Consider the following 144179-nt stretch of genomic DNA (forward strand, 5'->3'; position numbering starts at 1 on the left):
TCAGAGCCCCTTCTCCTGCTTTCCTCCTCCTCATCTTCTGGGCTTCATGGCCTGCCACCAACCATCAGCCCATTGCCTGTCACTCACCCCTCCCCTGTGATGGCAGAGGCTAGGGCTGCTGTCTTGCCATCCTCTGGGGCCTCCCCCAGCCCTTGCTGCTCTGGCCTTGAGGATGTAGCCCTATAGCAGTTCCAGTTCCAGCTGCTTCACATCTACTGGGACCGGCCCTGTCTCCTCCCAGCTTGTGCTGCCACCCTGACCCTTCCTGTGCAGCCTGGCCCTTTTCCTGCTGGGATGAAATCACCTTTCATCAGTGTGGGTAGCCAGAGTAGTCCCTGCTCTCCAGCTGGTATACCATGGTCCCTTATGACCTGGCCACGTTCTCTTCCAACTGGGTTGTCATGAGCACCCCAATGCCACCCTGGCTCCGGGGCTGCATGGATGGCCACAGCATGGTTTAGTAAAGAATACAGTGTAGCAATTTATTGAACAGATAACAAACTATTGAATTGATCATCAAAAAATCATGTCCCTATTTGAAACTGGCAAACAGGACATGAGCTGAAGTGGCAGGTGTTCGAGCACCCCAAGCTTTGGGTCCCAAATGGAGTGAAAAATGGGTTAAACATATCTAAATAAATAAAATGATTATATAAAATTATACAGTTCACAAAATTTAGCTTTTTTTGTTCAGAATATTTATTTCTTTAAGTATAAACAGCCCTGCTACTGATTTACTGAGACAAGTTTTGCAAATAACTTTTCAGTTTTTGTTATACATTAAACAATCCAACAATTCATTCATTAAACATCATACGAATGTGAGGTTTGTTTAATAAACTTTAAAAGTAAGGCCCTCATCTCTCTTTACACTGCCTCATTTAAATTCCTCGTTATTCACTCAAGTAATCAATGTGGCAGACATTAATATTTTCCCCAATATGTTCTACAAAGTTCAAAATAGTGCTATCTATTTTAAGTGATTCTCTAATACCATAGCCCTCAATATGGCATATTCTGTTAGGTTGCTTATAAGATAATGATCAATAATATCTTCAACTCCTTAATGGCTCTCATCTCTTGACATTTCAAGATGACTTCTGCTTTGAAGTCTTCATGCATAAGCTTATTTCAGTTGATGATCATTTATATTTTACACTGCAAATATTTACTCTGTGCATACCACGTTGTCCAGAAAGTCCTTTATAGCTGTCTGATAAAAAATTCCAGGAGCAGCACTACTGAGTCTACTGTCTGTTGGATGAGAAAGCACAGGAGGTTTATAGTTAGAGATGAGTAAATCTCCCCTGCTCTGTCCTCTTGCCTGGGATTCTTTTTGTCTTTTTTCCTGAGATTCTGTCTGATAACATCCTGTAAACAGATCTATTATGTTGCAGTTTAGAAACAGAACATAGAAAACCTCAAAAGAAGCATGTTGTGTATAGATATAGCACACTCACACACACATTATGTATATAAGTGTGTGTGTGTGTGTGTGTGTGTGTACACCTCATCCTGCCACACTGCAGACCCAATCAGGATCAGGCCTTTGTGGCATTTTTAAATTGCCTCATTAGGCTTTAAAATGGTGACGGCATCTACGGGTTAGACTTGGGGTCGCCATCACATCTAGTTTGGCCCTAAGGACTTCTTAGACAAACAATGAATGCTAGGGGTGTGTTTTTAAAAAGCACATTTGTTTATGATTCATTTATATTATTTGTGACTGAGTTAATTATTTAAAAATTGCTTGTCAAGTGCAGTAATGGGGGAGAATAAAACTCAATATGGTTATGTGAGAACATGTATGTGTAACAAATCAATAGCATTGTACATCACTGTTAGACTGAGATATGGTAAACACCCTGCCAAACAGCCATTTACAGGTCAATAGACAGATGAACATTCCATTGAAAAATTGGCTCCCTAGTTACAAGTGGTGAACAGGAAATGAGCCAAACTCATCCATACTTTGGGCTCAGTTCCAGCTATATGTGCATTCACTTCTAGGACTACCAACCTCCAGATCAGTCTGGAGTTCTTCCTAGGGATGTGCAAAAAAATGTTGGGGATATTTTTTGGGTTTGGGTTTATCAAACCCATTTTAAAAAATCTGGTAAAAATGGATTTTTAAAAAAAAATCAGGTTAATAAATCTGAACCCAAAAAATGCCACCACCACCACCCCGAATATTTCAGATCCAGCCCACCAGCCTTCTCTGGGGTCCAGCTGAAGCAAACAGGGGGTGGGGCTGGCTAAGAACTCCCAGCCAGCCCTACCTCCAGTCCTTCAATGCTGCACTGAAGCAAACTACACGTAAGTAAGGGAGGGGGAGGGAAGGAGGGGGAGGCTAAAAATTGGCAGTGGGGCTTTTTTAGCCCCCCCCCCATTTATTGTCACAATTTTTTTGCTGGCATATTGATTTGCAGAACCCTAGTTCTTTCAGACTACGGAGATCAGTTCTTCTGGTAGAAATGTCAGCTTCAGAGGGGGGTGCTTTATGGCATCGCACCCCCCCTTGGTTCTCTCTCCTTCCCCAACTCCATCCTCCCCCAAGCACCACCTCCCAAACATCCAAGAATTTCTCCAGCTGGAGCTGGCAATTTAACTTACTACACACACATATGCAGCACATCTAAAGTCCTTCCCTTTTCAAATTCAAAATCTAGTATCTTACACAGTCTGTTTACTAGTCTCATACCTAAGTCTCCTGCTCATTCAATGGATCATCCATAGTCATTATGAAACATTAATCCTCTTTTGGACTGTAATCAGGAATCGTTTTAAAACAAAAGCATTTCTAAATGAGAGCTGGCTGGGGTCAGGCTTTTCTTGATCTCTGCTCCGGACCTTACCCCCAACATCCTAGAATTATGTGGGTTGGCTGGGGCAGAAAGAAAACTACTTTGCATCTATTAAAATTTGGTTTCTTCATAGATAAATCTTGGTGTTAAAAACAGGTTGTAAGAGCCTTGATGCAAATTAAAACTTTGTTCTTATGCAAACATTACTGACATATAAAGGGAAATTTTAACCCAACTCTTACAGTTTGATTTTAATATTTAGAGTAAAACAAGTAAAATGAATAGGGGGAAAATAAAAATTGTATAATAATTATGCTTTTATTCTCCCTACTCCACTGCTTCTGCAGTCCTTTCATGTACTGTATTCTTTAGGCTGCTTGTATTAAATGATCCTTTAGATTATTCTTTCTGCTTCTCATTTCTAGTATCAGCATGAATGATAATAAAATGAAACAGAATAGTGTTTTTTTTTTCCAATTGCTTTTCCATCAGAATATATGTGTGATGGGCAAAGAGAATTCACTGTAACATCTGAGGATTTAGCCACAGCTTCCTTTGTCCAATGGATTGTAAGTAGTTACTTGGGATACACCATTGAGTTTTTAGTTAATTGACAAAAAAATGCAGTTCAGGAGCTGCCAGTGCCGTGTGTAGACTACAATATACCTGAAATTCTCTGCTGAGGCTTGCTTTAATATTCATTAGATTTTTTTTTCGTGTGCAGCCTTACGTGGCCTGTTGTGGGCTATAATGTAGCCAGAAAGAATCTATTTTCACTTGCAGATTGTAATACAATTTGTAACGCATTAAAGCAATGATCCTTCAATGTGCTGCCTATGATAGTGGTTCCAATACAATAACGACAGCACAGCATCAGGGGAAGTGTTTGCAGTGTATTCCATTGGCATTAAATTAACCGGAAATGGTGAAGGCTATTTGGTTCAGTCTTATTATTCATTCATGTTTCTTTGCTTTATTGTCTTTTTATCACTTTGAAGTCATACTTATTGGTATTAATTTAATCAGCAATGCAAAAATCCTGTGGAGTTACAAAGAAAGCCATACTTCCTTTTTCCAGCTGCAAGAATAGTTCCTTCTATAGCTTTGGAAAGTTTTTATAGACACTGGCAAGTACAGAGAAGTGTTCAAGGAAAATTCTGGTTTTATTAGAATTATTTTAACATAAAAAGTGGGTTTGATGGGGCCTACCAGCATTTCATAGCTACCCAACTAGGTCTGGGAGACCTTGGCTGTAGCTATTCCTGATCCAGATTATGGTATACTTAGAACTACTAGACAAATGTCAATTGGACTTTTAAATATCACAGTTTTAATTTCCTTTTCATTTCTGTTGTGAAGCTCCTCCTTATCAAGGCTGCATTGCCTTTATTTTGCTGTGATCTTCACCACAGCAGAGGATCCACAAGGCCTCAGATTGGAGAGGGGAGGGAGTTGCATAACCAGATTCCTCCTCTTGCTGTACCATCTGCTCTCACATGCTGACTGAGCAGGGAAGCTTCATCCTTCCTTGCTGCAGAGCATCCTTAAATAGGCCACCCCTCCAATCCCCTCCCAGGGTTGGCTCCTCTCCTCTGCCCTTTTACCCAACCAGGAAATATCCTAGAATTTTGTCTCAGCTGCAGCCACCTCCTAGGTTATCCCCTCCCCTGGGCGGGGCTTGATGATGTGAGGCTACCAAACACCTGGCTACCAAACATCATTTTTTAATCAGAATCTGCAGCCCTGCCTGCTTTGGGCATCTTCTGACTGGGTTGAAGTGACCGCTAGCCAAATATGGCTTGTCTCAGCTCAGGTCCGTTGTGCCTGAAAGACCAGGCTGGGTCCTGTTGACATCCATCTTCAAAGTAACCATCATTTTGAAAGTAATAACTCTCTAGGTTTCCTGTTGCACAGATGCTTTAACAATTAAGGACCACAACAAAAGGTTTCAAAGCCTTATGCAGGCTTATTTAAACTTTGTTCAGTGGAATTTACTCCATTTAGGTATGTGTAGGATTGTGATAGTAGCTATATATTCAAATCCCAATGCTAAATTTGGTGCAAAAAAGGAGTTGGTTACTTTTTCATCCCAAACCTTCAAAAGCAAACACATGTGGAAATGTCTGTGAAAATATTAACCTAGGGGTAAATAGGCTTGCCAGGTCCCTCTTCGCCACCAGCAGGAGGTTTTTGGGTGGAGCCTGAGGAGGGCAGGGTTTGGGGTGGGATTTCAATGCCATAGTGTCCAATTGCCAAAGCGGCCATTTTCTCCAGGTGAACTGATCGCTATTGACTGGATATCAGTTGTAACAGCAGGAGAACTCCAGCCAGTACCTGGAGATTGGCAACCCTAGAGGTGAATAAACAATGGGCAGTGCAATTCTAAGGGCTGCCTGTGCTGTGGCAGCCGGCAGTCGGTGTATTTGTGACTCTGCTAATCTGTTCCCTAAAGGCTTTGGGCAGTGAGCGGCCAGCACAAAAAAGAGTTCATAGCTGAGTTCTCAAGGTTGCAATCACATCAGTAGGGTTGCCAGGTCCCTCTTCTCAACTGGTGGGAGATTTTGGGGGGTGGAGCCTGAGGAGGGCAGGGTTTGGGGAGGGGAGGGACTTCAATGCCATAGAGTTCAATGGATTAACCCCAGCCCTCTGGGAATACGTAGCCATTGGTGGCTGTTTTGGGTATCTTCCCCCATCTTTGGATGCCTAAGAGTGATTACCAAATCATTTAAATAACAAGCACTTAACCAGCACAACCCCAGTTAGAGCCTCACTACCCACTCTGGATCAAGCCTATTTATATATCAGAACAACAAATGCAAAGCAAAAAAAAAATCCATTATCTTGACCAACCAGATAGGGATGCAAAACGTTCCTGCTCAGCCCCAAAGCGACTGGCTAATGCTATATTGTTGTCATACGAGTTGAGGGGTGAGGAGCTCTGCAGAAAAAGTGAACAAGCTTTCAGTCAATTTAATACCCACCCCTTCCCAACCAACTCATCGACACCTCTACCAGGCAGCTATTGTTTCTCCCCAGTTCCAATGACTGGTGCTCACTATTCTCTAACTGGGACAGGAGCAAAATCACCCCAGACACTATTTGGTCAGGAACGTGCTTTCTTTTGGTTAATTTAAAGAATCGTGTTTTTTATATACCCGGGAACACTATCAAGTATTTGTACATTTTCTGTGGGTGGCCTAGCGGTGTGCAGTTAAAAAAATCGATATTAACTTTGCACCTTGATTTTGGGAAAGGTACTGGTATTCTTGTTTGCTCCATTTTGCTGTTACAGTCCTTAGTGCATGGTTTAGCTTGGGATGATGATGATGATGCACATCAGTATCCCAAGTTGCCTTTCTGGTAGGCCATGGTTTGTTCTGTTGTCAAGTAGTTCTTTTGAAAGAACTCTCTGCTTGGCTGTTTGCCAGTGACCTTTGTTTTTTTGGCTGCTGCAGAAAAACACACACCCAGAAGTAATCTTTCTTCCTTCTGCCCTTCCCTGTGAGTTCTTTGGCTGATGTTCCAGAACATGCAGTGTGAGAGGATTAAGACCCTTAATAGTGGATGGAACCAAATCACACTTTTCTGATTTTCCCTTCTTTCATTGTGTTTCATACAGAGCTTTGTTCCACTCTGGTAGCTGGTGGCAATGAGCTGGAGAGTGTGACTGAAGATTTTCTGAGCACAGAGAATAAGTGAAAAATTGCAGTGGCAAATGTATGCCATAGTTAATATAAATTATCTTTACAGAATGCTAATAAAATACTAGACTGCAATGGAGGCATCCAGTTTCTAAAAGCATGAGAGGCAGTTATTTAATTAGTAAGAAGTCTTAAGAACAAAGATCTTCTGCAATATATCACTTCTTTTGTAAGGCAATCTAGCCCTAAACACCTGAGGGAATTAATGGATAACAAAGTACTGAAAAATAGAAGACTTTGCAAACCTTATATATCTTTGGAACACACTTCTAATTGTGATAAAGGGTAACCTTTGATGGAATTGGTAGAATAGGCTGTCACAAAACAATCTAGTAAACAAAAAGAAGGCCAGTCGAGACCAAATGTTTTCATGATTTAGACTGCATTTGGGAATATAAATGCCTTGACAAATAGCAGTTTAAAGGTATCCTGTTTGTTTTGACGTGGAAAATTCTTAAACCTTTACTAAAGGCTTTAGGGCAAACTTCATTTCCTAGTAAGTTTTGTAAATAATGATAGGGACATGTTTGAAATAACTCCACACAGTGTTCAATACCAATTGACTCTTTTGAGAACCTCCAAATCAAGCCAATAGTTTTTGATGCTCTAATACCAGCTACCTCCCTTTGGCTTCCACTTCTGCTCACATCAGCTGCCTTGCTGCAAAAGTAGACACAACAAAGGAAATAAGGTCTTGACTGAGGTTTCTGGGTCTGTGGCACCTCTGAACCCTTTGATAGTTACTTCTCTTCAGTAACACACAAAGGGACTTACAGAGCAATCCTGAAAGGGGGGTGACAGCTCTTAGGAGCCAGCATGACCCCTGTGACACTTGCGCCAGCTAAAGTGGCACAGGGCCACTTAATGCCAGCGCTGGTGAGCCACACAGCAGCACCATGCATAGGTGCCAGTGCAGCTGCCTTGGCAGCATTTTTGTGGTGCTAGGGCTCGCACCAGCACCAAAGTGGGCATTCCGGGGGGCAGGGGCTGACTTTAGTCAGCTCCCTGAACCAATTTGCCCCAGGAACGACCCCTTTTGCCAGTGCAAACTTGCACCAGCAAAAAGGGTGGCACAACCCCATCAAACTTAAATGAAGTGTTTCATGGGCTTTTTACAAAATTACATTTTAAGATTGTATTTTGGGGCTTGCAAGCCACTCAGGAGATGGCACAGCTGCACCATCCCCATACACCCCACAACAACCCTCCCCCCCCATTAGGATTGTGCTCTTAATCATTAGCCATTTCATTTTTCTTTCCTGCTGTGTTGCTCACTTCTATATTTACCTGCCTCCACTCTTCCGGTATTTCTTCAGTTCTCACTGCAGTATTGTAGTCTATAATCCATCCAGTCTCCACCCCCTCTTTTTGCAGATTTCCCAGAGGAATGAATTCTTCATATAGGTCGTTTCCACTAACTATTTCTAACATTTAATGAAACATCTTATCCTTGTGTGTTCGCACCATTTTCCTTCCGTTTGGTCTTGGAAATCATTTCCAAGCATTTGACGTCTATGCTTTCAACAAATGCTTATATGACAACGTATTTCCTTACTCCAGTTCAAAGACTACGATCTCAGCGATGTGAACAAGTTGGAGATGCTATTCATTTCTCCACCTACTGCAAAGCCTATCTTCTCCCATTCCACCTTCTCCTTCCCCATCCACCAACCATTTTCTTTGCTTTTAATTTCTTTTTTCTTAACTGCATTTGGTCTACCAAAAAAATCCTGGAGGCTGGAGCGTTGGACTAACCCTGTTGATTTGTGCAGGGTTCCGATTAAACCTTTTCCTGATATCTCATTTCCTTGAAGTGTATTTTGTAACTTCTTCATGGGACTTGGGGGGCAGCAGGAGAAAGAGAGTTCCCCACTTGTGTGACATGTGGGAAAAGTGGCAGGGAGAGAGGGGGCTAGCAAAAGAGAGAGAGCATTTGGAGGAGACTGCGGGCCCTTTTAATTGGCAGAATGAGTACGGAGTCTCTTTCTGGGAGCTGCCAGCTGCCATGGATTCCACACACAGTGCTGCCTTGCAAGGCAGCACTGTTGGCTCCTTGCCTTTCAGGGCATTTCTCCATGGCAATGATTAGTTCAGCATTCTCTGAAATGGTTTCCACACCACACAATCACATGGTCAGGATTCCCATCTCCCTCCCATTCCTTCTGCTCTTTTTTTATTTTTTATTTATTGTATTTTTACTAGCAAAGGAACGCTGGAGCGTGGGAATAGCGTGGTTACAGTCTTTCTGTATGCCATGCAAATGAAGAGATTCTTAAAATGGCGTATGAATAACAAGCAACACACAAAGCTAGCTGAGGAACTAGGAAACTCAGCCAATCACAGCGCACGTTCGCACCAACATTAGTGCACATGCGCAAAAACAAAAGGGGGGAAGAAGGGGGAGCATTTTGGGCACTTACAATGTCATGAATAACATCTCGCTCCCCCATGGAACATCTTTCTTTCTTTTTTTTAACTGGGAAGGGCAGACAGGGAAAAAAACTTTCTCAGGTAGAACATATACAATGGTGAAAGTGGTGAAATGCAGTCAGAAATGTTAATTCATAGCCAAACCTTGCAGATCAACCATGAGGATAATAAGCTGTAAGTGAATGGTGTGATAATGGTCATAGTTTAGAAAATTCTCATAAGAACACAAGAATTTCTGCATCAGACAAGTCAGCAATCCCCTTTCCTGGTCAGTCCCCACCATTTCAGACCTCTGTTAAGGGTGGTGTTTTTTGGAGAGGTTGCTTCAGTGTACATCACTGTACATTTACTTACATTGAACCCATTTTCCATGTTGCCACCCGCTCACCCAGTTTGAAGACATCCTCTTGGAGCTCTTCACAATCTGTTTCCCCCCCACATATATAACAATCTGTTATCATCCATTAATTTGGTATCGTGTATCTGAAAACCCCATCCATGTGTCTGTTAAAGTGTAGAACTCCCTGCCCCAGGATGTAGTGATGGCTGCCAACTTGGAAGGCTTTAAGAGGAGAGTGGACAAGTTCATGGAGGATAGGGCTATCCATGGCTACTAGTCAAAATGAATACTAGTCATGATGCATACATATTCCCTGGGTACCCGGGGTTGGGTGAGAGGAAAATGTATGTAAGTCTATGTGGAAATATTACAAATATATTTTATTAGAAGCGCTATACAAATTTTAAAATTCTTTAAAAGCATTAAAATGGCACAATGGCCAAACTTAAGGTTGATATCTGTAACCACAAACCCATACGCGTTTCGGCCTCTAGGGCCTTCATCAGTGGTTAGTTAAAACCTTTTCTAAAATCTGCACACATATATAGAAATACAAAGATGTGAACCAATACAAATACAAAGTACAAACAGTTTAAAACCCAACCAAGTAAGTGAATATGTTGTAAAGTTTATTCTCAATTATTCAAACAACTGGTTTATTGGGTTTTTGTTGTAGTACTGGTTAGTATAAGTCTCTCGTATATTTTGTGTGCAGATATCAACCTGGTGAATATTCACCAGGAACATGCCTATTATACACACAGTGCTAGAAGTCTGAATAATTTATATCTTTATATATGTATGTGTAAAAGGAAGCATTGAGAGGGTTTTTTAATATAAAACTTTGGGTGTTCCAATTGCGTCTATTAAGTAGTCTCTACTAGAGAACAAGAATGAGATGTAATATTGGACTTGTCAAGAGCCTCATCCAGATCAAGAGTTTGCTGATTAACTTTCACTGTCATGCAGTCATAGTAGAAAGCAGTGACTGGATTTGAAGTGACAGGAACATCTGGAAATCCTCCCACGTAGGTCTTTACAGATGACTGCAAATAATGATCCAAGATGATCAGGTTCTCTTCTATCTGTGAATTGCTTAGCTCACCCTGTCCTGCAGTCCCATCCACACTGAGCAATATCTGACAATTGCTGATCGCAGTGTCGACCAAGTGCTCTTGTTTATCGCAAATATTTACTGCCAGTCTGTATGCCACTGTGTTCTCCACTGCCAGAACAATGAACTGTTGTTTAAGTTTTTTTTGTAGAATGATAATCAATAAGAGCAACTCAATAAGAGGGACTGTTGTTTCATTATTGATTAGGGTTGCCACCTCTAGGTTGGGAAATACCTGGAGTTTTTTTTTTGGGGGGGGTGCCTGAGGAGGGTGAGGTTTGGAGAGGGGAGAGACTTCAGTGCCATAGAGTCCAATTGCCAATGTGGCCTTTTTCTCTTTCACCTGGAGATCAGTTGTAACAGCAGGAGATCTCCAGCCACCACCTGAAGGTTGGCAACCCTATTGTTGACTAGGGCACAGAGTACTCCAGTATCTGTAGCTGGCCAAATCCAAATGTTTATTTTTACTTCCCATTTCTTCCTGGTTTCATTAATGTCAGGAGGTGGTGTGTAATTGACATTAAAGACGGCATAACCATTGCCAGGGTAGAAAGAGCCTCTTCCTGCTACTATGAAGCACTGCATCTTATTATTCAATCTCACTGTTTCTTGGATAGATGTTTCGTCACCACTCTGCCAGTTCCAGGCACGCATGCAGCCATCTATTCAAGGGCTAATTGGCTGTACAAGATGGTTGGTGTTAAAAGGAATGCCTACCACTGTTAGGTGTAGCTGATACAGTCCTTTGTCCAGAATAAACAGATATCCCTATTATATTAGGTGCGGTGGAACACAGGCAGGATGGTGCTGCTTCAGTCATCTTGTTTGTGGGCTTCTTAGAGGCACCTGGTTGGCCACTGTGTGAACAGACTGCTGGACTTGATGGGCCTTGGTCTGATCCAGCATTGCTTTTCTTGTGTTCTGATGTTCTTAACCCTTTCAGAGAACTCTGAAAGGTTTTTGACACAAGACTTCCATTTACAGAGAGCATGCTGATTCTTCTCCAATAGACCTTGTCCTCTATACACTTTTGTATTACTGTTTCAAGTATCGTAATATTTGGATTTGCAATGTTTTCATGTCTAATATGTTTTCATGTTTGCTTGAGTTGGGTCACTAGGTAGCATTGAAATGTTTTAAATAAAAATTATATATATATACAAGTGGGAGCTTGCAAGGATTTACGGGAGGCATTTCATTTTCCCCTCCACGACTATTTCCTCTTTGCCTTTCCTGAAAGCCCCCATAGCATCTCCCCTTTTCCTGCTTCTCTCCTTCTCATGTAACAGCAGCCTACCTTTATCTGCCCCTCTGACTTAAGCTTTCCCTCTTGCCCCCCAGAAGCTGCTACCTAGGAAAACTGTGGTCCAGTTGTGTGGTGCTGGCCACTGGGCCAGACCCACTTGCATGGTAGGGAATTAGGGTTGTCAGCTCCAGGTTGAGGAATACCTGGAGATTTGGGGGTGGAGCATGAGAAGGGTGGGGTTTGGAGAGGGGAGGAACTTCAATGCCATAGAGTCCAATTGTCAAAGGGGCGATTTTCCCCAGGTGAACTCTATCGCCTGGTGATGTGAACTCTATCGCCTGGAGATCAGTATAATAGCAGGAGATCTCCAGCCGTCACCTGGAGATTGGCAGCCCTATAGGGAACCCTCAAGGACTCATGGGGTGGCACCTCACTTTCCTCTGTATCCCCCTCCCCACACAATTTCCTCTTTCCCTACTCCTGGCAACCTCCATATCTTCTCCCTTTCCTCTGCCTCTTTTTCTCCTTCTCAGCCATTCACCAACCTACCCTCTTTCTGTTTCCCATCTTCAGATGTATTAATAATTTATTTACTTTATTTATACCCCATCTTTCTCCACAGTGGGGACCAAAGCATTTTTCTCTTTTCCTGTGAGGTAGGTTAGGCTGCACAATAGCCCTGCGAGGTAGGTTAGGCTGAAGAAGAATTAGAATTTGTTTTTATACTCCAATTTTCTCTACCTTTAAGGGGTCTCAAACTGGCTTAAAATAGCCTTCCTTTCCTCTCCCCACTACAGACACCATGTGAAGTAGGTAGGGGTGAGAAAGCTTGGAGACTAGGCCAACTATAACTAGGCCAAGGTCACCCAGCAGGCTTCATGCACAAGAGTGGGGAAACAAACCAGATTCTAGTCTGCTGCTCATGTGGAGGAGTGAGGAATCAAACCCGGTTCTCCAGATTAGAGTCCACCACACTTGACCACTACATCATGTATGTGACTGGTCCAAAATCACCCAGTGAGCTTCCACAGCAAAGTGGGGATTCAAACCTGTGTCTCCCAGATCCTACAGGGAAGCTCTGATTGCTATACCACACTGGCTTTCATAGGGTGGCTGCTGTTGAACAGTAGCAAGCAGCCAGGTTTAGTTGAGTCATGCAAGTCAGGCAGGGTTGCCAGACTCAAGGTGGTGGCTGGAGATCTCCTGGGATTACAACTTATCTCCAGGTGACAGAGATCAGTTCATCTGGAGAAAATGCTTTGGAAGGTGGACTCTATGGCATTATACCCCATTGAAATCCCACTTCCTCCTAAATCCCACCCTCTTCAGGCTCACCCCCAAAATCTCCAGGTATTTCCCAACCTGAAACTGGCACCTCTAAAGTCAGGTGGTATCAAGTCACCCAGAGGTTGCTTCACGGCTTGCCAACCTCCAGGTGGGACCTGATGATCTATCAAAATTGCAACTGATCTCCTGAAGACAGAGATCGGTCTCCGTGAAGAAAGTGACTGCTTTGGAATGTGAACTCTATAGCATTATACCATGCTGAGGCCTCTTCCCTCCCAAACCCTGCCCTCCTCAGACTTCACCACAAAATCTCCAGGAATTTCCCAACATGAAACTGGCAGCTCTAGGCCTGGCCATAATGAATCCTCCATCAAAGGCCAAAAATAGGCCTGGAAAGGGCTATGCCCCTTTCACTTCCTTTTACTGAAAGAACAAAACCTGGAATATGTGGTTGCCTAGCAACGCCCACTGAAGACATTGACTGCTTAAAGCTACAGGTGTTCCTTTTATCAGTTTTGAGTTTTTAAACGCCATAATGTATTTTTTTTTTTGTAGATTTCACATTTTTCTACAAACCTGGGGCCCTTTTCAGGTTTGTAAAAAGATCTATCTTGCCTGTTCACAGCTCCAGTCACTGGATTTAGGTAGCCTTAGATTTGGCTAACTTGGCAATTTCCCACTTAAGTTGAATCGTTTTGTTGTCTTCTCTTGGTCATGGTTCCCACTTCATCTATTCCGGGATATCCAGATGTCCATATATGCTATTTGCTTCTGTAAGCTTCTTCTTGTCAGTAGAAGGGCAGAAGCACAAGCGATTGCCCAGCTAAGCTTCCTATTGTGTTCTGCCACCACTGTTTTCATGACTTGCAATCAACAACAGAGAACAGCATCAGCAAGTCACTTTATCTTTTGAACTTTTTTTGTTGGAGGACCAAAATCTCATGCTCCAGCAGAAATTAAGATAGGTAAATAATTATTTTCACTTAGATTTTAATGCTTCCTGCCCTCTACAAATATTATTATGTGTACTGCAAGTAACATGCATAGAAAGGAAGTGAACAAGCATGCTGGCCTTATTCTGTAGCTAAGGGTAATTGCTAAACCATGAGTATGGTATCTGTGTTCATGCAAAATGTATGTGTGCATGTTTTATCTCTGTAACTGGGAACATTGTTTTTTCGATTGTTTCTGATCACAGGGATAGAGCCTATGCATTGTGTACATGTAGACACTATGTAGACATACTTTGTGTACATGTAGACACTATGCTCACAGCATATAATCATAGAGTTGGAAGGGACCACCAGGGTCATCTAGTCCAACCCTCCACACAATGCACAACTACTTCCCCCCACACCCCCATTGACCTCTACTCCATGCCTAGAAGATGGCAAAATAAATCCACCAGGATCCCTGGCCAATCTGGCCTGGAGGAAAACTGTTTCCTGACCCCAAAGTGGTGATCGGCATTTCCCTGGGCATGTAAGAAAGGGCCATGAGAGCTAAAGACTGTTGCAACTCTCCCTGCCCTCCCTGTTGTACTTAGGCAGGTGTAAGACATCAGCATGATTGTGCCCACTCCTCTTCTTTGATCTTTGCTTTAAATGTACATAATGTTATCTGCAGAGTGCTCCCCAAACATCTTATCCCATAGAATTTAATCTTAGGGAGAGGCAGGGATCAATGATTATTTCAAAAATACTAATATCACAATGTGGGAAAGCATTTATGTAATGACACATGAAAGTAAACATTCATTCTGCTGTGGGGATTTGGTCAAAGTGACCGTAAATGTAGGGCAATAGTTGGTGAGAACAATTACTCTGGATTTCTTCACATTGTACATCCATATGATGATCAGTAACCAATGCTCAAAACTACAACGAAGAAACCAGATTCATCATTTCTACTTCTAAATTGTTCTGCTTTCCTGGAACAAAGTAAATAAGGGGGGGAAATCTTTGCAAAAAGAGTCCCAACCTTTCAGCTTTTAGCCATCAATTGGGTTTTATTTTAATTGCTTCATTAAAATATTTCAGAGTCCATCTGAAAACCTCATCTGTTCATCCTTAAAATATCTTTAATCAAAAACAGCTTAATTTCCCTTCTGATGCCATGCCTTGAGAATGAATTATGTAAATTGAAGAGAGAGAAAATAATTGGTTGCCAAACTTGAAACTGGTGGGAATATGTAGAGAATAACAGCTGAGGGGTGTTAAACAACTGGAATTGAGAGGATACAGTGAGGTATAAGAAGGGAAAAGCCCACTTTCTGGGGGGGGGTTAAGAAAGGCTTGCCATTTTAAAAATATTGGTTCCACTGTAAAATTAAAGGAAGAAAGTTTAGGACATTTTACTTAAGGGTTTATGCAGAAATCTGTTTGTATTTAATTAAAACATACATATATGATGTTTAATAATGTTGAAATATTTTTCTTACTAGGAAAAAAAGTAATCAATGGAAGCAAATATTTTATTTAAATTGGTCTTAGGAAAATATCAAGCATATGCTTAGATGGTATAATTTAATACATCGAAGTGTATGATATTCAAAGTTTGTTGCTAAACAATCCACTGATGAATTGTCTAATTTTGTAATGCTTGTGCATTTACCGTGCAGTCCCAAGGGGGGCCCGAGTCACTTGTTAGATTGAGATCCTCTAACCTGATTAAAGAGAATAGTTCTTAGCTTGCATTAGAAGAAAACTTAGAAATCTGAATGCATCAGCTAAAAATTCATTTTGAATGGAAAATCAATTTACACTAAGGAAGTCTGAGACCATAACAATGTTACCAAAGAGTTATTTAAAACCAGCATGTTTTTTGCTGTACTTGCAAAGAAAAAATTCTGCTATGTAAACACAATACCATGCCTGATAAAATCTCCCCCCCCCTCAGGTAGTTTGAAAAAAAAAAAAACATTTCTTTGAAAGCCAAGTGTCAATCTAAGGTCTTCATTCTGCAAACTTGCACTATTTTCATTTTGCTCAAATCTTATCCGGGAGACTTCCCAGCTCCATGAGTGTAGCAGTATTTTACATTCAAATTGAGAAGACTGTTCCTTTAGACTGTTTTGTGTTTGCTTTGTTTTTTGCTGGTGAGGGGAGGGAGCTCAGCAAGGATGTAATTCCATAGAGTTCATCCTCATACCCCCCCCCCCCGAAGCTGCCAGTTTCTCCATGACAGCTGATCAGTTATAATTCTTGGAGAACTCCAGGCCTCACCTAGAAGTTGCCAACCCTACAATCAGACTATCAACTCTTTTCAATTGCAGAGCAGATTACATAGCACACGTAGTTTCTGTATACCCCAAAAGTGACATAGCTGCTATAGATTATAACTGCTATAATCCAGGTGATAATCCTAGCACATTTGATCAAGCATAGCAGAGAAGCCAAATTGTTCCCTTCCTCTTAAGGCCTCAATATTTTACCAAAGAGGGATCAAATTTGCATTTCAGACACAAGTTTAAAAAAAAACTAACAAAAAAAAAAAAAAAAGACACAAGTTTACTAACGTTAGCAAAGTGTTGTCTTTAGTTTCATGTAAAGAGCTTCCTAAGAGATGGCTTCAATCTTCAGCAGATGCCAGAAATAAAAAAAGCTAGCCGGGTAGTTTTCTGCATGGGGGATTTCACCTTTCTTCTCCAGATACCACTACAAAAGAATTATACTGCTTTTTTGTGTGAATAAAGTGATACAACAGAATTGTAAACATTCAACCTATATCTGTTTATGCCTTTCTGCTGTAGGCTTCAAATTTTCCTTTTTATTTCTTTTTCCTGCCTCTTAAATCTGATTTACAGGGATAGTAGCTGCAGTTGTGGGGAAACCTGGGTACTCAGAACCTAGTCCAGGTCACAGGCTGTTTCTAGAAGGAAGGTGAGGAAAAGACTCATGTAGATTTACCAACCCCCAGGATTTTAGCATGATACAATGTTGAGCTGTTTTGTATTTTAAGATGCAAAAGTTTAAACATTAAAGAATTCGTTTCATTTCCTACATCTTTCTTTTTGCACATCTTCCATGGCCCAAATGGGGACTTTATCAGCTGGCTATGCATACATTAAGCATGTATCACTTTATTTCCATGCCAGAAAAAGGTTAATCTTCTAAATATGTGTGGGCTAACAAGTGAAACATACTGTGTTTTAGAATAAATGAATAAACATTAAAAGAGCAGATGAAGGGCCAATAAAAGTAGGGCATCCCTAAGTTCAAACCATAAGCCGCCTTAGTTGTAAGCTACTTTGGATCCCCTCAGGGAGAAGTTGGGGTATAAATATTTAAATAATTAAAATAAACAGCCACACGGCAGCATAAGCATTGTGTTGGTTTCCATGGAAATTTAATTTCTCCAAGCTATATGTTATCACACCCCCCCCCCAAAGAACAAAACTTAATGTTTTAGGTGTCTAAGGGTATTTGTTCTCTTTGAAACGTGTGAAGACGTTAACATAATTTCTTGGTTTCAGCCCTGTCTTGTAAGCAGTGCCTTTAGCTATGGTCATTTTTAAATACCTAATCTTTAGAAAATATTGTTTACAGTTGTAAAAAGACATCCCAATCCCAATTACAGCTGGTTACATAGAACAGTTGGCATGTATGGAATATCCAGGCTACAGTGGGTGATAGCAATTGAACTCTTGTTAAAAATATATTGGTTTCTTTAAGAACTGGGTATTCATAGTCCTGATCCAAATTCATCGACCTTCTATTCCATTGTCCCACTAAGACGTATGTAATACAGACCCTTCAAAGCACACTGACCTGCAAAATCAATGTATACACAATGTGGTAGAGATCCCTCTAGAATTTCCTTGAGAGTCCATGTAGTATATATGTACATGCTGTTAAGTCACAACCTATTTATGGCAACCCCAGCAAGGGGCTTTCAAGGCAAGTGAGAAGCAGGGGTGGTATGCCATTGCCTTCCTCGGCAGAGCCTTCCTTGGTGGTCTCCCCTCCAATTATTGATCCTACGTATCTTCCAAGACCTGACAAGATCAGGCTATACTATGCTGCCTTCCTTCCACTCACATAGTAGGTGATGTGAAAGACCTTGCCTGAGACCCCAGAGAGCCGCTGCCAATCTGAGTAGACAATACTGACCGTGATGGTCCAATGACTCAGTATATGGCAGCTCCATTGCCCATTTACCATGGCCCATTCTGTTCTATAGGAGTGGGGCCATGCCTTGGTATGCAGAAGGCCAAATGATGAGTATTTATGGGATTTTAGAAATGCAATAATAAACACAAAACAAATAGATAAGCACTCATAATAACTATGTAGAACTCTCCACACCCCATTCATGCCGAATATCTATTTTATTCCATGACTGTTCACCATCATAATCTCTTATTGTACACAAATATTGTGATCCCCCTATGGTTCAGCTGTCACTATCCAGCCTCCAAACAGCAATACAGCCCTCATTAATTCTCTAGTCTGGAGTAACTCTGCACAGGATTGCTATATAAGGTACTTATTCAAGGTATTCAGAGATAGGGTTGCCAACTAGCCTGGAGAAAAATATCTTAAACCGTTAATAGAGGTTTAATGTATAGTAATGGGCAGCTGAAACTTTTCATGGTATACAGGTTAATATCATCACCTGCTAGATAATATCTCATTACACCTATATTCAAGGGACAGGACACTGTTTCTCCAGGCAGCAACCCTAAAGCAAGTTGATTCTTTGAACAGTCATACATGCCCATATGAGGAGGTCTGTGTCTCTATATGGGAAACAGTGCCCCTCCATTAGAACCACACACATTTCCAAAAGATTTTCCATCTTGAAATAATCTAACAGCCAAATCCTTACTCTGTAGGATGGCTTGCTGATTTCAATCCCAAATAAGCATCACAAAATTTTGGCATGAAGTCCCAATGTGAGAGACTAATCAATAATGAAGTGCAGTGCCAGAAAATTATGTGTCTGACAGCCAGGTTTCTACTCCTTTAAGAATTACCTACATCAGCAGCTAAGGGAACAAGCCTAAGCAGGTCTCCTTAGAAGGAATTCCCATTTTATTCAGTAGGGCTTACTCTCTGAAAATAGTTGTTAGACTGCACCCTAAGACTGCGATGAGTCTCTGGTTAACATACAACATAGGAACCAGTTTGACTCGAGCAGTTTCAGGTCACTTGCAAACTCCTGTTGTTAGATTCTAAACAATTCTGAAAGTTTTAAGGTCTTTTGGTAGAAAATATGGACAATGACTTGTTCTTCTTTACAGGAACACATGTAGGGAAGAAATCAGTGTGATACATCAAAATATTCAAATTTATAACCAAAGTTTAAGAAGAAGATTTATTATTTCAGTCAATTTATAATATTTTGAGGATCAATGAAATGATGTTAATTGTAGAAGATATTACTTAGATTTACAGTTGAACATTATTCATGAAGAAATTAATTAAACAAGGCTGGCTAAGGCTCAGTACATGAGCTGCAATATGTTATTTCTTTATTTACTTCATTTATAGCCCACCTTCCCCCCGAAGCAGTTTATTTCATTCTCCCCTGCTCTATTTTACTCTCACAGCAACCCTGTAAGGTAGACTAATCTGAGAGTGTGTGACTGGCTCAAGGTCACCCAGCAAGCTTCCATGGCAGAGTCGAACCTCTAACCCAGGGGTGTCAAACTCAGTTGTTACAAGGGCCAGATATGACATAAATGTCACTTGGTCAGGTCGGGCCAGGCCATGACTCGCCAGCCCAGATCCAGAGTGTAGGTGATTGCCTTTTCAGCTTTGGCTTCCCCCAGGCTTTTCCCTATTGGAATTTCAATCAGACACTGCACAGAACTATTGGGGTTGGGCACCCAAACACTGCTGAAGGTAGGGGATCCATGCTATGGGGTTCATGCAAGTCCCTTGAAGCTACCCTGAAAATTTGGGAACTCTACCTCCAAAAACGTCCCCACAGGAGCTTCAATTTTTTTTTCACATTGACTATAATGGGCCTGAATTTTTTCAGTTAAATCAGAAATAAGCTGAATACCAATATTTACTGGTATGAATATTCAGCTTATTTTGGGTTTACTGAAAAAAATGTACCCAATAAACCCAAACCCGAAATTTACCGAATTTTTATTTTTTGCACAACCCTAGTTCGGTGTATCCAAATGCACAGTCTTAGTTCCCAGTGCTGTCCAGGTGATACTAGTGTCATGCACAGGTCTGTATGCCAAACAATAGTAACTTCTCAGTGCTCAGGAACTGCTACCTAGCAATTATGGCCATGGCTCTGCACTTGCCACTTCTGCTCAGCTCTTTGGAGTTGGCACAGGTGCTGGGATAGCTGAAGAAAACCTTTCAAAATGTAGTTGCCTTGTATTTAGTGGGCAGTGACTGTTTTCTATTGCATTTAATGGAATTCCAAATCTTTGGAAATTCCAGATTTTTAAAAATCATGTCCAAATTTTGGTGACAGCATGTATCCTTGTGGATGGTGGCCTCTCCTTTGCTAGAGGTCTGCAAGCAGAAACCTTATCTGCCAGGAATGCTCTAGCTCTAGATTTCCTATAATGAGTGAAAGGGTGGACTAGGTGGCCCCTTCCATCTCTAGGATAGCTCTGAGTCTCATTTGATCAAGTATTGAAGCGCCATTAACTTTGGAGTGTACTTCATACTGACACACAGAAGGGAGTCACAAAGTTTGTATTTTCTTTTTATAGATAAGTGTAAAAAAAACTGCTAATGAAAATTAGAATTAGCTGATGGGTGCTAACAACCTTCACCCCATGTATGCATAGTGTTTAGCACCTAAATAAGTCCTGCACAGATGTGTTTTGCCTTCAAGTCACCAAAATAAAAACTAAGCATTAGCTTAAACATGAACGAAAGCAAGTGCATATCACTAACTATTGTCAGATGCAGTTCTATTCCTGGAGCAATTTTAAAAGCTATAAAACTGGAGCGTAGTGTAAATAGGATCCTCTTTCTTTCTCCAAAGTGATCCTTCTTTCCTCCTTTCTCTTTTCCCTTTCTTGTGTTAACCACAAATCCCTGCAAACCATGACTATAACAATGAAAGTCATGATTAATTAAGAAAAATCCTCATAACCATGGTTTGAATTGGTGCACATGTAATGTTAAACCACTGTTAACATTAAGAAGGGAAGGGAGAAGCAAATTCACTCTAGAAAGGGGAGGATCAAGGCTAAATGCATATTGATGAGGGAGGCTTCCAGTCCATAGGGAGCAAACATTATTTAGTTCCTTGGCCTTGGCTCACCAACAGGTACCCTGATTTAGTTGTAATAAACAAGCACTGACAGCCTTTCTGATTTCACTGGTGTCCCCCAACTGCCAGCCAGGGCATAGCTGAATTTAGCATAGTGTTGCTATATGGTTTTATTGCAAAGGCTAAATCTTTTTAGAAATGCTTTGTGGACACTGCGCTGCTCCCAGTTGATGGTAGTATTGATTTCAATACTACACCCTTTGTAGTCTTCAATTAACACCACAGCATATCAAGTGCTTTAGCTCTATCATGGACTTTTGAAACTGAGGGAACAGTAGAAGTGTATAGTGCATAAAATGTTTGTATTTTCCTTGATTTTTCACTCATCCCATCTTGAAGATCAGGATAAATCTCTTTTCAAGGACTCACATGAAATGGGGAGGTCTGAGAAGGGAACTTCTCTCCATCACATGCCATTTTAAAGGAAACAGGGCAATACAATTAAGGATGCACTATAAGAAATAATTCTGTGCACTCAGGGAAATGGAAAAGTTGACCCTTTTCAGCTCTGGCTTCTATGAAAAAAGACAGTCACAACAGCTTTGAATTAAAAGAAAATGAAGTATGAGAACATGTGAGAAATTGCATTATCATTGTATTTGATTTTGCAGATAAAACATAGCATTTCTAATGCATGCACTTTCTTTAAATCTTTCAAATTGAAAGTGAAATAGATATGTTTTGCAGGCTTCATATGGAGTAAAAATGCTAAGTAAGTTACAAATATACAGGAGTGATCTCTTAGAAATTATCTTTCTGCTTCCATACTTTTTTATTATGTTTTGTTCTGCTCTTTTCCTTTTCAGCACAGCATACATGTTCCACTTCCCCGTTTAATCTTCAAAACATTAAACTAGTTAAGTCTGAAAGGGAAAGAAAAGGTTTCTGGGCCAAAGTCACGCAGTGAGTTTTGTGGCTGAGCTAGGGTTGCCAGGTCCCTCTTCACCATTTTCTCCAGGTGAACTGATCTCTACTGGCTGGAGATGAGTAGTCATAGCATGAGATCTCCAGCTAGTACCTGGAGGTTGGCAACCCTAAGTTAAGCAGTAATGTGAACTAGGAACTTTCTGTTCCAACACTCTAGCCCACTGATCCCAAGTGCAGTGGTGCCCATGGATGTGTTTCTTGGTGCCTACATGCTCTTATCCCAAAGCATATCCTCATTAAAACAAAATGTCTGCCTTTCATGCACTTCAGTGGATTAGGAAACACTTCAGAAGAGCCTAGGAGGCACCTTTGAGTCTAGAGGGAGCACTCATTTGGGAAGAGCTGCTTCCATGATGACAAGATGCTTGACTTGGAAACCTGCAACATTTTGAGACTGGACCCAGCCACCATGGCACCCATTTTTTGAGTGGACCAACCCACCCTATGGAAGCCAATTTCTTGTGGTGCCCACTACCTGTTTTCAAAATTCCAAATGTGCCCACAGGTTCAACAAGGTTGGGTACTCTTGCACCATTGGATCATATACTGCAGACATATTTCTTCTTGCAGCACTCTTGAAATAACAGAAACGCTTACTATCAGCTCTACTTTTTGGAAGGGAAAAGTCCCATAATTATTGTGTAGAAGAAACCTTATAACCAATATCCCCCCCAAATGTATCAATTTTAAATTCTAATTTGTGATAAATTTGTAAGTTGATGTCTCAGGTAGAAGCAGGGGTTTTGCTGCTAGTGAAATAGCCCAGTAAAACCCAGGGGTTACAGGTGTACATTGCCTCACCCGCAGTGGGTAACCCCAAGACCAAAATTCATTAAAATCAAAAGGGACATGCCACTTCCACAGAGGTTTCCCGGACAAAAAATAAATGTTCAAAATGCATTTTTAAAAGAAACCTGTGAAACTCCTCCATGGAGTTACATGAAGCTACGTCAGCTATTTAGCTGGTGTAGCAATGCTGCAGCATACAGTGGTGTTCCCAGGCCGAAAGGGTTTTGGAAGCTGATTAGTGTCAGCTCTGCCCCTGGGAACGCCCCAGGAACACACACACCCCACGCACCAGCATGGGCACCCACTTCCAAGTTTTTGCCGCCCCCATGGCAGCACCAGCAGCCGAGGCCCACGCTACCACATGACTCTGCAGTGCTGGTCTCAGTGCCCCATGCCAGCGTCCATGCCCCTTTAACATGGCACAAAGTAGCACAGATGCCGGTGCTGGGTTACACCAGCTGCTATGGTGCTTGCCCCCTCTTCAGGATTGCATGGTTAGCCTACTGACTTAGAAGGGTGTAACTCTGTTTGCGTGTGGGAAGTGCCATCAAGTTACAGCTGACTCATGGTAACCCCAGCAAGGGGCTTCCAAGGCAGGTGAGAAGCAGAGACGGTTTGCCATTGCCTTTTCTGCAGAGTCGTCCTTGATGGTCAGCCTTTGAAGTACCGATCCTGCTTAGCTTCTGAGATCTAACAACGTCAGGCTACACCATGCTGCCTTCACACCCGTAACTCTGCTTAGGTGTGTATTATTAATATTTTACTCTATACTTCAGTGTTTCAAACACTCATTTGGCATTACTGAGTCTCCTTTTCGTAATAAGTGATACAAACAAAGTAAATAATGCTAAGGATATAACTTCAGGGGGGGGGGAAGCAGTAAAAGAGTAAGTTAAGAGTTTTCAATGAAACCTCCTTTTCCATTCCCACAGGACAATTCTCTTCTAAAAGCAGCCTATTCTGGGAAATGTCCTACAAAGCCATTGACTGGATTTATTATGCCTTGCGCAAAACACCATGATGTTCTTTTCCCTGCTGGAAATATTGTTATTCTTCTAGTTCATATAGGATTTTTGAAGTATTGCAGGCCATAAAGAAACTTTACTTCCCATTCCCAATACATAACTTAATGAAAAGAGACTATCAAGAAACAAGAAGAATACCTTATGAGGAAAATAAATGTTCTAGTCCAAGAAGAAATAATTTTAGAGACAAATATATAGACAGAAATTTACCATCAATACTCATCAGTCTCCAAACAAAATATATGCATTAGGAAGATAGACAGTATCTTTAGGATTGTGTTATACTTTTTGTATGGGTTAAAGGATTCAAGAACAATAGGATAGAACTGTAGTCTAGATCTATGAGTCATTGAAGCAGCAGTGGTGGTTTCAATACAAGGGTTCCCTCTGCATGTGTAAAAGTTTTATTTGTATGTCAATACTGGGCCCAACCTCAGGTCCTCACCAGGACAGGCAACAGCCTTGAAAGGCCAAGACAAGATTGCTGCCCATACCACAGCGCAACTTTATAACAGGGTGGGGCAGAGACACCAGTTTATTTTACCTGATTGTGTGGAATCCTTGGGGTTTACAGGTCTATAAGAACAATGGAGAACAGAACAAATGTCTGTCTAAACCCTTGTAAAGCTTTCAGATATGAAATTCTTGGAGATTTTGGGATACAGCCTGAGGAGGGTGGAGTTTGGGTAAGGATGGAGCCTCACATAAGGAGCAATGGGGGTGGAGATATGATGTGCATGTGATGTTGTCAGTGTCACCAAAGGGTAATTCCTAGAGCTACCTATGATGGAGGGAGTTATATTTTGAATAAAAAGATGGTCAGAAATATTTGGCACTCGAGGGGCTTTTTGAAACACAGCTTAAAAACAGTTTTATTTTTCTCTTTTTGTGGGATTTAAAAGTCAGGTAGCAAATCTTCAATAACAGTAATGTAGATTGTAACAGGATAACAGAATTGAGAAGTTTGAGATCAAGGTGGTTCCCATATAAGTGTTAAAACCTTTATTTTCTACTGAGAGTGTTTTCTCTTGGCAGTCACTGGTTTTGTTTCTTAAACTTAAGCTTCTTTCTTTTTCACAGTGGCTCTTTAGTTATAGGATTATTCACAGTGGGTAGCCGTGTTAGTCTGTCTGCAGTAGTAGAAAAGGGCAAGAGTCCAGTAGCACCTTAAAGACTAACAAAAATATTTTCTGGTAGGGTATGAGCTTTCGTGAAACACAGCTCACTTCTTCAGATACAGCTAGAATGTGAATCCAGCTGTCTTTAAGTAGAGGAGATTGAATTCAGGCAAGCATTAGTATGTAAATGTTAACAGTATGTAAATGTAAATAGCAGGCTTGACGGGATTAGGTGTGGTATGCAGAAGAGTCTGTGATGTCCAGGGGAGAGATGGGTGTGGAGAAATCAGCATTGGTAATGACATCACAGACTCTTCTGCATACCACACCTAATCCCATCACGCCTGCTATTCACATTTACATACTGTTAACATTTACATACTAATGCTTGTCTGAATTCAATCTCCTCTACTTAAAGACAGCTGGATTCACATTCTAGCTGTATCTGAAGAAGTGAGCTGTGGCTCACGAAAGCTCATACCCTACCAGAAAATATTTTTGTTAGTCTTTAAGGTGCTACTGGACTCTTGCCCTTTTCTAGTTGTAGGAGTTAGGAACGTTAACACACTTCCCCAGTTTCTCTCTCAAACTGGCCTGGGATCACAAGAATTATTTCCCATTAAACTCTTAGTAATCATTCTATAAACCTTACAGCTATTTTCTCTAGCCAACAGGTTATGGATCCTGTCCTGGTCCAAAAACCCAAAATGTGTTCCTTTTCATTCCTGAGGAGAATCCTCCACCAGATATCTTACAGCTCACACCATTGTTTCCGAGCTCTGTCTGTTAGCTTCTCTTTCCGTCAACTGTCAGTTCTTAACTGTCAGAACTCTTCAACTGCCATTCTCAGAATTCTATTTGAACTCCCTGTCAATCATGGGAGTTCTATGACCAGGGCAAATCTTTAGAACGCAGCTGTCCATCACACTACCCTATGTCACCTCCCAGTTTACTAGGGCTTCCAGCTTCACATTGGGAAATACCTGGAGATTTTGGGGGTGGAGCCTGAGGAGGGCAGGGTTTGGGGAGGATAAAGACTTCAATGGGGTATAATGCCATAGAGTCCACCCTCCAAAGTGGCAATTTCCTCCATGTGAACTGATCTCTGTCACCTGGAGATCAGTTGTAATATCAGGAGATCTCCAGATACCACCTGGAGGTTGGCAACCCTACAGTTTACCCAGAAATGATGTAGTGGGAGGCCACAATAGCAGGAGGTCTGGCAAGCCTAGGCTTCAGTGAGAGTACAATACCAAAGAGTCCACCCTCCAAAGCAGCCATTTTCTCCAGTGCAATTGATCCCTGTAGTCTGGAGATCGATTATAATCTCAGAAGATCTTCAGACCCCACTTATAGTTCTCTATATTGGGTTGGATCCAGACAGAATTGGAAATTTCCACCAATTCCACCTTTCTGCTGCAGACTCCCGTTAGGTCATTTGTTGGGGTCTCCTGTTCCCCAGTAACAGCATTTTGTGAAGAGATTTCAGGCTGCAGTGGGAGGAGGCAGGAAAGTTCCATTCTGCTAATGGAAAATTCAGTCTCGACCCAACCCATTGTTTTTATATTAGTTTGTGACTCTGGTTTGATTTTTTTTAAAAGCAAAAAACAATAACCATGTCTCCTTGGAGGCAGTCGGCTGGATAGGGGATTGTACCCAGTAGAGGATGTTGCTTTCAGTATTTTTGAAAAAATACAATTAATAGTACATTCTTGATTTAAAAAAACCCAACAACTGTAAGGGGGAATTTTATTATTCAACATATACTGTTTTGGGGATGGGGAGCTGAAGTATATAATACTCTTTTTCTTAATATTTCATTAGATTTCATTTCACATACGACAACAACATGAAGCTGGTTTAACTTAATAATATAAAATACAGTTCCTTTTAAAAGAGGAAGTCACAAAATTGACAAAAATATGAAACACAAAGGGAGAGGCAACTGAATTATCATGTTTAAGATGTGCTTGATCTTAATATCTCCACTGCATTAGACATCAGGGTGACAAGGAGGGCTGAGATATTTATTGAAAGGCATGCTGTTCTGTTGCTAAGAGTCTAGGCATTGCAATATTTCTTTCACACATAGTGTTGCATTATCATTGATTGAAGTGGTGAATAAGCCATTCCAAAATAACAAGGAATCTTACGGCACCTAAAGTCTAATGCATATAGTTTGGCTTAAGCTTTCATGAGACACGGCCCACTTTATCAGGCTCCAAAATGTTAGCAATTTTCACATCCATAAATTCATAACTGTTTAGCTTGTCTGCAGTAGACTAAAACAGCACCTTCTCTGGAATTTGTAATTATGAAAGATTATTCCAAATGTCAACACTCACCCCTCATAGTTATGGGCACTGAAATCAGGTGTTGTTGTTTTTTTGCTATTGTTATCTTGTAGCCTTCTACACGTAACCATTCCTTGTGCATAGAGGGGGAGCAGGGACAAATGTGCAGAGCCTGGGGAAGGGACCTCAGCAGAGTCTAATGCTATAGAGTCCACCCTCCAAAGCAGCAGTTTTCTCCAGGGAACTGATCTTTATAGTCTGAAGCCCAGTTGTAATCCCAGTAGATCTTCAAGCCCCACTGAGAGGCTAGCAACACTCATGTTCAAAGGGTTTGAAACAGGTCCTTCTCCTGCATAACTGCACACATCTGTGCACACACACACAACTGAGTTCTCCATATGTTAAACCTGAGTGCAATATTCATCTTATTTACAGCTACAGCTACTGCTGCTACCGTATATACTCATGTATAAGCCGACCCGCGTATAAGCCGAGATGCCTAATTTTACCCCAAAATGGGGGAAAATTAGGCACCCGTGTATAAGCCGAGGGTCGGCTTACACAATGCCCCTGCCCCAGGTCGCCCTCCCGCCCGGTCTCCTGGGCCCTCCAGACCCACCCCGACCCCAGTGCCACCCCCTCCCGGGCCCTACACACCCACCCTGACCCCAGCGCCACCCTAGGGGGGAGGGAGAAGAGCCCCTGAACCCCTTACTCACCAGGAGGACGAGGCCCGCTGATCAGCTGGAGGTGGCGGCAGGGAAGGCACGCAGGCAGGAGGCGGCAGCGGGGCCCTGCCTGAGCGCAGGCAGGCCCTGCAGGCCTCTCCCAGGCCGCAGAGAAGGCGCGGGGGCGGCGGCGGGGGGGGGCGGCGGGGCCTGCCTGCACTCAGGCAGGCCCTGCAGGCCTCTCCCAGGCCGCAAAAAAGGTGCGGGGGGGGTGGCGGGGGGGGCGGCGGGGGGGGCGGCAGGCCCTGCAGGCCTCTCCCAGGCCGCAAAAAAGGCACAGGGGGGGCGGCGGGGCCTGCCTGCACTCAGGCAGGCCCTGCAGGCCTCTCCCAGGCTGCAGAGAAGGCGCGGGGGGGGGGGCGGCAAGGCCTGCCTGCACTCAGGCAGGCCCTGCAGGCCTCTCCCAGGCCGCAAAAAAGGCGCGGGGGGGCGGCGGGGGGGGGCGGCGGGGGGGCGGCAGGCCCTGCAGGCCTCTCCCAGGCCGCAAAAAAGGCACGGGGGGGGCGGCGGGGCCTGCCTGCACTCAGGCAGGCCCTGCAGGCCTCTCCCAGGCCGCAGAGAAGGCGCGGGGGCGGCGGCGGGGGGGGCGGCGGGGCCTGCCTGCACTCAGGCAGGCCCTGCAGGCCTCTCCCAGGCCGCAAAAAAGGCACGGGGGGGCGGCGGGGGGCGGCGGGGGGGGCGGCAGGCCCTGCAGGCCTCTCCCAGGCCGCAAAAAAGGCACGGGGGGGCGGGGCCTGCCTGCACTCAGGCAGGCCCTGTAGGCCTCTCCCAGGCCGCAGAGAAGGCGCGGGGGCGGCGGCGGGGGCGGGGCGGCGGGGCCTGCCTGCACTCAGGCAGGCCCTGCAGGCCTCTCCCAGGCCGCAAAAAAGGCACGGGGGGCGGGGGGCGGGGCCTGCCTGCACTCAGGCAGGCCCTGCAGGCCTCTCCCAGGCCGCAAAAAAGGCGCGGGGGGGGCGGCGGGGGACGGCAGGGGGGGGCGCCAGGCCCTGCAGGCCTCTCCCAGGCCGCAGAGAAGGCGTGCGGGATGGCGGCGGCAGCGGCGGTAAGTTCCCCCTCCCTCTATCCCTCCTCCCTCCTCCCCCTCCCTTCGCCTACCGTATTGACCCGCGTATAAGCCGAGTTGGCTTTTTTTCAGCCCTTTTTTGGGCTGAAAAACTCGGCTTATACGCGAGTATATACGGTACTTCAAAAAGTAATACTGATGGGTTAAAGTCCTGGGTATGCCCAGTTATTTACCCCTTGGGCTAGTTTCTTCAGAAATGAATGCCGCAGAGTCTTTGTAACAAATACACTTTTGTATTACTAGTGTTTCTTTCAAGTCTGGAAACTGGTTTCACAGCACAAGTGAACATAGGCCTGCAAATTGTTGTGCTTCCTGCATGATTAGATACGGAAGAGCAGAATCAAACTGGGAACAGAAACAAATGAAAATCTGGAGGGTGGATGGCCCTAAGTGCTGAAAAGTAACAGTGGTGGTAGGAATTGTGTGGTTTTGTGGGAAGAAGGGAAAGGAGAAGTGTGATGGTTTGGGGTGGCAGGAACAGGCACTAAAATATTTTTGATAGGAAAGCCCCCACACAGCCCAGTGCTACTGTCCTCACAAAGGTAGTGCATATTGATTTTGGGATTAATTGAGGACTATCTGCCCACACTTTTGCATCACAAAACCAAGCACACTTGTGAAAGAAGTCAAATCAATGTTTATTTACTGGCTTGCTATTGTTAGCAGTATTTGCTGCCAACCACTCCAGATGTAAAGCGATGTTGTTCATGAACTGCCTTCTCCCCTGGCTTGGTAAACCCAGTCATAATCTTTTCCATCCTTAATGCCAAGTAGAACAGAGATTGAACACAACAAGAAAAAGGGAATAAGCTGGAGACATTCAAGACCAGCTTTTTACCACCAAAATGTATGTATATATACATGTTGAAATATGGAGAGTTAGCCAGGCACAGCCACTTTCCCTTCAGGATTCTTAACCTTTTGCATGACCACAACACCCTTTTTAAAATGGAGGTCTCAGCTTGCTCCGGTAGTTTACAAAGCGCCAGTAGCTTTCCAATTATCCAGAAAGACTACATATGGGATTCATATTCCAGTGCATATCACTGCCACACCAGGCCACCACACTAAACAGTCCACTTTCAACTCAAGTGACTAGAGACAGAGCAAGATCTCTACCCTGTTTAAAGAACCTTCAAATATTATCTGACTCAAACCTCCACTAAATGGCTTTTTCCTTCTGCTCCTCCCCCTCCCTCTTCCCTTCAAGTATTTTGAGGGCTCTGACTGGTTGTTTCTTGCTTTCTCTCCAAACCACCAAAGGGATTCATAGATACTAGGAAAGGGGGTGAACTTAGCTCTGTCCATCACAATAAGGTATGCAGGCTATTAACCTATCTATAATCTGAAGAAGAACTTTCAAATGTGTGTGGGGATGAAAGATTCCTCAGCATTAGATTCTGACTGTGAAGAAGAGTGGTTTGTATGAACAGTGTAAATCCTTATGTTGTGTTTTTGATAAGGTGAGTCCTGGATAAGGTTGTGCAAAAAAAGAGGTAAATTTTGGGTTCAGGTTTATTGATCCCAATTTGTTTTCGGTATTTGGCTTATTTTCGGGTTTCCTGAAAAATTCAGGCCCATGGGGATTTTTTTTTGGAAGCTCCGGGGGGGCATTTTTGGAGGTAGAGTCGTCAAATTTGCAGCGTAGCTGCAAGGTACTCTCCTTTGATGGTCACCAAAGTTTGGTGAACTATGGGGCCCTAAAAAAAACAGTCCAAAAAAAAAAAAAAGAAGAAAGGAAAAGGGGAGAAAGCACAGAGCCATGCCTCTGAACAAAGACGAATAGCTGAACCCGAAAAGCTGAATATCTATTCAGCTTTTTCGGGAATCACCTATTTGGCTTTGGCTTTATCCCCAGTTTTTGGCGTTCAGTAAACCTGAATCCTGAAATTTACTGAAACTGCTAATTTCTGGTTTATTTTCGGTTCAGGTATATCGATATGCACAACTCTACTCCTGGATGCTGTTGAGTAAATAACTCTGACTCTTCTTCTACCAGAGGGACTACATCTGTGGCTAATCAATGACAGGTTTGGACAATGAATGGGATGGACCACTCCTGAAAATTTCCCCTTTTCAGATAAAAGACACAAATAAATAAATACAAGAAAAGCAAGAAAATCTAGAGAACTATAATACACAAAAAAAGTGTTGAACTTCTGAAGGGAACATATGATAAACCACACGCAAACATTAAAGTATTACTTTAGCAAGGTTGATAGAATGCTATATGGGCAGGTTGAACATCAAGCCAAAAAAGGAAGTGCATAGGAAATAAAAGTTTTGTAAATCATCATCATTATAATATTTATATCCCACTCTTCCCAGCCGAGACTGTGCTCAGAGCGGCTAACAATCCTTAGTCAAGTTGATATCATTACATAAAATTTCAATGGAACATAACACAGTTCAAAACCAATAAAATTTAACAATAAACCAATAAAATCCATTGAACCAATCAGTGTGCTTTAATAGCACACTGGGGCTATAGTGAGTCAAGGGAAAGCATTCCAGCCCCACCAAGACTCTGTGGAATGAAATAAACACAGAGAAAGTAGGCAGAAAGGCCAAGTATGATAGAATATATACCATTGCTGTCCTCAAGCTACAAGTTTCTTCTCTGTAAAATGAAAGGGTGAAAAAATATGATTATCAGGTATGTGACACTGAACTGCTTTCAAGAGGATAAGTAGTTTTCTACCTTTTTCAAAAGTCCCTGTTGCCATGGCGTGGAATATTCAGCAGTGGCAGAAATGAAAGTAATAATCCAGAATAATCATATACATTTATGATTCAATGAATTCTCAGTTACTATTAGTTATTACAGAAAACCAAATACCTTCAAGCTAACACTGATTATGGGCCATTTGCATTTTTCCACAGCTCAAACAGCAATATTTTCTGCTGGTAAAACATTTACCCTTCTCTCAATTATCATCAATTGCAATAGAAAAAGATAGAGTATCTCACTCTAAATTGTGTGTGTTGGAGAGGGGGTTAACAAACACACAGATTAGCTATTAGGTAATAAATCCAGATTAATCTAATCTGAAATGTTGGTGTATGGAATCTCCATTTCAGGAGACAGGTGAGCTATTGATAGATATCTTGCTATCATGACTATTGATTTGTGCCATAGTTTAGTAAGACTGTAGGGGAAAGAGCAGGGCCTTTAGGTAAGGATGCCAAAAATGAAACAGCAGAGTCAAGGAACTGTTGCAACTGTGTGTGTGTGTGTGTATAAATAAATAAATGAATAAATAAAATTCAGCTATAGAGAGAGTGAAAGATAAATGCCAAATATAACAAAACTAAATCAGAAGAAAATAAGTAGTTCTTCTAAGGCAAATGATATAAGAGACAGACATGCCATAAATTATCCAGCTGCAGATGACAGATGTTATAACCCTAAATAAAACAAAAAACAAAAACACCACCTCAGTATTTTAGGGAACAGAATTTTTTTATGTAACATCTTGAAATAAAGCAATGATATATATGTTCACCATGGTTACAAGGAAGAACTGTCAAGCATGAGCCCCTGACAATATGTCAAAAAGGAAAAAAGCATCCTAAGAAACAACCCCCCCAAAAGAAGCAGGAAATACCGGCAACTGTGGCAAGGGATTCATCAGCTGCATGTTTAGCAGCTATCAGCTGGATGCAAGAAATCATTCAAAGGGTCCTCATATAGCAGAGGAGATAAAAGCATTTTGTGCAATCTGAGAGGAATGGTTATTTAAGTTTGGAATGTATTTGAAATTGAAACACAGGCTTGCATTTAGCTGCAGCACAAATGGCAAAATAAATCACTCCTTGATTTATCTTGTTAGGCTTTCTAGAAAGACACATCAAGGTTTTTCCAAAGATGAAACATTATTACAGAGGGCAAATAACAATTGAGTTTCCTGGAGGAATCTGACATTTCCCATCATCTTTGATGGATACAAGAACAAGTCCTTACTAGGAAAATGTTTTTGTAGTTTCTGTATCACATTTTGAATCAACCCTGTGGTCTATCTTCCTCTCTGTAGGGGTTTTTCCCCCCAAACAATGATTGAAAAGTACTTACAATTTAAAGATTGGCAGGGTTTTTTCTGTCTTTAGAAGCTTTTATGCATCAGAGCATATAGGGTTTTCAGGTCCCCCCGGCCACCATTAGGGAATGGGGGGGTAGGGTTGCCAGATCCAGGTTAGGAAATTCATGAAGATTTGGGAATGGAGCCAGGGGATGATAGGAACCTCAGTGGGAATGCCACAGAGTCTATCCTCCAAAGCATCCATTTTATCCAGGGGAACTGTCATTTGGAGATGAGTAGTAATTCTGCAAGATCCCCAAGTCCCACCTGGAGGCTGGCATTCCTAAGAGCATACCTTGTCAGATATAAATGGCAGGTCCTCACATAAGCACACACACACATAAAAAGTTTTTTTTTTAAGTATATGAAAAAGCATGGTCAAAGGGCCATACAATGCAGGAGGAACACAATTTATGTTTATTTATTTATAAAATTTATATGCCACTTCTCTAGAGATATGGAATCCAAAGTGAAACAGGTATTCCAACCTGTTTCTTGTAGGATAACCTACAAGAACCAATGAACTCTGACCTTCGACAATATTTAGGTATTCCAGCGTTTCCCAAATCATTTAAATACTTGGGAGTAACCATTACAAAAAAATTAAGTAAGTTACAACAAACAAATTTTCACCCAGTGATTCAACAAATAAAGAAAGATGTTAAAAAATGGACCAAAACACAATTGATGATCATGGGAAGAACCAGCGCCATAAAAATGACAGCACTCCCTAAACTGAACTATCTTTTCCACACTCTACCCATAGGAATTGAACCAAGGGAATTAGCAAAGTGGAAAAAATATTTACAAATTTTATACATCAAGGCAAGAAGCCACGACTCATGAATACATTCAGACAAAAGAGACTGAACCAAGGGGGATGGGGAGAACCAAATATAAGTAAATACTATGAGGCAAGTCAACTGAGAACCATAATATCATATTTAGGAGGCTCATCAGAAAAAGCGTGGATAGGCCTGGAAACAACAGAGAAACAAATAGATACAATTGAAAGGCTTATATATGGTGGAAGGAATGTGAGAGACATAAAATGGGTTGACAATCCCTTTGTACACATCACGTTAAAAATTTGGAACAAATGGAAAAAATAAATTAATCCCAGAAATATCTCCATTAATTCCATTTAGACTACACCCTAACTTTTCATATATCGACAAACCAGAGAAATATCAAACATGGAAAGAAAAAGGGATGCATAGAATGAGAGATTTTTATACTACTAAAAACCCTTATACAGTAGCAGAATTAAAAGAAAAACTAGGAGGCTCAACAACTTGGATGCAATTTCATCAATTATATTATTTAATCTCGAATACTTCAGTAAAACATAGAATGACTAGGAAATTGGGAGAATTCCAACAAACCCTAATGGAGCATATGAACAAACTGAAAGGGTTAACTTCTAAAATATATATACAACTGAATAAAACCAATACATCCAATGGATTGAAAAAAATCTGGGAAAAAGATGTAGGGATAAAAATAGAACAGAATATATAGGAAAAATTATGGAAGACACAAACTAGAGAAACCATATCAGTGGCTCTTAAAGAGAATTCCCTGAAATTACTACACAGATGGTATATCACTTCGATACGTCTAGCAAGAATAAGAAATGTTCACAGTCTGGAATGCTGGAGAAAGTGTAAACAACCAGGTGATTATATACATATGTGCTGGACATGCCCGTTAGTATCTCAGTTTTGGAGGGAAATCTTCGCAGACATTTAAAAAATCACACATCAAAACATATGTATTACACCTGCATTGGCCTTGCTATCAATATGGGGGGAGCATAACCAAAGAGCAAAATCTAAAGGATTAATAGTGTTCATGTTAATGGCTGCTCGAAAGGTTATAGCAAGAAATTGGAAAACAGCAGAACTCTTAATGTTACGCTCTTGGTATTCTCAACTGTGGCAAATAGCCATGGCAGAAAAATTAACACACCAACTTAGAGTTATCAAAGGTAAGGCCAATATACTGAATTTTTATGAAACATGGCATGACTTCATCTCATATACAAACCAGAAAGAAATTCAATATATATCCAAACCATTTCAAAGATTATGGGAAATGAATTAAAGTTATAACGACCCTTCCTCTACTCTTTTTTTTCTTTTTTCTTTTCATTCCTAACTGTACTAACCATCTAATTCGTAATTGTACTCCTCCTAAACTTGTATATTAATCTATTTGTTTACAAGAACACTAAGCCACCGACCATAAGCGCGGCAAAGATAGCTTTCCTTTTTCCCCCCAATTGTTTTTGTCTTGTCTGTTTGACAGTCTTATATTATTTGTTTATATGTTTGTGAATTGTGATTGTATTTATATATGTTAATAAAATTTAAAAAAAGAAAAGAAAATTTATATGCCACTTCTCTAGAGATATGCCTAGCAAAAAATCAACATTAAAACAAGCAATATAACAAGCAAAAAGGCCACTAGGGACAAAAAAAGAGCATTAAACAATATTCAGCAATCTAAAATAGAATTCAGGGGCCCTCTGGCAGACCCATAGTAGTGGTGCCTCTAGCAGCAGTATTGCCACCTTCACCAGTTGTCTGTGACTTCCTCTCTCTCCACTAAAGGTGTATGCTGAGCAAAACTGAATTATAATTTTGTATCTAGGGTTTGGGAGAAACTATTTGTCATGGTTGCTTACCTTCATGTAGGAAATTACTGGTTCAGGATACAAATGTGTGTAGTTTTTGGGTTATGGAGGTTCAGGACCATTAAAGTAATGGTCCTGAACCTCTAGAACCTGAAAAAGTACATGGATTTGAAGTTGAGGCTCTGAAGCAGTTGTTTATAAAGATAATGGCACTGAATTTGCATATAACATAGTTCTCTCTCTAATTGAAGTCCCCCAAGTTTCAAGCAAATTGGACCAAGAGGTTCAATTTCACAGGACCCTGCCCCAAAGTAGGTCCCTCTCAGTGCAGGTGCTCTTCCCTCTGCTGATTCCTATGAGGAGGAGATGGATATGGCCACCACCATTTTAAAAAAAAGTCTGAATACATTTAATTTTCCTACTTACAGTGACTGACCAGGAAAATCAATCAATCTATCTATCTATCTATCTATCTATCTATCTATCTATCTATCTATCTATCTATCTATCTATCTATCTATCTATCTATCTATCTATCTACTGAGAACTCTGCATTCACCGTTCTTCCTTGTTGTGGTCTGTTTGTTTCCTTTTACAAAGTGAGGAAGCCTTCTTGTGCAAAACACTTCCCCATCCCTTCCCATCATGTTCTCTCCATATGAGGGACTTTATTTGGGGGTGGGGGTGGAGTGTCTGTTGTTCAACCCAATGGCACCAAAATTGCAGAAGAGCTAGGGAGTCACCTGTCCACTAAAGACCATCCATGTTTCAAGAGAATTGGACCAAGAGGTCCCATTCTACAGCCTCCTGAACAGGGTGCCCCTCAGCCATCATGCTCTTCCCTTGCATGGATCCAATTGCAAGATCCCAGGCAAGATCCCAAATCAATAGAATCAAAGAATCTTTGGCTTGGGAATTTTTCAATGCACCCACCTAACCTCCACAAAGGTCGGGAGACGTATTTTGTGCAGCTTCTGGGAAGAGATGGACAAAAAGCACTACCAGCTGCTCTGGCAGCTATATGCACACTTGCCAATGAGATGCAGGTGGTAAGGTGGGCTTAAAATAGTTCACACATTCCTCCTTGGTGCTTGGTGCTTTATAACCTGTCATTTATAACCTGTCTTCTTCCCAATGGGGCCCTACGTTGTTCTCCTTTCCTCCATTTTGTTCTCACAGCAACCCTGTGATGTAAGTTAGCCTGAAAGTGTGTGACTGGCTTAAGGCCATCCAGCAAGCTTCTATGGCAGAGTGGGGATCTGAACACTACACTAGCTCTCTACATGATGATGTACTCTTTTTATTTTTATGTTACCTCAAGATAAAATATTATTCTACCTTTCCTTTCTCCCTTAGAAGCTCCTTGATTCATAAATCTTGAGCAGCATAATTCTAAATCTATTGTTTAAGGGATATAAGGACTGAGATAAATTTTGCCACGGCCAATGTAACCTTAGGATCACTGACACTTAATAAATAGGGTATTAACTCAGACACAGAGGTACTAGTCCAATCTGTTAGAAGAGGAATAATATAACTTGATCTTAAATCCTCATAAAAACGACATTCCAGGAACACGTGTGCTAGAGAATCAATAGAACCAGAAAAACACGGGTAGGTCCTTTCCAAATATGATAGGCTCATCTACCTTGCATAACGATAGAAGGGTTAGCATTTAGTCTAGCAAGAAAAAAAAAGCTCTTAAGAAATGAGAAGTTGTCAACAAACAGGTATAAGCAGGCAAGCTACGAGGGGGAGGAATTTCAAAGAATTGAGATGAGCAAACGCAGTGAGCACAAAACAACATGCTAACATAATCAATCTCTTTAATATGTATTGTGGAAGGCTTTCATGGTCAGAGTTCATTGGTTCTTGTAGGTTATCCGGGCTGTGTGACCGTGGTCTTGGTATTTTCTTGGTAAATTCTACCAACTATTTTGTCAGATTGCACAGAGAAGCCATTGAAATTACATCATCACAACTTTAACAGAAAAGAAGAGAGTTTAAGAATGAATAAGGCTTGGCTTCCTGTCCTGAAAACCTCCAGACTAACAAAGACTAAAGTCCACAATAGCCATGCAGATTAGATTTGGATTTCACACATTAACAGATCACTTCAGGATACAATGGTTCCATATTAACATACCACACCCTCATTAGCACATTATCTTGATACTTACAGGACAATGATTGGCACATTACCTTTGATACTTTTTGCAGGACAATGATTCAGCTCAACCCCCCCCCTTTCTGAATATATATTACTCTTCCTACACACTTGACACTGAGAGACATTGTCCTTCAGTGTTACTCCTCTGAAGATGCCTACCACAGCTGCTGGCGAAACATCAGAAAAGAAAATACCAAGACCACGGTCACACAGCCCGGATAACCTATAAGAACCTCTTTAATATGCTTTTTTATTTCAGAGAAGGCCTCTGATTTCCCAAGATCTCTTATCATATCCCACAATATGCCCATCAATGACAATCTCTCATCAAAAATTTATTGTCATGAGGATCTATATGTTTTAAAAAAACTAGATATCCCTCCGTGCTAAAAAAAACAGCCTAAATGCAAATGAAATGCAAACTAGTGTAGCTTACACTAAATGCAAACTAGTGTAGCTTAAATGCAAACACCCATGCCCTCGCTTCAAGAGACATTTGGCTCTCAGAAAGAACAACACCAGCAATGCACCAAGGGTAATTTAACAGCCTCTGTAAAAACTGAAGCAGAGGATGATCGATAGACTCATTAACAGCAGTTTTACAAATAACAGCACCAAATAGAATAATTGGAATATTTTTTTTAGATTAAAAACTTGAATAGCTCCAGGGATATATTTTCTATTTAAGGTATAAATATAATTAACAATTGCCCCAACACCAGGTTTTATATTATTAGACACAGCCTTTTGATAAAAATTCCAGCTCAGATTATAAGAAAAGAGACTACCAAGATCAACAAACTTCTTAAACTGATATGTTGATTCTACCATATGTTATTCTACCATCAAAAGACATTCCTAACGTTGTGCAGAGTCTTGTAGAGTTAGTTTTTAGTTTTGTGGGTGCCATTACACCACTGCATCTCTGGTGAGTTTCTGGTAACCTTCCTGGTCCATGATTTCATTGTGCTGCCATTGACATGTGTACTGCTGCAAGGCCTTGCTCTGAAAGGTAGGTTGAAGTACACCCACGCTGTAACTTCCTTTTATCCAGAGTTCTGGCATGATTTCAGACATACATATGTACATATATTTAGATCCCTAGGTAACCTAATTCTGGTCACATGAAACGATGAATGGAAGGAAAACAGCTGAAAACCATGCCTTTACAAGAGTTTGCAGAGTTTTATAGTACATTACATGGTGGTACTTCCACTTGAACAAGAGGTTTACTGCCATTGTGCTACCTCTTGTGTAAAGAGATCATTGGATTTAGTTTCACACAACATTTTAGTGCAACATGTTAAGCAAATTTTTATTACTATTAGATCTATAGATGCCCTTCTGCATTCAGGGGGTATTTTCCACTAATGCCAAATCTGCAAGAAAATGTAAACAGATTTTAAAAGCTTGCTGAATAATTTATCTCTGTTGTGAAACTGGAATTTAAAAGGGTTAATAGATGCAACATTAATGTAAAGTTTTCAAGTATGCAGGTATTTTATTACTATTTTATTTATTTATGTATCTGTTCACAAAAATTATGTCCCGTCTTCCTGCCCTCACAAGGGCCACCAAAGCAGCTAACATTTTAAAACATGCATGATGAAATCACATTTTAAAACCATTAAAACCAATCCCTCCCCAAAACACGTAACATTAAAACAATTAAAAACAGAGTTAAAATATATACAAAATATTAAAACAGCAAATAAAACATTGTTAGGAAGGGGGGATCACTGAGGGAATGTCAAATAGAACACAACAAAAATCTTCACCTGCTGGCAGAAGATGGCAACCGCAGAAGGCACATGACAATCCCCGGGGAATTGAACTATTGTTGAAATAACTGAGTAACTCATCTATACAAAACCAGATGGTTGAAAATTATAAGGCTTATTTTTTCCTCATATACCATGTACTTGTTTTATGTAAGTCTAGTTGTATTTCATAATTTCATATAAATCCCAACATAGAAAGATCTTTTCTTCGTCAGCCTTCACTGATAACATAGTAGATTTACTTTTGCATACATTTTGGCTCTATTCAAACGGGACCTTTAGAATTTGTCATTCTTTTGGCATCTGTTGCTTGTCTTGAACATCTCCATTTCTGTCATAAGCAATCCTGAGCAAACCTTCATCCTGAGCAACTTTTCATTGGAATTACACTCACTGAAAGGCATCTGTAATTTTTTTCCAAGCAACCCAATCTTTATTTAAGATAAGAATCCAAATTCTGTATGAATCTATAGTGATGTGGCAGGTGGGTTTTTAAGGAGAAACCTGCAAATTCCCACCCCCAAAGAACATCAAAGATTGAAGAAGACAAAGAAAGAGATGAAGTATTACCTTTTTGCAGTGAGATTATCCTTCAAAAATCATATTAATCATTAAAGGTGGAATGTCAGTGGAAGATTTGCACAAGTAAGAAAAACAGATTATTGGTGTCAAGATCCATCAGATTGATATGACAGTAGAATTTAGCTAGGAGTGATTGAAGCAATTGATTGCAGCTGGGTATGTGCCCAGAGTTCACAATCAAAAGATTTCATAGGGTTTCTAAAGAAGGGATGTAGAAAGTGATTGCAATAATTGAATGACTTGTGAGAGGCACTAGTCATATCATTCATATCTTAGAATATGTCATGATTTGAAATTAGCGATGGGAAATAACACGCAGAACCATAGATCTGGTTCATATAAAAAGAAAAAAGAAAAAACTTAGAGCAATATTAGAATATCTGAGACTACCTGGAATTTTCACACATGTACTGCAAAGTTCAGGACTATTTTGCTTGGATCTCAATAAATCACACTAAATTATTTTCCCCTATACTGAAAACTCAAACTGAACTTTCTTGTAGAATGAATGTTAAGGTTACCAGCTCCAGCTTGGGAAACTTCTGGAGATTTGGAAGCAGTGGCCTTTTATGCATGGGTCGTTTTTGTAGCCATCAAGCCCAGAGTATTTCAGGGCTTTGTTTTCATTATGCATGTATTTTCCAATCTTTAGAAGTCACCTCGCTCTCCCCTTGAGTTTTCCCTGCATTTTGTGGATGCTGTTTTACCCCAAGTTTAATGTCTGCCTCAACCCCAAATTGAAAGCTGATCCTGTGAATACTTGTCAGTTCAGGTTTTTCTCCCCATGCCCATTCTCCCTCCCACTTCTCTTTCACTCCCTCCAACCCTTCCCCTCCAAGCTGGAATACTATGAGGCTGCTTATTTGGTCAGTTTCACAGCAAGTGTGTCAGTTTCAGACCTCAGCCTGTTCAAACAAGATTTTTTTGTTTGCAACTAGGGAGAGCACTGTAATAATCACAAAGGACCTATGTGGCTGCTTACTTGGTCAGTTTTACAGTGAGTGTGTCAGTTTCAGACCTTGACTAATGGACTAGTGTGAGAAAATGACTTACCCAGCTCAACTGACATACAGACACACAAACAGAGAACGAACACACACACAAAGATGCACATGGATGCTCACAAAAGGGAAGCACTTTGTCAAAAGGGCAACCCGGGGGGGGGGGATTCAAACAACAGAAAATGGCCAGGACAACAAAACAGAGGAAAACAGAGGGAAACATTCGGGGGTGGGTGGGAGTTGTGGCAAATTACGGCTACTTGGAGACTGGCAAGGAGATAAGAGGAAGGCACTAGCAAACCACCTCTGTTAGTCTCTTGCCATGAAAACCCCCAAAAGGGGTCACCATAAGTTGACTGCAACTTGATGGCACTTTACACACACAAGGAGATAAGAGTTACAGGAGAGATACCTGACTTGGCCACCAGTGTCCTCATATTGCCTGTAATCACAGTTCTCCACATCTCTTTTCTCTGCCTAAAGAGGACTGTAAGTTACACCTGCTTTTCAAGATGCTTTAGGGCATGTGCTAAATCACCGCATATCTTTATAACATTGTTAAAAAATAAGCATATTCTTTTTATTAGGCATTACTGTATAGAAGAGCCCCGTAGCACAGAGTGGTAAGCTGCAGTACTACAGTCCAAACTCTGCTCATGACCTGAGTTTGATCCCAACGGAAGTTGGTTTCAGGTAGCCGGATCAAGGTTTTGACTCAGCCTTCCATCCTTCCGAGGTTGGTAAAATGAGTACCCAGCTTGCTGGGGGTAAAGGGAAGATGACTGGGGAAGGCACTGGCAAACCACCCCGTAAACAAAGTCTGCCTAGAAAACGTTGGGATGTGATGTCACACCATGGGTCAGGAATGTATAGAAAGGAGTATAGTAGCAACAATGACATTACTGATATTATGGGTTGGTAATTTTTTCCAGAGAGTTCCAAAGGGATGTAAATATTATTTTCTAAATTTCAAATGAAAGGCCATAATGTCTTATTTAACTAGAGATGACCAATACTAGCTCAGCTGTGACTGCTAGAAATCTTTATATGTTCTAATACCAAAAGCATCATCTGATATTTGCTTAAATATAAGTGCAGTTTAATGTGACAAGCCACTGCTTGTCTCAAGGCACAGTAAGACTGTATTCTTTGAAAAAATATTCTTTCCTTGATAATCACAAGAGACCAGTTTCCTGTGTAAGGGAAAAAACCCTCTAGGAAAAGTCATTCTCTGCTACAATGCATTCAAAAGCTCTCATGAAATCATTCTGCCTTGCCAGATACAACTATGATTCATTAACAATTTCAATTTTATCTTCGGAAAAAGCAAAATGAGAAGTGAAAACCTGTTTTATTTGGGGGGGGGGGTCTGATCCATCCACTTCCTATTCATGTCAGTAAGCCCACTGAAATACATTTACTGATTGCACGAGGAAAATGTTCCCTCCTTCCCTCCATCACCCACTATCTACCTATACTTATGTAAATACTATATTGAATCATAATGTGATTTGATTTCTTCAGGAATATTTCAATTGTATCAACTTGTTTAAATTCTGTGTAGCTCAAATGTGTAGCTTTGTACCTCACTGCTTGCCAGAAACTCATGCTCTGAGTTACATGTAAGTGCAGGGAATGAGATATAAATTGCACCTAAAAAATACTAATATCTTTTCTCAGAGGATGAAGAACAGACTTACTGTAAAAAGTCCACATTGGTATCACAAATGTCCCTGTGTTTGGCATAGACTGGCAAGTATGGACCCATACTGCCCCATTTTTCATTCACAACGATCCATCAACTTTCTGTATAACCTTTTCACCTATCGAAGCTCCGCAGATAATGTGGAAATGTGAAAAATCCAAAATATTGTTGAAGGCTTTCACGGTCAGAGTTCATTGGTTCTTGTAGGTTATCCGGGCTGTGTAACCGTGGTCTTGGAATTTTCTTTCCTGACGTTTCGCCAGCAACTGTGGCAGGCATCTTCAGAGTAGTAACTATCCTTCAGTGTTACTACTCTGAAGATGCCTGCCACAGTTGCTGGCGAAACGTCAGGAAAGAAAATTCCAAGACCACTGTTACACAGCCCGGATAACCTACAAGAACCAGTGAAAAATCCACTTCCACCAGCCTCTTCTGAAGGCACTTCATAGAAATCAGCTCAACAAAGTGATCTGAAGCTAGAAAACAAATCCATATCTTATCACTATCCATATACTACTTGTAGCCTGATGCTCCGAGACTACAAGCAGATGGCTGAATGCTGATGTGTTCATCAAACAGGCTCATTTTCATGAATCCTTAATTCAGCACAATGGGTGGTACTCTTTTTCGTTGAGCTCATGTGCCACATTTCAACAATCAAAAAGTGGTTCATGAACCAGTTGACAACAGGAAAACTAATACTAATAGGTTCCTTTACTTTCACAGTTTTTAAAGCAATTAAGAAGCCATCAACTTCATATAAGTTGTGGTGGTAAAGAAAGTACTAAACAAACAAGACGTTTAGAAAACCAGAAGCACATGGAAGCATTGAGAAGACTCAGTCTAATTGAATAGTTGCAATTTAATAGCACCGTGATTAAAAAAGAGTTCATTTCCTAGAGTGTTTTTATTTTAAAGTTTGTGATCCTTAGAGATGACCTAGAGTCAAACTACTGTATGCATTTCTTTGGAGTCAGGGAAAAAATGAAATGAAATTTCAAAACTAGCAAATGTTGCTGTTCAATGCATAATTACAGACAGCAACGCATGGATTATGTCAAAGGGCCACTCCTAAGTAGAAGAACAGCTATTAAACTGACATCTATTAAACCTCATGCTGCAGTTGTGATTCTTGTAGCTATTTTCTAGTCCCACCCCATGATCATGCCAGAGGGCTTCCAGGTTTTGCATGACTGGTTTGTGTCACAGAATTGGGGTGAGGGGAAGCTACAAGAATTGGAAAGATCCCCATAGCCATGTGCAGTACAGCCAAGATGAACCTACTTGGAAATAAGTAGGAATGCTGTGAACTTCAATAGGAACACAGTTGTCCTATAAATCTAACTTACTCAACTCCTATGATCAGATGTGAGGTGAGCTCCTGATTACCGGTAGATCTCCTGGATGGCCATTGTCAAAGTTCAGCTGAGCAGTGACAGGCTGCACAGTAACTTCTTATTTTGAAATGCCAGCTTGTGGCACTTCCAGTTCTTCCAGTTCTGGTGATTAATCTCAGAAATGTTTGAAGTGGTCATCTTTTTAAAGTTGAAATTGTCACTGTTATACTGTTACACTCTGCCATTAGGCAATATTCTGAGAGTCATGGTGTAATAGGACTAATCTGTTCAAATTGGGGGAAAATAGGGAGATAGACTTTACCCACCATTAGTAAACAGAGGGGAAGTGAATTAATAATTATAAGGAGAAGACCCTGAAAGGACATAGACACCTGAATAGTAAGTTCAAATTGAATGCTTTATAGTTAACTTTGTTCCTTTTGGCGGACATGGTGATCTAATAGTACTTCTCCACCTGTTTCCAGTAGATCCTAGCCTTTTTCCAGAGTTGTGACTCACAATTTCATTTATTCATGGTCTGTGGTCCGATCACGCGATGCAGTCTCCAGCCTGTTTTTACTCATACTACACTACCATTGTAATCATTACATTGTTACATTTTGCAGGAAGGTTGGTTGTTTTGCTGCTGGGAGGCAGCAGATTCATGGGCTTCATCATTAGCCAACAGTTCCAATTTGTTTATGTTCTGGTCACAGACCTTAACAATGTTCAGATTAAAACCGTACACAATGTAAAACCCACAACACCCAGAGTTACATGAATAATTTTTTTAAAAGTTACAGGCAGCTACATATATACATATTTGTTACTGAATTGGATGTTATAGTTCTCCTAAAATTATTCTTTCTGTGTCAGCTTTGGGGTCTAATTTTCTAATTTTCAACAAATTTCTTCCTTAGCTTAGAAGCTAACATAATATAAAAGGCCACACTAAGCATGATCTTTGGATTGACATCTGCCATTAAAAAACTAACTCGGTCCTCAACTGTGTCTAAAACATCTGGGATCTGCTGGGTTCATTTAAAATGAATAGAGTTATAAAATGAGCAACTAAACAAAATGTGAGGGAGATCCTCTATTAAACCTGAGGAGCAGGGGCATAGTCTTATGTTATGAGGATTTTTTTATATATCTACCATGGGTGAATGCTGAAGGCATCGTTTGGAATCGTGCCGTAGTAAATGCTCTCCTTAACCCTGGGTCCGAAAGTTCCATTAGGTAGTTTGAAAAGAACTTATTCGGTTTGAATAACGGATAGAGAACTTGGACTTTTGTATTAGGCACATATCATTATCAGTTTCTTTATCAGCAATCCATTTTTTGATATCTTTTGGGTCCCATGTGTTTAAGATTTCTAGCAAAGGCAAATTATACAATTGTAGGATGGGTATAAGGACCTTGTCCCAATGGTTTTCCTTTGAATAGTACATATAGCTGTAATACACTAATTTTGAGTTGGTCGATTTTCTCAGTTTTAGGTAGGAAAGTAAAATTCTTAAATGGGCTCTCATGGCAACTGACGGCAAGCCTGTCTCTACTCTAAGGTATGCTGCAGGTACCCCTTGGGGCAAACTCAAGATCTTCCTAATAAAGCTATTTTGGATTTTCTCCAGCATTAGCCAACAGTAAAAACCTTAAGTCATAATGCTTTCTTTAAAAATATACTGAAATGGAAATGGCATTGGTCATCCTGACTGATGATGTATATTATGTGACTGATAGGGGAAGGGTATCCCTGTTGATTTTCCTGGACTTTTCAGTGGCTTTCAATATTATTGACCATGATATTCTTCTGAAAATGCTGGGTGGTGTGTGTGTGTGTGTGTGGGGGGGGTTACCATGGTTCAATAGTTTCACTGTTACTTGACTGACATATTTCAGAAGATGGTGATAGTTCCCATGGTACTTAAGTAATGTTAAAGAGTCCTGTAGGGATCTGTTATATTCCCCCATGCTATTTAACACCTACATGAAAATGCTGGGAGAGATAATGCTGGGTAATGCCAAGTTCTGTTTCTCTTTAACAGCTGACCAGGCTGGTCTGTTGAAGTCTGAATAGATCCCCAGAGAAGAAATGGGATGGATGAGGGCCAACAAACTGAAGCTCAGTCCAGACAAGACTGAGGCAGCACTCTTTTTCAATCACAAGGGGCAGGTTCACAGCTTGGGGGTGCTGCTGGATCTTAGCCTATATCTGAAGTTATAGGGCACCTCTGTGGTACATAGTGTCTTTTGTCAGCTTTGGTATCAACAATAGCCCATCCTAGAAAAGCATCATTTTTTGATGATTGGATTGACTGTTTATCAACCCATTTGTGGCTGCTTGGCAGGTTACTTCACTATATTTCCTCCTAACTGTGCAATACAGTGTAGTTGGCTTTTTGTGCATGCGCATTTTCACACAGCCTGATTGAATTCTACTAGCCCCCACCCCCATGGGGCGCATAACTGCTCTGCTCAGCAGGCTATTGTTTAAGTAGACTATTAAACCAGTCACAAATCATATACATCAATCAATCATAAATAATGTGTTTTAATAAAATTCTACATCTAAATAGTCCCTAATGATTCGAATGGCTGCAAGGTGGTTTGAATCAGCAGTGTCTTTACACATGTACAGTTTTGCAGAAACCCCAATGCAAATCTTTTCAGTATGCATTCACAGCTGTTTGGCATGAACCAAATAGGCTGGGTGACCAGCTCACGTGTGTCCAACAACCTTCGAACATGGAAAGTTTGCCCATTGAACATGTACATGGCAAAATCTGCATGAACCTTACTTGGGGCTCACCTGGTAGCTACTTTATTTTCTTTTAGGTGCCAGGCCAAAACATTTCTCTTTATCCAGGCTTTTAAGTAGTAGCAACAGCTATTTTTAGCTGATTTATGGTCTGCTCCCAAGCCTGAAGGCTGCTTTATTAATATTGTTTTAAACTGCTCTGTTTGTTTTATGTGTTTTTATTCCCTGGGTTTTTAATTGGCTTGGCTTGGTTTTATTGGCATGTATTTATTCATCAGATTTTCTTTTAAAAAATTGTTCTATTAGCTTGGCATGCTTTATTGACTAATTTTATTGCAGGATTTGTTTTACTAATTGGTTTTACTGTCTTGATTGGTTATGTTGTATTGTTGTAGTTGTGAGCCACCTTGCGTGGGTCTAGATAGTGGTGTGCAATTTTCCTAATCAAATTTTAAAAATGTGACAATCATACTAAAATGTGACAATCATACTAAACATAGCCTTGAGGTGTGCGTTGAATGCAGCACTGGCAGGGCGCTCTCTCAGTGGTGAATGGTTCCCAGGCTCTGCTCCTGCCAGCCATAGCAGAAACAGCAGCAAGAAACGTGTGGCTGGAAGGGGTTGATATATGACTGCTTGTCCTGGCCACAGCATGCTCTTGGAGGTAGGGATTGGCTGTGGGGATTGGCACAGGCTCACCAACATGAAGGTGAGGACAGTGCAGTAAAGACAGAGGCACAGAAAGGGAGAGGAAGGAAAAGGCAGAGCCGAGTGAGGAGATGTTTTTAAAAGGAGGCTGTCGGGTGACAGCAGACTGCAGAGACAGAGAGAAAGGCTGAGAAGGAGGGGAGAGCAGGCTCAGAGGAGCTGAGAGGAAAGGAAGGGCAGACACAGCCAGGTCGTCTTCCTTCTGATGATAAAAGTGAGAGGCAACGAGGGCAGAGAAAAGGAGCTGGAAGCAAACAGTCACCACAGGGGATACATGCCCTAGGCAGAGCTTGTGCGTGGTGCATAGGTGTTGCTAACTATACCACCTAAGCCTGCACCTTCAAGCTGAAAGGAATTGTACCACTCTGTCAGAGTCTGTATTATGGGTAAGGGGCTCAGTGTTCTCTTGCCTCCTGATCCTGTGACACACCCAAATGGTGAAAACAGGAGCACTGGATACAAAGATAACAAGCATGCACAAAATCTAAACACAAAAGAAAATAGTCCCACACTATTGATGGTCAACAAAGGACACGAACCAGCAACTATCTAGGAAAGTAAAATTGTCATTCAACAAACATGGCATCAGGCACATAAGTGCAGTGAAGGTGTTCCAAAGGTGAGGACCAGAGAAAGCTCTGTCTGTGCTGATGGTCACTATCTCACCTCTGAAAGTGAGGCACCTAGAACAAGATCCCAGGGAAACAGAGGTGCTGTGCCACCTTTTTGCTGGTGCGGCTTCGCTGTTTTCAGTGGGGTAAACTGCCCCATTTAAAAAATAAAAAGCAGCTCCCGAAGGCTCAGGAATGGGCTGGAAGAAATCAATGGAATTAACAGTGCAATCTTAAGCAGGTCTACTTAGAATCATACTGAATCCTACTGTAGTCTGCTCAGTGGGGCTCACTCCCAAGAAATGATTCTTAGGTTTGCACATAGTTCTCAATGCTGAATTTTGGCCATAATGTGGGCCCACTGCACATCTTGTGGTGGTTATTGTGATACTACAGTCACACATACCTAGTCTCCATTAGCCTAGCTTAAGGACTTTTGGACCGCAATCTAGTTCTAGATTTGTTTTTAGTTCTTGATTTACAAAAAAATATGTACAAGTTCAAAAACCATATAAACGCAACAAAATGAAATTCAACATACATCATTCCCAGCTAGAGTTACATGAGTATAAAATTATAATCATAGCACAGATGCAATCACTCCTATAATTTTCTGATTCCAAATATTTTCCCACCAACTTCCAAATAGCCTTTTCCCTCTCTATGTATGCATTTTCAGTAGCAACATTTTTTTTTATAAGCAGTACAAGCGGAATGTCTGAAGCCAATACTCTCTGGGTAGCTTCTTCCTTGTCCCTTGCACCCTGTAATGAAAACACAAAACACATCATGTAGATCAACTTTATTTTTAGCAATGTTCTGTGCAAGTGATTTAAATATACTCACTCCACCCATTGTAGTTCAGGGTACCATTTAATAAAGAGCTGCTGCTGCATGCATGGTATCCCACCTTTACTTAAAATTCAGCCCAGTATTGTTTCCATACTGCATTTTTCCTTGCCAGCACACAAACCTGTGCTGAGAGGTGCCAAGGCTCATCCCCTTCCTTCCATGCCATACACCAGCAAGGGTTCAGCTGATGTTTCTCTGCAACAAAGTCATGCTCTGCTGGACAACTCTTGGGCTGGATAAGCTTCTTTCACCCTTAGATATTTCAGGGTGCTCTTCAATTTGCTACATAAGTAACAGCCACCCACACTATTCCTACTGAAATCCAGTAAGGGCCTCCCAAGCCACAATGATCCGGCTTTATTAAAGTTAATTCTCTGACAAGACATTATGGCACTGGTGAACAAAAGCCCCCAATGCTGCCAATTTTATGGAAACCCCCAATATTCCTGCTCAGTCATGAAGAAACCAGTTTATTCCATACTGCCCTTTTAAAAATGGGAGAGTTGGAAAATACCAAGGCAAAAAGCCTGAGTATGAGAGGCAGAGTTACCTTAAATAGACCCTTCTCAGCCTCTTGGCAACTGGACAGTGTGTATGAAGTATTCTATTGTCACTCCACCATCAGACAGCATCTTGCTCTTGTGATAGTGCAGTATTAAAAAAATCTCCAGCACCTAGCCAAAGCAGGGATAGGACATCCTTTCCAGTTCAGTTTTACAGTTATTAACATTTGCTCAGTCATATCTCATCCCTGATCTCTGCTTGCCTTGCCCAGGGATCTTTAGTGCTGCAATCCAGATCTGTATTTGGGTTTAATTTTGGGTTGAAGATACAAGGAAAATATCTAGTTAATTACTACTTCAGAATTAAATATACTGGTATTTCTCGCTCTCTATTTTCCCCCTTCTGAATTTTCGTACAAAAGTTCCAAAGCTTTTTTGAGCATAATTTCTTTAATAACTTTTTCCTATATTAGATTACCCAAGATACTAGACTACCTGTGGGTATTTGTTACCATCAGCTCATTAATTCAACTTAATCTTTTCAGTTGAGCTATCAGCTTACTTTTGATTGCTCCCAAAAACATAGTAATTGAAAAATTATGTGGGCTTCCTCAAATTACAGATGCTCTTGATAAGAAGAACTGAAATGAAAATTGAGCAACATATATATTTTCTCATATTGACAACATAGGAGAAGAATCTCAGGGAAAATTTATGGGTATTTGTGACTACTTGTGAAATATATTTACTAAGGTTGCAAACATACTGTCCATAGTCATCAAAGGTCTGTATTGTGTTATTGTCCATAGTATGCTTTAGTGTGAAATTTGAAAAATGTAACCCTGTTTTTGCCCTGCAAGAGGGGACACCTCTATAGTTGCACTGCAGATCTAGAATTTCCTCTCTGGTCCCATCATCACTGCATACACTAAAGGTGATCCATTTTATGAGGGCCTGTGTTGGAAAAGATTCTTTCAAGGATACTTCGGAAGCAATCCTAAGTAGAGTTACACAGTTCTACGCCCATTGCAGTCAATGAGCTTACAAGCGTGTAATTCTTTTTATGATTACACTGTATGCAATAGTTTATAAAGCATGGCTGCTGCTAATGCAGAGAGGAAAATACAGGAAAGTTTATTATTATTTTATTTATAAATGTCCTTTATAGTGTAACAGGATAAAAAAGTATAAGTTACTGACTCCAAAAAATGTATAAAAAATAAAATTCAGGCAATTGACATGGAGTTAAATGATTTGTCATGTTGCAGGCAAGGAGTGAGGGCTGGAAGCTAGAAGCGTAGTCTGGGAAGCAGTCCAAGGTCAGTCACAGTTCAGGCAGAGTCAATACAGACAAGGGCAGTCCAAGGCATTAGTCAGAGTCAGTCCAAGAAGTCAGGATACCAGGAATCCAAAGTATAGCAGGGAGACAAGGCCGGTACACAAGCAAGTTGGTGACAAGTTGCTTGCACAACAGCCAAGCCTACTTGATGACTTAAGTAGGGGGGGACCAGCTGTTGCTGGTTATCCCATCTCAGCACTCCCTGCCTGGTCAAGCTCATTAATCTTTATCACTGTCAGCAGGGAGTGTACCTTGTTGGGCCTGCAATCTAGCACTTCTTCTTTTCTCATGTATCTGTGCCCTGAGTCTCTTGCGCCTCTGTTCCAGCGGCTTTGGGGGGCTTTCTGGTGGCACTGCCTATGGCTGGACCTCTGACACAGGTGAGTCTTCAGTGCTGGGTGGCTGCAGACATAGGGAGGACTCATCTGCCTGCAGCTGCTTAGCCTGCTGCTGCTCCTCTCTTTAATAGCCTTCAGTTTCAAGGTCTTCCTCATCTGAGGAAGCCCCAGCAGGCTGACCCATGACAGGATTAAGCATGCTGTCACTCAGAGATCTTTCCTGGATTTTTAGGGCAGCTGCCTGAGATTGCTAATCAGCTTTTAAAAAAGCAGTTCCTGATCACAAATCTTTTGCATCATGTAGGTTTTGATTCACAGTGTAAGTAACAATCCAGAGGTTTAGATTCTTTCAGTTAGAGCTCAGAAGGGATTGACAAAGGGTAAAAATCAGATGACACGGAGACAACAAATCTCCTAGTAATCTTTAATGGTAAATATCAGACATGTAGGATTCTAATTTGGATCAGGCCATGATGGAACATTAATCTATCCCTGAATGCTTTTGTCTTCCAATTCTTTTTTCTTCCATGACATGTGGGAAGAAGGGTCAACTGGTGAAACCCCACAGGGATAGAAGCCCCTCCCCCTCCTGCCCCTGTGCAGCCAATCTGAATCAGGACTATACACATCTGAAATTTACTGTTCAGTAATACTGGAAAGCTCTGATTGTAGATCTCCAAGAGCTTATTCTCTTTTAATTTAAAGTCTTTGTTTAAAAGGTATCATTTTAAAGGTAACTGTTGCTCAGCATGTGGGATTCTAAGGAAGAAGCATATATACTTTATGGTATTTAGTGATTAAACTTGAGAAGATGTGGCTATTTAATATGGAGAAATAAATAAAGTCTTACATTCCTAAGGAAAAGTGTACAGGCTAGATACGGGGAATGAAGAAAGCCAATAAAATGTACCTTATCTGAAAATGGAAAATCAGAAGAAGGATATATCATTGGGAAATGTACTTAGAAAGCCTATAGGTATGGATAGCAAAAACATCAAAAATGGATGAGAAACTGATGAGAAATTGTTAACAGGTACCAGTCTCCCAATGAGCAATTCATGGGTTAATGGGTTTGCCCATTTGGTGTTATTGCAGGACTGGGGTCAAAATTTAGGATGAATGTTCCTTAGGTGCTATTAGATTTAGAACTCAATCTCCTAGACAGCAGCCTTCAATATGGTGTTATATGCAAGCAGAGTGCAATTATGTCAAACAGCATACGGAATTCACAAGGTCACCCCTTAAGGCCTGCTACACTCTTCAGGACCCATAGTGGGTGGAAATACCAGCAAGATCCTTGGCTTTTCAAAATAAGCCTAAGCTTTTCTCTGTAACGTTTTGCCTAGATAGCTGCATAGTTTTTTGTTTTTTTTTCCTGATCTGGATTTGGCTTGGTACAGTAATAATAGGAAAATAATAGGAAAAGTTTCCAATATCTCACACGGTTTGTTAATATACAAAAGCAAATACAAAATAAAGCCTAATATTATACAAATTCAAAATAATATAATTTTACCATTCCGTTTATATATATATATATATATATATATATATATATATATATATATATATATATATATATATATATATATATATATATATATGGAATAAATTTACATAAACATATTTTTTATTAGGAATAGATGGTAATTTCCTGATGAAGTAATCCAACAAAACAAGTGCAACCCAGGAACTTGTCTTTACCAGGTGATCTCACTACCTGAAGTTGACTTTATCTGATGATTTCACTACCTGAAGTAGACAGCAGACACAGATTTCAAACGTATAATAGATTATTAAGCTGAAAAAGAAAATATAGCATTTTGACCTTTCTGAACTCTACCTGATGAATTAACTACCTGATGATTTTAAATAATAAGATTTCAATCTGATTAGAAATTTCAAGCCGATAAGAGAATATTTTATTTTGAATTTGCATACTATTAGGTTTTACTTTGTATTTTGCATTTTCTTTTATATAACTAACAAAAAGATGAATGATAGATTTAAAGAAATATATAAGATAAGATTTATTAAATACAGTCATTGACTAGCATACCTTTAGACTATAAAAAGTAAGTTATTTTTTGAACAGTGGATACTAGTGGAAATTGTGTTAAACACTGAAAATATGTATACTATGAATCCAACAGTTATTTGTGTTTTGAATATATACACATATATATTTTATAATAGGTACTACTATTTTGTCAGTTACCTTCTAACCCTATCTGGCAGATTTTATTTACCCTGTGCATGGAAAATGCATACATATACTAATCAGACATATACAAACCTGTTTAGTACCATCCCAGGGGAGTAGAAACTTTGTGTACCCCAGAATAGCTTCGCATGTACAGAGACTTTGCCGTGACGTTTCTCTGCCATGAACTCCACCGTGAAGTTTCTGCCACTTGTATCCCTTTCTGCCCTCAGGTCCCTTTCCAGGCAAGTAAGAATGTTGGAGCCCCTCCCTCTCCCTATGAATCAGTGGGACCTGGACATAACAAGCTGCTAGTGAAATTGCTAAGTGGGCAAAATTCGATAAGCCTATCTGGAAAACTAACTCCTTGGCCAGTGGCTAAAGCTGCAGGATACAAAGCCAGGGGGAAATATCCTGGTCACACCATGTTTTTCTGTTTGGTTTGAGTGTCATAACAAGTTTGTATGCATATTTTAAGGGTGCTGTGAATTTATACGCAGTGATCTGCCTGTGGGGCCCCTCTCTTCTTAAGGGGTCATGCAGAGCAGCTGGTAGCACGCTGCATGTTGCTTGAGACCAGGGAAGTGACAAGCTTTCATGAAAATATAGTTTTGAATGGAAAATTCCAGTTTCTGTCATGGTTTCTCCCTGCTCAGATAACAGATGCAGTCATTTCTTTTTTCTTAAGATATTCAGTATAAAAATTAACATTACAATTGACATTTCTTTTTGTGTCAGTTAACTATAAATTCCATAAAAATAACATTAAAACATATACAAAATTGTGTGTAATGTAAACATGGCATGAAAATGCTGTCAAACAAAGAGTTGGCAATACCCACAATGAAAATGAAACAACTGAAAAGGCTCACAATGGCAACATGTGAAAATAAAAGGAAGCAAAACAGTTATATTTGTATATCCCCACCTGAAATGGCATCTCAAAGTATGGGAGTGTTTTGAGTGGGGATGTTTCCTCTGACCAGATTCATTTGTAGTCTCTGCAGTCTGGAAAGTCCTTGTCTCCAGTCCTGTTTCTGCACGCAGCACCCCAATCCACACTCTTCTATCTATGACACCACCAGCGACTGTGACACTGGAAGTCTACTGGAAGGATCTCATTACCCTTTAACCACCAGTATGCCTGGGAGGTTGCTTCTGGTTGTGCCATGCTAGAAAGGGGCAGCTTCAGCCTGAACGTACATCAAGTATTTAGGACTAGATATCTTGACCTAGATGATCAGATAATATCACAAGTGTTACATTATCTTAGCTTACAACAGAAGTGTGACTGTGATGCACTTGCTCAGTTGTTTGGCCAAAGAAATAAGCCAATATTTGTAGGATAGTCAATGGCATGGATCCAGTGATGTGCAAGTGGAAACGTACACAGACTTAATGCAGTTCTGCTTGTGCAAGATATTGTATGATGCCTAGCACTTTCCTTCCTATATAATATAGTGCTCAGAAATTAATTGCATAAAATGTTGCACAAGTGGAAATGCAAGTGGGGCTACAATAATTTTGATTTAGCACAAGGGACTATCACAGTCTTTCCCTTGCATTTCCACTAGTGCAAGAGATCTAGCACTAGCAGAAATTTTGCTCTTATCCACCCATTGCCTTAGACTACATTTCAGTGCACATAAATGCACTTCAGTTCATCTAAAAAAACCCAAAACCCTTCATTTTTGAGCAACAATTATTTAGGCTGGGAATTAAGCCAACAAAATTCCTTTAAAGTTTAAGAAACATGGATGAGTGCCCATAGAATAAAACAGAACTTTATAATATTTTCTTCTAACAGCCCATTCCTGAGCTGGGAGTGTGAAAGACCACAGGAAGTGCACAAGGGCATGAGCTGGCATCCGGGCCACTTGCGCTGGTGCCTTTGCCACTTGCACTGCCAAGAGCGGCACAGATGCTCACACTGGCCTCCCTGCGCTGTTGTGGCAGCGCAGCCCTGGGACGCTGAATTGGCTTCCTGCCGGTGTCCTGATGGCACTAGGGCTGTTGAAAAAAAAATTCGGTACAGTTCGGCTTTGGCAAAATTTGGCCCTTTTAAATACGGGCCGTGCCGAAGTCTGAACTGCTCCGCTTCGGATCCCCGAAATTCAGGCAAGATCCGGAGTTCGGGGGAAAATTCAGCCCCCCCTGCAGGCCTTCAGGGGGCTTCCCTGAAGGTGCGCAGGGGGGGGCTTTAAACAGATCAGATCTGTTTAAAGGGCCCCCTGCGTGCCTTCAGGGAAGCCCGTGAAGGTGCGGGGGGGGCAGAGGGGTTTAAAGACCCCCCCTCTTCCCAGGAGTCCCGTGAAGAGGGGCGGTGGGTTGGCAAGCCCCTCTGCTTTGCCCGTGCAGGCAGGGCAGAGGGGTTTAAAGACCCCCCCTCATCCCAGGAGTCCCGGGAAGAGGGGGGATGGGTTGGCAAGCCCCTCTGCTCTGCCCACACAGGCAGGGCAGAGGGGTTTAAAGACCCCCCGCCCCTCTTCTTGGGACTCCCGGGAAAAGGGGCGGTGGGTTGGCAAGCCCCTCTGCTCTGCCTGCGCAGGCAGGGCAGAGGGGTTTAAAGACCCTGGGGGCCCTTTAAACAGATCTGTGCTTCCTCCCTAGCTGGGAGGCGCAGATCTGTTTAAAGGGGGGTGGGTGGAACAGATCTGTGCCTCCCGGCCGGGAGGCTCAGACCTGTTTGAAGGGGGGGTGGAACAGTGGAGGGGGAGGCGCAGTCCTATGGCACTTGGCCGCCACCGGGAGTGGCCTCACCACCAGCATAAGTGCGTGTAATCACGTGCTTACATGCACTTATGTTGGCGGCGAGATCACACCGCCTCCTGAAGACTTTCACCCAAAGTTTTCAGGAATGAGTTGTTAGAGTTTCAAGGCTAAGATCTGGAAGACTCAGGTCCCCACTCTGTTGTGGAAAATCACTGGTTGATCTTGAGCCAGTCACGCATGCACAGCCTAACCATTCTCACAGGGTTGTTGTGAAGATAAAATGTCAGCTACTTTGTGTTCCCATTGTGGAGACTAGTGGGGTATAAATGAAATACATAAATATATCTGAATATATCTGAAGATGGGAAGTTGGAGGATGGGAGGGAAAGAGGAAATTTCCATTCATAATCCATTCATAATTTCCATTCCATTCCATATTATCAATGCCTGATGGTAATATATTGTTCCATGTCAGATGTGAGGATATATTGTCTCTTTTTATATGCATTGGAGCTATGAAAAAAAATGGTAAATTTTGGGTTTGGGTTTATTGGACCCGATTTTTGGGAGGGAACCTGAAATAAGCCAAATATCCATACAAGTAAATGGGTATTCTGGCATTTTAAAAAGGTTTCCCCCCCAAAAAAATCAGATCCATTTGAACCTATGGAGTTTTTTCAAAACTTTTGTGGGGGCATTTTTAGAGGATGAGCTTCCAAATTTTCAGGGACTCTCCTTGCATGAAATTCACAATGCTTTTCAATGGAGAAGGGGGATGACCCCTTCAGGGGCCCATAAAATCAGACCCCCCTGACCCAAACTTTACCAAGTTCCAATGTTCGTGCAAGGAGAGTCCCTTGCAGCTACCCTGAAAATTTGGTAACTCTATGTATAAAAATGCCCCACCAGAGCTCCTAAAAAATTCCCAAAGAGAAAAGCTGAAGGCTAAATAAGCCGAATACCTATTTGGCTGATTTGGCGACTGGCTATCCAGTTCAGGATTTATTCACTATTTTAATATTTGACCCATATAAACTCAGAAAAGGCTGAAATGCCTTTTTTGGGGTTTATTTTTGGGTCGGTAAACCCAATATGCATAACCCTAATATGCATGTTTTAGTAAGCAATGAAATAATTACCAATGTTTGATTTCAAAATGACCAGGAAACAGGCCATTGAAATCAAAGGGTAGGCTAGTTAGCAAACATCTTTCAAGGGCTGTTGTTTATGATTCTTGGCAGAATCAGTGAGGCCTAACACACTCAGTATATACTACGTTTAAAAAAATGTGTTATCCAGGTTAGATCATACCTCAGACCTCCCATTTTGGCTTGGAAATGCTTTGGAAGCTCCAGACATCTATTTTTTCCCCAAAACGTCTATACCACAATGTATTTTGTTATGTCGTTTCAAAACCGGCGATCCAAGGGGTGCGTTCAGTTACATACGCTATTCAGTTCTCCTCCCCTCTTTTTGCAACATCCAATGAAAAGCCTTTCTCCTCCCATCCCACCTTCCCCCTCCCCTCACGTTTGCATCAACCAATCATTATTGTTACTTAATCCCCCCCAAGTGCTTGTGGTCTTACAAAGGAACATGGGAATTTTGGAACATTAGATCAACCATTTTTATTTGTGCAGGGTCCCAATCAAACATTTCCCTCATATGGAATGTCCTTGAAGTGAATTTTGTAAATGGTTCGTGGACTTGAGGGGGAAGGAATGCAGAGGAGGGTGAGGGCTGGAAAAGTAGTGAAATTCCTGCGAGCAGCAGATGGGGGAGGGGGAAGCAGCAGGAGGAGGAAGGGAGAGAGACTGAGGGATAGAGAGAGCACCCGCACGCGCGCGCGAGCACACACACACACACACACACAAGTCAGAGCTCTCCTGCCAGCACAAAGTTTCTCCCTGCCTGTTCCTCCCTTTCTCCCGCTGCCAGTGTTGAGTACCTCCCTGCTCTCAAAAAAATTTTTTAATGTGCTTGTCCCAACGAAAAAATGCAAGATCGTTGGACCAATGCCCCAAAAGACGGCAGCTCTGTGATTAGCACTGTGCAAGGAACGGCTCATTTTGGTGGGGGTTTTTTTTGGGGGGGGAATGCCTGCATAGGTTGTGAGTAGGGTTTCCCTGCCATGCAAATGAGGCAATTCTTACTGGGGTACAGCGCTCCTTCGGATCAATGATATTGCGCATGCGTGAAAAAAAAGGAGAGGGGAGGCGGGGAAGCATCAGTGACATAGACATGACACAGTGCTCCCCCACTCTCCTCCTTGTGATATGACGATAAACCATCTTGGGAGCAGTCTTAACAGGCACGGTGTGATCGGAAATGAAGAATTTGCATCCAAAACACACACACCAAGCACGATGATAATATGCTGTAAATTGTTGGTGCAATAAGCCTCAGTGCTTCATTGCTGCATTAGTTTACAATTGGTTCTTGGATGGTATATTACCTTTGTAACCACAAGAGCCACAGGCTCTGTTCCTTTTTCTGTTAAATGAACACTCACATGTTAGAGTATAAAACATAAAATGTCAACTTCCCAACCTATCTGATCAATGGTAATGTATTTCCTTCCCTTTTCCATTGAACTCAACTAAAGTTTAGTGTCTTTTCTACTAGTCTTCGCATTTATTTTTACAATGGCCCTCAAACCTGTAGGCAAAGGACTTTCCCTCTTTCAGTGGTGAAAAGAAGTAGCTAATATGTTAAAGAGAAAGATAGTTACTGGAAAGCACAAGTGCCTTAAATTTAAAATCTAACACCATTTGTGGTATGAAAGCCCTATAGAAAATAACTATCATGGATCATTTTGACATGTTTTTTAAAAAAATATTTTCTGCCATTATTATATACCTATATATCTAATGGTGAAACTGTCACCCCATCTGCGGATACTAAAATTTGTGGATAGGGGCCACAGTCATCCCAAACAGATAGTTCTGCAAACTTGAGGGGGGGGGCAGGTTTGCAGAAAAATCTGAATTTTTTTAGAAAAACATGGGGTGGTTAAGTCTCCGCCAAAACAAAAAAAGTATTGCACACGTGCAGATTACTTATCTAATGCCCGGTGGCCCTGCATCCGGTGTGGTAGCTCCTATGGGGCCTGTGGGCAGCATAGCAGCTGCCAGGGGACCTGCCACAGCTTCCTCAGCTCCTGATGACTAGGCAGCTACAGTGGCTCCCTGCTGCAGCTGTGGGAGTTCCCAGAGGCCCGTTAGCAGCCATAATGGCTCCCAGTGGCCCTGCCACATCTGCAGTGGCTCCCAACTCCCAGGCCTTTGGGGTGGCTCTTGCGGACCCTGCTGCAGCTGTCATGGCTCCTGGTAACCGCCATGCTGGCTACAGAGCCCTAGGGGCTGGTGAGGTAGCCCCCAGGGCCCTGTGGCCAGTGTGGAGTGGCTCCTGACTCCCAGGCTGCTGTCATGGCTTCTGGGGACCATGCTGCTGCTGCTGCTTTTTCATCTTCTTTGTCTTCTTCGTCTTCATAAAAAATGTTCCATAAATGGATGTCTTTCTGAAGTTGTAGCCACAATCTCAGATGAACATGTGAGAGGATTAAATTAAATTCTTGGATGATCTGCATTATTAAAGCATTAATAGACATCACCTACTTTTAAGTAGTTATTGCTAACAGGTAGCTTCTATTACCGTGTTGGCGAAACTATGGCACGCGTGCCGCAGCCGGCACGCCAAGCCCTCTCTGTGGGCATGTGCGGAGCCGTGGCAAGCCCTGCCCTCTTCAGGCGCCCCGCCCCTCTTCAGTTTGGACGGGGAGGCTGTGGCAGAGCACCTTGCCACGCCCCCCTCTCAGCTGAGCTGCGGGGCAGCTCAGCTGTTTGTCGGGGGCCCCGCCCATCTTCAGTTTGGACTGGGAGGCTGTGGCCGAGCACCTTGCCATGCCCCCCCTCAGCTGAGCTGTGGGACAGCTCAGCTGTTTTTCGGGGGGCCCGCCTGTCTTCAGTTTGTCTGGGGCCCCGCCCATCTAAAAAAGCATTTAGAAAATTCAACAACATTTGCAGACAATCCTACAAGCCATCAGGAAATCTACAAGGAATTTTCTAGCATTGTAGCAGCTGCAAAGGTGAATTTTAGTAACACATTTTTACAGTTCCGTAAGATGGAGACAACCCTGTGTTTTCTTACTTCTCCAGATAAAGCAACATTTGAAGAACTTGATCTTTCCTGCCTACACTGGTTAGATTTAGAAAATCTGGAAATGGAGCTAATAGAATTTCAAGAAAGCTCTATCTGGAAAAATAAATTCTATGACCTGCGTGAAACACTTGAGAAGATAGAAGAGATGCCAAAGGACAGCACAGTTAGTTCTGAAAATGAAATCCTTAAAGTGTGGAATTCTCTGCCAAATAATTTTAAGTCAATGAAAGCCCTTGGGATTGCTTTCCTTACTTTGTTTGGATCATCTTATGCTTGTGAGCAGCTGTTTTCAGCTTTGAATTATATCAAATCTGACACCAGAAACAGACTAACAGATGACCTGAGTGCTGCATGTGTTGCTCTCAAACTTACAAAGTATGAGCCAAGGGTAGACAAATTATCAGCATGCACACAACAGCAAAAATCACATTAATTGTTCAAAAAAATTGACGATGTCCTCAAAGTTGTCACAAAAATGGTGAATTACATCATGGCTCGTGCTCTGAATTGTCGACAGTTTCAAGCACTTCTTGAGGAGGTTCAGGCACAGTATAATTGTTTTCTTATGTACAATAATGTCCGGTGGCTGAGCAGAGGACGAGTCCTGGAGAAATGCATGCCAAATGCAAACTTTTACCTTTCAATAAAAAGTTGTTTGTATCATTGAAAGCTCTGTTATTGTATTTTTCTTTTCACGCAAAATATGTGAGTGTATGAGTTGTTTTTTCTAAACTAAAACCTCAGTATTCAGGTTAAATTGCCGTATTGGCACTTGGCGATAAATAAATGGGTTTTGGGTTGCAGGTTGGGCACTCGGTCTCTAAAAGGTTTGCCATCACTGTTCTATTAGGTCCCAATGCTGACTTGACCAATATTACAGCTGGCTGAGCAGCATTAAGCCTAATCTCCCTCCGCACATGCTGCTTAAGCAACTAAGGGCTTAACTGATGGTGCCCAGCTCCAAAGGTGTTGCTCACCTAACCCTCCCAGCCATACAAGCCAATGATAGGCTGACCTGGGAACTATTCTTCATCTACATATTTTTCAGAGGGTTCACCCAACACTCATCCCTATGGACAGCCCACACTATCTCTGCCAACCCTAGTTATGGCCTAAGCAGTAAAAAGCATGCCTAATTGTAATCTACCTACATCATGTAAACAATGTATGACAGGCAAAATTAAAAACAAACAAACCTGTTTCCTTCTTAACCAATTTAAGTAAACCCCCAAAATTCCTACTTAGCCCCATGAGGTGACCTGCTGATCTCACATTATGGGTGGACTGTCTCTTTATCCACTCCTTCCTTTCCTTTTTTCCTTTCCTGGTTCTCCCTCCCTCTTCCCTGATTGCTCTCCCCACAATTATTATCAGTATTATAGGGGCGCTGTCTTGAATTTTAATGTTTGATAAGGATGATAAAAAATTTAAATGTCTGTACAGGGTATTTTATTTTATTGGTTGTCAGCTGCCCTGAGCTTGACTTCAGTTGGGAAAAGGTGGTGTAATAATCATATAAACCAAATCAAACTAAACCAAATCAAACTAAACTAAACGACTGCTGCAGAGAGGTGGAGTTGACAAAACATACCTTCTTGGAGATGGGCTACATGAGGTTTAACACAATCCCAGGGAACCCAGTGCTCCATTCAAACATGGAATGGGTACAATAGTATCCTTCTGCTGGAAAGCAGAGAGCAACCTTCTAACAAGTCTTGTTCTTTCCATTTTCTTCCTTTTCTCTACAAGCTTGGGCTTGGGCTCATATTTTAATGCAACAAAAATAGTGTTGATATAAAATATTGCATTCCTTAAGCAAACATTTAATTTAGCAACTGAGGTATTTTTGGCATTTACACTGATTGCTGACTGAAACAAAAATTAACATTACCTTTGTGCTCAATTCCATGAGGTTTGTGTTCAGCTAAATTAAATGTGAGGCAGGATTGACAGCTAATTTAAACCCAACATTTCCTAGCTGACATATGTATCCAAGGGTAAATTTTGAGACAACCTAATTAGTTTAAAAATATATGCAAACCTAATAACTTGTCTGCCCCCAAAGAACTGCATACTTGGGATGTACATGACATCGATATAACTAGGCCTTTCTCGTTTGGAGACTTGCAACAAGCAACTGGCAAGAGAGTGAACTGCACAAAGCGAACATTCTGCTGCAAATTTCAAGCCCTCAAGGAGTCAAAAAAAGAAACAGAGTAAAATTTTCAAAAATGCTGAAGAATTGTTCCTAAAATATAATCTACAAATGATGAGCATGCAGCAGGGAATTTAGCCACATTTAATCTCTAATAGACTCCCATTAACTAACAGTAATCGTAGTTCCAAAATTAAGTAATTCAAAATCTGAGTAATTCAGTTGCCACCTGTATCCCACACTAGTGCAAAGGAGAAGGTATTCCACTCTGTATAGAAAGCATTTCCTGAACATGGTGTTCATGCAATCCTGGATTCTCAAATCAGTCAGAAACAATTGATATTGGAATAGTGGAGAGAAGCAAGGATAGCACCAGGTTGAGGTACTCTTCTACTCCTTATTCGCTTGACAGCTATAGGGTGTCCCTGTGAGCGGGATTTTTTTTTTTTTTTACTAAAGCTTGTTCAGGTTTACTAAACCTTCTTGTCATTCCCATCCCAGTTCTATGTATATATATAAACTCTTCAGAAGCATGACAAATGGCTAAATACATCCCAACTCTCCATCCTCCCCATCAGACATGAATAGTCATTGTGTCAATGACAGACACTATATTGACAATATCAGTGTTAGTGTATATCAGTACACACACTGTTGCTTATACTGAAAGTCTGACCATATATTAGAGTTCAGAAGGGAATTTTGCCCATATAAGTTATATAAATAGATTTTATCCAGCCTCTCTATGTGCTCAGTGCAGTGTATGAGAAAATTGTAATACTGTTTAATTTAAAACACAGGCTTGGATTCTGTGCAGTGTAAGTGGAACTTTAGTGCATAAACATTGGCTTTCCCACTTCCACATCTATCTATTACGGCTGCCAGGCACATGCCTGGATCCCCGGGGGAGTTTGGGGAACAGGGTAAGGGGGGGAAAGATGTGGTCGATGAGTCAACATGACTTCTGGCTAAAACCTAAATGTGACATTTTAGTATTTTGCCAGTCTCTATGATAAAACCTCAAATATTTGTGAAATCCCAGAGTACCAGTAATATCTATTCTAGGTTTTAGCCAGAAATGACACAGATACCTTGACAATGTCTACCCCACATAACCCCTACCCCATTCATTCTAGCAGTGGGAGGGCTGAAAGTGGAGGCAAAAATTCGCTTGCCCTAGTGAGTCAGTTTGCAACCCTACTGTCTGTCATCCTCTGTTCTCCACAAATTGTAGCTCTGTGGGTCAGTGGATCCCCAAGAACATGATGGGGGGCTGCAGCGAGAGAGGAGAATTTGTGCATTCTCCCTCTTTTGTGAGTGGAAGTGCTGGCTGAGAGCATAAAGGACTTTAGCATCTGAACCACAATTTAAAACAATAAAAATATTTTAGAACAACCTACATCCAAATAGTTCAGTTATGAGAGATGACACAATCACATTAACCAACGCTTTCTAGAGTAAGCATTGTTCCATTTTGTTCTGAAAGCCATAAGCCTTTTTTCCTCCCAAAAGCTTCCTTGGTGGCCCTGATGGGGCAGAAAGGAGGGATATAAATGTTGTAAATAAATAAGGGAAGTGCAAAAGTCTACATGTTCTGAGAGATGGTTTCAGACTCTCAGGGCTATGTATGACTATGGCTGTCTCACTTCTTTCAAGGGCAGAACTTGTAAGAGGACTCTGTCAGAAGATCTCAGTCAACGAGGGTGGCATATATAGCAAGATATGCTTTATGAAGTATATGTGCTCTATGAGGTATATTGGAGCTATTTAGCATACAACTCTTTCCAGCTTGTCTTGTTTGCTTGAATCATTGCTTTGTAGGCACCTTGGTGTGGCACACGTGCTGTTTGTCTATGGCAGCTATAGTCTGCATTACATACATTGATACTTCATAGGTAACATGGTCTTCTCCATAAGGAGTCATACAAGTCCACAATATTGCCTTTTGGTCTCCCATAATTGAATAATACCGTAATATAATCTATGGGGAGCAAAATATTGTCGAAGGCTTTCATGGTCAGAGCTCATTGGTTCTTGTAGGTTATCCGGGCTGTGTGACCGTGGTCTTGGTATTTTCTTTCCTGACGTTTCACCAGCAGCTGTGGTAGGCATCTTCAGAGGAGTAACACTGAAGGACAGTGTCTCTCAGTGTCAAGTGTGTAGGAAGAGTAATATATAGTCAGAAAGGGGTTGGGTTTGAGCTGAGTCATTGTCCTGCAAAAAGCATCAAAGGTAATGTGCTAATCATTGTCCTGTAAGTATCAAGATAATGTGCTAATGAGGGTGTGGTATGTTAATATGGAATCATTGTATCCTGAAGTGATCTGTTAATGTGTGAAATCCAAAGCTAATCCGCATGGCTATTGTGAACTGTAGTCTTTGTTCGTCTGGAGGTTTTCAGGACAGGAAGCCAAGCCTTATTCATTCTTAAACTCTCTTCTGTTAAAGTTGTGCTGATGTTTATGAATTTCAATGGCTTTTCTGTGCAATCTGACAAAATAGTTGGTAGTATTGTCCAGTCTTTCAGTGTCTTGGAATAAGACCCTGTGTCCTGTTTGTGTCAGTCCATGTTCAGCCACTGCTGATTTCTCAGGTTGGCCAAGTCTGCAGTATCTTTCATGTTCTTTTATCCTTGTTTGTATGCTGCATTTTGTGGTCCTGATATAAACTTGTCCACGACTGCAAGGTATACGATATACTCCTGCAGAGGTGAGGGGGTCTCTTTTGTCTTTTGCTGATCGTAGCATCTGTTGTATTTTCTTGATGGGTTTAAACACTGTTTGTAGGTTATGTTTTTTCAAATGTTTCTCCATGCTATCAGTGACTCCTTTAATAAATGGCAAGAATACCTTTCCTATGGGAGACTGTTTTTTCCTGAGTTTTGTAATTTTTGTTTGGTTTAATGGCCCTTATGATTTCATTTCTGGAATAGCTGTTTGCTCTACGAACCTGAACCAGACTGTAGGTTGTAGAATTGGCACCTTACAAACCTACAGTCTGGTTCAGGTTCGTAGATGATACATTTACTATTTGGAGCCATGGTGAAGAAAAAATAATGGACTTTCTAAACCATCTCAATAATATCCATCCAAACATTCAGTTTACCATGGAAAAGGAAATTGAGGGTAAACTCCCATTTCTTGATACCCTTGTCATCCGTAAAACAAACTTTCAGTTAGGTCACAAGGTCTACTGGAAACCAACTCACACAAATCGCTACTTACACAAAAACAACCACCACCCCCGACAGAAAAGAGGAATAATCAAAACATTAATGGACCGTGCAAGACGGATCTGAGAACCACAGTTTCTCAAGGAAGAAATTAATCATCTAAATCACGCACTGCTAGCAAACGGCTATTCCAGAAATGAAATCATAAGGGCCATTAAATCAAACAAAAATCACAAAACTCAGGAAAAACAGTCTCCCATAGGAAAGGTATTCTTGCCATTTATTAAAGGAGTCACTGATAGGATGGAAAAACATTTGAAAAACATAACCTACAAACGGTGTTTAAACCCATCAAGAAAATACAACAGATGCTACAATCAGCAAAAGACAAAAGAGACCCCTCACCTCTGCAGGAGTATATTGTATACCTTGCAGTCGTGGACAAGTTTACGTCGGGACCACAAAACGCAGCATACAAACAAGGATAAAAGAACATGAAAGATACTGCAGACTTGGCCAACCTGAGAAATCAGCAGTGGCTGAACACGGACTGATACAAATAGGACACAGGGTCTTATTCCAAGACACTGAAAGACTGGACAATTCTACCAACTATTTTGTCAGATTGCACAGAGAAGCCACTGAAATTCATAAACATCAGCACAACTTTAACAGAAAAGAAGAGAGTTTAAGAATGAATAAGGCTTGGCTTCCTGTCCTGAAAACCTCCAGACGAACAAAGACTACAGTTCACAATAGCCATGCGGATTAGCTTTGGATTTCACACATTAACAGATCACTTCAGGATACAATGATTCCATATTAACTTACCACACCCTCATTAGCACATTATCTTGATATTTACGGGTCATTGATTAGCACATTACCTTTGATACTTTTTGCAGGACAATGATTCAGCTCAATCCCAACCCCTTTCTGACTATATATAACTCTTCCTACACACTTGACACTGAGAGACACTGTCCTTCAGTGTTACTCATCTGAAGATGCCTGCCACAGCTGCTGGTGAAACGTCAGGAAAGAAAATACCAAGACCAAGGTCACACAGCCCGGATAACCTACAAGAACCTATGGGGAGCAATTTTATAATTTATATATTACAATACATGTAAGTATATATTAAGCATTGGTTGTTATACCTGCTAGATGCAGTTTTGTACATGTTTTCAGTAGGAGCCATATCGACTACTATAAATGTGTTGATAGATAGTCTTTTGACTTAACTTTACCATCATGTTGCTTGATAACTGAATGAATTGTAGGTATCAGCAATGCTGTCTGAAGAATTTAATTAAAGTTGTGTAATGACTGTAAAAGTAATGTATCTATAGACTGATTAACTGTGTATTGATTTTGTAACACATTAGTTGCCATAAAGTTGCTAATTTGACAAGCAATATATATGATTTTTAAAACTGGCACTGTTTCAGGGTAAATTTAACAAGCCAACAGTTTGTTTACCTTAAAAATAACTAAATTAGAGCTGCTCCACATTTTCATAGGCAAATGATTTTGTCTAAGGAGTATATTTTAAGAGGATTGGAAAGTTTCCCAAAAGAAACTCTCCCTTTTTTTCCTGATTGCTGTTGTTCATTGCCCTGACTGGCTACTGTTAGGGTGCCATTTTTTCTTTGTAATCAGTATTTCTCTTTGGCCATTTACGCATGGCTGTCTTGTTCCCCTTTTCTCCTGCGAATGTAGTGAATCTGCAAAGTAAGCATGCTTGGTCGGCGCCCCCGGCTGTGGGATCGACACACCCATTTCTGGGATTTCCACGGGTTTTAAAAGTCCTGTGTTCTTTTGATTTAAATAGGTGTTTTGCTACAGCCGCGGGAGTTTGCCAGTGCATTTCAGAATGCTGGTAAATTCCTGCGGCTGTAGCAACCGCCTGGCCCCGGTGGTGGCAGCAGCAGCAGTGGTGGCTCCTTTCCCCCCTCCAACCCATGCCGCTCTCTCCCCCTCTCTCCCACTCCTGCGCCCTCCTTCACCCCCTCCCAGCACCAGCCAGCATCTCAGCCCACCTCAGAACAGCTTGCTGCCCAGAGCCCCGCCAACAGAGATGCCAGCTGGTGCTGGAGGGGAAGAGGAGGGCACGAGAGCAGGTGAGGTGAGTGGGGGGGGGAGAGAGAGGCGTGGGTCTGGGAGGCGGAAAGGAGCCACCGCTGCTGCCCCATTTGTTTGTCTCTGTCCCTGTCCCCATGCATTTGGGTTTTTGAATGCAGGGTGATAAAATGTGTTGTTGAATTGCGTGTGTCTGGGTAAAAAAACAAAACAGAAAATCTAGAGGTGTTTTAAAAGCAAATGGGTTTATTGTGGACTGCCTGGCAGATTCTCTGGAGAAAAGGAATAGAAATTATATAAATAATAAATAATAGAGTTTGTTTTCTCAAATGTCTGAAGTGTATATTTCTCAAATATATACTGAAGTATATATACTCAGTAAGTATATATATACACATGGGCAGATATATGCATTAAAATTGTGTAATAATATCACTTTTGCTAAGGACATTTACGCATGGGTGTAATTGAATTTGTTTGTCCCTGTCCTGTCTCACATTCTCCTACTCCACTGGCTATGTACATCCAAATATAAGGTGAAGAAACAACCCCCATCTGCAACATGAAGGCAGATAGTTGGTGAACTTCTTTGTGTGCCTTCAAGTCTCAACTGACTTATGGTGACCCCATAGGGTTTTCATGACAAAAGATGTTCAGAGGTGGTTTGTCATTGCCTGCCTTTGCTGTCATGACTCTGGTGTTCCTTGGAGGTTTCCCATCCAAATACTAACCAGGGCTGACCCTGCTTAGCTTCTGAGATCTGAGATCAGGCAAGCCTGGGGCTACCTAGGTCAGGGCATTTGGTGGATCACATTGGAAGAATTCTTATCATCTGACACTAAAAAGTTTTATATGAATACCAAAGCATTAAAACTTCCCAGAATCAAATATATGTGATACAGCCAGTCATTTACCCCCCCCCCCCACAAAAGAAAAGAAAACTTGCTGCTTGATTCAAGTCCTGCTTTAATCAGTGGGCAAGAAGACTGGTTTTGTTGACTTAAAATTATAGCAACAATTTAGGAAAGCACTTGAGCGTATCTTTAGTCACATCACTATACCTCTTATTTACATTCCCATAAGTAGCACAGGAAGAAAAAGAAGTTAAATGTGGTGAAATGGCAGGCAACATTTTTACCAAACCTTGTATTGGGACTCATCTGAAATCTAAGACATGATAGCTGCTATCTATGATATGGCCCTGACCTGGATGGACCAGGCTAGTCTGATCTCCTCAGATCTCAGAAGCTAAGCAGGGTCAGTCCTGGCTAGTACTTGGATGGGAGACCACCAAGGAAGTCCAGGGTCACTATGCAGAGGCAGACAATGGCAAACCACCTCTGTTCATCTCTTGCCTTGAAAACCCTACAGAGTTGCCATAAGTCGGCTACACCTTGATGGCACTTTACACACACAGACATCGATGATAACCATGTCAAGATAATATTATGTTTCCAATATCCCAGACTATATTCTTTAGGCCTTTTGTGATTAATTAGCAAAGTTAAAAGATAAGTAGCATCTTCCTTTGCCCACAGACAAAAGAAAGAAACTGGAACATCTTTTATCACTTGTCAAAATGGACTGGAAACTGAAGGGAGATCAGATGCCAGATGGGTAGTCAGTGTTCAGCACCCATGCTTCTTCTTCCCCTTTACTATTGAATAATGGTAATCATTTTACTGGACAAATTCATGGTCTTTGAGTGTGTTTGGTATTGCATACGCCTAAGAGGAGGATTAGATTCTGTACAGCATGTCCACCATAAAAAAAAACCAGATGTAGCCAAGTCTAATTGGAAATCGGTTCTTGTAGTTTATCCGGATAACCTATAAGAACCGATGAATTCTGACCATGAAAGCCTTCGACAATATTCTAATTGGAAACTTTACATATTGATACTTGAATAGCAGAGAAGCCTTCTTTGGCCTAGAAACAGGTTGGATGTGTTATCTCAAGACCTATTCACACACTACACAATCCATATGTCCCCTCCACCCCATGTGGACTTCCTATAGATGTGTGCTAAGAGTGTCTAGCTGGGAACTTAATTCCCAGGTGCATGTCAGCCTGATTTACCGTGGACTTTGGCACATAAGAAGGAACTTCAGCCTTCTATCCTGCTTCACTGACTTGAAACAGATCCAAGAACTTTTCTCCACTTGGGAAACTTAGATGTACTGATGGCTGCAAGTAAATTTCCCCATTTGTACAAATAGTGACTCCCCAAGGCCATTTTAGATCAGGAATATAATGTGGGTGTGGAAGTTAAATCCCCTTTTGCTCACTCAATGCAGTCCCAATAAAAATCAGACCCATACACTCCTAGGACTTTCCAACACAGAACTCTAGGTCCATTCCTGATCCAAAGCCCTCATGCCAACCATATGTACTCTGCAATGTGTGAATGGCCCCAATGATTAATCATACTGAGGAATGACTGAATGAGCATTATGGTTATTGTTAAATGCTAAGTTACGCTCTTGTGCTTAATTCAGAAAGGATCAACTGAAATACTTCTGAGATATGGAATGCTGTATACTATTTATGCACTTTTTTCTTATATTATACATTTACAAGCAATAAAGCTATCCTTGTTGTGTCCTCAGCTAAGATATTCTTACTATCCTATTTAATTTTAGCCAGGATAAAGTGTTATTTTAGGTTCAATGTATAGAGTTGCATACATAGAACACCCATGGCCTTATAAAACAATGAAAAATCACACCCTACAGTTTTAGATCTATGTACAAAAATTTCAGTGGGAATATAAGGAAAATCTTATTTTAACGTAAATGGACTGAAAATCACTAGGGCATTGAATATGCAATTGCTTTCTTATTAATATATTATAATGTGAGGAACACTTCAGTATTCAAATACCATTTAACATAGCACCAGTTTAATTAGCTATCATTTAACATTAATAAGGTCAGAATTTTTAACAGCAAACATCTAATTAACTATCAAGGCTTTCATATTAATATGCTTTCAACACATTTCTATGCTTAAACCCCCACCTTAGAGGGATACAAATCTATTTCTTATTTTGATCCATGTAGATCACAACATTAAAAATATAAGTTTGTGATACCAAACAAACCATCTGTAGTAAAACTGAGTATATTACAAAAATCATGTACAGTGCAAGAGAAAAGGTTCCCCCACAAAAGATTAGCTTTAATAGAACATTTGACTTCCTGGAGAAAGAAACCATAAAAAGAAGAAGAGCTGCTTGCTGGTGACAGAGTAGACGGGCAGCCCATTCCTGACCTCCAAGGATGAAAGTCCTTTGGAGGCCAAAAAGGGGCTGTGCCAGCATTGGGGCCCCCTGAACTTGTGCCCGTGCCACTTACCCCATGCAGAGTGGCCCCAAAGCTGGTGGGGAAGCCTGGATGCTGGCCTCCTGGTGCTGCTGTGGCAGCACTGCTCAGGGATGGCTGCTGGGCTTTCCACCAGCTGGACCTTCTGCCGGCATCCCACTGGAGCAAAGCCCCAAGCTGACATCCCGGGGGCATTCCCAGGGTGTGCCGGGGGGGGTGAGCTGCCAGTAGGCAGCTTCCTGTCCCCTTTCGGCCCAGCACACCAGCAGGGAGAACGGTGATGCTGCACCTGCTTTTTTGCAGGTGCAGCCTCGCTGTTCTCAATGGGGCAAAATGCCCCATTTAAAAAATAAAAAGCCTTTCGGTGGCCAGGAAATGGCTTTGGAGGCCCCGCAGCAGCACCTCGGTCATGCCATCTCTGGCCACCGAAAGGTCAGGATTGGGCTGTTAGAGACACAAGCCAGGTCTTGATGAACTGAGACTTCATAAACCTCATTGTTTAATAAAAGTTATTATAGCTAATAGAAATTGGAAAATTAACTAAATTTGGAAATCATCAATAAATGATGTCAATTGTCAATAATCCTGCTTTTTTTTTTTTTTTTTTTTTTGCTAATTCTGTTTGATGAGGGTAGTGGAAGAGGGAAGAGTATCAACAAATAATATAATTGACAGATAGGCGTGATAAGCAACCTGCCACAAGCACCAAAGAGGCTTGCACTGGTATGGTTCTATATACAGAGTTTCTTTCAATAGTTGCACTGTCAATAAAGTCTTTTGGGCCCAAATATGCATGGAGTAGTGCTGTCATTGCTCAACCCATGTTCTCAGCGCTGTGCACTTAATAGTCATCTGTTGCTTACTATGTGTTGCTATTGTTTTGCAATTTCTAAGTGTGTGAGAGAGTTTGATTCAGTGTCTGCCTTCTGGTCTCAGTCTTATCAGTTTAATATCTAATGCCGCTAACACCACAATAATAACATTTATAAGCATTTCAACAACACAATTCTTACTTTAAATATCACAAAACACCTAAAACAGCAGCAAGCAAGTTGTACAATAAAATATCATTAAAATCTTAAACAGCAGTGAAACCAACAGCATAGTCAATACCTAATTAGGAAGTGACAAAGCCCAAAAAAGGGAAGTAAATGTAGTGGTGTAATCATTCCATGAAGGAAATCTAAATTCAAGTGATAAATATTTAGCTGCAGAACCTGGATCAGGTACAAATTTATTATAGACAGAAACTTTTTATAATGCAGGAACATAGGAAAAGACCGGTAACTTGCAGTGCAATCCTAATAACATTTTCCTTGGAGTAAGCTCCAAGTGACTAGACTTCAGATTTCAGTAGAATTCCAAGTAGACTTGCTAAGGATTGCTTTGTCAGCAAGGAAAGCAGAAAGAAAAAAGGGTTGGTACAGATGATATATGGAGTAAAAGCCCGACTTGGTTGGCTTATGGTATCCATCCTGAAACTGGACTCCCTTCCCCTTCTCCTCCCTCCTTCCTCTTCTCCCCTTTCTCTAGTTCAATTTTTTGCTCCCTGTTCTCTTATCCACTCCTCCCTCTCTCCCATATTGTTCCCTTTCCCTATGCATCCCCCCACCGTGCAGAATGGCATCAATTCAAACTGAATGAAGTGACAGCCACCATCAGAACATATCTCCTTGTAGGGGAAAACTATTATGGAACCTTTTATGATTATGATAAAGTCATTTATAAAGTTATAAATATCAGCATTATTTGAAATGTTTTAAAATGCTTTTAAATTGTTTATGTATGTATTATCATTATGAGAGAGAGAGAGACAGAGAGAGAGACAGAGAGGAGAACACAAAATCACAGGACAAGAAGGAGTCAGAGACAACTTCCCATCTTGGACAAGAAGAGGCATCCTGTTTAGCAAGAAGATAACACATATAATCTTGTGCAAAGGGAAATATAGTGACCCCCTGTGATAGATACAGGGTTAAACTGTGTAACTTGGTAACTGTCAGCCAATGCTGGGGGAAGGTAAGGGAAACTCTCCTCACAAAAGCAAGGGTGACTGTGGGGTAGAAAGAGTATTAAATCCTCTTCTCAGCTACTGTAACAGGGAGAAATTTTTGAGGGTCCATAAAGGTAGGGAAACAAGAACAGAAACGCCTTCCCCGCTTCCTCACACCCCCAGTGTTTAGGAAGTATCAGTTGGCTTTATTACAATGAAGGGTACTTTAGGGTGGAGAAAAAGAAATGTCAGGTGGTGACAGTTCTCCTGGATAGACTGTTCATTGCATGAACTTCATAGCCTCTCCAGCATGACTTAGAGTTGATATGGCTAAGAGAGGCCTGGGAGGAGGCACCTTCTAGTATTGTGCTGCTCCCAAGGTCCAAGCTAAGTGCAGGAGAAGCGTGAAAAATATCTTGGTGTGCTTGAGGAATTTAACAGATTGAGCTGCCCCCGCACACAGGCAATAATCACAGAAAAAGAGTGTCCAGAGAACATTGAGCTTTTGGGAATCACCCCTCAGTTTATCTTGTGCTCCAATGGCAAGGTCATGGGAAGGAAGGAAGGAAGGAAGGAAGGAAGGAAGGAAGGAAGGAAGGAAGGAAGGAAGGAAGGAAGGAAGGAAGGAAGGAAGGAAGGAAGGAAGGAAGCCCCTTCCCTAACTCATATTGTGCAGCATCATAAAGGTGTGGTCTATACTAACCTTCATAAGAACAGAGATCCACTAATACAGGAATGGATGTTAGGTATGACTGTACAGTATGTTCTGACCACATTAGAGAGGAATAGAGGTTGCCACACCAGTATCCCCACAGGGTCCTGTGTCTTTGAAAATGGCCCAATAGCAGTCCAGTTCCCCTTATTACCATGCACTCATGGTTGCTGAATTAAGCTATACCTGTTTCATTTCTGTCTGCAGTTTTCAAAAGGTTCTGTGATCCTGAACATTTCTGGCAACCTATACAGAAGCAGCTGGTTTCTACCTAATTGCTGCAGTTGTAAGTCTTCATGGTACTGATTATGGAACTACCTTGCCTCTCTAGAGGTTTGGGTGGCTGCATGGTTGCCTATGAAATAATCAAGAGAAATGAGAGTATTGGGGTACAACTGTTTGCCAAGGGTGGAGATTATGAGAGGAAAGCTAAATGTTTTTTCAAGAGAAGGTAACAATGGTCTATTGGGATAGTAGGAAAGGAAATCAGTAAAGTGTTCTTGGGCTACTATAGGACTCTATGGTGAGAATGGCCTTATAAATCCTAATTGACGAGGCACCCTAGACCATAGATCCAACATTGAAGTGAGTGGGGACTAGACAGGGTGATAAGAATAACAGCAATCTATGCTTCTCATATTCAATACAACAAAAATGTCTTATTTAATTTAAATAGAATGGTTAAAACAGTAAAGATATTACAGGTGTTTATTGTCAAGCAAATAAACTGAATTAACCTATATCACTGTAACACAGGGCTGATCATTGCAGCAGAACAATTGAGCAAAATGGTTAAGCGGCTTTTAATTTTTCACTCTATTTAGGTCATCTAAGCAATCAATTGGATTAGAGTCCAAATTCTAGATATTCTGTCTGAAGAGAATTAAAGGAATTCTTGTCAGGAAAAACACTTACATGAAATTTTTATAAAGAAATGGGATTGGCTTGCTGAATATTTTATGAGCAAAACATCTGGGTAATTCTGAGAATTCCAATCAATTATCTCTTATGAGGGGATCTATGCAACAATGTTCTTTGTATAAAGGCAAGGAACTTCCTGTTCACCATAGATGGCAAATAAAAGAAACTATAAAGTGATACTTCTGTATATAAGGAGATATTACCTATCCAGACATTTCATGCAAATACATAATTTTATTCAAAACAAGCTTACAATGCTAAAATGATTCATGAGGTCATAAGGATACAATACTCTTATTTATTTATTTTGAAAAATCTGTCTGGAAAACTCAACAGCAGGACAAATCTTGCACAAAAGCAATAGGTTTAGAATAAGGTTGCCAAATTTCAGGTAGAGTTTGAAAGTCTCCTGGAATTACAACTGGTCTCCAGACTACATAGATTGGTTCCCCTAGAGGAAATGGCTGCTTTGGAGGGTGAACTATATGATATTATAACCTGCTGAGGTCCCTCCCCAAAGCATATCCTCTCCAGGCTCCACCTCCAAAATCTCCAGTAATTTCCCACTCAGAGCTGGCAACCGTAGTTTTAGGGTTGCCAGGTCCCTCTTTGCTACCAGCGGGAGGTTTTTTGGGCAGAGCCTGTGGGGGGCGGGGTTTGAGGAGGGGAGGGACTTCAATGCTGTAGAGTCCAATTGCCAAAGCAGCCATTTTCTCCAGGGGAACTGATCTCTATCGGCTGAAGATCAGTTGTAATAGCAGGAGATCTCCAGCTAGTACCTGGAGGTTATACAATTCAAAAATCGTCCCTCGTGCTATAATAACAGAGTTGAAGGAAAATAACAAGCACTGATGGCTACTGGAAACATCAATAAGACTTTTTATAATTCAGTCATAAAAATCAAACCTTATACAGTGAAACAGAAGCAAACAAAGTCCCGTGGTGAAAATAATTTTCGCCAGGTGAGGTCTCCCGGTTGCCAAGTTCCAGGTGAAGATTATCTCAGAGAACAAGATACCTATGCTGAAAAAGACTATAAGTTAAAGAACAACAGCATGTGGCTCCAAAATAGGTAATTTATAATAGATTCACATTCAAACAGACTCGGTACTCAGACCTAAATTCAAAATCATATGCGATTCAATTACACTTGATACAACCAAAGCAATAAATTTCAAAGGGATTCAAAGGAATTACAATTCATTCCCAAACACAATTCATTCCCAAACCATAGGTATAAGAGTTCAAATCAAATAAGGTCACTCCAGACCGTCACAGTACGTTCCTCCTTTGGTGGTGATTACCCCACTTCTCTCCGGGGAAGAGGCAACAAAGTTCCAACTCACAAATAGCTGACTATTTAAAAAATAAAATGATACCTAGAGGTTTAAGAATAAGCAAGGCACCAACTTTATTCCGACAGGATGAGGATTTCAAAAAACGTTGGATGGCAATCCTCAATAAATGTTCTTATGATTTAATGTTGCTTATTGTACAACAGGCAAATGCTGAGAATATAAAAATTAAAAAAGAAACTGAAGAGATGAAAGACAAATTAAAAGATGAATTGGATACTTCTGAACTGGCTAGCTTAATTAAGAAATTGGAGTCTGATTTGAAATCCTATACTGACAACATAAGGTCCTATAAAATTAAAAAATTTGAAAGGGACACAATGGATTATTCAAAAAATGCTGTTTATCCTTGGTTTAATATTCAGGAAGGAGGGACAGAACCTCAAAATACAGGCAGAAGATATACCCGTCAAAATCAAACTGAGAGTGATTCCTCTAGCCTTTCCAGCCGCTCCTCATTCAGGGAATACTCTTTAAGACCCAGGAGAGGCCGGGGATATAATTATTTTCCCAGGCGCGGCCGGCGCAGAGCAATCTCATAGTCAATATATCTGATTATGTATTATCTCCTACAGAACAACAGGTTTTAAATTTGGGTTTGGGGTACGTTCCCAAACCCACCTACTCAGCTTTTCAAACCCGCATTGACATATTTAAGTTGGTCCGACTAATTAAATGAAGGGAACATTTTGGCGAATCTGCCGCCCCAATTCGGACATTTCGACCACGTTCTACTTACACTCCCTCCTCTTGCAGTCATTTAATAACGACATTCCACCATCAGGTTCTTAAAGACCTTACTAAACTGGAAAAAAGACGCAGGTTCCAAGGAAATAATTTTTCCAAAGATGAACGTGAGGCTTTAATTAAATTGGCCAATAATCCCGATTTAACCATTAAGGAAGCCGACAAGGGCGGGGCCATCGTCCTACTCAACTCTCGGGATTATATTCAGGAAAATCGCAGCCAGCTCAGCAATCTTAATTATTATCAACAATTAAATCATGATCCCACCTCAAGAGTAATGTAATCTATCAGAACAGTAATTCAGGAAGGCTTAGCCATGGATTATATTACACGCAAGGAAGCTGAATTTCTTTTAAATCAACATCCTCGTATGGCTATTTTTTATTCCTTGCCTAAAATACATAAAAATCTTTCCAAGCCACCAGGCCGACCTATAGTTTCTGGGAATCAAAGTATCACTGAACCTTTAGCTCAATTTTTGCAGTTTTATTTAATGGATTTTTCAAAAAATACCCCATCTTACATACAGGACAGTAAGGATTTTATAAATAAAATTGAAGGCATTTCCATCCCTAAGGACTCAATTTTGGTTACTTTGGATGTTATAGCCCTTTATACAAATATTCCTTTAGATCATATTAGGGCTATTGTCTCTGATTTGCTGGAGGCACGTATGGAAAAAATTCCTCCTTCTCATTTTTTGTTGGATCTCCTTGACTTAGTACTGGAGAATAATTTTTTTCGTTTCCAGGATGATATTTTTTTACAAGTCAAGGGAGTAGCAATGGGGTGCTCGTGTGCACCTTCTCTGGCCAATATATATATGGCAGATTATGAAAAATCCTTTTTGTACAGTAATTGTCCTTTTATTTCTAATATTTTGGTCTATTTTCGTTTTTTGGATGATGCTTTCATGGTCCTAAATAATAAGCAACACTATGATGAATTAATAGTCTGGCTTAATTCAAAAAATCCACATATTCAGTGGATAGGACAGATGCACAAAAACAAAATTAATTTTTTGGACTTAACTGTGGCTGTTACCTCGGATTTAACTTTATCAGTGCAACCATTTAAAAAAATCACAGACAAAGGAGCACTCCTTCATTACAACTCTTTTCACCCAAAACATTTAAAGCAAAACCTACCCTATGGTCAATTCCTCAGGCTTCGTAGGAATGCTACAGAACAAGCTATTTACAATCAAGCAGCTGATGATTTGACCAAAGTACTTCTCTCTAGAGGTTATCCACATGAAGTGATTTCTCAAGCTAGAGCTAAAGTGGATAACATGGATCGTTCTACATTAATTAGTGACCAAAGAAGGCAAAGTGTGTTTCAAGGGATTACCTCATCTTTACAATTTTCTACCCATACCAGGGATATTCAAAATATCATATATAAGCATTGGCATCTAGTACAGGAAATTCCTGGCTGTACTATAAAGCCCAGATTTGGCTATAGAAAGACTTCCTCTTTAAGGGATCAATTAATTCATACAGATGCCTTACTTAAAAAATCTTCTACTATCCCATTGGGTCATTATAGATGTGGACAATGTAACATGTGCCCATTTTCTTTGCCAGTAAAAGAATTTACCAACCCTGTTACTAATTTTTGTTTTAAATTAAAACATTTCTCAAACTGTAATAGCAAAAATGTTATTTATTTATTGAGATGTCCATGTGGTCTACTTTATGTAGGAAAGACAACTAGACCCATTAAATTACGTGTGGGTGAACACAGGTCACGTATTCGCAATAACGTGGTAGAGGCCCCTTTAGTTTCACATTACAATGAAATGAGACATGCTGACACTGACATTCAGTTCTTTGTGATCTGGCAATATGCACCCAAACCTCACACAAAACAAAATATAGACAGACTTCTGTCTCAACAAGAAAATCGCTTTATTTTTATGTTTAACACAATGTCTCCTTATGGATTGAATACAGCCTATGATTATTCCTGTTTTTTGTAAAATGACCTGGTAGCTTTGAACATGTAATTGGCACAAGGCCTTCTCTTGTTTCTAAAATGTACTGTTTCTTTAATGCTAGTTGCACCTGTTGGCAATATAGCACATTTAAGCATTGCTATGAGTACTCATTGTTAAGAATGCCACAAGCCTTCCTCATGACAGATGTGATATTATTCACTGGCATTTGGTATGTATGTGTTAAGACTCCTCTGTATAATTATATTAGCAATATTAGTATTCTTAAGATTGTATAGCATATTCAAGTCTCGCATTTTTGTATTATTTTTCTTATATAGAGTCAAATATACCAGCTCAAGCCACCTTAAGCCCGATGGACAAAGCATCAGCGAAATAGGAAAATACCGGAATCCTATTTCGGGCTTAAAATATTCTAAGGAAATTCTCCTCAAAGTAAAGGGCAATTTAGCCCCAATTTTTGTTACAATTTACTTTAAAATCAAGTTTTGGCTCAAAATTCTTCGGCTACATACAGCCAATATCGATCTGCAACTACCTTTGCCTGCGGTACCTGTTTCATTTGCGGCTTGGCATGCCGCTAGTGCCGCCCCAGTGAACGGATCTCCAGCCTTCACCTGGAACTTGGCAACCGGGAGACCTCACCTGGCGAAAATTATTTTCACCACGGGACTTTGTTTGCTTCTGTTTCACTGTATAAGGTTTGATTTTTATGACTGAATTATAAAAAGTCTTATTGATGTTTCCAGTAGCCATCAGTGCTTGTTATTTTCCTTCAGTACCTGGAGGTTGGCAACCCTACCTAGTTTAGACATAAAAATTCTTGAAAATTCTGAAGATGCTTGCATTTCATTTCTTGTCAGTTTTCCTATTCAAGTTTCTCTGATAACAAAAGGACATCCCACTAGAATTTATAAAGCAACACTTCGGAGTCTTCAATGTTTCTGTGAGATTTGGGGACATTTAGGTGGGGCCATATTGAATGGCTCTTGGCAGCTCAGGCAAGAAGAATAGCCATCTTTTTTACTCATCTGAGCATTGGTAAAGATACACTGAACACTGTGTCCTGGAAGTGCTGTAGGGAGAATTGTATGGTTACTGAAAATTGTCTATATCTCAGAATGGGAGGTAATAAAAAATAGCATTTGTATTTCTGTAATATATGTAGAAATAAATACGATATATAAATAAATGTTAGTTTTACATAAATAAGAATTGTAGAGGGAGGGAGGGAGGGAGGGAGGGAGGGAGGGAGGGAGAAAATCCCATTCTTATTTATGAGCTTGTTCAAACATACATGCTTCCTCAGTTCAATTATTCAAAGCTTGATTATCCAGCTGAGCAGTGTACTGACTCCTTTGAAAACATTGTACCCATACTAGGGCTGTTGAAAAAAAATTCGGTAAAGTTCGGCCTTTTTAAATTCGGGACGTGCTGAAGTCCGAACTCCCCCGCTTCGGATCCGCGAAATTCGGCACGTGATCCGGAGTTCGGGAGAAAATTTGGCCCCGCGCACCTTCACGGGGCTTCCATGAAGGCGCGCGGGGGGCTCTTTAAACAGATCTGCGCCTCCCGGCTGGAAGGCACAGATCTGTTTAAAGAGCCCCCTGCATGCCTTCACAGGGCTTCCATGAAGGTGCGCGGGGGGCTCTTTAAACAGATCTGCGCCTCCCGGCTGGAAGGCGCAGATCTGTTTAAAGAGCCCCCTGCGTGCCTTCACAGGGCTTCCATGAAGGTGCGCGGGGGGCTCTTTAAACAGATCTGTGCCTCCCGGCTGGAAGGCACAGATCTGTTTAAAGAGCCCCCTGCATGCCTTCGTGGAAGCCCCATGAAAGTGCGCAGGGGGGCAAACCCCGAATCTGCTGAATTTATTCGCCGAACACCCCAAAGTCAGCGAATTTGCCCCCCCATTTCCCATCTTTTTTTTTAGTTCGGTTCGTCCCGAAGTAAAAACCGCCGAATTGGGAATTTTTCGGTTCAGACGAACCGAATCGACAACCCTAACCCATACCCCTTGTCCTAGTTTATGGGATAAGGTATGGTTTTATTCTTGACTGATTTACATCTTTAAAACTTCACCTCCCTTAGGTGTGGGTAGTCACTAATGGATACCAGCAATGTGGTCAAATCCACCCTGCCTCCAACCTCAGCCAGTGTTATTTATTTATGTAATGAAAAGCTTTATATGCCACCTTTCCGCCCAAATAGGCTCCACAAGGTGGTGAATGCCAAGACATTACAATATAAAACCACATTTAAAATGTATACGTAAAATATTTAATAATACAATAAAAACACATAGACTTACAAACACAACCAAACAAGGAAGGAGGGTCAATGCTGCTGATTTATTCCAGCCTGCACATCCAAAATTGTGCTGATGTACCTCAAGTCTAATCTCCCTCCCTCACATGCCACTCAAGCAGCTAAGGGCTTGGTGATGCTGCCCACCACCAAAAACTCCCCTTTTCAACCTACCTGGCCACACATGGCAATGATGGTCAGAGTTAGAAATTATTCATCCATAGATGCCTCAGGGTGCTCACACCAAAATCCTACATAGTAACAACAACTTCCTGGGTGTAGGAAAATGATCCTAATGGGCTACATCTCTTAGCACAATTTGGTGTGCAGGCAAGAATAAGTGAAGAGTTAGGGTTGCCAGCATCCAGGTACTAGCTGGAGATCTCCTACTATTACAACTGATCTCCAGCCAATAGAGAGCAATTCACCTGGAGAAAATGGCCACTTTGGCAATTGGGCTCTATAGCACTGAAGTCCCTCCACTCCCCAAACCCCATCCTCCTCCGGCTCCGCCCCCAAAATCTCCCGCCGGTGGTGAAGAGGGACCTTTCAACCCTATGAAGAGTGCTGATTTTATTGCTGTAAGCTTGGAACTACAAACATGCTGGCAAAACTGCACTAAATGAGCAAAATTACAACTTTATTAGTTCAGTTCATCTGTTGAAATTAATAAAACTTCCTTTAACCCATTAATGGCATGGGTGTCTGCAAAAATTAATTCTAAGGGGTGCAAAAGTTTTTTAATGATACTTGTGGGGTATTGACCTGAGTAGTTGTAGCCTTGACACCATTGGCAACACAACCCACCCATCAGACACCATAATGGGTGCTGAAGAGAAGCAATAAGAATAATAGTGAGCTCGCCCTGAAGGTGATTTACTGCATTGTATGAGTGTACACATTTCAGAACTAAACTGTAACAAAGTGCTTTTATTTTTTATAGTAACAATAATAGGGCAAGGCAACAGTAGAAAGACACAGAGCTTTCATTTGTCTTTTGAATGACAAGATTATTGGATTCCAAACCAAGTTAAAGCCATGCTCTTTACGTTGCATTTTACAATTTTTCCATAGAAAAAGTTGATAACTTCTCTTATAAATTTCTCTTTAACTTTTCTCTATGGACACTCATAGATACAATGCAAATAATCATTTTTCACTAATTGTTGACCTTAACCATGTCTTCACTCTGTGCAGACTGCTTAAGGATTGTTCAGTTGTGCATGTTGTAACTGGGAGGGAAAGTGCTGTAAGAATAGCCATTTTAATAGCTGGGAACAATTTGGCATGGTCCAATAGCTCAATAAGGCTCATACTGCATATGTCACACAATGATGTGTGCTTCCTTTGTATATCTTCTTGACCACAAGTCATACCAAGTGACGGATTCATCCACAAAGTTTTCAAATTTGCAAAATTGCTGGATAGAATTGACATGGGCTTGGAAGTTTTGTTCTTCAGTGTGGTGCATCTGAGATGGATGTAGTTTCAGCAAAGTGTAAGCAGCAAATTGTAAGCATTTCATCACTAAAACGAGTCCATAGTGAGGGGATAAGGGAATCTGGGTAGGGAATGTAGATGGATACCCAGTAAAAGTCTTCTGGATTGGTTGGGAGAATCGGCACAGTGTTATTTGGGTTGTCTTGGTGCTGTAAGTTCTACACCCACTTCGTCTGCCAGTTTCTTGAACTTCTCTAATACTGTGCTAATGGTTGCTAGTTTCCCTGTGTTCCATTACCCCCAGCAATTCTTGTTGATGTGCTTTCATTTCCATTAGATCTACCTTCACATATTGTACAGCTTGAGTGACTGGTTCTGGCACTGAAGAATATTTGCTTATGATCGATCACCAGACAAACAATAAAAGATGATATCTGTGATGCTCACAACAGCTGGTATGAATGCTGCCTTATCTTGGTGTTGCTTGATTCTGCTAATTGCTTGAGTTGTGAGACAACACTCATGCTCCACATTATGTCTTTTTCTCATCAATTTCATTTAAGAAACAACCTAATCTTTTATTAAATACCATACGCCCAGCTGCACAGAAACCTATTTCACACTACACAATTTTTTGACACTGCACAAAATGTATGTAGCTGCACATTAGAATAATCCTTGAACTGAAGCAGTCATTATTTCTGTTTGGCGCAACTGACAAGCAGAACAAAAAGTGAAACTTCAAAAGAATTCCTCTGCCCCTAAAACAATGTATAGTTCAGTATGGAAACATCACCAAATTCTAGGGTTGCCAACCTCCAGGTAGTAGCTGGAGATCTCCTGCTATTACAACTGATCTCCTGCCAATAGAGATCAGTTCCCCTGGACAAAATGGCCACTTTAGCTATTGGGCTCTATGGCATTGAAGTCCCTCCCCTCCCCAAACCCTGCCCTCCTCAGGCTCCACCCCCAAAACCTCCTGCCAGTGGCAAAGAGAGACCTGGCAACCCTACCAAATTCCCACAGCAGATATTCCACAAAAGTATCTGCCTCTTGATCTCTGCTTGGAGAACAGGGCCTTGGCAGGGTCCAAAACAAGAGGAGAAATGTACTCAGGTCCTGGAGGGCCTTTGTAAGCAAGAGATACTGAAACTGAAATGTAGTAGGTTATGTTTATGCAAATATATATCCCACCCAGTTGATATTATCATTATATGTATAAGTGTCCATATCTTGTGAAACTTGCAGAAACAGCATCATCATTTCATCAGGGCTCGTTTGCCTGCTGGTCCTCTCAGCTCTCAAGAAAAACACAGATTCCCTAGTCTCAAAGCTAGAGTCTACTATTTCCTCACCAATAGAGTGGCCAACCTCCAGATACTAGCTGGAGATCTCCTGCTGTTACAACTGATCTCCAGCCAATAGAGATCAGCTCACCTGGAGAAAATGGCCGCTTTGGCCTTTGGACTCGATGGCATAGAAGTCCCTCCCGTCTCCAAACCCCGCCCTCCTCAGGCTCTGTCCCAAAAACCTCCTGCTGGTGGTGAAGAGGGACCTGGCAACCCTACTCAGAGATCATTCTATCACTGCTTCTTTCTGAGTAGTTGATGTGTGTGTGTTTAAATGTAAAAATACCAAAATTAGGATTCGGATGTGGGGTGTGCCCCCCTGCAGACACCCTTGATTAATGGTGTGTATACATCTTTCTTTCAGGGGTGGGAGGCCCAACTGAAAGCACTTTGGCAAGAGAAATATTACACAAGTGAGAATGGGTCTGTGTTTCTAGGTCCAGCCCTTATCTTCAGGTAAGGAAAGCTTCCCCTTCCCTTTTACTGTTTTCTCCAAAGAAATGAAAAATCTAGAGATTTTTTACCATTTATTACTAGGTATTAGCAAAGCAAGCTATGCAGCAAAGTAAAAGAAATAAGCAAGGCATGGAATAAAAAAGAATCAAAGTACTACTATTTGAAGGATTTGAGAAACACTGCTTGGTTTCAGTAAAGACATAAAGAAAATCATTAAATCTTATTACAGAATGCATTTCTAATTTCAGTGACTTAAAACAGCCATAAAACTTGATGTGTGAGATATAACAATTCAGATAACAAACGGTAAGACTTAGATGAATTATTTCTGTGAACAAATTCAGAATAATGCCTTATAATGAAAAAGCCAGTCCAGTGTTCTCCATTATAACCATCTTAGAACAGTTCTAACAGATATATTCATTTGGTTACATTTCCATCCTGCCTTTCTTCCATCATAAAACTCCAGGCAATTTTAATAGTTTTTCCAGCAAGGCACTGATGAGATCCAGACCTCCTTAGCTTCAATAAGTTTGGTATATCATGTGCCTTTTATGTATTACCTGGGACCATCCATCCCATGATATGTTTGATAGCACTGAAAATGAGTTCCCTTGCAATGTATATAATATTTTTTCTAAGGTAAACTGCAGAATGGTCTCATGAGTTCTGACCTTTGGAACCTCTCCTTTGACTATGCTATTTGTATATTTCTTAGCAATAGCTGCTGCAATGCTGGTATCAGCCTAGTGGCGATGGATACATGTTAGGTATCACTTGATAAAATCGGGTTAACCTTTGAACTTGGTTTCCAAATTAGGCCTATGGGAAGTTACTGAAGCTTGGCCACAAGAAGAGAGTAAAATGGTCATGAAATATGACAGACCATTACACCTTCTGCTTGTAGTCTTGGTCATTTCTCAAAATAGCTTTTTCATCTTTGCAGAATAAAGAGTACATATTAATTTCACAATGGAATTGAATTCTGAACATATTGATATGAGGGTCTTTTTTGAATTTAGAGTTTTAAAGAACCATATCCCATAGATAGTAATCTACAAACATGCCTATGTTAGGGTTTTTTTGGGGGCGGTATCTTATGTTGTGACCTTTTATTTTTCGTATTTTCTTTACTGGGGTTATTGATTGTTTCTTTTATGTCACTTCTACACAATTTTCTACATCATTTTTATGCAATTTGTGAAACTATAACATTAGAATTTGATAAATGTGCAGGAAAATTCAGCATTAGGAAACAAAAGACTCATGGGTTCAGTTCCCACAAGGGGAAAGCAAAAGTGGTTTTTTAAAAATAATAATACTGGTGCTCATAATTTCAATAACCCTTGAAGGAAGCATTAGACCTTTGCCAATCCAGAAGACAGCTTTATAGTGCAATCCGGGGGGGGGGGGGGAGCTGCGCCACAGACAGGGCTGGCACAGCCAGGCACAGCTGAGCCACCTCCTAAGCCACTTGCTGTGCTGCAGCCAGCAACCCAACAGGGACGTTCCTTCAACCTCCGTGGAACCACTTTATGCAGCTCCGTGGGCTGCACCTACATTTTTGCTGGCCTAAATTCATGCCGGCAAATGTGGGCGTTCCCATGCCAAAAGGGCTCAGGAAGCGGACTAATGCCAGCCCTGCCCCCAGGCATGCCCCCTTTGATGCCAGTGCAAGTGCCTTCCCTGGAGGTGTGCCAATGTGTGTGGCTGTACCGATGCCCATGCCTGGTGCTGCTACATTGCTCCCCTGCCCTGGCGTAACTGTCCCAGTGCCAGCATAAATCCCCCTTATGCCAGCAAAGGTGGCATTTACACTGGCACCAGGGTCACACTGCCTCCTCAGCCCTTTTGGACCCTCCTTGTGGATTGTGCTGTCCCAGATATTGTTACATTAGAATAGGTGTTCTGACGATCAGACTGCAAGTTTCTCTACAGTTTTAGGAGTAGTTTTGCATGCTGAAATATAAGTAAAGGCTGGAGTTTTATAAGAGATGGAAATATCCTCTGAGGCAGAGTTTTTATTGCCAGCTTGATGGAGTGCTTCTCCAGTACTTAGGCAAGCTTGAAGTGGTCAGGAGTTAATGAAGTGATTAGTGGCCTGATGAATTTCCTTACATGAGCAAATATCCACGTTAATAAAGTTACTCACTCTGCTTGCTGTCTTGGTAGAAAACAGTACACTCTCTCATTGCAATGGGCAGCAGCTGACTAAAAAGTTGGGAAATGGCAGTAAATGGCAAATTGGTACTTCCCCAGTGGTGTGCAAATGCAGTAAGCTGTCCCTGTGGTTATCAGAAGCTGGGTACTGGGAGACACATGCACAAGGCAAGGCCTTAGAATGGCAATGCAGGTAAGGGAAGCTGAGAGCTGGTCCTCTCAGCAGGAAGTTTCTAAAAAGGCCAGGTGGTGGCGGTGGTTGAATCAAAAGAAGGAGAGAAAAGACCCTCTGAAGGTTGGAAAGCCAGGTGGGTGGCACATGCCAGGCAGATGGCCATTGGTGCCCAGACACCTTGGAGGGCAAAACAAAACAGGGCCTTCAAGTCAGTGGAGCTCTTCTGCCACAAAACTGAACAACAACAACGCTGGCCCATTAAAAGCAATTAAAATTAAAGCGGTGAGCCATTAAAAGCAATTGCTTTAAATGGCCCATTGTTTAAAGCAATGGGCTTCCCAGCTCCTCTACTGAAAAATACGAGCGGCGTTCACAACAGAGAATCTGACTACAGCCAGTCAGCCACTTCACCATTGCTTAACTTGTCTATTGAGGAGAATCAGATGGGGGCGACTCCTTTCAGACCCCATAAAATCAGACCCCCTGACCCAATATTCCCCAACTTGGGGATTCTTGCAAGGAGAGTTCCTTGCAGCCATGCTGCAAATTTGGGGGCTCTATCTGCAAAAATGCCCCCCAGGAGCAGCAGAAAGCCCCATATGCTTTATTGGACCCTATTTTTTTCGGGAAAGCTGGAAAAAGCCGACTTCCCATATTTACCAGTATGTGAATTCGGCTTATTTTGGGCTAACCAGAAAAAATTGGGTCCAATAAACCCAAACCCGAAATTTATCATTTGTTTTCTTTTTTTGCACAGCCCTACTTATGATACACCACTGGACATTTTACTGGCTCTGCAGATTTATAAACAACAACATTGTTTTGACAGCTGCCACCCCCACATCTTCACTGCATGACTGAAGGTAAACTGTGTGCATACAAAAAATATATATTTTAAACAGTATGTTTATTTTAAAAGGCATCCTGTTAAGCAGAGCTTCTACCTGAAATGTTGAAGAGTTACGATTAAAGTTATCCATAACCTTATACCCTAGCATCTTGTAGTTGGCTCTCCCTACTGCAGCTTCTGTTTTGTGGCTGTGCCTACCAACCACCCTATGTCAGAATTCCAAACGTGTCCACAAGCTCAAAAAGGTTAGGGACTCCTGTTATATAATATCTTTCTATAAGCTGCTTTAGGTCCCCAGTGGAGAGAAAAGCAGCATAGAAATTCCTAAATATATAAATAAATGGAAAGGCTTAGAAAATGGAACAAATTTGAACCTCTTCCTAAGGATGGAAAGCTAGCTCTTCTCTTAGCTAAACTACTGGAATATATGTGGTTAAAGGATTTCCCCCTCTCTTTTTACTTATACATGCAACTACAGAGTGAGAAAACATATCTAATGAGCCAGCTGTCAAAGCATTTTTCTAAGTCACTTGCTGCTTAATATAATTCCAGTGTAGCAATGTAATGACACATTCTGCAAGGGCTATGTTATTACTGCAGGTGAGAAATCTAAACCTTATTACTATTAATAGCAGAACACATAAGTGTATCCCTCCCTCCTTAGTTGACCCATCCTAGAGTTCTTGCACAATTTCATGAGGAGGAGTTTTAGACTGATGTGTGATTTTGACTACTATCGCAACTGAGTCCAGAGTTTTCATACAGCTGAGACGAACATCAAAACGTGTTCAACACATAGTGGAGTGATATTCTGACTTGGGCAAGACAGACTGTCTGTACTCATACATTCTGATAAAATGTCCCATTTTCCTTTGCTTTAATAATCCCTCTCAGGAGCCGTAAACATGAAAGTTTGTCTATGGTGTCTGAATTGGCATGAACAGTGGTGCTGTTTCACATCTCAGTAGAGAGGCAGAGATTTCCTAGAGGGGAGGCAGGCTTCAAAGGCCTGCTCTTGGGTGTATTCAAGATAAAATTACAAAAAAGAAAAAGAAAATATTGAAAGAGAAGGGCTTTAGTTAGTTTTTAAATGTCATAATAACTACACCATGGTTCTGATCTAAGGTTGCTAACTTGCCAGTTGCAGCGATGCCTTTCAAAGTGGCTGGCACTGTAGCAATGAGCAACTGAAGTTCTTTACAGCCTGCAGCTTTTTGCCTGCTTATTGCTTCAGATCAAGTTTATTTATTTACTTCATTTAAATACTGCATTTTTCCATTTAATCCTCACAACGACCCTGTGAGGTAGGTGACTGACCCATAGTCAACCCACATTCCAGCAAGCTTCCATTGCAGAGGCGATATTTGAACTTCAGTCTCCCAGATCTTACTCCAACCAATACACCACACTGGTTCTTGACCCTCCTAAAAGCATTGTGGCAGTGGACAACTGAAAAGTATTCTCAACACAGTAAATATAAATGCTGAGCAGAGTACCTGTTCAGAACATCACACTGAGCAATTGGACTTAGACTTACAGCCCATTCCTGAGGTTGGGAGCTGAACGGGCTTAGGAGGCAGCATGACCCTACGCCGGCTTCCATGCCACTTGCGCCATCTAAACTGGCATGGATGCCAGCATAAGGGCACTTACGCCAGCCCGTATGGGCTGAGGCAGTAGCACAGAACTCGGACGCTGGCTCGGCCTCCTGCCAGCATCCTCCTGGTGCAAGCCACACCGGCATCCTGAGAGTCATTTGCAGGGATGGAACTGGCGTTAGGCAGCTTCCTAACCCTTTTCAGCCTGGGAACGCCCCCTTAAGCAACGGCAGCGCTGCACCACCATTTTGTTGGTGCAGCATTGCTATTTTCAATAGGGCTCTCCTTCTTTTCTTGATTTGTATTTAAAAGTAGCCCTCCCCCCTGCTGCAGCAGCGAAACCTCTTTAGAGGCGCTGTGGCACTGCCACTGCAACACCATCCCCCGCCACTGAAGCTCTCAGGAATGGGCTGTTAGTCTAGACCAGGGGTGGGGAACGTCAGGCCCCGGGGCCATATAAGGCCCACGGAATCATTTGGTCTGGCCCTTCGTGGGTCCTGGCAGATCTCTAGCTCTGAAGGATCTAGGACTGGTGATCCGCCCCCTCCCGCAGACAGGAATAGCCTCTATTCAAGACAGGTGTGAGTTTGTTTTGCCAAGAAAAGGAACCTTTTCCCCCCCTTGAAGAAGAGTTGTTAGCTATGGAGCTGCTAGGACCACCCAAGAATATAGCAGGCTAATTTTTAAGTTGATAATCTTGTATCGCCCGCGAATGATATTATAAATATCCAAATGGCCCTTGGCAGAAAAAAGGTTCCCCACCCCTGTTCTAGACAATGCAAATACGATGGGGACATTCATTTTTTCATGCAAAAGGTAATTGGTTTGAGAGTCTTGCCATGTGCATTTGCCACTTCAGGAATGTACCTCATCAATTCCATGGTGATTTCCTGTGATTTTTCTAGCTTGTGACAATTATAATATTTATATCATGCTCCCAGGAAAGGACACTTTTAGCCAGCCATAGAGTTCAGATTCCCAGTCATTTGAAACAATGGGAATTATCTAGCTGTCTGTTTTTATTCTGCTTTTCACAGAATCATACAGTTGGAAGGGACCACCAGGGTCATCTAGTCCAACCGCTTGTACAATGCAGGAAATTCACCACTACCTCCCCTACACACACCCCAGTGACCCCTACTCCATGCCCAGAAGATGGCCAAGACACCCTCCCTTTCGTGATCTGCCTAAGGTCATAGAATCAGCATTGCTGACAGATGGCCATCTAGCCTCTGCTTAAAAATCTCCAGGGAAGGAGAGCTTACCACCTCCCAAGGTACCACAGCAGAGCCACTCAACAATTCTAGAGATTTCAGGATCACCAAGTATCTTGGGCTGGAAAAGGTTTTTATTTCTACCTGCCATAAAAGTAACCTACCCCCCTTTAGCGGGGAGTGGCGGTGGTGCTCTGCCCCTTCCTCTCACTTTTGAAGTACTGCCTTATAGAACTCCCTTTATGAAGATTGCAATGGTTTATGGGGTTAGTCCTCTACATCTCTGGGGATTTTGTTTAAACAATCATTACAACTATGCAATGAAGATCAGTACATATGGTAAGTACCCAGGCTAGACATCACCTCACAATTATTTTATTTAGACTAAGCTGGGCAGCCCATTCCTGAAGGGCCCCCCGAAACTCCTTTGGAGTCAGCATGAGCCTGTGCCAGTGTAGGTGCCAACTTATCATGGAATAAGGTGGCACCTATGCTGGCAAGGGGGCAAACATGCTGGCATCCGGGCGCTGCTGGGGGGGAATCCTCTCAGGAGGTGGTGCGGCTCTGCCACTCCCAGTCACTGCGGATCTAGCTCCCTTCAGGATTCGCTCTAAGTCCATAGTAAATATGTTTTTGGATTGCAGCCTTAATGGTTTATAACAATAGTCACTCTGTGTATAGAATCAAATTACTTGCTAGGGGTAGCCCAAGATGCTCTTGAATGGACTGAAACAAGGCGGAGGAACTTTTCTTTCTTAATTGTGCTCCTGGACACAGATATTAAATAGTGGATATTTGCATATGCAGCTTTCAGGCATGCGTAGGCCAGCCATAACCTAGGGTTGCCAATTTCCAGGTAGGGTCTGGAGATCTCCTGGTATTACAACTGATCTCCAAGCTACAGAGATCAGTTCCCTTAGAGAAAAGGGCTGCTTTACAGGGTAAGCTCTATAGCATTATGCCCTGCTGAGGTCTTGCTGGGGTCCTTCGACTTCCCAAATCCCACTGTCCCCAGGCAACCCCACCCCCTCCCCAAAATAAATCTCCAGGAACTTCCCAGCTTGGAGTTGGCAAGCTTACCAAGACTATTCCTGAGTATTGGTCCAATTAATGATGACCTGCAGCTTTTCATTTGCTAGCTTCTGCCACAGCTGGTGATAAATGACAACTGCCTGGGCTAATGTTGACTTACAGGGTTAAGGGCATTCATGTCTTAGAAGGAATTTGTGTGGATTTTTTTAAAAAAATTATCTAGCTAGCAAAACAATGACATTTCTGCCTCAGCCTATAGAAAAGCTTGAATGGCCAACAGCGTGGGTTCTTCAAAATCTTACCCAAAAGCTGTTGGAAAACAGCTGAAGAGACAGTAAGGTCAATGAAGAAGACTTGTAAGCAATCACAAAAGCTGTTGACTACATCTGGCAGTTATGCTACATTACAGGGTAATGTATTTTCATATTGTACCATTCAGAAGTGGGTGTTCCTCTCCAATTTCTGAAGCCTTCTGAGCAAAGTGAGGAAATTACTGTAATTGTGCTCCTGCTGTGCTCAGAAAGACAGTACCTAAGTAGCTGTATGGGTTTTCCTAATATTTTAATAAAATACTCCTGAGATTGAATAGCCATTTCTTCTGTGAATCACTCTGAGGTTTTTTTAAAGCTGCATAACAAACCAAATTAGAGGTGCCGGTTAACTGAGGTGTGTGTGGGGGGAGAGACCTAGCCTGCCTGCTTCTATGTCTTTAACAGCAGTTTTATCTGCCAAAATCAGCCAGTGAAAACTTTCCTAACTTAGAGAAACATACATGATCTGCTAATAGTTGTACATCAAGCTGTGTTAAAGGCACAGCCATGGGGATGGGTGAACAAGTTGGTACTCTTAGAGAGAAAGTACCAGGTAGAACTTTACCCTTCTGTGTGTCTAAACCAAGAAATTTTTTGAATTCTGCTTGTTGTGGACCCTCTGTCCATAGAAGGAGGAAAGGAACAATATTACTTTGAGGAACTAAGGAGGGCTGTTTGCTATCTCTGGCTTGGCTGCCAAAGGTGCCCCAGTCCACCCCTGCTATCAAGAGCTAATTAAGCAAACTCAGTTGGGAGAAGTGAGTTTGAAGCCATTACTACCTTGTTTGTATGAACAGCTGTGCTTTGCCTCATAAAGTACCCGTGGATACAGTCAGCCAAGCTATTCAAAGACAATTAGGAAGGGTTACAGCTTGAAAGAAGCAAGGCCAGAAAGGCACATAACAAGGGAGGCCATTCTGGAGCTCACAAACTGAGGTATGTTATGTAAGAGTTGGAAATTAACTGCCTGTAGTCTAGGCTCTATATATCCTATACCAGCTGGTAGCAGTGTAAATAGCTTGCCAATTGCCCGGAGGGGGCAGGCAAGACCCTTCCAATCTACTGGGCTGCATGCCTCTCCTCAGCTGGTCAGCAGGCAAAAGAGGGCCAGGTGGAGGGGGAGGTATGCAGTGCACACACACAACCCACGCAATGCGCCAACCTCACTTCAGGGTTCACCTGGAAGCTATGAGGACACTCTAGCAATCTCCACCAAACCCTTTGGTGGAAAGAACCCACTCTAAAGCCTCTTGTTAGTGCTCAAATTTTTCTCCAGTAAGCTAATTTCCCCATTTATTATTGGAGACCCCAAGCATTCCCCGTAACACAGAGGGACCTGGCAACCCTAAGTGTAAAGCTGTTTTATTTCATATGAAGTGCCCTTATTATCTCAAAAAGGAATGGAAAATAGAAAGTGTTAACAATTTATGGGATGGGCAGAACGTCATCTGATGCAAAATTCCCCAGCTGGCAGTGCAAGGACTCAGCATTTGGACATGAAACATTTTAACAGTATATATGCCCTGAGTACATTTGAAGCCATATGTTGGTAGCAAGGAAGCTTCCTAGGGCATGTGATAGAGTGGAAAAACTGCAGAGAAAGGATTCTAATACTTCATCCGCCTTACCCCTTCTTCTGAATCAGTCTTTCCAGTTACATAAGGCTCCAACTACAAGTTACACTGGAGTATGGTAACTGGAATTATGGATAATTTGTTTAGAACTGGACTGTAGAGTTACATCCTTCTAAACCATTGACCTCAGTGTATTTAGAAGGCTTTAATTTCTTTTAGGATTACACTGTTGACCCTAAAAATGGCTTTGGGGTCTATTTCTTATTGAAGATACAACAAGGGAAGAAATAATAAATCCTTCTCTTCCCCAGATCCATGGTCACATTAGTGTTTTGGAGGCCCAATTACACATCTGGAGTCCCAGTGTAACATGTAGTTGAAGCCTTTAACTACCATCATAAGTGCTGACATTTTTGACCTTATTATTATGACAGGGATAAAAGTCCCAAGCAAGTGCAGATGGAACTCAGTTGTGCATTTGACAGAAATATAACATTTTTAAAAAGTGAACTTGTCATCATAGTAGCCATGCTAGGAAAATATTACTCTAGCAGGTTATGTGCTGTCAAGTTGCTTCCAACTAATGGTAGTCCTATTAATTAATTACCTCCAAAACATCCTCTCATTAACAGCCTTGCTACAGTCTTGCAAACTGAAGACTGTGGCTTGCTTTATTGAGTCAATCCATTTCATGTAGGGGTGTGCATATCAATAAACCCAAACTGAAAATAAACCCAAAATTAGCTATTTCAGTAAATTTCCAGTTCAGGTTTACTGAATGCACAAACCTAGGAAAAAAGCTGAAGCCGAATAGACAATTCCGGAAAAAGCTGAATAATTAGTAGGCTTTTTCTAGGCCCTGGGGTGGTCATTTTTGGAGGTAGAGCCCCCAAATTCACTGTGTAGCTTGAAGGGACTGTTCTTGCACAAACCCCAAAGCTTGGTGAAGATTGGATCAGGGGGTCTGATTTTATGGGGTTGGGAAGGGGTCACCCCCTCCCCCATTGACAATCATTGCATGGATAGAAAAAGGAGCCTTTTATCTATTGATGTTGCTTCTAATTTCTCCCATAATTTAGTCCTAGAAATAGAATCAAAAGCTGCCTTCAAATCCACGAAGGCAGCATCAAGTGAAACTGAAATTTGGAAGAGTACTTTTCGATCAGATGTTGGAGAATCAGGCAGTGATCCCTGAAACCAGCCTGTTCATCTGTGATTGGGTTTTCCTGCTCTAACCAGTTCTTGAATTTATCAAGAAGGTGTCTGGCATACAACTTGCTGATAATACTGAGAAGGCTAATAGGCCTATAGTTTGTTGGATCATCCCTCCTCCCTTTCTTGAAAAAAAGTACTATAATCACCAAACCCCAATCTAGAACCCACATTTGTCTTCTTGGTGGTCTGTAGTATCCTCTAACAACAAATGAATCAATTTTCAAATGGATTTGAATTTCCAAATGATTTCAAATGAATCAATTTTCTTCCTGTCAGCTTTCTTCATAGTCCAACTTTCATATTCATATATAGTAATGGGGAATATCATAGTATGAATTATCTTGATCTCAGTCTTCAGCAACCCTTCCTTACAACTCAAGGATCTTTTCCAGTTCCTTTTTGGCTGCCCTTCCAAGTCTTAATATCCTTCTCATTTCTTGGTTGCCATCTCCCTTATGATTGAACCAAGGAATAGAAAATGCATCTCCTCCAGAGCAAAACGTCCTGTGCCTAAATGGAAACGTCTTGGATTACCCAGTCCTCCCCAGCCCCTCCTGATGGAACAGAAGACAGCCACAGTAAGACCCCTTTGGGGGCTTTAATCTATAATTTTTCTCCTGTGTGTGTGTGTGTGGGGGGAAGCAGAGTCTGTGTGAGTGTGGGGAGGGAGCAGTTTCTGTGGGTGGGGGGGGGAAGCCAAAGGGGCTTTTGCCGGTTCTGCCTGGGGTGTGTGTTCCCCCTCGAGTCTCTCTCTCCCTGGTTTGAGGGGGGGTTTCAGTTGTGTGTCTTCAGGTTTTCCCTCATTCATAAAAAACTTCTCAGCTGATTGTTGGGGCTGGGAGCTTTGTGCGTGGGCGGCAAGCTCTGCTCAGAGATGCACATTAAGGGTGGCGGGGACCCCTTTCGGGGCCCATATCTCAGCCCCCCCTGACCCAATCTTTACAAAACTTGGGGGGTCTTTCAAGAAACGTCCTTTGAAGCTATGCTGAAAGTTTGGGACCTCTACCCCCAAAAATGCCCCCCCAGAGCCACGGAAAGGAGCGATTGTGTTTTTAATGGCCTTATTCGGCCGAATTTTTTTCCCGAACTTTGAATTCCCGCCGAATTGCATGGACCCGAAGTGGGGGAGTTCGGACTTCGGCATATGCCGAATCTAAACAGGCTGAATTCAGCCGAATCCGAACTATACCGAATTTTTTTTAATTCAACAGCCCTATTTAGCAGTTTACAACGTACAATTCACTTAGCCATGACTGTTGGTATGAATTATGAGCTTAAACTTGTGGAGTTTCATCAAATTCAATCAAAACTTGTGGAGTTTCATCATATTCAACTTCATCAAATTCAATCGTCCTCTGCTTTGCTAATATCATGTAGCAAGAGAAAAACACTTGACCAAGCATTTTGGAATTTGTCATTCTAAATTTCCCTGGGTTAAGGCTGAAACAAATAATAAATGGTGATCAGCATGGGCAAACTGCTGCTGCTGTTGTATGGACTTGTCCTCTCCTGTGGATAGAGAGAATTTTATATTTTCATGCTCCTATTACCTCCCAGTCCTTTGTGGGCATTGATTTCCTTCAAAATAATTATAAAACAGAACAAGGATTGAACAGATGTCAAGTATATGAAGGAACCATGCCAGCAGAATCATTGCATAGCCATCAAAGTCTGCTGTTAGTGGAAGGCTGGTGAGGAAACAAATTTAATTTTCAGGTCTTTTGCTCACTATTTTCATCAGTAATGTCATATTGTTGTCAGAACTGATATATTAGAAATGATTCACATGTGCATATACATCATAAACGTATCACTTATTTTTTGAAGCTCAGAGCTTTCTCTCAGAGTTCAATCTCAAGGTTTTTCTCAACTCCTTGAGCCAGGAGACATTCCCACTCACTTCAAAGACTTTTCTCAGCACTTCTGTCACTGAAGCCAGTGAGTTCAGCTCCACTGCCTGAATGCCATTCTTCCTGGATAGCATTACATTTATTTTCACTTCAGAACTCTTTCAAATTTGCTTCACAGGGAGGCAAAGGCTATATCTGGAGAGAAGATGGGTCTAGGGAATTGGCTTTACAAACTCTAATTAATGCTAATCGGTTAGCATTAATTATGATCAGTGTTGTTACATGTAACTCTAAGCCATGGTTAAGGAGATCAAGGAAAGGGAGGAGGGAATTCATGCCAGATGAAATGGAGCAAGGGGAGCTCCCAATTTACGTATCATGGTTTCCAGACTTTAGCAAACCCCACAGGATACATTGAAAATTGGATCCATAGTACAATTTATGTATTACACAGACATGTATTTATTTATTTAATTTCAATACCACAAATATCTCTGCGATACTTTAGTTTCAATCACTTCCTCTTTATGTCTTGTTCATAAAACCTGGTTTTCTATGATGCTGTTCCACGTTTCTGCTATTTCCAGATTATTTGCCAATAATGGGCAAACCTCTTGCCCCAGTACCCCAAATGAAGACATGAGACCAAAGCATGTATTTGACTAGTTTATTTAAAACAGCTTATCTATGTCATCAATTAATTATGCTAATATTTAATTGAGAGTGGGCTGCGCTAGGCAGCCTGTGAAGGCTGCCTTTTTCTGGCAAATCCATCCTGGCTCCAAACTCGGCCTGCGGCTGCCGCTGACCTTGTTTGACTTGCCTGCACTTAATGTGCTGAGAGGTGCCCATACCCATCCTCCTTACCTGATGTGCCAAAAAGCTACTACCAGGTATGGTAAGATGTTGCTCAGCACCAAAGGTGCTCCTTTGAAACCCCATCCCACCATAAAGCCAGTGATGGTCTGTTCAGGACACACCAATCATCATGCCCAATGGCTTGGGGTGCTCATTGCTCATCCCTACCTATCATGAGCAACCCGCCCTATCCCTGCCAAACAAGGGTGTTAGCCTTGTGTAATGCACCTTGCCCCACCTGCTGGTTATAACATCATGCAGGCCTCGGCATAGAAGTACAAATCACATCCCTCCAAAGAGAGATGGACCCCATCATCCTGAAATAAATGGTGCATGTCAAATCTGATTGCCTGATATGGGACGTAAGCCCCATCGATAACCAAAACAGCCTTACACACAGCAGAATTCACGTTGCTCCACGCTTTGTCAGTCCTTGAGGAGTTAACTGCTCCCCTCCAAGCACATCATTGCAAAAGCTCAGTCCATACAATCATGGTCCCTGGTAACAACTCCTCACCCTCTTCAAGTCCCTAATTATTCTGAGCCTGAGCACTAGGTTGTTCTCACCCAAATACGACACCAGGACCTCAGCATGACTGCCCTCTCTCAGAATCTGATGAAGAGAAGGCAAGAGATGGTCCCACAAAATCCCTCTTCTACTACACCACTGCACACTGGGGGTATAATCCCAGCTGCATCTCGATTCCATTGCTGGCGGCTTGTCTGCTGGCCCAGAACACGATGGAATGTCCCAGTACACACACTCTGTCTGGGTTCCTTGATATTCCTGGACCTAAAAGATAAAATCAAGCTGCTTCTCTAACATATGACTTGTAAGCTTTTGATTTCCATTTCCCAACCGTTCAAATGGCTTGGTCAGACATTCCCAAGCTCGCTGCCATAGTAGCTGCACCAATACAAAAAGAAAGAGTTTACTTGTATCATTCTGGCCTCCCCATCTTCCTCCCCACTTTTTCTTTATGGGGGTATCACTGCCTCACCAGGTCTCCAGTGGCTATTATTTACTACTGATGTATGCCATCTTGTTCTATTGCTGCTACACTGTGACTGTAGTTTTAACTTATGTTTTCATTTATATTTTATGGTTTTAAATGTTGTGACCTGCTCTGACCCCAGCTTGCTGGGAATGAGGGCAGTCTATAAATGTGAGGAAAAAATAAATAAATACTCACCTGCTGCTAAGTCTGCCTCTGCTAAAATGTTTCTGTTCACTATTCAAAACTGGAAATGAGTTAGAGGGGAACCATTGAAATGCTGAAAAAAGATAGCCAGGGCATGGGCCCCTTGATGCCATGAACTCTGATAGCGGTCACACTGGGCATAGCTGGGGGTCCCCTGTGGTCCCAAGAAACACAATGGCACTCCTGCCATGCAGATCAGTTGTGGACATGAATTTACAATTGAACCTTTTCCACAGCCACCTTCAAATTCCCTACCTGAGGAGCTGTCCACATTGAGCTGTCTCAATATGATGCTGGCAGCAATGCCCTGAACCTTAGCACTGCGTACAATGCCATTAATGCTGCCATCTGAAAGAGTGCTGCCTCACACCCATCAACACTATCATTCTTATATCCAGCCAAAAAGCTGTGCATCTCTGGAGTAACAGGATGCCGCGTGTCCTTGGCACATGGCTCTTCCTGCACCCAACCTTCTAACATTTGCCTAACCTTAAAATCCCCAGTATTGTCCCTAAGACCAACCACCCTGCTGAAAATGCCAGTGCCACTAAATAACCCCTGATTGTTCTACAATCCAAACTCTTATCTTTCAATTGAAGCATGAACCTCTGAATATGCTCTACAGGCAAAGGCCCAAACTGTTCCAAACCCTCCTGGTTGCAAAAAAATTGGGACTCCTTACTTTGCCTCGCATAGGCCATTCTTGTGCCAGGTGCCAATGAGACCATTATGGCCCACCACACTTCAGGCTCCCAAGATGCCACAGCTTGGCTGGCACCAGTGTCGGGCCCTGGTCTGTACCTGGCACCAGTTCCCAAAAATGCTGCTCCTAGAGACAAGAGAGCATGTCGGTATACTGCTATCAAGGCCAGGCACATGTCTGACCTTAAGTAAAATATTAAGGTGTAAACATTGCAAAACTAATGACTGGCCAACTGCATGACCCTAGCATTCTTTGAGGACTGATTATTTACCACCAGCCTCACAGCTTGGTTATCACACCAGAACAAGAAAGACTACGGCATCTCTGAATTGCTACTCCCAAATGTGTGTAGCCACAACAATGGGAAACAATCCAAAAAGGTTATGTCCTTCAGAATGTGCCTCCCCCAGCTCCCATTCTTCTTGCCACTGTTTAGCACAGTGGCCCCTAAAATAAATCCTGAAACCCAGGCATTCAGCTGTGTCATTTGAATCTGGAAAGTGCCCCAGGAGATGCTGCCATCTCCAAAAGACACCCCATTAAACTTTGCTAGAAACCCATGTATGAGCATCTACCTTCATTACACACTATGCTAATCAGGTGATGAGGTTTCTCTGCTCCCCTAATTGTTTCAGCCATACAGCTAAGAAAGGCCCTTCCCCTTTACATACCTTGCAACTGTTTCAGGGTCACCTTGCAATAAGTCCTTGCACCTCTCAGTCTTTTCCTTCAGCAACCTACAAGCCTCAGTGAAAGTGTTAATTTCAAAGCCTAAAAATGTCAAGCATTCAGGCCCTCTGCCTTTTCTTCTGCCAGTGGAAGCAGATCTCTCGCTTTGCAGCGGTAGCCCCATCACCTCCAGCCAAGGTCTGCTTGGTACTTCCAACGTCCCCTTTAGCCACTACCTGGGCTTCTCTTGTTTCACAACTCAACAAGCTGCCACTTTTTTCTGCCAAGGAAGAAGAAAATTGTTTAATAGCATGTCTTTCTAACTTTGCTGGATGGGGTGCCACACCCGGTGCCCGACCCTTGAACAGCCTAGGCTGGCATGCTGCATGCTCCAGAATTTCAGTCCTAGTTAATAAATCTGAAAGGCTAGGGGCATCTGCTTCTTCAGACGAAACTTGCACAGGCTGCTTCTTCTGCAAAAAAGGAGTTGGCCTTTTTGCCAGGCGCTTCTTCTGTTGGGGCTTCTTTGGCACCATATAACAAGATTTTATTTGTAGCTCATTGTGCATGCACTGTCTATATTAAGCAGAAACAACCAGTTGGATTCTATAAGCCAATAGATGACTTCCTGATCTAGGGTTGCCAACCTCCAGGTACTCAGCACAGAGATATCAGTACAAAGTGGACACACTGGTATTGTGTTAAACCATATAATAAACCAAAGTGCAGTGATACATACAGAGAACACATACAACTATATACACAAATATACAGTGCTTTTTCTAATGCAGTCTTTGTGCAAAAAGATTTTCTGTAGTAGTTGTAGTTGTAGAAAAATTCTTTTAAAAGTCCATAAAGTACTTTTATAAATATTCAGATCTTCATGGGAAGGCAATTGTACTGATATCTCTGTGCTGATTTCCAAACCTTATGGTAATAGCACGGGAGTGCACTTTTTTTGTGGTTTGCTAAACCTCCAGGTACTAGCTGGAGATCTCCTGCTATTACAACTGATCTCCAGCCGATAATCAGTTCACCTGGAGAAAATGGCTGCTTAGCCAATTGGACTCTATGGCATTGAAGTCTCTCCCCTCCCCAAACCCTGGCCTCCTCAGGCTCTGCCCCAAAAATCTCCTGCCAGTGGCAACCCTATCCTGATCAGAAGTTTGGAATGAGAGATGAATTCCAGCAAAGCATAACTGTTGGTTGCTCACTAAAAGCTCTGACAACTAAAACACAAACTTCTTGATTTCCTTCAGCCTCACCTTTTTCTGTTTTCTACTCTGGTTTGTACATTTTTCACCTTCAATGAGTTTTTCTAACTACCTTATTTGCTTGTCATTTGTAGCTGACATATGCAAAGTCAGGGTGCATCATGGCAGCAAATGTAATTACGCTGGTGGCCCATGGTAATAACATAGTTATCATATGAGTAATCACAATCAGTTTCACAATTCTTTCTGATAATGCCATTTTCTCTGTACCATAAAATGGAGTTGGAAGTAAAAAATTCATGCCTGCCAACAATCTGAGGTTAGCAGACTGGTATTCCAATTCATAGTTCACGCAATAGTTCAAGTTTTTTTGTATTGCAACGTATAACCAATTTACCTTGTTATCAAAAAGAAAAAATACAGTATATGGATGCAGCTATAATCAAACAGGAAATTACTTTTGCAGTGTTAGGCAGCCTGGAAATCCCAATGTGACAGTCATTTTTTTTGGGGGGGGGTCTATTCATTTGCATGCCTTGTTGTTAGAAGTGAAAGTCAATTCTGATTTTTCTAAAAGCATTCACTTCTGTGAACAGAGAACAATCCTGGATGCTAATAAAAGACCAAAACACCCTAGCTGAGCTTACTGTCTGCTTCATATGAAGGCTATTAAGCTTGATGGTAAATTAATTAGCTTCGGTAAAATGTATTAAACAGAAACAGAAAAGCAGTTTTCAATGGTCTACAGACATACCACTGAAGAAGGTAAGCCCCATGCTAGCTGGAGGCCAGGACAAATGCCAGTGCCTTTGGAGGAGGGATCTATGAGTACCCAGCAGCAGGACCTCTGGTGCTGATTGGAAGAAGCAGGCCAGCCACTTTCTCTCTTTTGGAACCCTGCCTGTTAAATAAGTCCCACTCTGGCTAGAGGCCAGGATAAAGAGCATATATCTTGCCAAAGGCATGAGCTGAAGCTGAGAGCACAAGGGTAAGAGCTCTTACCCTGTGGCTCTTACCATGATGGGGCACATAATCCAGGCCCAGTCATGCAACATAACAAGTGGAAGAAGGTTCACAACTACTGGAGAGGGAGAGGGACTCCAGTTGCTTATCTCTCTGGGATGTTACAGAATGGGGAAAAAATGACCTGGCTTGCATAACTAAGATGTGGCTGGAAGAAAATGACATGGTGTCTGTCCCAACTAACTGCCTGGTTATGCAGTTCTCCACCAACCCTAAAGGCAGGAAGGGTAGCCTTTATCCTCTGAGTCGTTCAGTTTTCACAGACTCCTGGTACAAATAAATTGTACATTCTGCTTGTTTACTGGACTCCTAGCTCCCCCGTGGACACCCTATCTGAGATGGCAGAAGTCCTTTCGGGTATGGTGCTAGGGACACTGTATGGAAGTAACAGGTATATGACTTTAAGAACGTTACTTGCCAGAGGGTGATTAAGTGTTTAACCTTGATTGGTGGGGGAGGTTTTTTAAGGCACTTGTCTCGGCTTGGAAAAGATCTTTTTTTTCTCTCTCTTTCGACAGCCTTTACTAGTTAGTGGAATTATTTTCTTTGCTTGTTTTGAATGGAGTACGTTGCTTTTATCTTTTTGAAAATAAACCTTGTTTTATAAAATTAACGAGAGGAGCCGTGCATGTTGTGGTGCGACTTCCCCAGAGGAGAACCAAAGGCCAATGAAATAAGGTTTGGACAAAGAAGAGCTTTCAACCTTGTAGTCAAAGGAGCTGTACCTTGCCCAGGGGGGGCCTGGAAGGGCTGTTATCAGCATTCCAAACCCAGACAAGAGGTTGCTGGCTCATACATGGTGGCAGCGAAGGAGACCCTGGATGTGTTCGTACTGCAGCAGCTGTGAGTAGCTCTGAGGATTAACAAGCAAAGCAAGTTTGTTTTTTGTTTTTACTTGTCTTCCTAGTAAAGTTAACATGAGTTTGGGTCAAGGGGGTTCGCTATCTGGCAACTCGTCTAACCAAGTGATTTATAAAACAGAGACTATTGGGCTGTCTAGCTGTACTAAAGAATTTTTTCCTGAATCACCCTTGAAGCCACAATTCAGCATTGAAGATGATCTGCAGGGCCTAGGAACGAGTATGTTGGACTACAGAGAATTGCCAAGTGTTTCTCAGAGACGGGAGCTGTATTTGAAAACAGACCCATGTTTATGGCAGAGGGCAACACGAAATAGAATAAAGGAAGATTATGTGGGCACCTCACTTAAACAACTACAGTCTTCAGATAGTGCACAGCCAGCAGGTAATGGAGTTAACCCAATGTCATCTGCAGTCCCTCAGGGCCCGCATTCTCCAGCAGTGCCACCAGCAGCACCAATGGATCAGCTATGTACTTTGCTAGCTCAGTTTCTTGGGCAAAATGGACAACAGATGAATATGCTCCAGACTCATCTCATCCAGAACCAGTATGATAGATGGTCCCGTCTAAAGTTCCCAGAGCTGAGGTCAGGTGAAGATATTTCAGCTTTTTTTGCCCTGTTTGAAGTAACAGCAAAGGACTATGGTCTCCCTGAGAGAGAGTATATGGGAGTACTTAGGCACTGTGTGCATGGAGAAGTTGCTGAGCTGTTAGCTCAACTAGCCCCAGATCAAGCAAGAGATTACCAGTATTTTAGGAATTTGGCCCTCCAGCAATTTGGGCTCTCTACAGAACAACTGAGAAGACGCTTTCGTGCTGTCAACCTGAGACCAGAAGAGTCTTACAGTGCATTTGTGAGCAGAGTTCACAGAATGTGTGTAAGGTGGGCAGAGAGTGCACAGGCACACACATTTCAAGATCTGCTGGAGTTGATAGTACGAGAACAAATTTTTCAAGCCATTCCTCAAGAGCATGCAGTTTTAGCTCGGGCCCAGAGACCTATGAATACACGAATACTTGCAGAGGTGTTAGATGAAGTTGCTGCTGCAAGTCAACCTTTACAGTCCAAGAGAGTTGGGTTTATTAGGTCTGAGAGGGATTGGCCACCCCTGCCCCCACGACAAACAAGAACTGAAGAGTACCAGCAAAGACCATCAGTTCCAATTCCCAGACAACGCTTTTTAGCACAAGCAGGGGCTTTGGGTCAGGAACAGAAGGAACACATCAGCCTTATGCCAACAGTGGGAGTTTGTTATCACTGTAAGCAAGGGGGACATATTCGAGCTCGATGCCCTTTATTGGCGAAAAAGGGTGCTTCGCAGCAACCAAGGATCCATCGAATTGCAAGTCAGCCACTGACAAATCAGTTGGCAAATCAAGACCAACATCAAGAAAAGCAAAGGGAGACAGAACACCAAGAGAGTCTTGCAACAGCCCCCTTAGGAGAAGCACTTCAAACCCAGATGGTATGTAAGCAAAGACCTGGGGGAAGTAGTGACTGGCCCGCTAGAGAAGTGCAATTAGGAAGAGAACAGCAAAGCCAGTCCCAGGGTACAGTCCAACTATCAGAAGATAGAATTGAGGTGAACCGCATTGATTTATCTACTGTCCCTAAAAAACCCATTTCATGCTATATCAGCCAAGAACAAGCTGAATGGTGCTCTAAAAAGAGAACAGTCTATGTAGAGGTACAAGAGAAGGTTCTCCTTAGAGCAACCTGGGACAGTGGGGCTGATATGTCATCTATTTGTGAAACCACATTTCATGATTTAGGGCTAAAACCAGATGGGAAGATAGAAATTCGAACTTATGATGCCCAGCCTAAAGAGCAGCTTGTTACTTATGCCAAGGTTACAGTAGGGGACTGGACTGATGTTATTCCATTGCTGGTTCATCAAGGAGATGATCCTGCCTTTTTGCTAGGGATGGATGTCCATTTTAAAATGTCAAAAGCAGGGGAATGCATTAGGCAGTTCCCAGTGGTTACTAGAAGCAAGGCTAGGGTTGTTGAGATGCAAGTGCCAAGTCAGAGTGAGGAGAGCCCTCTACTATATACTCAGCAGGAGAAGGCAGGAGAGCAGGGAGTGAGGGAGCAAGCTTCACAGCAGTTAGATCAAAGTGACCAGTCTCCGTTTAGGACTGAAAGTATGGCTCAACCTGCGGAATTTGATTCACAAGTCTTTAGGAATTTGCTAAAGACATCTTCAGATCTACAACAATGTCGTGAAACTGCTGAGAAAGTTAATTTGCCACTGGATAAACCTGGAGACAGTAAGATATTTTGGCACAATGATCTTCTTTATAGAGAGTTTATACCTAAAAGGAATAGATCATTGTTACAGTCACAAAAGCAATTAATAGTTCCTGAGCCCTTTAGAAGGGAAGTCTTAAGACTTGCCCATGACCTACCATTGTCTGGGCATTTTGGATTTAAGAGGACTCTTGCTAAGGTCACTTCAGCATTCTATTGGCCTGGAATAAGTAAGGATACTAAAGAGTATGTAAATTCATGTGAAACATGCCAAAAGGTAGGATACTCCTCCGACCATATAAAGACGCCGTTGGGAAAGATCCCGATTGTACAAGTGCCATTTTCGGATTTACAGATTGATGTCCAAGGACCTTTTCCCCCTACTAGATCAGGGAAGAAGTTCATTCTTGTTATTATAGATCGGGCAACCTGCTTCCCTGCAGCTATTCCTTTAAGGGTTGTTACTGCAACGAGTGTTGCCAGGACATTGTTAGAATTCTTTGCCAACTTTGGTTTTCCAAGGGTCAGCATTAGTGATAGATCATCTGTGTTTGTAAGTAATCTAATGCAGAAGCTTTATGAGTTGGCAGGAGTGACTCAACAGCTTAGTGCAGTTTATCACCCACAATCTCATGGACAGATAGAAAAGTGGGGAGGGACCTTGACACTTATGTTAAAAGCCTTTTGCCTAGAACATCATGGCAACTGGGATGAGGCGGTTCCATTCCTGGTCAGTGCATATCGGGATGCAGTGCACCCATCTCTTGGGGGCTATACACCCAATGAATTGGTGTTTGGAAGGAAGTTACCTGGTGTTTTGGAACTGCTGAAAGCGAGTTGGGAAGGAGTTTGGGTCCCTGAAGCATCACAGTCTGTGGCAGAGTACTTTAATAAATTACAACAGACCCTACAAAAAATACGCCAGATTGCCCATCAAGCTCTCACAGAGGCTAGAGAGAAACAAAAGGTATATTTTGACAAAACAGCTAAGCCTAGGGCTCTGCAAATAGGAGACTGGGCTCTGCTTTTAAGCCCTGAAAATGTGGGGAAGTTAGAACTACATTGGACTGGACCTTTTAAGGTTGTGCGGGACTGTGGAAATGGAAATTATGAGATTACAGATCCCGAGAGGGGTCTCCTCTTTGTACATATTAATCATTTGAAAAAGTTTGTTACCCGTCAAATTCAGCAAATATCAATTGATGTTTGGCCAGAGGAGGACTTTGATATTCCAGACTTGCTTTCAGAGGCTGAAAGGCCGACTGGAGTGTATGAGATTCCTGTTAGCGATGCTTTATCACATCAGCAGCATAAACAAGTAGTTGATCTGTTGCAGAATTTTAAAGAACTGTTTACTAACCGCCCGGGGAGAACCGATTTAGTTGTTCATGATATAGATACAGAAGACCATCTGCCTGTTAGATCTAATCCTTATCTTGTGCGTGGGCCTATGAGGGAAGTAATTAAGTCAGAAATTGAAAAAATGTTGCAAATGGGAGTGATAGAGCCATGTACCTCTGAATGGTCTAGTAACCTAGTTGTTGTCACCAAAAAGAAGTTAAATGAAGATGATCCAACTCAATATCGTCTTTGTGTGGACTTTAGAAAGTTGAATAAGTTAACTAAAGTGGATCAATATCCTTCACCCTATATTGAAGAGGTGATAGAGAGATTGGCAGATGCAAAATACATCACTACCTTTGATCTTACCTCTGGATACTGGCAGGTACCACTCACAGAGAGAGCTAAGGAGAGAACATCGTTCTCCTGTTTCATGGGACAGTATTGTTTTAAGGTACTTCCATTTGGTATAAACTCAGCTAGTAAGGTTTTTCAGAGGCTAATGGACAAAATACTTCTTGGACTGAGCTATGCAGTGGCATATCAAGATGATATTGCAGTGATCAGTTCGAGCTGGCAAGAACATCTGCAACACTTGAGAACTGTGCTTCACAGAATTCAACATGCTGGCCTGACCATTAAGCCATCTAAGTGCCAAGTTGCTAATTCTTCTGTTGTGTATTTGGGTCATCAGATTGGGGGTGGAAGAATTTCACCTCAAGCCATAAAGGTGGATGCAATTGTTAACTGGCCTATTCCTGGGACGAAAAAACAAATTCTGAGTTTTTTAGGAGCCTGTGGATTTTATAGGAGGTTTATTCCTAATTTTAGTGGCCTGGCATCAGTTTTAACTGATTTGTGTAAGAAAAATGTTCCTGTCAAAGTGCCATGGTCATCGGAGTGTCAGAGGGCCTTTGAGCTTCTTAAAGAAAAACTAGCTAGCTCATGGCCATTCCAATTGTTTAAGATATCTCAGCTTCTAAATCTGAGCTTTTATTGTCTCAGGAACAAACAATTGGCTGTGATACCTTTGCAACCTTTTTTTCTGACAAAATAACATGAACACGCTCTGATCTGGATGTTGCCTGCAATACAGCCTGGCAGAAGAAATGCCAAATAGGTCATCTGTTCTGCTTATGGACCATTTAGACCCAGTTACCATAATTAAAGGATCCTGGGATCTATGAAGGCCTCCACTTGTACATGGGTTTCTTGCACATCCTAGCTGCTAAAATCATGTAGAAATGACATTAATGATCCCTTGCTGCTGTACATCATATATCTAATGGAAACTTCCTCTGGGTACTCAAAGAGGGGACTATCTATCCACTACTGGAAAAAAAACCCATCCCTACAGAAAAATGATGTGGCTAATTTTTGCCTAATCCGTCATTTGCCCTTCTTGTTCACACTGTAAATTTACATGAAATATCAAAGTATTCTTAAATCCTATGAGTGGAAAACAGTATGAATTAAGGAACTTTACAAATTATAGCTCATTGGTTTTACATTTTATTGGACATAACCATAACATCACATACACTGTCTTTTGGGCTATCCAAAAAGATACCAGGCCACAATGACAAGCTATTCATGAGAAGGGAGGCAGAGTGGATTCTTAGATTGTACTTGCATGGTTGTGCTGACGCAATTGTGTCACTTCTGGTTTGCACCCAGAAGTGCCACATCACAATGGGCCTTTTATCACTCAAACTACCAGTTTGAATGGTAAAAGGCCCATTGTGATCCGGCGCTTCCAGGTGTAAACTGGAAGTGACGAGATCCTGTTGGCGTGGCCATGCACATGTGATCCCTACCTCAGCTCTGCCCCAAAAACCTCCCGCCAGAGCCAAGGGGGGACCTGGCAACCCTATCAGTAGGTCTTGCTCAGGAGGCAGATGCTCAAGCCTTTTCACCTGTTTTTGGCAGGTATTTCTTAAAGTCAAAGCGTATTTGATATTTGTATCTTTCTAAACTTGGCTTTGTTCTAGCACTCTCATCTTGCTCTCTTCATGTTTTCATGCTGAAATCCCATACTATCAATAAGAGAGTTCTTCCCCAACAGATTTCTTTTTAATGACTTCCAGGATTCTAACAAGATTCTGTGGAACTTTGAAAAGTGCCCCAATGGATTCCTGTTGCTTGTCTTTGAACTGGAGATGTTCCCATAATAATCCCCAGTACATACAAAAACCTTACCTATGGGCTAAGCTAGACACTACACACCAATGATTGCTTCTGTAAATCCCAAGGGCTGCTTTGTTTATGGAGAGAGGGGAGGAGGTACAAACAAAACAAAGGAAACGGGTGTTTAACTCCTTCCCTACTTGCTGTTCTTCTGCTTCAAATTACCTCAAGCAGTTTTTCTCCTTATGAGATTTCAGACACTTGTTTGTGAGGATAGATATCTGTTTGGAAATTTGCAGCTTGGGGGCAATTTTAATCACAAAAACAGCAAGATGAGAAAGGGAGAACACCCTTTCCCACTCTGTTCTAAATTCTCTTTTCTTCATTGTACTGTATCAAAGCTGATTTTCCATAGATGAAGGCTGCAGCCCTGAAGTGGGGGGGGGGCTCCTTAGGAGCTGGCATGGCCATGCGCCAGTGTAGGTGCCACCTTATCACAGAATAAAGTGGCACCTACACCAGCGAGGGGGCAAACATGCTGGCGTCAGGGAGCCATGGAGCTGTGCCAGCCCCCATCTCCAGGGCAGACATGCCAGTAGGGAATTCCCGGAAGGAAAAGCCCACATCGGCATGGGGGGCATTCCCAGGGCAGCTGCCTTTAGGCACGTTCCTAACCTCTTTCGCCCTGGGAATGCTCCCTCTCGCAGCAGTGTTGCTGCACTACCTTTTTTTGGTGGCGCATCCCCGTTGACTGCAATGGGGCTATTTTTGTTTTATTTTCTTTTAAACTGTTTTACATTTATTTTCAGAAGTTGGGAAGCCTTTGATGAGGTGACACAGCTGTGCCAATCCTGGCCACTGCATATCTACCCAACCCCCTCCAGGAATGGTCTGCCTATGACCATCAGGATTTGAAAACATTGGTTTATATGTAATTTCTCATTTGACCTTTGTTTGAAGAAATTATTTTGGGATAAAGATTGGGCTGTTTTATGGAATTGTGATTTATCTTCATTATTTAAACCCACTCTACTTTTTTACAATTCTTGGCAACCAATCTTGGCTTTAAAAACTAAATGAAAAAAAATAAATAGAATAGAGAGGACTCTGATCTCTAACTTCGCCGTGTCTCAGCCTGGCAAAGACACAAGAGATTTTGGGGAGTGAGGGTAGATCTGAAATGGACTCCTCACAGATACCCTGATCAGCTGGGAATCAGCTTCTGATCCCCTTCCCAGGGCTGAAAATCAGAAGCCAGGACCCAACAATGATTTCCAGCAGGAGGTCAGAAGCTGGGGATCAGCTCCAAGTCAACTTCAGGTACACTGCTGCAACTAGCACCATGGGTTGCAGACACCCAACCCCCCTGTCAACTGAATGGCTATTCTATCAGAAGTGATAAACAGGCTGTAAGTCACACTGGAGGGTGTTCAGGCAACCCTTGGGCTAGTTAATATTAATTTTTCCATTATGTAAGATGCTTTGAGAGTTTTTAACATTGAAAAGCAACAAATATATGCATTAAATAATGTGAGCACTAGTTTGTCCTGGTGATTTATTTGCAAGGTTGTTGTAAGCAACATGTAGATAAAAGCAAATTTGAACACAATTAGTGGATTTTGGATTCTAGAATATTTATCACCAATTCAGTGAATCCTGATCCCATTACTATGCCACTAGTGAAATTAACCCACCCCAAATCTAAATGTGCAGACTTAGTTCAAGTTATATTGAGTTGCTAAGATATTAATGAGTTCAGATTTGAGGCATTTGTAAGAGGAACTGCATTGGTTGGTTATGCATGGTCGGTTTAGCCTCCTTCATTCCCTGTTTCAGCCAGGATCAAGTTTTTGAAAATGCATGTAACCTCATTCCTTTTTGGCTCAACCCCATTTCAACCTTAAACGAACTCGGCTTGTCCCATTCCTCTTTTTGCCCGAGGCAAACGGTCTTTCCTGGCTCATACTAGATGCAGAGAGCGAGCATACGCTTTCCTTGCATTGAGCTTCCTGCCCTCCTTTCCAAACCCCTCTTCTGTTCTGTTTGCTGATAGCCATACAGGGGAAGTGTGAGTGTTCCCAACCTCCCTGTGCAAACTCCATAAAATCACTTGCTCAGACGGTCATGCAGAACCAAGGAACTTTATTGGAAGCTTCAGGTTAGTATAGGCCTTACAATGGTAAAGTTGCAAGTGTTAGCAATTTCACAAAGACAGAATTATAACCCCTACAGGGAAGCAGATGTCAAATGTATGTTATGGGAATCTACGAGATAATTGTGCATGGTACAGGAACATCAAAGACCTCAGGAAGCTCGTTATTGCTATCTGCACACCAAGGCCACAGCTGGTGGGAGGGAGTTGGAGAGAGCAAGGGAGGTGGACGGTGGGAAGAGACATTCCAACCTGGGGCCTGCTAGACGCAGCGCCTGAACCAAGGAAAGGCAAAAGGCCTGGACTGCTTTTACGAGCCCAGGGGGGGGGGGGAACACACAAAGCAGAAGCTTACAGACCCTTACAGGAAGCAGCAAAGATGGACTTCTCTCACAGCCAATCACGAAGAAGTGTGTAAAGAGGCAGGGATTCAATTGCTTCCTGGGAGCTCTTTCTGGGAGAAATAAAGGGTTTTTTAAAACAAGGCTTGGATTTCGCCCCCCCCCTTCTTTCAAATGGCTCCATTTTTTTGTTTTTTGTTCTTAAAATGCTTTTTTTAATGCGGCAGTTGGGTCTGGGGAGAAGGAAATGTTCTCTCACCAGGTGAGCCAATCACAGACCAGCAATTAAAGGGGTGGGGCTTGATTTGAACTTGGGAGACTGCTTTTCTGTATTCATGCTTCCGATTTGACACAGTTTATTCCCTGATCATTCAAGCCAATGCATACAGTTTTCCCCAACCCAGATTGCTTTGATCCTGGCTGAAATGGGGAATAAAGAAGGGTAAAGTGAGTGTGCATAATCGGCCATTGTCTCTTTGGGCCAAGGCAAAATGGTTGCACTAAGAGCAGAATCAACATGTATTTTTGGGGAAGATTTTTTTTTTAAAAAACATACACATTAGAAAAGCATGTTCTACTCAGAGTAGGAAGAACAGGTAAAGCGTCTTTAAAGCACAGGTGGTTGTTTCAAAGTAGCAAGACGAAAGAGCTAAAAATGCTCTTTTTTATTTATCTCCATTGAGAATGAATTTGGAAGTCATAACAGTGTTGATAACTAAGCTGCCATTCTAATGCTAGGTATTAATTAGGCCCTATTTCATGAAATCCAATTGCTGCGCACATACCAATATTTAACTATGGTGAATAACACCTCCCCACCATGTTAGCCTATTAACACTTCTTTTCTTTTCAGCATAAATATTAGGAACAGATTATATAGTTTGTGTAAACTGTGTTGTTGCGGGCACAGCAGGTTCATGCAGCTGGTACAGGATTGCTTTTTAATTCCATGAGTTAAGCACCCAGGAGGAAAATGTTAAGAAGTGAAAAGGATATTACTGAAGATATGATGGTGAAAGAAAGGATGGATAGCATGTACTGTACTACCGCTACTACTTAACATCCATATAAATGCTGTGCAGAACATACAAGAGATTTGGTGCTTGTCTGGAAATGTTATGATCGATATGGAATGGACAAACAAGCAAATGGAGAAAGAAATCAGGGATTAACAAATCAGGGTGGAGGAAGTTTTCAGGTGGAGGGATTCAAGCTGCATCCACAAGGAAGTTGGTAAAATACCCTCCACCACCACTACCATGGCAGCAGTACTTAGCAGGGTGGAAACAGCATCCACACAACCCATTTCCCATGCTGTTTGACAGTGGCTGCCACCCTCTTCACCCTTCCTTAACCTTACAGGGCTGCTAGGCAGGACAAGTAGGGTTGCCAGGTCCCTCTTCGCCACCACCAGCAGGAGGTTTTGTGGGGCAGAGCCTGAGGAGGGCGGGGTTTGGATAGGGGAGGACTTCAACGCCGTAGAGTCCAATTGCCAAAGCGGCCATTTTCTCCAGGTGAATTGATCTCTATCGTCTGAAGATCAGTTGTAACAGCAGGAGATTTCCAGCTAGTACCTGGAGGTTGCAACCTTAAGGGCAAATGGAAAATTTTGAAGTGGCAGTGAGGTGCCCCACACAATTTTGAAAGTGGGGATTAGCACCAGAACATAGTTTCAGTTCCTTATCATTTTAAACATGGTATTTCCCCCTCTTGTAAGGCTATCTGAAGAGGTATGATTGTGGAAGCTTTTGCTTGTCATCCTAGAGCATACATTCTGGTGCTTTTCCGTAGTAGGATATTTAAAAGATTTTCATATGAGAGCACTCTGATCACTCCCTAGAGCTAGCACCATTAATTCATGCTGTGTTTTGTATAGTTCATTTAAGGGGAGTAGATGTGAGTTGTGAGATGTGCTGAAAAAACACATGGCAACAGCACAGCATGTGGGCTCCCACAGATTATGTGGGGAGGGGCCATTCTGAGTCCAGTGAAAGTAATGCAGTTTTTCAGCACTATCTAGGAAGTGGAGTTTCCCATAATCTTCTTGCCTTTCTAGACACTGCTTCCCATATTACTAGGTAGAATGTTAGCAAGGAGGAACACAAAGCACTGTCATGTAGATGCATTTTAGGTGGGCTCATGTCATTATTTCACTGTGTTCTGAAAATTAAAATCTCTGCCATAAACTGGGAAGAAAACCACGAGGTAAAATACAGAAAAACAAGGACTTATTGAATGGGAATATAGCAAAACCCAGCAATACAAAGAACTCTTTTTACTCAAGTGTTCTTTGACAGACAGTAAACTATTAGCCTGCTATAACCATCACCAAAGGGGGAAGTAATTGAGTTTTGTTGACACTATAACCTTATTGATTCTTGGGGGTTCCCCTTCAAGTGTTGTAACTTTCCCCAAAGAATCCCAGAAATTGTAGCTTGGTTGGTAAGGGTGCTGATAATTCTTTGGTAAAGATTTGTAGCCCACATCCCAGATTGGCATTTCTATAGTTTCTCGGGGAGAAGAAATTACCTGGAAGCTAGTTGATGTCTATTGTGCCTCTCAGTGAACCTTTTCAATGAATTAGTGGTCTTGCTATCCATCAGGAGTTTGGGCCTTGTAGAGATTATGTCTCATGAGATCAATGAGTTGCATAATATTTTAATAGGATATTTTATCATGCTGTTGCTATTTATCCCAGGGCAAGTGAAGCTGAACTGATCAGTGCTTCCTTAGGAAGTTACACACACTTCTCAAAAAAGATCTCTCATTTCCTTTCTTAAAAGCCTTAGCTAGCCATCATTGCAAAAGAAAGAAAAGAAATAAAAGAAACTGAGCTAAAATTGAAAAACTAAGTGCAGATTGCTTGCCTGATTACAGCAAGATTGAGTTTCCAAGTGTACCTTCCAAGTGAGACTTGTTTCTACTTTCTCAATATAGAGTTGCAGGGGGCTGTTTAGCCAGTGAAAACTTATGGGTTTCAGCAGCTATAATGTTAACAAATACTTGTTCAAAGCCAAATCTTAGGTAAAATAAGGTCCTCAGTTAGCATGCAGAAGCTTCCCTCTGGGCAGGTAGGTAAAATTTGTATGTTTGTTTTTTGTCAAACCCATCTCCAACAGACCTTAACATAGGCACTGGCATTTTTTAAGGGATAATGCATATGGTGCAGTTGTGAATCCTTGAAATGCTTTATTTCCCAGAGGGCAGGGATGCAAAGGTTCTCGATGTCCAACAGCTTTACAAGCCATTTTCAAATCATATCAGAGAATTAGGCAGGAGGCTGAGCTGATGCAAAGGGACCAGAACCCATAATAATCAGGACTGCTATGTTAACCTGTCAGACAGTTATTGAACTCCATTTTACTCATCCTGATTTGTCAATCCCATTGTGTTTTCAGTTAGAATTAAAATCTTATTTTGCATCACAGATAAACTTCTAGCCATTGCTAAGGTATATAGTCGCATATAAGCCAAGTTTTTCAGCCCAAAAAAAGGGCTGAAAAAGCCGGCCTCGGCTTATACGAGGGTCAATATGGTGGAGGAGGGAGGGGGGAACTTACCGCCGCCGCCGGGCCTGCGCGGCTTCCCCCGGCCAGGAGTGCCCTGGGGGGCCTCCTGCGGCCGCTGGAAGGCCGCGCTGCTGCCGCCGGGCGCGCACGGCTCCTCCCGGCCAGGACCGGCTTGGGAGGGCCTTCTGCAGCCGCTGGAGGCCCGCGCCGCCATCGCCGCTGGGTGCGCCCGGCTCCTCTCGGCCAGCACCGGCCTGGGAAGGCCTCCTGCGGCTGCTGGAAGGCCACGCCGCCCCCGCCGGGCGCACGCGGCTCCCCCTGGCCAGGAGCGCCCTGCGGGTGCCTCCTGGGCCATGGGGGGGCACTGCCACAGCCTTCGCCGGGCCTGGAGCGGCCTAGGAGCGGCCTGCAGGGCCTCCTGGGCCACGGGGGGGGGGGGGGGCGCCGCCGCCACCTGCCTGCGCACCTGGATCTGAGGTAAGCCTGCTGGGGGGGAGGGGTTATAAGCCGACCCTTGGCTTATACGCGGGTGCCTAATTTTTCCCCATTTTTGGGGAGAAATTAGGCACCTCGGCTTATACACGGGTCGGCTTATACACGGGAATATATGGTATATAATGTACTCTGGAAATAGCTCATGGGCATTATTGCAAAAGCTTTGACAATTGACAGTGCGGGGGGGGGAACACTTATGCACATCACTAATGATTTTGCATCTTACGATGGAACCTAGAATACTAAAAAAAAACCTCAAATCAATACACAGTCTGTTAGTCTTGAAGGGAAATAGAATGGAATGTTAAAGTGCAGTGATACCAAAATCATCACATGGACTCACTCCCATCAGTGGTGTCCTCAGCCCGGTCATACAAGTTGTTTTTTCAGGTCGCTGGAAATAGACACATAGCACATGACACTATGGAGGTCATTGCTAGGAAATTGGATAAGATTATGTACATGAGCAGTTGGCTGCTTTTTCCTTATGAAAAAGGCTTGATAACTATTGTTCTAAGATTTCAATTGTCTCCTGCATTGATGAAAGCTGGATGATGTAGCCTAGCTTCTAGCAGGAAGATAAAGCATAGCACAGCATATCCTTAATCTACTTTTTCTAGCTCTTTGCATACTTCCTAGCATGAAATTTGAGTCCAGTAGTACTTTGTGGAGCAAATTCTGCCAGAAAGACAGAATATAGTGTTTTTGATATTACAGTACATTCTCCAATTATCATATTATCTGAAATTCTGAATACTAGATTGAACAGATATATTCTTTTCAAGTATAATTTGACACATATAAGACATTCTAGATATAAGGAAACATAGGACACAAGCTGTTCTTTCGTTGGTATATAACACCAAAAGATATTAGCAAAATGAACAAAAGCTTTGATGGTCACTGCAGGAAATGTAAAGGGATGGATGGAACTTTTTTCCACAGCTGGTGGTCTTGTAGAAAAGTAAAAAAAAAAATGGTTCAAAGTGCACCGAGAAAGTTAAAAAAATATATTAAAAATAATCTATCCTCTGGATCCAAAAACAATGCTATTAGGAATCCTACCTCCTGCAATAAATAAAAGCAGAGAAGAACTTCTTAGATACATGATAACCGCTCCAAGAGTAGAAATTGCCCCCAACTGGAAGCAGGAAGGAGTACCAACATCAGCTAATTGGCTAGACAAGCTAGCTGAATACGCAGTGATGGCCAAGCTGACTAATTGTGTGAATGAAAAATCCGTGGAAGAATTTCAAAAGAAATGGAAACCATACTTTGATCATATGTTCTGAGAAATATAATGTGCTTTAAGAGATAATTACACCAATCTGAATCTAATATTCAGAAGTATAAAGTGTTTTAGGTGTTGCTAGTGATGCAGAAATTATACACACACACACACACACACACACACACAGTGCTTATGAACAAAACAAGATAGCTGGCATGTATGAAACAATGCGAAGTTTATTTCGTCTCTTTTTTTCTATACAATAGCTGAGTAAAATAGTTTGAACCATTTAAAAGGCATAGCTTAGTTACACTATATTATTTGCATTTTGATATAGATTGCATTATACATTAAAAGGTAAAGGTCCCCTGTGCAAGTACCGGGTCATTCCTGACCCATGGGGTGACGTCATATCCCAAAGTTTTCTAGGCAGACTTTGTTTTTTTTACGGGGTGGTTTGCCAGTGCCTTCCCCAGTCATCTTCCCTTTACCCCCAGCAAGCTGGGTACTCATTTTACCGACCTCGGAAGGATGGAAGGCTGAGTCAACCTTGAACTGGCTACCTGAAACCGACTTCCGTCGAGATCGAACTCAGGTCATGAGCAGAGCTTTTGACTGCAGTACTGCAGCTTACCACTCTGTGCCACGGGGCTCGTATTATACATTAGTAAATACTATATAAGGTAACAGATACAATAACTTTGAAAGAAATGAGTAAACAGAATAAGGATCAAGGTCTCTCTTTCGTTTGTAAAATGTTTCTTTCTCCACCATTATAAAGGATGTGTCAAATAAGGTAGAAGGTTTTAAAAGATTTGCCAAGAGAAATGTTAAAGGCAGATGATATATGTATTGTTGTGAATATTGTGAGTAGTGCAATGAGTACTGAGTGTCATGTACGTATGTATGCATTGTATGCTTTTTGTGGTTTTGTGTAATTAAAAAAATTAAAAACTGTTTAAAAAAAGGAATCAAAGGCACAAAAAGGAACTAACTCTGAACATTTTGCAAGAAAGTTGAGTCTGCCTGAGAGATTTGTGTGCTTTGCTTGAAGTGTGAATGTGCAAATATCTTCAACAAGAAAATATACATTCTCCCCATGCATTGGCCTAAACTACCCTCAGAGCATCTTTGGATTTTAAGGGTGTGGGAAAATTGGATGTGCAGAAGTCATACGTCATTAGGGGTCTAAGAAAACACACCCAGTATTTTTGTTGGGTATACAGGAGCCAAAAAAATATTTGTATTCACCATATTCCCAAATACCATTAATCACCATGAGAAAACTTTCTGGGTGGCTGGTGGGGGGTGTTTTTAAAGTTATAGGCACCGCAATTGCAGTGTTGCTGCTGGTTCCTGTCTTTTAATAATTCTGAAATTGTAAGTAGATAGGACCAAGGGGTCCTATTCTATGGGCCCCTGAAGATGGTGCCCCGGCCGTCTTCTATTATATCCTAGTGGGGGGGGGGGAGGAACTGCTTCCAAGGCAAAAGCCATGCCTGCAAGCAGCAAATTACTGGTCGGATGCCTTCCATGGAAGAACCAACCACAAGCCGAAGAGAACCATTGCAGAACCCAGTAATCCCAGTAGAACCACAAGCCAATGTGCCAAGCCAAACAGACCGAAAATCAAACTAGAGAATCTATGCAGTGGAAACTCAAGGTGGGAGGGCCCTTTTGCAAGCTCAACAGAACCAATTGCAATGTGACGCCCAGCAGAACCCAGAGCCACTGTTGCCGTGGAAGCCCAAAGTCAAACTGGAGAATCACTGGCAGCAGAACAAATCCAAACCGGGGGTTGGAGAAGATTTTGTAAATGCAACAACTAACCCCCCCCCCCCCCACACACACACACGGAATCGACACAAAGCAACCCTGGCAAAAAAACAAAGGCTCTTGAAACTTACAAACAGGCTTGTAACTGATGGAGGCAGCCTGGCAAGCCAATAGAAACCCCTGGGAGACACAAAAACAAAGGAAAACCCGGGGGGGGGGGGAGCTTAGAAAAGCAGTTCCAGGATCCTGCAATCACTGACTCTCAATCTTTCCAGTTAATTCCAAATATTTCAGAATTTTTTGGAACCTTTTTTTGGTAATCTGGAAAATCCCCAAATATATTTGGGATGGCAAATATATCCAACAAATACTGATATGATATTTTTGGAGTATATTTTCAACTCATTTTTACCTGAATGCACATCCCTATCTGTCAACCCAGTGTCATCCTATACAGAGATTGACCCTTCTAAGACCCTTGATCACAGTGGGCTTGGAAGGGTGTAACCATCTTTAGGATTGCATCAATAATTTGTAATGTCCAAAGCTTCATGAGTTCTCAATGCAGGCACAGCTGTTATACCTCTTTGCAGGAACTGTGTGAATTTGTACTTCAAATGCTGCTTGATTAATAGATCAATCATAAACATAGTTTCACCTTTCTAAGTTCATTGAGGTCAATGGGCTTAGATGGGTGTAACTCTGCTTAGGATGGCACTGTAAGTATGAAAAGTATATATGTAAATGAATTGCACATCTTTTCCTGCTTCCTCATAGTATCTGAAGGTACTCTGACACATTAGAATTCTACTAGTTAACACAATCTGAAAAGATTTTTCATGCTTTACATAGGTTGTTACAAAGTCATCAGATAGCATGTAGGCAATTGATACTTCTATCATTTATCTTGTTGTGGTTTTAACTGGAGAACATAATCTGATTGTAAGTGTAGTGATAAAAATGATCACTGCCAAGCAAATATATCCTGAAAATTGATTGCAGGTAATTTTACATTGAGGACTCAAGAGTTTTAGACAAAATGTTAAATTTAGTGACACTCGGTGAAATATGTAATTTGTCTCTCAGGAAAAAATGTCGCTTAAATTATCTCTATCGTTAGTATTTTCATGGTAACAAATATCTCTGGTCAGCAGATCACGTTATGTGCTATTCTGCTCCAATAGACCACTGATTGTAACTGGATTGTTGAAATTTCATATCCTTGTTCTGAATCTGTATTTCATAAAATGAATTAAAATTGTATACCAGAAGACAGATTTCTGTAGCGTGCTTGGCATTACATTTACAGCACTCCTTGTGCAGTATGCCAGAGTGAAACATGTTCCCAAAATGGAACTGAACATCTGGAGCATTGGCTTGAAAACTTGATCCTTTTGGAATCAAATCTATTGCCTCATGTTTCCAGGACTGACAGCTGAGCTGAGAGGTTTTACCTGCACTAATTGCTGTGGAATCTTTTCAGACTCACAACATGTTCAGAACAGCTTGGACTGAATTGAACTCCCATTCAATAGAAGGGAGAGATTCACTCTCTGTTGCAAACAGTAACTCTTTTGTAGTGGAGAAGCCTGAAAGATGGGTAATCAGTATGCCCCTTGTAGTGGGATAAGGTTGTTTTGTGTGTGAGGTTGTATGCTGACAATAGTCAGCATACAGACAATTACACTGAAAAAAATATGTTCAGGTTAGGAGCAGAACTAACCAATATGCATCAATAGAAGTGTACATGTTATGAGTAGGGTTATTAAGTAAAGGCTTTGGGAAACGTGTAGTAGGTGAATCTGTCCTAATAGGAAAAAGGGATAGGCTGAAGATTAGAACTCTTGGAAATTTAGATGGGCAGAGAACTGCCTGGCTATTCAAACTTCAACATTAGATGCCATGAAGACAATCTGGAAGCAGGTGCCAAGCTACATGACATCTGAAATTTTTGCAAGAGTGTGATTAAACTGTCAGCCCTTCAGAGAAGAAGAAGAAGAAGAAGAGTTGGTTTTTATATGCCAACTTTCTCTACCACTTAAGGAAGAATCAAACTGGCTTACAATCACCTTCCCCTCCCCACAACAGACACCCTGTGAGGTAGGTGGGGCTGAGAGAGTATGACTAGCCCAAGGTCACCCAGCTGGCTTTGTGTGTAGGAGTGGGGAAACAAATCCAGTTCCACCGCTCATATGAAGGAGTGGGGAATCAAACCCGGTTCTCCAGATCAGACTCCACTGCTCCAAACAGATATGTTTGGAGACCATGGGCATTTGCTTTAAGTTGCCTAAGCTTGCTTGCTCCAGTTATTGACACCAGCACATTGTTGCTCTAAAATGGTCTTTTTGCCATCTTTTTCAGCACTCTGTTCACATCCTTACTCTAATCCTACAGTACCTTGTCAGAGTCCCCCCTAAGTAACTAAGAAATCCCCTCACCCCAATTAAGAGAGTTCTATGGAAAAGGGTGGTTTCTTCACCAGTTTGGCACGGTATTCTCTGATATACTGGGAATGAAGAAGCAATAATTTCCACACTTCTCTACCAAAATGTCTGCCGGGTAGGACTATAAGAGAGAAACTTCGTGGGATATAGTCAAATGGGTTATTTGTCAGCAATTTATCAGCAATGCAGTTATTTTTTTAAAAAAAACCCTGCAAACATAGTAGCTACTTCTATCACAGGGAAGAGAAGCACTGGGCATTTCCCTAAAGTAAGGTTTAGAATTCATGTAGCTAGAAGATCAGAGCACTACTGATATTGTACTGTAGAAGGAAAGCCAAAACTAGATGTGGCTGACATGAGTGTGGTATAACTGTATGGGGTTTAGGAACATAATCGGGTATAAAGACCCCCATGCCCTTCAAACGGACTCTAAATAGCCCAATCCTAAAGGGGGTATTAAGTAGTGCCCAGGGACTGCTCGGCCACGCCGCCTCCAGAGCAGCTTGCTACCAAGCGCAACAAGCTGAAAATACATTTTTCAAAGAAACCCTGTGGAACTCTCCATAACTCAGTGCCGGCAAAAAGGGGTATAGGGTTCACACCTGCTCCTGAGCAGCTCAGACCCCCATTCAGGATTACTTACTTAACACCATAGCACATGCATGTGCACACTCACACACACATGTTCCTGATGCCTTCAGTTCCATGATGGAAGAAATAAGGGATAAAAAAATTCAGTTACTAAAATGAACACCCTTACAGTGGAGAGAGTGTTGCTTGCAGCTGTACAATGACTGCCTGAATAAATGTTGCAACATGGGAGTTACTTCAATATGGCTCTTTCTGTGCTGCATTGGAATGACCCCAGGTTCATGTGGGGAGCTCTCCCTATGTTAGTGGTGCCTCAGTTCTTGGAGAGTTTCTCTCATATGGACCCAGGTAAGAGTGGACTAGATATTTGACACAGGGAAAGTTCCCAGTGGGCCACGGCCCTGGAAGGCCAGTGGCAGCCAGGAGCAAGCATGGTTATCGCAGTAGATCTGGCAACATTTCAGATCACTTTTTCAAATGTGGCAGTGGTACCTACAATGCATGTCAGCTGACCTGTTACCATTGGTAGCAATGCAGCAGGAAGCAAATGGACTCATACCCATCATGAGTGTCACTTGCCAAGTCTGAGCAGAATGGCCCCTGTACTGCTGGCTTGTAGACCAACTCTGACTTGCCCCTGGACCATTTATCCCATCTTCTCATATCAGAAAAAAAAGATGACTGGGGGAGGGACATTATGTGTGTGTCTAAAGTGCCGTCAAGTTGCAGTCAACTCATGGCAACTTCTTATGGGATTTTCAAGGCAAGAGACTGACAGAGATGGTTTGCCAGTCCCTTCCTCTGTATAGCAACCCTTGTATTCCTTGGTGGTCTCCCATCCAAATCCTAACCAGGGCTGACCCCACTTAGCTTCTGAGATCTGAGAAGATGAGGCTATACCTTCTGCCTTCCCTCCCATAAGGGGACATTACAGAATTGATAAAATTATGCAGGGGTGGACACAATAGATAGAAGATTTTTCTGTCTTTCACATAATAATAGAACTCAGGGGCACCCCATGAAGTTTATGGGAATAAATTCAAAATAGACAAAAGGACATAATAGGATAGATAGTTGTGGAATTCTCTGCCTGTGGCGTTGTGATGGCCATGAAGAGCATAGATGGCTTTAAAGGGGGATTAGACAAATTCAAATGGAGGATAGGTTCATCAGTGGCTACTAACCAAGATGATACCTCCACATCCAGAGGCAGTAAATATCCAGGCTAGCCTGATCTTGTCAGATAGCAGAAGCTAAACAGGGTTGACCCTAGCAAGTTCTTGGATGGGAAACCTCCAAGGAATACCAGGAGCATGATATGGAGGCAAGCAATGGCAAACCACCTCTGAACGTCTCATGCCTTGAAAATCCCACCAGCAGTCACCATAAATCAGATGTGATTTGACGGCAAAACAAAAAACAAAAAAAAAGTTAAACTGCAAGCAATACTTTCTCTGTAGTAACAATGTATGTGACGAGGGATTATATTGAGTAGTGGCTATAGCAACTTCACCTAAAAAAGAAAGGAATATATGCAAATACAATGACTGCATAATTAGTGCCCAAATGAAAAGCTGTCTTAATTGGTTATGTTTAGTTCCAGTATGACTAATTGAAATACTGAAATAGAATGAAATACAGTGCAATTGACAATTATATTTTGGAGAACAAAAGAGACAATTTAGTCCTGTTGTTTATACAAGTTTTCAGTACTCTGTAAGACCTTATAAGGCAAAGTAATTCTACTTTTCCTTACAGATAGGGGTGCTGTTCAGTGTTCTGTCATGAAACTTTTGTTTTCATCATTTCTTTGGCTTTCTTGACTTTTGACCATGGCAAAGTGGGTATTCAAACCTGGGTTTCCTAAATCCTAGTCTGACACCTTAACCACTACACCATGCTGGCCCTCATCTCCTTTTTCTTCACCCTTGTTAGGTCATGAGGAGGAGGCAAAAACATTTCGCCCACATTTTCGATGTAAAATGCATATTTTCATTTAATGCAGAGGATTGTGGACGGTCTGTAAATACCTGTTTATAACACAGAATAGAAAGAAGGAAGAAGAAGAAGAAGAAGAAAAAGAGGAGGAGGAGGAGGAGGAGGAGGAGGAGGAAGAGGAGGAGTTAGTTTTTATATTCCACTTTTCTTTACTGTTAAGGAGTCCTACAACAGACACCTTGTGAGGTAGATGGGGCTAAGAGAGTTTGGAGAGAACAGTGACCAACCGAAGGTCACCCAACAGGCTGCATATGGAGGAGTGGGGAAACCAACCGCGTTCACCAGATTAGAGTCTACTGCTCATAAGGAGGAGTGGGGAATCAAGCTCATAAGGAGGAGTGGGGAATCAAATTCAAGTACTTGAGGGGCTGTCATATTGAGGATGGTGCCGAGTTGTTTTCTGTTGCCCAAGAAGGTCTGTTGCCCAAGAAGGTCGTTTCCGTCTAGACATTAGGAAGAATTTTCTAACAGTTAGAGCGGTTCCTCAGTGGAACAGGCTTCCTCGGGAGGTGGTAAGCGCTCCTTCCCTGGAGGTTTTTAAGAAGAGGTTAGATGGCCATCTGTCAGCAATGCTGATTCTGTGACCTTAGGCAGATGATGAGAGGGAGGGCATCTTGGCCATCTTCTGGTCACTAGGGGTGACCAGTGTGCAGATTAAAATTAGCACATCTTGTTTTCTATGTATAATTCAACAGACATTTCCAGTGTTTCTTCAATGTTTATCTCAGGAAAAAATCAGAAGAAAAATTAATATAGGAATCCTGAAAATATTCCCAATTGCATGAAGCACTTTCAGCTATTATATATTTTTCTCTGCCTCTCTTCTTCCCCCTTTGCTTTATATTTTGCTGAGCTTAGGTGGTCATATTGATTTTTGAAAAGTGATATCTGCTGAGATAAGGATCTAAATTAGAAAGAGTGAGAACGTATGGATTAAGTTAGCAGCCAATGGCCATTATTACATGACCAGGAAGAAAAGTTCATATTCTGAATATTTTAACCTTTTAAATTTTCATTCCACAAACTACATATGTCTGATTTCAAAACTCTGGGTTTGCCCAGAGCTGGCATGAAGATATGGTCACAGCCCTGACCTTAAGCCTATTAAGGAATATCTCCACTTTTTTTTCATGGGCCAAAGGTTCTTTGGCAGTAAACAAGTAGGAATAATTCACTCTCCTTTCCCAATCTCCTACACAGTTTATAAACCCCAAAGAGTGCATTTAGAAGAGGATATAGTCAGCTACAAAAATGAGGCTATTTAAGAGAGGATGGGAAACACTCAGGGGTCAAGACCTTTTGCTTGTACAGATAGAATGACAGGAATTGCTATGATGGATGTGGTTTCTGGGGATCTGAATCATTATGTTTTCTTGATGGTTTCTTTTGGCTGACAGGAGGACAAGCTAGATAAAAAGAAGGTGGTTTTCTTTTGTCAAACACCCATTAACTGTTGCTCTACCCTGCCCTTTCACAAATTCTGTTATGCTGTTTTTCCTGATAACATATACATTGTTTTGCAATATACAAATCAGTGCTTTTTTGGGGGGGGGGTTGGTGATGATATTTTTCTCTTCTTTTAGTCTCATTTTATCTAATTTCTATATTACTAATGCTTATTGTCAAGGATAAGGTTAATGTTGATTTTGTTGATTTTAATTTCATTTAGGTTATACACCTTTTGAACATAGTTCACACAAAGTTATCTGAGTCAAATGAAAAACCAATTCTGTTTTCATTTTTGCTTTCTTAGGCCTGTATTTTATTATATAAATAGATTGTTCTGGTCGAGGTAGATTTTTCTGATTTCCTTGGTTTTTCCTAATGATTTGAAGTACTGCCTTCCCCCCTCCTAAAATTGGACCGCCTGACCCAAACTTACCAAACTTGGGAGTTTGTGTAAGGTGTACTGATTAGCGGGCTACCAGTGTCAGGTTGCAGTGTCTTGTAAGCAGAGAGCAAGAAGGTTTCCAGGAGGCAGAGTCTTTTAGGCCAAGTAGGGCTATTGAAAAAAAAAAATCGGTATAGTTCAGATTCAGCAAAATTTGACCCGTCTCGATTCGGGATATGCTGAAGTCCGAACTCCCCCTGATTCGGATCCATGGAATTCGGCACCTAGTTTGAGTTCGGGGGAAATTCAGCCGAATAAAGTCAATAAAAATGCACTTGTGCCTTTCTGTGGCTCCGGGGGGGGGGCATTTTTTGGGGTAGAGGTCTCAAACTTTCAGGGTAGCTTGAGGGGATGCTTCTTGCAAGAACCCCCAAGTTTTGTAAAGATTGGGTCAGGGGGTCCCGAGATATGGGGCCCGGAAGAAAGAAAAATCACCCACAGTGACAGGAATAAAGCCACTTAAAGCACATTGGCGCTTTTCCGTGGTTGCAGGGGGTGCACTTTTGGGGGTGCAGCCCCCAAACTTTCAGCGTAGCTTCAGATGATGCTTCTTGCAAGAACCCCCAAGTTTTGTAAAGATGGAATCAGGGGGTCCAGAGATATGGGTTCCCCCCTTTTCCCTTTTGGGATTAATGGGATCAGCCTATCCTATGCATCTAGAGAGAGGCAAATCCAAGGCAAAACCTCCCGTGCTAACCATTGCAATGCAAAGCAACAAGCGAGCGACCATGGAAAGGAACAGAGGCGCACTAGGCTAGCTATAGCAAAAGAAAAAAGGAGCAGGTGACTTGGACCGTGAAAATGTATTGTGAAAGTCAGATTTTGCAAAAACATTTTTGAGTGAGCAGCAAAACAGACCGTGCAAAAAACAAACAAACCCAGAGTTTGTATTTTCTGCCCTGCTCCTTCTTCTCATGGTGGAGGGACACTCCCCCCTTATGCAAATGACCCCACCAAACTCAAGCAAGTCTCACCAGCACCACCCCCCACCTCTCCAACCAATACAGTGCCACGGTGCACCCCCCAAATGGGGAAAAAAATCCAAGACACAGGGGATCTCACGCAAGCCGCCCCGTTGCACTCAACCCCAGGCTAGAGGCAAAAACAGTGAAAAACACCAAGGAGGAGGCTTGACACCAAGGGTGCCAAGCGGAGAGAGACTCGCTGGCCACTGCACAGACTCAACTTTAAACTTAACTTTAAAAGCAGTACACACACTCCCACAGAGGTGAGCCGTCACACACCCCTCGGCAGAATGGGCAAAAGCCTCCTTTGGCTTCCCCCCCCCCACAGAAACTGCCCCCCCCACAGACTCTGCTCCTCCCCCACATACACACGGGAAAAAATTATAGATTAAAGCCCCAAAAGGGGTCTTACTGTGGATGTCTTCTGTTCCATCAGGAGGGACTGGGTAATCCAATACGATTCCATTTAAGCACAGGAGGTTTTGCCTTGGATTTGCCGCTCTCTAGATGCATAGGATCGGCTGATCCCATTCATCCCAATAGGGAAAAGGGGGAACCCATAACTCTGGACCCCCTGATCCCATCTTTACAAAACTTGGGGGTTCTTCCAAGAAGCCTCATCTGAAGCTACGCTGAAAGTTTGGGGGCTGCACTCTCAAAAATGCGCCCCCTCCAGCCACAGAAAGGAGCGAATGTGCACACGCACCCCCCCACGGGGATTTCTCTCTCACACAAACAGATACTCTCTCTTTCTCTCCCCAGGCCACACAGCAGCTGGGCTCACATGCTCAATCGCGACTGATTGGCCAGAAGAAGACCCTGCTTGGCCACCGATTGGCCGCGGGAGAATGCTGCTTACTAACTGACGGTTATGCTGCTGTGCCAAACCCTGAATTTGCTGAATTTATTCGCCGAACACCCCGAACTCGCTGAATTGGGCTCCCCGGCTTCCGGCCTTTTTTGAGTTCAGTTCCATCTGAACTAAAAACCGCTGAATCGGGGGAAATTCGGCTGTTTTTCGGTTCGGGCCGAACTGAATCGACAGCCCTAAGTCCAAGGTCAGTTGGCAGAGGTTCAGTAATCTGGCTAAGGTCAGAGTTTCAGGCAGTGGAGTGGCATCAGGCAAGCATTTGTTGTACTCGTTGCAGCCATGCCCAACAGATCACCCCCCCGAGAGCCTTTTATGCTTTGCTCCCACTGATTCAGTCAGCATCCTGCAACAACTCATCTCCACTATTGGTAAACAACTGCCTTTGGCACTGGACATGAGCACTGTGCCTTATCTCTCGCAACTAGGGTAGCCAGGTCCCTCTTCGCCACCAGCAGGAGATTTTTGGGGCCGAGCCTGAGGAGGACGGGGTTTTGGGAGGGGAGGGACTTCAATGCCATAGAGTGCAATTGCCAAAGAGGCCATTTTCTCCAGGTGAACTGATCTCTATCAGCTGAAGATCAGTTGTAACAGCAGGAGATCTCCAGCTAGTACCTGGTGGTTGGCAACCCTAGTGTAGTGGGAGAGAAAAAGAGCTGAAATAGGTGGGCAGAAAGAGACAGTTGTGGTATTGGGAAACAAAGAGAATTGGGGTAGTGGTACAGAAAGAGAGAGAAAGAGTAAGGTAGAGTAAGGGGCAGAAAGAGAGAACTGGGGTAGGAGGCAGAAAGAGACAGCTGGGGTAGGGGAACAGAAAGAGTGAGAAGAGTAAGAGAACGGGTGGCAGAATGGAGAGTGAGGGCGAAAACACATGGTCGCTTTATCCTCCTTTAATCCCTGTTTCACCCAGGATTCAGCCTGGATCGAACGCATGCGTTTCGCCTAATGTGCGTTCGATCCTGGCTAAAACAGGGATTAAAGGAAGATAAAGCGACCATGCGTTTTCGCCCTGAGAGGCAGAAAAGGGAGAATGGAAGAAAAAAGCGGGGTAATGCCCCCTCTTTGCAGGTTTCTTGTGGGTCTCCACTTCTAGAAAATAATATTGAAGTGTATGGAAATTTTAGGCTGCATTGTGGTCTATGGGAAACCTTTCTGGGGGAGGGTGGTTTTTTTAATGTAGAGACACCAAATTTGCAGTGGAGCTGCTGGTGCCTCTTCTTACAAGAACCCACAAGTTTGGTAACATTTGGGTCAGGGGGTCCATGGTTGTTGGAGAGAAGCTGTTTTAAGTTGAAAGCAATGAAAGGCCAAAGCTTTTGACCGTTTTGGCCCTTGTTAACAAATTTTTAACTAAGTTTCTATTGTATGTGTGTTTTTCTTTACCATAATTTTTTAAATTATTTAAGAAGCAACGTGAAAATCTAGCCAGATTATCTCCTTAATGATTTGACCAACTGCTTCCCAAAATGTCTTACTCACTTGATACTGCCATGATACATCCATTAAATCATTCTATGATACATCATTCTGTGATAGTTCCTAAGCCTGTTGACTTAAAGGGATTTAGAAAGGTGTAACTCTATTTGCAATTATATGTGTGTATTACAATTATATATGTATATGTTGTCTAGGATCTGTAAACCCCTCCTAGGTATTTGCATTATATGCTGTTCAGAAGTATATGACACTACTATTCAATGTGCTTTCTTTTTCTGATAGTTCACTGTCTTTAGTTCAAGAGTCCTGAGCAGGTTTAAGGTTAATACCCCCCCCCCCACACACACACACCAGTGACAGATCATGATGGGTAGCTGTGTTAGTCTGTCAATAGCAGTAGAAAAAAAATCAAAAGTCCAGTATCACTTTAAAGACTAACTACATTTCTGGCAGGGTATGAGCTTTTATGAGCCACAGCTCATTTCTTCAGAACTTCTTCAGAAAGCTCATACCCTGCCAGAAATTTTGCTGCTGCAAGGTCAGGGAGCATGTGAGAGACAGGTGACCCTGCCCTTCCTTGTCGTTGGCCCGTGCTTGCTGCTGCCAGGAGAAAGCAACCAGCACTGCAGCAAGATGAGGAGGTGGGCGAGCATGTAGCACCGAGGCAAGGAGGATGGCTGCAAGTCTGCGAGTATGGCAAGAAGAAGGGGGAGGTGTGGTGCTCCTTCCTTTGCTGCACAGGCATTGGGAGGTTCCATCTCCCCTTGGTAGGATGGCGGGCACACCACCACCCCTCCTCTTCTTGCACCCAGGGCAGCCGCCATTGCCAGCCCCCACCCCAATCTGGCCCTGTCTATGACTGTCCCCATGGAACAGTATACTAACATTCCTTAGGAATTTCCTGAAATCATGCAAAACTTTGTTGTTTAAAAGAGCATTTCGGGACATGAGTTTAAATTGATTGCAGTGTTTAAACTGAAGCCTGTCATTCATTATTTAGCTGGGTGATTTTTAGCATCATTCTATTGTTGTATCTGTTTAAATAATTTTTAAATTTGTCTGCTGCCCTGGATGCCATTGTTTTAAATACATAAAATAAAAATAACTATTTTCCTACTTTGATTGCCAACCCTTCCAAAATATCAAGTATTCCTCCTCCTTGTAAACAAAATATATTTCAAGCTAAATGCTTTATTCTGATAATAAAGCTGTACATCTAGTCTACTAAATCCTGCCTTTTTAAACAGACCTTGATTTTTATCAATCAATCTTATTTTTGATACAAAAGTGTCAATAAGTTATCAGAAATCTTTTCTGCTTCTTTGATAATTCTGGAATTCCTTTAAAATTAATAATTTAAGTTCAGTGTCAGGCTTTTGAAGTTTATATATTATTCAGAACCAAGGTAGTATAGCTACTGTGCCGCCTATCATATATGAATTGAGTGATTTGCATTCCTAGTGTTCATGTAACTTTCTAGGAGACAACTGTGACAAAAATGATTTTGATACCTTTTTCTCAATTTTTTTGCCAAAAAGCTTTCATTTTTTTACATCCTCTACGTTGCACAATATTAATTAGAAACAAATGTAATTTTCTCAGAACCATATAATCAGTTCCTCATAAATTATATTTTTTATGATTATTTGATATATCTAAATTAGGTTCATTTATTTGTTCATTGATTGGAATGGACCAGGAAATAATTAAATTCATTCATGTGTTTTCTTCTACCAAACCAGTTCTAATCAAAGTTTACACTTAATTCAATCTTTCTGTAAAGTTCACTTCAATAAAGATCACTTGTAAATCAAAATATGCAAATACTGAAACTATTAATTTAAATGCTCTCCCTGTACACTAACAGCTAAGAGGTAAAAAGTTCATCCACTTCCCAGATTTATCCACCAATAACAACAACAACAACAACTGACATCAGGTTCAGTCTTCTAAAAAGAGTCCAGTTGTGAGAAACTATTATACTGGCTTGAACCTTCAGATGAAGTTCCACTGGGCAGAAATTCAAGAGGGACTTGTGATGATTCAACTCTCTCCTCTTTCAACTATAAGGGGGAATAATAGTGTCTCTTTGATAGCATTTGGTATGCAACCATAGCTCTCCACACAGTCCTTTGGTGGGTCTGTCAACAGCCGTTATATAAGCTTTCATCTAAAAGTGCAGCTTCAGGTTGGTTGAATGGAAAGCCAGGAAGAACTGGTGCTGAATGGCCCATCTTTCCCTCCTTCACTAAGGAAAATGATGAGGTGCAAGGGTCAGGTTTGACCACATCCCTTCAGAGGAATAAAGGACTTGGCAGATCAAGAGGTAAGGTGGTTGGCCATTTTTTGCCACATACATGCCAGCAATGGGTAAGGGAAGGGGCAGCTATTTATAACCATATTCCAGGTATTTATAACCACACTGCCCCTGGAATCTGGTCCTTTTACCTGGCATATTTTCTTCCCTACTACGGTGGGGATGGGCAGCTTGGGTCTAGCTTTTCTATGGACTGGGCAGGAATTTGGTGGGATCATGGCAGTTGGGCCTGGTTAAAAAAATATTTATTTGTTCATTTATTTTGCCTGCTACTCACTATCTTTGGAATAGTTTAGTTTAGTTTAGTTTAACTGGGCCTGGTCATAGAACTTGGGAGATCCTGGCTGTGTGTTGCTGTAGTGTAGGGAAGTAATTTTATGATGACTCTGAAATACCGAAGATGAAAGAAGTTCAGAGATTTGAAAAGAGGGCTCCCTTGCCACTGGGCAGCATCAGCTGACCTCTAGCTGATTTTTGGCCTGAACACTGGGCAGGGTACCATTCAGTCTATGAGAATATATAGGTAATGAAGAGTGGGTAACAGCAGAAGTAGCTATGCTGACTTTTGAGCCAGGGTTGAGTTCCCATATGCAGGCAAATTAAAATGACTAAAGATTAGGGTGTATTTTATCAGATTTAATAGGATCCTGTAGGTTGGTCTTTTAATAAAACCTAGTGTAATCCAGAATGGAATCCCATATCCAAAGGTTAATGATGATGATGAATCCATATCCCATTCCAATGTGCATAGGCAATGCAGAGCTCAAGCAGTGTAATCATTAATGATGGCAATGCATAAAAATGGCAACTATACCTCCAAAGTCAAAGTCAAAAACCTTTAATGGCATAGAAAGAGCATAGAAAGAGCATTTAAAATAATACAATACTTCTCAAGTTCAATATAATACAATAGTAGAGTTCCACTATAGGCACCAAAGAACACAAGCAATTGGCACAGCTATTACTTGTCAGTGTTAAAATCAGTAGCTAAAATTTTTGCCAAATATTCGGCAATTGCTTCTGTAGAGTTGGGGGACTTATCCGCTAGTAATAGTTGGGTAGTCAGTCCTATTCGCTGGGCCAGGGAGATTCATAATGATTGGATCTATGAAACGATTTCTTAAACCGGAGAAAAAAGGGCAAGTCAGTAAGATGTGAGTTATGGAATCGGATTCGATGTGGCAAAATTTATATAATCTGTCTCTAAACGGGATATTGTGGAATCTCCCGGAGAAAACTGCTGAGGGAAAGATGTTAAATCTGGTGAGCATAAAAGCCTGCCGATGAAGGGGGTTAGTGAGGTTTTGTATGTAGGGTCACCTCCGGGCATTTAAGTCGTTAGTCCGTGGAAACAGGGGGAACATGTCATAGTGGGGCCTGCATTTATGATCTGTTTTTCAATGTCCCTAATTCTTTGCCGGATGGTGAAGAAAATTTGAGACCACAATTATTTAGTGAGTCTAAATTAATTCCTAAGGAATTAATTTTTTGCCGAATGAATTGGTACCTTGCTGAGATGTAGGAATCCCTTGGCATGTCATGCAGTAATGTAGAAAGATCAAAACGGAAGTGAATACGGAGCCACAGCTTAACGGTGGCGGTCCAGGCTCTTGTAAACAGAAAGTGGAGGCCAAGCTCTTTGCAAAGAGTGTAGAGATTAATCATGTTGGGCAACCCCAATGTTCGTCGTAGGAAAGAAGCCAAACTACGGTCAACATCCAAGGTAAGAGCCTGGATCCAAACAGGGATACCGTATAGTAATTGATTAGAAACTTTCGATGAGTAGATCTGAATAGCTGCAGGGATAAACTGATGTCCTTCTTGGTAGTGGAATCATGTCACCACTTGAGATTGGCTTCTTGCTGCAATAATAGCTGCTTTCCAGTGGTGCGACCAATTGAGATTGTGGTGAAAAAGAAGGCCCAAATATCTAAAGGACTTAACTTGTTCGACTGGGTTGCCATCAATTTTCCATGTTTGGCCCTTCCAGGTTTGAAAAAAGATCATAATCTTAGATTTCTCAGAGTTAATGATTAAGTCATTCTGTGAGCAGAAGATGGAAAAAGGCAGATTAAAGCCGTTGAAGGCCAGTTCTCGTTATGGATAGGAGAATAGCATCATCTGCATACAGCTGAGTAGAGTTTGCCCTTCAGATGAGTAGAGTACCAGGAAGGAAAGAACAATGGCATGGTCCATGGAAGAGTGGCCATGACAGAACCCGACTTGTGCTTTGCCCGGTAGATTATTTTCATTCATCCACTCATTTAGGCGTCTTAGCAGATGCTTTGAATATAGTTTCCCCATAGTTGATAGCAGACTTATAGGACGATAGTTAACAGGGACAGTAGCGTCTCCTTTTTTAAAAATTGGGACTATGATAGAATTTAGCCAAGATTCCGGAAGTATCCCAAAATTATCAATGAGGGTGAATAGGTGGGCTAACAGTTCAGCCCACCACTTGGAGTTATTTTTTATCAGCTCCAGGGGAATACTGTCAGGGCCTGGGGCCTTGCCTGTCTTCATTGAGGCTAAAATGTCCAAGATGTCCTCTTTGGACACAGGAGGCCAATGTGGGGTACCAGGGAGGATGGTCAGTTGATACGGGGGCAGTAAATAATTTTGAGTCTAAATTAATTCCTAATTGTGCTAATCCAAACTGCAGCAGAGATTGGGGAAGATTGTATAGCAGGGGCGGAGTGGTTTCGTCCGGAGACTACAGCCCAGAAGTCCTTCATATTCTTAGATTGGATCGCCTGACAGATTCGGGACCATTTTGCCAGATCTAGGGTGTGTTATTTCTCTTTGAACAATTGCAAGCAAGATCTTCTGGCCTCGAAGTAAGTAGTGATTAATTCGGTTGAGTGATGTAAGCGTAGTTGATGAAAAAGACAACGTAGATTCTTTTTGGCATTCCAGAATTCTGTATCAAGCCATGAAGAGGAGCTTTTGTAGTTTCTCTGGGTATTAGTTGCATTTGCTAAACCAGAGATGGAATTGATGATGTCATGTTATGCGTTTAAGACCCTTGGTAAAGAGTCATCAAAGGAGATGGTATATTTCATTGTCGTAGCTCGGTCTGAGATTGACCACTGTGAGAAGGCATCTTTCAGGTAGCTTGTCCATTTTAAACTTTGATGGGTAATATACGCGTTGTTCAAGTTATCAGCGACTGGATGGTAGGCATCCGGAGGAGCCAATAATAAAGTCAGCTGTGTAGGGAGGTGCTCGCTTTCGGAGCACGTTCCGATAGAGACGTCACTCACCCTGTAGAGGGCATCAAGGGAAACCAGCATGTAATCCATCACTCTAGAGCCTCGAGGGGAGATAAACAAAAACTCCCCCGGGGTGTCTCCCGGGGAAGAGCCATTTAGAATCCTTAAATTATGTCCAATACTTAGGTCAATCAAAAGTGAAGCTGTGTGATTGATGACTTGATCTCTAGAGATCCTTGGGGTGAAAAGAAGGGGTGGAAGCAGTTCATTGTTGATCCAGGGTATATAAGACGACACAGCATCATTATTAGGGCCCAGACTGGCATTTAAATTTCCAGCCAAGATAATAGAGGCAGATGGATAGCTGTCGGTCAGTGAGTCCAAAAATTTCCTCAGGGTTGTCCAGGCTAGATTCTGTGAGTCGTTCGTGGGCATTGGAGGAATATAAACATTTATCATGAGGAATAGCCCAAATGGTGACTAAGTAGGAAGGCTTGAGCATACAGAGGCTCAGAAGACACAGGAGTGATTTTGAATTTTGTTGTGGAGTTCACCAAGCAACAGAGACCTGCTCTAGGATGGCCCTTAGAATTTGATTTATACACTGGTATGGAGAAAACGGTAAATCCAGGAACAAAAAGATCATCGATACACCAGGTTTCTTGTAGCAATACGATGTCAAAAGAAAGCAAGAATTTCATGAGATCTTGGTCTTTGAGTTTCCTCCCCCAGCCGGAGATGTTCCAGGAAACCAGTTGCAATCTGATGGATGTAGGTGAGCAGGGAGTGTTTTACGGAGGCAGTCAATCCTCCAAAGTAATGAGATTTATAGAAGCATGGGATTCGGGGCAAACACAGCCGTTGGTAGGCACCTTCTTAGATGAAGCATACGACAGTGAGTTGAAATCTAAAGGTTCAAGGTGTCCTAAGTTGAAGCAGATAAGAGCAGTTTCCTCTGTTCTTGGGGAGACATTGGGTATGATGTTCAATGGAGTGGAAATATCCAGTAGGGGGCTAGCAATCTGAATATCTGCTAGTGTATCCAAATTTGTTTCCATAGGATTGGATGATGATAAAGGGGGAATTTGCTTCCTCATAGTATCCAATTTCTCATAAAGCATTGATAGGTTGTTGTTTAGCTGGAGAGCAGACTGCTTGTGGCCATGCATCTCTGCACATTCTATAGGGGGAGCGGCAGTATTTTTTATTATGTGAGAGGAGATCATTGGGGGGCTTTTCTTAACAGGAAAGTAGTTCTTAGGTCTCAGAGTGAGGTTCCCCAGGAACAAGGGTTTTATGTGGGAGTTACGAAAGACCCTTGTAGGATAGATTTTAAAATGGGCCAAGTGGGATTTTCTACCCCATAAGGTCTGAGGAATGGTGGCACTCCTAAAAGTTAGGACGATTCTAGTGTCCTGATTAAGTAAGTAATCAAACTTCACCAAGTCGATGGAGGCCAGATTAGATTTGCTTAAAGCTGATAGAGAGTTTATGATAGACTTTCTAGATGACCATCTGCCTTCATTTCTTGGATCTGGAGCGATCGTCAGGGCAATTTGGCATCTATCCAGTTGGCGGGTATGACGATGGCCTACATTAATGGGCTCCCAGTTTTCCTTGTGGCCATCAATCTGTGGGGGGACCAGAGTTTTTAGGCCTTCAAGGTTCATTTTTTCCTCAATCGTTTGAAGATGGTTGAGGATTGCCTGTAATGAATCACCCATTAATAAGCAGAAATCAGTCAGAAGGCTCCAGATATCATCTGGCATGGTGGCTGCAGGGGCAGTTGGTTGGCAAGGGTTTTCCTGTAGAGATGAGGGAGGGGCAAGGGGTTTGATTGGTTTAGAGAGGCATCTCCCTTCATCCCAGTGTTGGCTTCTGGGCACGGTACACAGCACACCTCATCCTGTATTGCGGGAGCTTCACACACTGCATAGGGTACGTTATTTCCAGGGCTAGAGGTTTGCGATTCCAACGTTGATTTTTTGAAAAAGGACTCGATTCGTGGTGGCTTATTAGCGGCAAAGGGGGGGGGGCTTTGTTCTCTGGCACACTTCTTGTTCTTCTCTGCCATGATAAGAGAAGGACTTTGTTCTCTTGCACGTTTCTTTTTCTTCCCCATTGGAAGACTGGCTCAGTTTTAAAAGTTCGAAGCGAGGAGCCAATTAGCAAGTGAAAGTATTACACTGCAATCTCTATCCAGGGGGAGTTTCCCGAGGGAACAGCTGCCGGTGCTACTATCGGTAGTAAATCAGAAGACCGAGGCGTGCCACTGCCAGGTTTTGCATAGATAGGCAGCAAAATAGCAGCAAAATTGCTCTTTGAACTTACAGTTTCGTAGCACAAAGAAGCCGGAATGAGTCCAGGAAAGAAACTAAAAAATGAGTCCAGGAAAAAAGGTTAAAATGCCAATTAGAACGGGACGATTTCGCGTTGGTTGCAGCCCAGCGCCATCTTGCTTTCCCCTATACCTTTTTTTCTCATCTCGTTCCTCAGCAGTTCCAAACTGTGCCTTTGTACTTCCACCTTACGTGGATCTTGTTTGGTGTGACATTTGGACTTTGCAAACCAACCTTCATGTATCCTGCCGTAGTCATTACATCACCTTTGTGATCAGCTGGGGAATAAAGGTTTATTGATGTGAGCCTGTGTAGCCATAGAAACCATTGTACTGGGATATAATAAATAAGGGGTTATCACTAAACCATATAATCACTCAGTCAACCTCTATTAGAAAGTCATTTCACAAGGTTTTAAACTCAAGTAAGAATAATAACACATAATTGGCAAGCCATTTTCTCCCCCCAAGAATTTAAAATGCCACTTCCCCTTTTCTTTTAAAAATAGTTTCATATATTCTCCACGTATCACTGATTTTAAAAATAGTAATTAGTAAAACCCACATCATGAGTTATTTTAAATGCAAAGGTCAGTATGAAGTTCATCACTTTATTCTGGAAGATAGCATGCACCTAGGGAAAGGAGACATTTTGCTTTAAATGGTTTGGGGGAGTGGCTGTTTCTCAGAGGCAGACCACGTAACTTGCATGCATTTCCAGTTCCATCCTTGGAATTTCTGGTTTTAAAAAAGCCCTTTATGATCTGAGCTAGGAAAGACCTAAGCCTGAGACTTTGGAAAGCTTCTGTCAGTCAGGTAGGCAGTAGGTAGACCGATGGTCTCACTAGGTTGAGGACAGGTTCACAGGACTGGAGAAAAAACTCAGTTTGAAACAATAAGGTGAGAGGTAATAGTAAAGGATCCTTTGCCATAAAGTACAAACACGCTTATTACACACCTTTCTAGGAAGAGTCATGTTTTGTCACTATGTGATCTTTTCAGTGATTCTCAAGTTATCAGATAGCATGTTAAAGGAACAGTGCATTGTGGCTTATGGTTCCCCCTGTATTAATTGCACAATTATTGATTATTTTTTACATAAGAAATTGTTCTAAGCAGAAAATGACCATCCTTATAAATGTGTGCTTGACAAGGAAATTATCAATCTAATACAGTATGTCTAGTAATATAATAAATAAAATGAGGTATGCACAAACACACACAAAGTGTTATTAAACTTTCAAGGATAGCTCTTTAACAGTAAGAAATAAAATAAAATTTAAACAATGCAACAAAAGGTAGAAATTTCCATTAGCACCTGGGCTAATTATAAGAAAGGTTGCAGTAGAATTGGAAAGGTGTATAATGAGCATCAGAATTTCAGAGATGTTTAAGACTCATTCGTGGCAGTTCATCCATTTATCCTTTCAAGTTAAGATCATGAGGATTTAGACTGACTTGTAATGCTTAGGTTAAGAGCTGGAAGGCAGAAAGTATTGGTTGCTGCTGATGTGTTCTTTACAGTGTGAAGAATATAGATGCAACAATTAAGGATCTTGTTCAACAGAAATTATTCTTGCTATTTTCATGTGAGAGGCATAGAAGGTCAGAGGTCTTCCATGTTCTCTTACCTGATCTATAGCAATCATCAGAAAAATGAGGCAAAGAAATTATTGTATTTAGAAGGAAAACTGCTTTCCATGAGCACTAAAGTTATACTGACTCTCGCAGTTTCTGTTTTTTAGGTAACAGATGCTTTAAGGTAGCTTTATGATTTGAGATAATGGCCATGTTTTTTTTTTTCTTTTTGCAGCGAAACCAGCAACAGCATTGTGGCACCTTAGAAGCTAATAAGTCTCTTACAACATTGGTAAGACTCTGCTTTCTCAAATAGTATAATCACTAAAAGCTAGGGTCGTGCAAAAAAAAAGGTAAATTTTGGGTTCGGGTTCATTGGGCCCATTTTTTTTGTGGGGGGGGGGTAAACCCAAAGTAAGCCAAATACTGGTAAATATGGGTATTGGTGAATATGGGTATTCAGTTTATTTTTGGGTTTCCTGAAAAATTCAGGCCCATTATAGTAAATGGGAATTTTTGGAAGATCCTGGGGGGGCATTTTTGGAGGTAGAGTCCCAAAATTTGCAGCATGGCTGCAAGGGATTCTCCTTCAGCGGTCCCCAAAATTTGGTAAACTTTGGGACAGGGGGTCCGATTTTATGGGCCCACAAGTGGTTGCCCCCATCCTCCAAGCATTTGTGAGCCAAGCTGTCCATCAGTTTTCAGGTTCAAAAATTCAGCGTTGCTGAGGACAGGCGGAAAGAGCTGATTCCAGGCTGGCACCTCAAAATCTGGGGTCTGCCTTTGTTTCTGGGTCGCTTTGCATGATGCCCCTGCAAATGAGCTTCCAAACGGAGGGAAAAGGCTTAAATGTAAGAGAAATAAGGCACGGAAAACATTTCTTTTAGTGGCAAATGACATCCTGTGAGCAGTCCTTTATTGTGGTCATGAAAAATTTGATTCCAAGAGATGGTCACGGTGTGGGGAAATGAAGCCTCTACTCAGGGCAACCTTCTTTTGGAAAGCAGGTTTTCATGGGGGGTGGGTGATATCAGAGCCAAGTCATGACCCTGGGGCTGTCTGAAGGAGATTGCTCATCCACATGGATAAAGAAATCTCCTTCGGAAGCCTAGTGGGTGGCTGTTGAAACCAGCTCACTTAGTTGGAGGGTATATCTCTCTGGACAGGAATAGGCGACCCCCTTCTTTTAAATAACCCTATCTCAAAAGGGCCCCAACTATCGGGCCCTAAAAAACCAATTAAAATGAAAGAAAAAGGGGAGAAAGCACAGAGATTTCTGAGCAAAGGCAAATAGCCAAACCCAGAAATAGCCTATACAGCTTCGGTTTTATCCCTAGGTTTTGGCTTTCAGTAAACCCAACATTTACCAAAATGGCTAATTGTGGGTTTGTTTTTTTGTCCTGGTTTATCAATATGCACAACCCTACTAAAAGCCGATCAGTTGATAAGTAGAGAAGAATGGGTAGTTCAAGTGCTTTCCCAAATACACCCATTCCTTTGCTTCTGCTACCCCTTCCCATCCATCTCTGAGATCACGACTACAGGGAGAACAAGAACCAGTCCAGGTCCTGCTTCTTATACACCAAAAGCCCAGCTTACCAGGAATGAGGGCAGGATATAAATGCAACAAATAAACAAAACAGTGTCTTGGAGCCTGAGAGGTAGTCAGAAGCTCTCTCTCATTCACTTGTGTATGAAAGGTATTGTGGCTGGGCAATCTTGGGTTCCTTTAATGAAAAATCTCAGGATACAGTATATGAATGATTTTCCTAGTCTGTTTAGTCATCTGGAATAATTGTATATAAGGGGAAATAATATTGTGTTAAGGAAACTATGATAACACTTCAAAACCCAAACTGTGATATCTCTGTCGAAGGCTTTCACGGTCAGAGTTCATCGGTTCTTGTAGGTTATCCAGGATTCCACATGTTAACAGATCACTTCAGGATACAATGGTTCCACATTAACATACCACACCCTTATTAGCACATTATCTTGATACTTACAGGGCAATGATTAGCACATTACCTTTGATACTTTTGCAGGACAATGACTCAGCTCAAACCCAACCCCCTTCTGACTATATATATTACTCTGCCAACACACTTGACACTGAGAGACACTGTCCTTCAGTGTTACTCCTCTGAAGATGCCTGCCACAGCTGCTGGCGAATCGTCAGGAAAGAAAATACCAAGACCACGGTCACACAGCCTGGATAACCTACAAGAACCAGTGGGATGTCTCTATCTCTATCTATTTCTTGGTCCAATCAATCTGCTCAAAATATGTTTTGCAATGAAAAAATAGAGGACAGACTAATAAAAGGTATATCAACTAGTCATTAGACTTATAATATTCTTATTCAGATAATGGCTTAACTGGAAGTTGCCAACTTCCCAAGTCTGAAGAAGTAGTGGCCCTTCTCCAAACAAGGTGCATGTGCCTAAACCTTCATCTGTGGTCTTGAAAAACATGGGAAAATTGTACATCAACATAAAAATCTTGTGTTGGATCCAGCCAGTTTTTCCACTCAATTCCATCCAATTCTCCTCCTTACTATAGATGCCAATCCATATGGCTTTTGTAAATAAAGGTCCCATAATCTCCAGCATAGCCTTTTGGGGTGGTTAAAGGGGACTCCTGTTTCGTTTTTCTCAAGCAGCAAAACTGGTTGTATAGAGTCTCTTGTATTGTCCTTTCAGCAAGCTTCAAAGAATTCAGAAATTCTTCTTCCTTGCTTTCATTTCTTCTTAGTTTCTGGTGGATCTTATCTGCACTCAGAGAAAGAGGTGATTTGATAATAAAAGGGAATGTTGTATGAGTTGTACAGTGGCATCATGCAGCACAGTGAATGATCAAATATCCATTTTGTTGCATCTCAGAATATACTGGCTTGCTTGGTTCATACTTTCTCCAAAGTTGTCAATGGACAGGTTATTTCTAGTCTAATAATTGGAACATTATGGTGTATGCCCTGAATTTATGTCTACAAAATTGGTGCTTGCAGAGGACAACAGTTGGGAGCTACCTACTGCCTCTACTAGCATTTAACTTCTTTGAAAATTATTTTGTTATTTTTTAGCAAACTCTCTTTAGCCAGTCCAATGATTCTTTACATTTCTGTCTCCATATTGTTATCATTTACTCTTTAATGAAAAACCCACATTTGCAGCATAATAATCAGCAAGAGTCCATCTTGTATTGAATTACAAGTTTCATTCTTCATGTCCCGTCCATTGGGATGGATTCACATATATTACATATTTTGGCTTACTTCTCTCTGTTTCAGTCTTTTTTCCTGCATGAGGATAGCTACAAAAGTTTGATATTAACCATCAAGGTTGGAAATTCTTCCCTTTATGTTCAAGTTAGTGTGCTTATCTGCACAACTGCAGGGAATTTTAGCTAGTGGAGAAGAAGTCATCTTTGCAATGTGATTAATGTGTGGTTCATTAAAGCAGAGAGAATGTTATTTGTACAGCCCTGTCATTAACTCCTACCAGCTGTATTTCTATATTGTCCAATATTCTCCCACCACATGTACAGTGAGAGCTGTTCACATTTTAAATACATGATTGATGTTTCATGAACATGTTAGCATGGATGAATCAACAGCTGTTAGGCAACAGAATGAGATAACCATTTATTCTATACACCAAGCAGTTGTCAAGCAATATTAATATTCCTCAGTCAATAAAAGAGAGCAGAACAACTTTAGCAAGGCCCATGATAAACAGATGGCAAGAGTAATGGAGTCAATCTTGTATTGACTTAACCACTTTCATTCTATTCCTCATGTCTCATCCCTTGGGATGGGCTCTTATTGGAAAACATGCTGAAAACTGAACCTCCTCCTTAATAGATACAGCAGTCTAACTGCCGACACTAAATGCCCGTGTGGTTTTCTACTCACTCACTCTGTGTGAGTGTGTCTGAAGAGGATAACAACAAAATATTACAGGAAAATGAAACATTTCCAGTAATTGTTGTTGTGATGCTTCTAAGTGGTTAAAGAATTTATCAAGGATCATATCTTTAGTACTGAGGAAAAATTAGTGCACAAAAACAAGCATGCTTCCTGAGGTGATAAAGGCAATGAGTTTGTAGATATGAATAGATTCATTTATCCTGAGTGTAGTTACTTTTAATGCAGTAATGATCTGCCTTTTTGTTTCCTGACAAGTTTAATGTGACTACAGGATCAGACACACTTTTATGGTGAAAAAATTATGGCCTCATTAGTCTTGGTATATGCTCACTACATATACCAAGACTAACGAGTCAATAATATTTTCACCATAAAAGTGTGTCTGATCCTGTAGTCACATTAAACTAATTTCAAGATAAATGAATCATAGAGTTGGAAGGGGTCATACATCTAGTCCACCCCCCTGCTCAGTGCAGGATCAGCCTAGAGCACTCCTGACAAGTGCTTGTCCAGCCTCTGCTTAAAGACTGCCAGTGCGGGGAAGCTCACCACCTCCCCAGGTAGCTGATTCCACATTCAAACAACTCTTACTGTAAAAATTTGTTTCCTTATATCCAGCCAGTACCTTTCCGTCCACAATTTAAACCCATTATTGCAAGTCCTCTGCTGCCAACAGGAACAACTTCCTGCTCTCCTCTAAGTGACAGCCATGCAAATACTTAAAGAGAGCAATCATGTCCCCCCTCTACCACCTCTTCCCCAGACTAATTTCTGTATCATCTGCTCTTAGTTGTTCTGAGGATAATTTCAGAGGGTGGCCGACTGTGTTGGTCTGCAGTAGAAGAGCTAAATTCGAGTCCAGTAGCACTTTAGAGTCCAACAAGATTTGGGTGGTATAGGTTTTTGGAGTCAAAGATACATCAGTCTGTGATGAAGGGAGCTTTGACTCTCAAAAGCTTATGCCCTGAAAATCTTGTTTGTTTCTAAGGAATTACTAGATTCACATCTAATTGTACTGAGTGACTGAAGACAAAGCAAGTTGTATAAGCAATTAAATATCCAATTACTCTTAAGGGAATGCTTCCTTACTGAGGTTTCATGAACCATCAGTCCTTTGGTGTGTGCCAAGGACTGTTTCTGATTTCTGCAGTGTGCACATTTGAGTTGACATAACAACTGCTGTTATTGATTCCTTTAAAAAGAGTATTTGGAACATCCACTTTCTCCTGTTGTACAAAATCACTAAGAAGGTGAGGTGCTTGTCTTAACTGATACATATAATATGTAATAGGTAGGGTTGCCAACCTCCAGGTACTAGCGGGACATCTTCTGCTATTATAACTGATCTCCAGCCAATAGAGATCAGTTCACCTGGATAAAATGGCCACTTTGGCAATTGGACTCTATGGCATTGAAGTCCCTCCCCTCCCCAAACACCGTCCTCCTCAGGCTCTGCCCCAAAAACCTCCCACCGGAGGCAAAGAGGGACCTGGCAACCCTAACAATGGGTAACATGCCATGTTTTAAAACAAATAATTTCAGCATTGCTTTGAGTCATTGGCACACTGGCATGGAGATTTTAAAGGATTAAAATGTAATGTTGTTTTCTTTTCATATAATTCCACTCTATCTTTATGCTATGCTTTATTAATATCTGCTAACGTTTATTTATTTTTATTATTTGTTTATTTCATTTGTCCCCCAGCTTTTTCTCCAATTGACTCAAAGTAGCTTACATCATTCTCTCCTTCTCCATTTTATCCTCACAACAACCCTGAAAGGTAGGTGAGGCTAAGAGTGTGGCCCAGGGTCATCTAGCGAACTCCCATTGCAGAGTGGGGATTGAAATCTCTGTCTCCCAGATCCTTGGCAGGGCCATGTGTGTGGGGGGTGGGGGTGGGAGGAGGGCAGCCGCTGCCTCTGTGGCATGCAGAGAAGGCAGCAAAACTGCCTCTTCTACAGGAGGAGTGGGCTAGGTAGGAGAGGCAGTTCTGCCGCCCACTTTGCATGCCAGAGAGGCGGCAGCTGCCCTCCTCAACCCCCATAGTTATGGCCTTGATCCCTGGCCAACATTCAAAGCTCTACACAACACTGGTTTTGTTGCTGTTCTTTATTGTTTCTGTTTCTCCTTTACAATTGGCTGATATTAATTGAGGAAGTAAAGTGAATGCAACTGTCGTGGCTACGAATCAATGTATACAATATTTTCAGAGTCAATATTATTATCAGACTTCCTTGTGTTGAAGTGAAATATTTAAGATTTCGATCCTGATTGAACAGCACAGCACTGTTCAATGTAACTCTTTCCCA

The 144179-nt window shown here is 41.8% G+C and overlaps 1 pseudogene; it reads right to left on the reverse strand.

Moving 5' to 3' along the window:
- Window positions 1-10141: 10141 nt before the first annotated feature.
- Window positions 10142-99486, reverse strand: LOC130476993 (growth arrest-specific protein 6-like; annotated as a pseudogene).
- Window positions 99487-144179: the final 44693 nt, after the last annotated feature.

The sequence above is a fragment of the Euleptes europaea genome, chromosome 4, assembly GCF_029931775.1.
Source record: "Euleptes europaea isolate rEulEur1 chromosome 4, rEulEur1.hap1, whole genome shotgun sequence".
NCBI classification, from domain to species: Eukaryota; Metazoa; Chordata; class Lepidosauria; order Squamata; family Sphaerodactylidae; genus Euleptes; species Euleptes europaea.